Source organism: Meleagris gallopavo, chromosome 1 (assembly GCF_905368555.1).
Source record: "Meleagris gallopavo chromosome 1, MGAL_WU_HG_1.1, whole genome shotgun sequence".
Lineage (NCBI taxonomy): Eukaryota > Metazoa > Chordata > Aves > Galliformes > Phasianidae > Meleagris > Meleagris gallopavo.
Window position 1 is genome coordinate 7406363 of NC_139404.1, and position 144179 is coordinate 7550541.

General features: G+C 42.7%; 1 protein-coding gene across 3 annotated transcripts; it reads right to left on the reverse strand.

The window, feature by feature from the left end:
* Positions 1-22619: 22619 nt before the first annotated feature.
* FAM107B (family with sequence similarity 107 member B) lies at positions 22620-83804 on the reverse strand. 3 transcript variants are annotated; one of them, XM_019617587.2, is made up of 5 exons: positions 83639-83655; positions 81533-81646; positions 31990-32173; positions 27244-27397; positions 22620-25806 (listed from the first exon to the last, which is right to left on the reverse strand). In XM_019617587.2, exons 3-5 carry the CDS (start codon positions 32115-32117, stop codon positions 25690-25692), a joined length of 399 nt encoding a protein of 132 aa, XP_019473132.1. In that variant the 5' UTR covers positions 32118-32173; positions 81533-81646; positions 83639-83655; the 3' UTR covers positions 22620-25689. The 3 variants fall into 3 exon arrangements, with proteins under 3 accessions (XP_019473132.1, XP_010714718.1, XP_010714840.1); XM_010716416.3 differs by lacking the exon at positions 81533-81646 and having other exon boundaries at positions 83639-83804; XM_010716538.4 differs by lacking the exons at positions 81533-81646; positions 83639-83655 and adding an exon at positions 33339-33446.
* Between the last annotated feature and the right edge of the window lie 60375 nt (positions 83805-144179).

Below are 144179 nucleotides of genomic sequence, written 5' to 3' on the forward strand. Positions count from 1 at the left end.
TTGTCTTTTTAGCTAGAAATTACGGACTCTCATAAGCTGTATTTCATTTAAAAGTCTTTCAAAGACTGGAAAATTGACATCAAAGACAACAAGCAAATGAAATGTCTGAACAGAAGGCGATTTTTTAGCTTTTCAAAATGCTACTGAAATTCAATATACTGAACACAAATATTGCCAAGAGGCTCAGAAATTCTGCAGTTTTTTTCATTTGATTCACTTAATTGCCATTCATACACCTGAGGAGACATTGCTCAGAAAAAATCTTTATTAGAATGTCATTATGCCCCTACCTTTTTAACAAAGGTTGAAAAAAATTTGCAATATAAATCAGAGATCATTGAATCACTCCCCAAAATAAGAGAACACAAGTCCTATTTTAATATATTAAACTGACCCTCCCCCCTCCCTCCCCCCCCCCCCAAAAAAAGGCTTCTTTTTGAAGATAGGTGAGACAAAAGAACTTCCAGATTTATTTTTATGCATGGAGGGAAGCAAAAGTTGGGAAAATGTCTTTTTCTTCCTTTGTGAATTACATTTAATTATTGTAGAATGTCACTACTGAGGCATGAAAGAAAACTGCATCATGTCTTGGTGTTTTGCCGATGTTAATGTTTTCTTACTGCTTCATATTTTCTTCTTTCCCCGTTAAGTGGGAAAGCAGGAGAAAAGAACCTGGAGATAAGCAGATTTGTTGTGAAAATGGCAGCTGTCTTTGGGCTGCAGTCCTAAGTCATTCTCATCCACCTGAAAGTAGGTCTACTGATTTCACCCAAAGCCTTGGGCTTATCTGTAAGGTACTTCGAGCTTCTCCAACTGAAACTACTTCTGGAGAGCATAATATTATTGGATTGCCTTTTGGGGGCAGGTGGCTGCAAAAATCTATGTTTTAAACCACAACCTTAGGAAATAAAGACAAGAGTCTGACAGGTATGTTCATCAGACAACTTTCAGCAACAGGGCTTTTTTCACGCATCAGGTCTTTTTGGATATTTGTGATGGTTCAGTCTGCTCATTGGTATTCTGGAGGGGGTCTGCAGGAGTTCAACTCATATTTCTTCTGTCAACACATTTGTCAGCAACTTCTTAGCATGTCTGACACACTATGAATATATGGTTCTGGAATCAAAAATACATCAGGACTGAGACATACACTTCTGACACTCGCTACATAGAGTAAAGGTATTTTGCTCCCATAGGAATCCTGGCATTCTTTTTAGAAATGTCAGTCATAAGAGAGCACTGTAAGTTTCCTTGAAAGTCTTTTAAATACTAAAATCAACAGTTAAACACCTATTTAATTTTCTCCCCATTCCAGTAGCTCATGTAATGCCCATTTTAATTAGAAAATTGCATTATTTTGCTATAGGAATGAGGTTTGCAGTGCTGCAGAAAGGAAAATAAAACTTTCTGCTTCCATTATCATTCCACTTCTAGATAGCCCAACTCTAGGAAGAGCCCTTCCCCATTTTCTTTTCCTAACTTAGTTTAAAGAGGAGAGAAAGGTGATTGTCCAATGGAATAATGTCTTTAGAGAAATTATGCACCTATACAAGTCTGTAACACAGTAGTATCTTCATAATACCAAGGCATCTTTAAAACAATCTTTCTTTGAAACAAGATCTGCTTTTAATCTTCTTGTCTTGCATATTTTTGTGTAGCCTGCAGAAATGCCAGTGGTTTTATAAGGGAAAATAAAATTGTTTGCAATGTTACAGGCTCAGTTTGAGTAAAAATTCCATTCCAGTGTGTTCCTTCCTTCCTCCTACATGCTGCTGTTTTGGGTCAGCTCCAAAACTGAACATAGCAGTTTAGCTTAAATGGGAGACTCACAGTCAATAATCACTAGCACGATTGCACCTATGTCAACACATCATTCCCTTCCCTGCATATTTATGCTGGAATAATTCCACAGGATGACAAAAGCTTGGGGTTGATACAAGGAGAATCTCATACCAGGGTTGTCACAGAAGCTGTCTTTATGGGCTTGTGCAGTTTAAAATAAAATTATCCAATGTGGTCTGTTGAAATGGGCATTAGAGACTGGAACAGGCTTGATAGTCTGGACAAAAGTTTATCTGATTTACTTCTTGACGGCAGCTAAAACTGGTTACCAGGAGAGGAGATAAGAATCAGACAGATCTTTATCCTTACCAAAGCTTCTAACTCCAGCAGTGCAGGCACTTCCAAGCCACACACACTGCCCCTGGGCCATCACATCTGATAGTCCAGAGTGGGTGTATTTGCTGTGAATTTGATCAGTTCCTCTTCAAATCCATTTTTATTTTGAATTCCACAGTAACTTCTTACAAGGACAGCCAAATTTTCACATTGTTATGAGAGAACATGTTTCCATCGCTTACTTAAAATGTACTGCTCAGTCATTTTGAAGATGCTTCCTCAGCACTGTGCAACAAAAGCATAAGGATGGACACACGGTCAAGAACGAAGAAGGGCCCAGCCTGGTGCTCTCTGACAGCAACCAAGAAGAGTTTTCATAAAAGAAGACAAGGCTGTGATCCATCCCTGAAATCTGTATCTGAAAGGCTCCCTGACTCAGTGACTTTGCATTTAACCATATTTATTGGTTTTTCTTTTATCACTTTACCCAACTTCTGTTTGAAACCTTCTAGATTTTCAAGACCATCCTGTGACAAGGAGTCCCATAATTTTAAGCCTATGTTGTATGGAAACCAATCACTCTTAGGGCATCACTCTCACTGTACAGCTATTCATCTGTTCTTTTAGATGTTTTCTAAAGCCTTCTGCCTGTGGGTTTATGTTGGTGCAATTCTTGATAGTGAAAGAAAGATGAGCTGGACCTTAGGCATCTTCTGACCTGGAGACACTCAAGATCAGGCTGGACAGACTCTGAGCTGATCTCACTATAGGTATCCCTGTTCATTGCAGGGAAGTTAGACTAGATGATCTTTAAAAATCAGTTCCAACTCAAATTATTCTATGATTCTGCTATTGATTTGCTCTACCCTTGGTCCACCAGGCACTTCTCTTTTATTCAGGACTGTGCAGTGCCACACACTCTCTCTGAGAACATAATCACACTTGTGATTCATGGTTTCTCTTTACAAAAGCCATGCTTATTTTCACAATGTATTTATTCATGTGTCTGCTGATTGTTTTATATTACAGTTACAGAAGATTTTCCTGGTGTGGAAGTCAAATATACTCATTAGATACACTAGCAAACCAAAATACTTGTGAGGACATAGTAAATAACCGCTTCAACCCAAGTAATATTTCTGTGGACTCCCCAGAGTCCTTTTAATGCAGAACCGATTTTTAACAGAATTTCTCTGCTAGTGTAATTGATTCCAGTGACAGGTTACACACCAGTGCAGGTAGTTTAGCAAATTCCTACGTGTGTTCATTTAGAATGAAAGCCTCCTTTGGCTCACTCCCACCCAAATAATGTTCAGAAGGACTGTAAATCAAGAAGTTGAGACTCACTGAAAAGTGTGGGGTCCTTTTCCTCATGCTAAGCATAGAGTGGATCTCCTTGGATCTAAGCAGTTGCAATTACTGTAGAGGAGAGTAGTCAGGAAACACCTATGTTTGTTTACAAAAATAGTGCAGACAATTAGGATCCAATTACTGCCCTTTTTCCAGTTAACGCTTCATTTTCCCTGGCAAATGATTCAGCATGGTGGATACAGGTGAGATCTAAGTTGCTAATGATTAAATTGCTCCAGTTGATCTACAGGCATTTCAGATGAGTTTGATTTAGTTTGTTGCTTTGCACGAAGGGCAATCATTTGTCTTATTGGAGCTATGTGTCCCTGTGAGGGGATGGAGAGCATTAGTAGAGGTTGCTTGTGTTACAGAAAGAATTTAATCAGTGTGTACCAAACTGTCCTGAAACCCAGACCAAATCCTGCATGAGAACTGCAGGGGGATTTGTTTCAAAATCTCACCAAGGTGCTGAACCAATTGGCGGTTGTGGACGAATCTTTAGACTACTAGGTTTTCGAAATGCCAAGCTGCCCTTCAGGAGCAAAGAATAGACTTAGTTTTACTTCTATTTATGTAAACTGGAATAATAAGAGCTCAATTTCCAGGGCCAGAAATGGTTATCAAATCTCCAATTATGTAGCCGGAAGTTTAGGGGATTTTAATGGGGCTTGTTATAAGCATTCCTCAAACTCCTGTCCTTACTCTACATACTGTTTCACAAGAGTGTCTTTATCTTGCCAAGAGAAGCATGGGTCACCAGGCTTCCCACATGCACCCATGTCTGGACTGACCTTGAGTGTCTCCAGGGATGAGGCATTCTCCACGCCTATGGGCAACCTGTGTCAATGCTTCACTACACTTATTATAAAAAATATCCTTATATCTAATCTAAATTTCCCCTCTTTTAGTTTGAAACCATTTCCTCTTGTCCTATCACCAAAGACCCTGCTAAAGAGTCTGTTCCCTTTTTTCTTACAGCCCCCCTTTAGGTCCTGAAAGGCCACTCTCAGGTCACCTCGCACCCTTCTCTTCTCCAGCCTGAACAGCCCCAGCTCTCTCAGCCTGTCCTCATAGGAGAGGTGTTCCATCCCTTGGATCATTTTTGTGGCCCTCCTCTGGATGCACTCCAACAGGCCCACATCTCTCCTGTACTGAGGACTCCCCATCTGGATACAGTGCTCCAGGTGAGTCCTGGTGCACAGAGCAGAGGAGCAGGATCACCTTCCTTGCCCTGCTGGCCACGCTTCTTTTGATGCAGCCCAGGATACAGGTGGCTTTCTGGGCTGGGAGGGCACATTGCTGGCTCACGTCCAGCTTCCCATCCACCATTACCCCCAGGTCCTTTTCAGCAGGGCTGAACTCTATCCTTAGATCACTCAGCTTGTGGGAGTCTGGGGACATTGACATGACCCAGGTGCAAGACCATAAAAGTAAGTATTCTATCTGCACACATGCTGATCAGTTTTGTTATAATATTAATTCTGTCCTCTCCTCAGTGTAGTTGCCTGATTTCTCCCACCCAGTGTTTGGAAGCTGTATTTCACCTGCTGTGTGTGGAAGCTGTCTACTTACATCCCTATTTGACTGTCTCATAGCCCAGAGGAAGCACAGCTTCCAGGCATATCAGGTGCTGGGAACACTGGCTAGGATGACAGAGAAGTAGCAAACAAGCCCTCCTCTCCTGTCAGAGTAATCCCCTCATCAAGGAGCCCTGAATAGCTCCCAAGGATGAAGCAGATGGGGCTTCCTCTTTCAGACCCAATGCGATGCTTGTGTCCTCTTAAAAGTAAGATGTTTGTAGATAACAAATAGGAGAGGGAGAAAGGGAGCATAATGGGGGAGGAGGTGTTGGAGGAAAAAAAAAAAAGCAGCTCTGCTCATTAGAGGCACAGGGAAGTGATGCCTTTCATACCTGCTCTGCTGCCTTTTACTCCTTCCATTCTTCAGACAAATGAGATACCCACGGTGCACGCAGTGTGTCGGTGTGCTTCCTCAATTATTAATGGGTGATGCTTTGTTTTGTTTAATGCCGCAATTTTGATTAGTTTATTCCCCTGGGGCACGCTTTTTTTCTCTCACCTTCTTCTTTCCTCCTCCTTTCTCTAGTCAACCGTTAATCCATTTTTCCCCTCGTAGCACCACTGAGCCTTTGTTGTGCTCCTGCCACCTGGCATTCTGCTGACCCCAGCTCAGGTGAGCCAGGCAGGAATGATGTTTCTCCAAAAGGCCACGCACTGCCAGAGCTCCTTCTTGGGAGAGAGTGAGGCTTGCTCAAAAATAATGAGAACTGGCAGCTCTGATGGTCCGAAGCTGAGAAACATATGCCTGGCCTGCCTCTTTCATCTCTGTAATTGGGTTTTCCCACTCCTGTCAATTAGGGCTTTTTTCTCTTCCTTCTGCCCCAGTGTTTCTCCTTTGGCAGAGCAACGCATGCGTGTCTGAATGGCTGATAACAAGGACAGCCCTATGGGAGCAGGAGTGGGGCAGTGCACAGAAGGAGACTTTTACAGGATCACGGAAGCTCTCCATAAAACCCTGCGATTACTTTGATGGGAGAGGGAGCACAGTGTTTGCCAGAGGTAGATGACATCTCAAGGCTTTATTTTACTTTGTTGTCTTCAGAACAGCTGGGATGCTACTTGCTGGTGTAATTAAAGATAAGCTCCTAATCCTATGTGAGGCTTCTTCTTAATTCCACTTCCAGCCATGGGCTATACTCACACTTAAGGTCCAGCTCCTCTCTCTTTCTCTATGAAGAACTGCACCAAAAGAAATCCACCATTCCATTGGATCACAGAATCATAGAAACCTTTGATTTGGAAGAGACCATTAATGACCATCTAGTTCAACTCCCCTGCAATGAACAGGGACAGCTACAGCTAGATCAGGTGCTCAGAGCCCATCCAGCCTGACCTTGAGTGTCTCCAGGAACAGGACATCCACCACTTCTCTGGGCAACCTGTGCCAGTGCTTCACCACTCTTACAGTAAAAAACTTCTTCCTTATATCCAGTCTATCTCTCCCCACTTTTAGTTTGAAACCCATGAAGACAAGCCATGTAGAATCCATATTTATTGATATTATTCATATTTCTCAAGTCTTTTAAAAATCACTTTCTCTAAGTGCAAGAAAATGTCCAGCTCAACAGCTCAAGAGTACGTGAGAAAGGTGAAAGCGTGTGTTAAGTTCTGCCAAATAATTCAAATACTCATCCTCTTCTTGGAGCAGGACATAGTCCATTGCTTCTGCCTCCCATCACAAATATCAGTTTGTTTCTATCAGGAATTCAGAGCTGGAACCTGAGCTCCCATGCTGAAGGCTGTAACTGTTGGCTGCAGTCATAGCTTTGGCCATCAGCTTAGTTCCCAATCTGCATGCACTGTTATAACTGGAAATCATAGAAAATTATTCATGGAGTGGATTAAAATATATTTTTTCTGTTCAAGAAAAGGAGACAAAAGCTTGTCGCTTTTTAAAACTACTTCAAATTTCACATTGCTTAACACAATTTTTTTTTTATTGGATAGATAATGTTAAAAAAAGATGTTTTGTCTTATTTTTCATTTTTCTTGACCACTGCAAATCACATTTCAAAAAGGGCTACAAAAAAAATGAGTGCATCCAAAAATTCCAAAGCCCTTCCTTATTCTTGGTCTCTGTGCTTTTTGTGCATTTTGGTGGTGCTCAGAAGTCTGCTGGAAACATCCAATATTTTGTGACTTGTGATGGATGTGAGTGGCTGCTCTTCTTCTATGCATCTAATACCTGGGTGTTCACAACTGGAGAACCAACACTTCTGGGTCCTATGCAACAGTCCAAATGTAAGGATACTTATTTTACAAAGAATTTGGCTGTGTTGTAGATATCATAGCAAGAACTTTCCTCCATTCATCAAAAACAGTGGAGTCACAAACCAGCTTTGCATACTATGTAAAGTATTCAGCAAGGTTTTTTCTATTTGGTTGTTCCCAGAAGGGCACACAGGGGTGGCCATGGGTGTCTGTTTATGCAGGAAAGGAGGCAGCACACATACTTTTTATGTTTCACCCATTTTTCACCTGAAGAAATGCTGAAATGAGCAAGTACTGTGATATTTTGTATCATATTTATCTTTATCCAACCATCTAGGCTTATACAAACTGATGGCAACATCAGATGCCTGGAGGTAGTTATACATCATTTTACATGGTGAGATTCAGGGAAGACAAATTATTTCACAAGCCTCAGAACCAATTAAATCTCTGTTTCATTTTCAAATAATTTATTGTTGCTAGTGGTCTCTTCTGTGTCTGCAATTTTCCTCCTAATGCTCCTCATCTGAAGCAGTAAGGACAATACACCAGCAGAGGAGCACCATTCCCTTCCCAGACCTTTCTCCCAAGCTTTAGCTGAAATCCCCTGCTAATACACAGCAAACTGGCTAACCTAAAAACCTTTGAAGATATGTCATGGCAACCTCACCCAGCTACCAGAAACTCAAAGCATGAGCCAAAAAATTTAAACCTGAACCTCTACAGCTGCTAGAAAACAGTGGCTTGAACAATAAACTCAGCCTTAAGGCCTCAACTGCTGTCACGCTGCCAACCCATTCTTCACAAAGGAGTGACTTGCAAAATTAACTTTAAAAATTTGGCAACAAAATAGATACATCCGTTGAAAATCCAGCTCTAAATTTTCTTTGAATGTAATTGAGGGCAAAATATTATCTGTATTTTAAGTATTGGGCCTGTAGATTGTTTGCACCTTTTAAATTGCATGCGCTAATTTTATGTCTTTCATTTGTAGCTCCTCCCAAGCTTTCTCATTTATTTTCTCTTTTCTTCCATCATCTCATTATCATAAAAACGACTAAAAATTAACAAAGGCAAACACAGCTTGAGACATCTCTGCATGTCCAAGGGAGCTGGGAGCATCAAGGTCAATGCATTTCTAGGGTAAGAGGAAGGACCAGCACCTGGCTCTTTCACACTTGAGAGGATGAGCTCATTGCTGGCTATTAGTCTTCTACATGGCTTGAAAGTTTGCCTGTGCCAGGACCTCTTCCTCTTACCAAATCTAAACCTGGAATCAAATCAGTGGGAATTGCCATTAGGTGCCTACATAGTGCTGTAGATCTGGCTATAAGCAGTAAGCCAGGGAAGGAGATGTAGCCCTGCCTTTTTCCTGTGCTTCAGTTATGTGCGTGGAATACAGGAACACTAGTTATGTCTATCTGGACACACAATCTCAGGATTTTCTGTCAAAGTGTTGAAGTGCGTTGAACTTTGCTTTTGAAAGTAGATCCACCACCCACTAGAGGTGTTATTGTTCCTCTGGAGACTGCAAATGTCTGTATCCCAGTCCAATTTCTGTGTTTTCCAGGCTCTGAGCAACCTGAATTACCTGTAGATATCCCTGTTCATTGCAAGGAAGATATGGATTAGGTGACCTTTAGAGGTCCTTCCAATTCAAATGATTCTATGATGCCTTTCTGAGAGCACTCCCAGACACCTATTACAAACTTCCACTTCTTTCCATCTCCCTTGATCTCACCCATCTAAGTGCTTACCCTAACCAACACTGGCCCCTAGAAGCCAACCTCAGCAAGATGAGGGATGTATCAAACACACAGAGCTTGAAGCTTTCATAGAAATTATGGACTTTGCCATCTCCTTCACCTTTTACCAACATTTGCTGCGTAAGATTCAATGTCCAATAGCTTTAAAAATTGTAGACATTGATTTCCCGTAATTTCTTCTTATTTTAATCTTCTTTCCAGCTTGTCTGAAATCCTGTGATCATCTTCACTATGTCTTGACACATACTCTGGTTGGACTAGATGGCCACAGAGGTCACTTCCCACTTCTACCAATCTGTGCTACTGTCAGTTCCAACATTTTGGTGATAAGAATTGGTGATTTCCTCTGGGAAATGATGATTATCTTCCCCATTGCAAGTGCTTACTCTTGGCATGGATCTCCCAGGTCACTCTGTTTCTTGTCTAGGTTACTTTGGTGGTAGAAGAGCCAGCACAGGGGTTCCTGTTGTGCTCCCTTGAGATGCAGTTTCTTGTTTCCATCCAGGTTAACCATGTGAAGGTTGCGCTGTGCAGCAAGTTAAAGGAGATGCTGGCATTTCATAACTGAGAAAAGAACAGACAAAGGAGGCAGCAGGGAAGGAATGGCTTTGAACCATAGCTGTTAAGAGTATTCCTCCTTTATTTTCTTATAGTCAATTTTAGATTTTTAAACATACTTTTTGATTTTATACACAAACAAATAAAAGAAGCAAACCTTAAGATTAGATTGAATTGACCCCTCTCTCAGTAGCAGTCATTAATAATAACAAATGAGCAGCATTCTTCTGCTGGTCACACCTCTCTGCGGTGCATTCAACTCTATCCTGCAGATCCAAACTGAAACAGAGAGGGAATTCCACAAAAGGAAAGCTCTCCTATTTGCTCATGGTCCAAATTTCAGAGAAGTCACTCCAAACCCTTCCAGTCTTTCTAACTAGCTGTATAGTAAAACACAGAGTGGTCTTCCACCATTCCCCAACATCTGGACTCATCACAGTTGATAGATACTCCAGTTATTTGGGAAAGAAAAAGAAGCAAGAGAAAAAAGTAAGAGGAAATTGATTCTTGCCTTGTTCAGATTGTATTTATTTCCTAATTGGAATAATTACAATTCAAAGCAAAATATATTTTCTTCAAGTGAGAGAATTAACTACTTTTCTAGAATTTTTGTCATTAAAATAAAGAAAAAGAAAAAGAAAAAGAAAAAGATATTAAGTTACTTAAACCAAGAAATGTGTTGCTGAGATAATTCAACGTTGCAATAGACACAGTACTTATTCTTTTCCATTTTCTCCTTTCAGCCTACAGACCAGCAAAGAAAAAATCCTCATTAGGTGATGAAGGGTAAATCACAGCTGTTCCAGCTTGATGTGTTCTGTAAGATTTTAAGGTCATCGTGCTGCACAGAGAAGGAAATGATCACAGGAAATATTGAGCTTCACGCGTCTGCAGCTGGATTAAGTGTTTTATTACTTACTGCTGAGGACGCTTCTGTTTGACACAAATATATTTGTTAGAGTATTTTATTAAATTACACCAAACATCTGAATTCAGAGTGGAGCTATTGAGAAGGTAAATGTAAAAGGAATTGATGCTACGGCATCTTATCAGCAGTAAAGCTGTAATCAGTTCTGACAGATATTATTCATGTGCTTCAGGCTTGGTGAGGAGTTGTTCAGATACCACCATGGTGAAGCAGAAAGGAATGAAATACCAGGAGCTGTGGAAAAGGGCTCTCCAGAGTTGTTTCACTCTATTTTTCACTGACCAAACTAAAAAATGGAGGACTGTAGGTAAATCAGAGGAAAATAACGCTATTTGGGGGAAAAAAATGGCATATTTGTTAACAGCTCTGCCTGCACAGGGAACGTTTCTCACAGACACCATCTGTAGAAGGCATTTGCTGGAGTTAAGGGCTTCTTGCTCATCACAACACAGTGACTGTCCCAAAGGAATATTCTTAGGTTCATACTTATTCCTTTCAATCTGCCTTATAATCCTGACAGTTATTTGAGCACAGGTACATCCTGAGTCACTTTTGAAATACCAAAGGAATTGCACAGCAGAGATTACTTCCTCCCTCTTGCACGCAAATCATCCTCAAAAGACTTTGCCTTGAAAATAATTTTTTTTTTCCCCAAGGGTATGTGCTCTTTTATTTGTCAGGGATCAAAATGCTTATGTGAAGATGGATGAGGAGCTATTTAAATCTAGAGTGCTTTGAGATGGCAGCAGCTTTGTTTGCTGGTGATGGCTCTGGAGCACAAATCTTATGGGGAGCAGCTGGGGAAACTGGTGCTGTTCAGTCCAGAGAGGAGGAGGCTCAGGGGAGACCTTATCCCTCTCTACAACTGCCTGAAAGGAGGTTGTGATGAGGGAGGGGTTGGCCTCTTCTCCCAGGTAACTGCAATAGGACAAGAGGGATCGGCCTCAAGTTGCACCAGAGGAGGTTCCAATTGGATATAGGAAAAATTTCTTCTCTGAAAGAATGGTGAGGTACTGGAACAGGCTGCCCACAGAGGTGGTGGATTCACTGTCCCTGGAGGTGTTCAAGAAACATGCAGATGTGACGCTGAGGGACGTGGCTAGTGAACATGGTGGGGGTGGGTTGGCCATTGGATCATAGAATCATAGAACCACAGAATCATAGAATCATTATGGTTGGAAAAGACCTCTAAGGTCATCCAGTGATCATCTAGTAATCAGCTGATTAACTGTAAATTCTTGTTGTGGACAAGCTCTTCCTCTGCAGACTCCTCAGATTTGTCCCTGTACCTCTCGCAGTAAGCTGCATCCCACCCAGACTCTGGTGCAGAAGTTTTGAGATGTCAGCTACTTTTCTATTGAAGTTCCTTGACCATAATCATGTTTTGAAATTATCCATTTAGCAATGATGAGCAGGTGCCAGTCTTCTGAAACTGAGCACTGCACGTGAAAAATCCCCTTAAAGTATCCAAATTCCTCATACAATCAATGGAAAAAGAAAGGTGTTTTTGAAGATTTCCAAGGGGCAAGCCCAAATGAGGGGCTTTACTTGATTAGATCCCTCAGAAGACCAAGACACTCACCCATGGTGCTTTCTCCATGGTTAGGTGTCCTTCCGGATGGTGACATGAAATACATGCTCATAGAATCACAGAACCATGGAATGGCTTGGGTTGAAAAGGACCACGATGATACTCATGTTTCAGTGATTTCAGTAGAAATTGAAGGTCTTGTCCTAGGTCACAAACGAACTGCACACAGCAAGAGATTTACATAACTAGGAAAGAGCACTGGTGTGCAAATGCACAACACATTTCAAATGTGCAATTGTGTCTGAATGCAAGCAGCCCATCTACTCTTTGTGTTGGGTCCTCTGTCCAGTGCCAAATGCACAGGCAGGGAACGAACTGTTCCATTGACTAACACCACAGGGAGTCCTTCCACTAAATTTTATGTTTTATGTCTCAAAAATAAAACCGTAACAGTTCAGGAAGAGTTTCTAGTTTCTGGAAGACCCCTGCTAACTAAAGCTGTCTGATAAATTGGGCGTTGTTTTTCCTGGTGTTAGCCATTGTGAGCCAAAACCACTAGAAGTGGCAGGACATTGTAGGTGAGCTTGTGGTTTTCTAATGTAACAAAGGAGTTGTGTGTTCAGCTCTTTTCCTTCCTCAAAGGAGCAAACTCTTATTCTTTTTCAGTTTCCTCTCCGGAGAGAGCTTTATTTAAAATTCTGTTTTTACATCTTTTTTTCCTTAGTGCCTCTGGGCCTTGAGAAATCTGGAAGCTTATGAATTCAGGCTTAAAGGAGGATGTTTAGAAAAACTTCAGCGTGCTACAGCCCAGATGCAGGCTGGTGCCTTTGATTATCGATACACATCATTCTCTGTCAAGAATCTTTATTTGCATGCAATTGGGTGAAAAATTCCCCATCTAGCAGTTGCCTTCAGAGGCAGAAAATGCTAATGTTTGTGTCTGCTGCAATTCACTTTTGGCAGAAAAAGAGGCTCTGTGCAGAAGTCTTAGCGTTGGCAATCCCTCCTTTTTAGGTGGAGTACGTACCTATATCACAATCGTATATAATCACTGCAGGTTGGTTTCAGCAGAGAATAAAGTGCTTAAATTTATGGCTTCTCTGACTGTGATTGCATCCTGCATCTCATTTGACTATTTATCATGCTCCATACTCTCAGCCCTCCCTACAGTTGAGGATGTCGTCTATCAGAGGATAAACCCTTCGTCAAGTCATAAATTTATCATTAAACATTAAATAGATACATATTTCTAAGTTACTGACATAAGTAGTTTTTATCTATAGCATATATTACATCTCTAGAACACCTTGCAAAGAGATTTCAACTGCCATGTCCTGCTCACACTGTAACTCCAGGAATTACACAATACTGTCAGGAAGAACCAGATCTTCAGCTGGTTAAACTGACAATATCAGTGTAGCACCACAGCTGCAGCTCTGCTGATTCGTAGCACGATGGCCTGACAGCATCTTCTCCTTAATGCCATACAAGCTGCCTTGTGAGCTCCTCGCCATCTCGCAGGGGCTGAACCCAAGCTCAGTGTTACCCACGTGGCTAAGGCAGTGCAGCTCATCGAATGTAGAAGGATGTTTGATTCTTGCTGGGCATGGAAGCTGCAAGGCCACAAACACGTTGACCAGTCTGCAGACACAGAAGATGCAATATCACTTTGACTCCAGTTCTTGTTCATGCTCTCCTGTGTGATTCCATCAACACCCAACAGCTGCAAGTATTTTTGGTTTACCTTCTCCTTTGCAGACTGTACTGCTTCCTCCTGCTGTTGCTCTTCTGGCCATGCTCCAGGCTTCATTCCTTCACATGCTTTTACAAAACCATTTACAGAACCTTGGAGATACTCAAAATTCAAATGGACGAAGTCACGAGTAACCTCTTTTAAGCTTATAGAATCATAGCGTCGTTAAGGTTGGAAAGACCACTAAGATCATCAAGTCCAACCATCTGTGACTGAAAACTGACCCTACTCTAAGCAAGGGTTGGATCAGAGACACCTGAAGGTTCCTTCCAACCTCATTTATTGCACAGACCTATGATCAGTGCCCAAGTGCACAGTCAGAAAGCCACGGGGCCTTGGAGGACCACGGAGCTGTGAGCAGCAACAGAAATGCAGGCACAGCCAAGGGAGAAGCTGAACAGACAAAAGGAACTGTTTAAGATTACGTGTGGTATCCACAGTGCAAATGAGCTGAGGAGAGGCCCGCAGGAAGGACCATGGGACAGGGCACTGGAGTTACTGACTCCAGGTCTTGCTCCGGCCCCACCGAAATTAGGAGAGGGAATGATATTGCATGTGTCATGTTATAGTCTGACTTTCCAGAGAGGAACCACAGCATAAGAACAAGTGTATTACTTTGATCTTCATGAGCTAGGCATACAAATAATCCATGCCACTTGAACTCTCCTCTTGCTTTCCAATTTTACATATTTTTTCTCAGAAAGACACTAAAAATTAGAAATATTTCCAGGCAACCTTCCAAAAATCAGAAAGTAGAGCCTATCAAATACCGTTTTTCCTTTTCTAGACTTCTTAATCAATTTTAATCACAAGAGGATACATCTTCAAAGTGGCACTTAGAGGCAGACAATTCATGTTAAAAAGTACCAGGATTTCTGTCCCTGAATCACCATGACTGATGTTAAATAATGACCTGAAGGCAGCTCAATTTTCTGTCCAGGCAAAACATGAGACAGAGGAAACAGCTGTGAGTGTAGGAACAAGCCTGAAGCTCTCTTGCTTAAGAAACTCTCTTTCATGGCACATGTCTCAAGAAGATCCCAGGAGTGGCTGGGAGCTGTGACCTGTGTCCTATATCCTCCTCCTCCTGTGTGCCAGCTTGTTTTTGTCATCGCAGAATCACAGAATTATGGAATATCCCAAGTTGAAAGGGATCCACAAGGATCATTGAATCCAACTCCTGGCTCCAGACAGGACCACCCAAAATTCAGACCACATTTCTGAGAGCACTGTCCAGATGTCACCCATCCCCACTGCACCCCACACAATGCCCCCAGATGAGGGCCCAAATGCAGACACTTTTAGACACGGGGTGTTCTACTGAACCCAGTGGGATATTGAGAGTCTACAGAGGAGTGAGGAGCTGCCATGGTTGGGCTGAAGCACGAAGGAGGAGGCCAAGACCACACAGTGAGCTGAACAGAGTGCCAGGAATACAGTCCAGCAGTTTTTTGGCTCCTTGTTCCTCATTCAGACCTCAGGATCAGGCTCCCTCTCTCCATTCATTTCATGTAAAAAGAGTAAGGAAAAGCAGGGGTCAGTGGTAGGAGGCTGCTTCCAACGAGTTGTGCATTCTTTGGAGATGCTCCATGCTTCTTTGCGTTGTGATACAGATAAGAAGATATCTGGGGGGAGGTAGGTAACTACATTTGAACATAGCTAATGGTTGACAGTAACAAAATAGAGCTGCTCAAAGAACAGGGCTGATAGCTGAGATCTAAAAATAATAAAATACATCATTCACAACATTATTTTGTACAGCAATATCTGAACAAAACACTGGACTTCAGGGCATGTGGCATTTGTGGGACTTGCAGGAACACAAACAATTCTGTATGAGGCTTAAGGCCACGCTTCCTCCACACTCCTGAACACTCTTTCCAAAAGAGAGTTTGTTTACTACTTGAAAAGGAGCACTGAATTTTTGACGGAAGAAGTTAAAGTGGACATTTGAGATACAAAGTCACTCATTGGTGCATTTTTAACACAAAGGAGAAAGAACTACAACTATAAGAAGACTCAAACACTGCTCTGCTCTTTGTTTTTCTTTATGAATCATAGAATGATAGAATTGTTCAGGTTGGAAAAGACCTTAAAGATCATCGAGTCCAACCACAACCTAACCACACTACCCTAACAACCCACCACTAAATCATGTCCCTGAGCACCACATCCAAACGGTTTTTAAACACATCCAGGGTTATGAGTTGCCTGTAGGCAGTTTTCCCCTGGCACACACACAGACCCTGCCCTGCCCACGCCGTGTTTGTTCTGCAATGGACTCAAACCACGTTGAAACACTATGGAGAGTGCCAGAGCTGTGAGTGCTCGGAGCACAGCCATGAACATCTCCAGCTCTGTTCTTAGCATTGATGTTGGCTCTGCCTGCCCTGAACAGGGATATCTGTGACCCGACTCAGTGATCTTTCCATGAGTTAACCACTGCCTCACAGGAAATGAAACACAATGACTGGAAGTCATGGCTGGAAGAGGAATTGTGTGTCTTCTCGCCTTGTTCTTGCTGCACTTAGGATAACCATGACATTCGCAAGACAGCAAGTGATTTTTGAAGCTTCCTTGGCTCTGTCCTTGCCTTTATGAAGACAGCTGCTGCGGAGGAGTTGTTATTCAAAATGTTTTCAGTGAATAGCATGACTTAACTATGCAGGCCTTTTCTTAGACGCTTTCCTCTTATTTGGAGGCTTAGACATCCCAAATACCGTCAGTTTTAAATTAATCTAAGCATAGGGATGCCACCACTGGTACAATTGTCCAGGTGGGTGGCAACCAGATCTAGTGGGTGACAACCATGCCTGGACTGGAACTGGATGATTTTTAAGGTCCCTTCCCACCCAAACCATACTTAAGGGAGCCAGTTGCTGTTTGGCAAGAGAACCCATAGCATGTACCAGTTTCATTAAAGACATCCTCACTTCATCTTCATAGGATGGAAACGGGGCACCAACTCCTGTGGTCTCATGAAGAACATATGCTTCCCCACAATGTTGGAGGGGCCGCAGCATCTCAAATCTGTCTCGAGCCTTTTCCCAATTATCAGAACCAGGCTGTGTGAAAAGCCCATCTGTGTGCTCAGCCAAAAGCATTTTGTACCTAAAAGCTGTTTTATAAAAAATAAGCTCAGTAGCTTTGGAATAAGGGCGCTTTTGAATGCAGCAATCTGTGCCAAACTGAAAGAAGTGTGTTTTTAAATCCAAAGCTACATATATAAAGAAGCAAAGTTATATTGAGGTCAACACCACAAAAGCACCAAAAATATCAGTAGCTGATATTCAGTTCCAGCTGCAAGCATTGCTGCGAAAACAGTACATTGCTACAAGCAACAGATATTGTCCTATCTTTTCATGTTTGCTTATTAATTTTTTCGTTTTGAAGTGATTTCAGTTAGTGAGTATGAGACACAAATGTCGAGGGACTGGAGAACTTGGAGACATTCAGACCTCTGAAGTCCCCTCCAACTTAGACAGTTCAATGTCTCTATGACTCCATTCACTTCAAAAGGCTCCAGAAGCCACTCTGGGGAAAGAAAGCTCAGCACATTGCTCCCGGCTCCAGCACTCAGGCAGGGAGAGCTGCACCCCGAGGCCCTGCAGCTCCAGAGCAGAATGTGTGCTACAGGGTTTGTCCTGTGCAATTCCGGGGTTTCTCTGAGCCCTGTCTTTGCTTTAGAGATTGCTTGGGGGTTTTTAGTTCATTTGTTTTTCTGTGCTAGACACGACCTTGTTGAATGCCAGCTTTCAGGCAGGTCAGGGTGGAGCTCAGGACACATCTATTTTATTATATTTTAATCAATTCTCCTATTTTCAGGTGTTCATTTTGGATTTCATGGGCTTTCCTCAAGCATCAGCAGATCTATTTCCTGCACAGGAAGACCCCAAATATCACCTGCAGGTCTTAACCCCAACACAGGAGCAGGGCTGGCCGTGGCCTACATGCACACTCTTACAAATGCCATTGAGTGGCACAGGCGTGTCTGTGTAGGAGGTGGAAGGGGCACACGGCTGTGCAGAGGGCCAGCAGCCCCCAAATGGAGCATTCCCCCCTGCAGACAGATGGTGAAGGCTGGAGGAGGAAGTGAGAGTGTTCACACGGCAGGAGGTGGTTTGATGCAAGCAGGGAAGAGTGGCAGGGTCTGGCTGATTTGGCCAGGCTGCTGCTCGTCGTTATGGCAACGGGAGGATGCTGCTGGCAGTGAGAGGATGGAGAGCAGGGATGGGGAAAGGGAAAACTTTAGGAAGAAAAGGAAGGATTCAAAAGGGGGAAAAAGAGGGAGAAAAGGTTTGTAGATCAAGATGGAAAGTGAAGAAGGATGAGTAGGAGCTTGGGATCTTAATGGTGTCCCACTGAGCTCCTTTTGAATCAGAGCAATCATAGAATCATAGAACAGTTTGAATTAGAAGGGACCCTAAAAGGTCATCTAGCCCAATTCCCCTGCAGTGAACAGGCATACCTACAACTGGATCAGGTGCTCAGAGCTCTGTCCAGCCTGACCCTGAATGCTCTGGTAAGGCCTGTACCCTGCCCAGCCCAAGAGGAAAGGGCTGCCGGGCCATGAAGGACATAGCAGTGCTCTCCAACAGGACCAGCACCGCTGCTGATGGCTGGAGGTGTCTCCATGGGCTGATATCAGGACCTGGGGTGGGGATGAGCCCTGGAGATGTGCCCCAGTACACCTGGGGGCTTTCATGCCTTCTGACAACGCTTTGGGTCTCTGCGGGGATCCAGCACTGCAACAACAGCTCGCAGACACCCTCATGCCATTGGCAAAGCATCCCTATGGCCCACAGCGAGCACATCTGTGGGGACTGCAGCCCCAGAAAGCATTTGTAAACCCCATCTCCTGAATCACTGAAATCTTCAAACATTCAAGGCATTTTTTTTGCACAATGCCTCAGCGCAGTGCGACCGTAATGTAATTTGCATCGCAAAATCACTAATTAATCCTGTGTTTCCCCAAGAAAGCACCAGGTTTTGGTACAACAAGCCCCCAGAGCTCGGCAGGGCTGCGTTTTAGTAGGAAAGCTTTCGAGGAAGAAGAAGGGAAACCCTCCGGACGGCCCAACACCGCTCCGCTCCCGGCGCCCAGGAGATGGCAGCAGCGGGTGCAGCGGAGCCTCACGCAGCCCCGGCGCAGCGCTGCTCAGCTCGGCTGCTCTCGGTTCTGTCTGCGATTTATCCCTCAGCGTTCCCCGTTTTCGTTCGCCGTGCTCCCACAAACCGAGGGTTCGGGCTGAGTTCCCCTCGTTCTGAGCAGCGCTGCGGTTCTCAGCCTCACACGCTCATTTTAGGATCCATCCCAAGGACTCCTAACTAATGAAGTACCTTTCGTTACAAACCAGGCCTGGGGAACAATCCAGGGGCAGGGAGGCCTGAACAGGCAGAAGGAGCCGGGGATGAAAGGGGGCAATGGGAAGGGAATTAAAGCACAATGAGGCTTCAAGGAGAAAAAGAGGGGGAAAAAAAAAAAAAAGAAAAAAAAAAAGAAGAAAAGGTATGGTACATTAGGTTTGAACACAAGAACATTTTATGCTTTGCACAGGGCTCAGCTTTTGAGATAGACTTGCTGTTCAACCTTGGCACAAGTCTTACAGGGAGTGGCTGAGGGAGCTGGGGTTGTTTCATCTGGAGAAGAGGAGGCTCAAGGCAGACCTTACTGCTCTCTGTAACTGCCTGAAAGGAGGTTGTGGTGAGGTGGGGTTGGCTTCTGCTCCCAGGTAACAGCGGTAGAATGAGAGGGAATGGCCTCAAGTTGTGCCAGCAGAGGTTCAGGTTGGATATGAGGAAGAATTTCTTCTCAGAAAGAGCAGTGAGGCATTGGCACAGGCTGCCAGGGAGGAGTGGAGTTAGCACTCTTGGAGGTGTTCAAGAAAAGGGCAGACATGGCACTGAGGGCCACGGTTAGGGGCATGGTGGGGGTGGGCTGATGGTTGGGCTGGATGATCTTAGTGGTCTTTTCCAACCTTAATGATTCTGTGATTTCCTGATTAATATTTTGAGCGTTTAGGGTGCAACTCAGAAGGAACTCTCTGGGACCAAGAAAATGACCAAAAAAAATCAAGATCTGCATTTTGAAGAGAAATTACTCTCTGGCATTCAATGAGTTAATTCCTCACAGAAGAAATTAATTTCTATAATTAACCATCAGTCTTGAAGCATAAGTATCACTGCGATAAATAAGTGCCCACTTTTTGGAGCAGACACCCTACAGAAGACAATTCACCTGTTAAAGGCAGATATCCTGCTGGCTGTAACACAAAAAGCCCCCACATCACCTGACAAAGCCCCTTAGGGAAGGAGATGGCCTGGGATGCACCAGGCTGCTGTGCTCCAAATCCAGAGCAGGTGCAGTTCCACTGGTGCACAGGAACTGCTCTGCAGGCAGCGTCCTCTGCCCCTTCATACTGAGTGGCACACGATCCCAGCGAACCCTCATAAGGGGTTGAAGCTCGCTGGCTGCTTTTTAATTTTCAGGCACAATGAAGTAGACTTGGCATTTCAATTGCATTACGAAAGATTGCTTTCAGAATAGCTGAAGAGGGGGAAAGAAGTACATTTCTTCTTCCCATCTAATCAGACTGAAGTTTCCTGGTGCCAACCTCAATCTGTGTTAAATTGCTCATGCCATCCGCCAGAGAGATCAGGCTTGGGTACATAATAGAAGCTAATTCTGAAAATGATTACTTGGATAATTAAGTGCTACAGCTGTAGAGGGGGATTGTGGTTCCTGCATTCCCTCTTAGGTGTTCCATCTCCCTTGCCACAACTACAGAGATGCCACCTCTCCTCACTGCTTGAACCAGGGCATGTTGCTTGTCCTCAGCTCTTTTCAGAAGCCACAGTACCTCATCATTACAAGGGAACAAAATTCTCTGAGAATGAATGGATGTTTAGAGGTGGCGTTCAAACGTGGCTTCAGAGTCCTTGCAGTGAAGATGTTCCCTCCAGGTCAGGTGTTGCAGGCGCCTTTAGAGTCAAAGAGGAGCTGAACTGCACTTCAGAGGTCTGGCTTCTCTGCACTGATGAAGTGAAATCCAGGCAATTAGCTCAAACGTGCCCATCTGAAGTACAGCAACACTGAGCCCCTGGGTAACCTGTCAGTGGAATAGAAATCCCTGTCTTGCCTCAGAGGGGCAATGTAGGCAGCAAGTGATGGCCTGGCTCCAACCTTTATGTTAAAGCAATGCCAGAGGATGGACCATGGATATCAGTGCTCTTTTACCATGGCTTTTACCATGGAGAACCATCATCAGTGTTTAAGAGGGCACGGCCAATCTTCACAGCATAACACAAGCAGTTTAAAGTGGTGTGGTGGGGTGAAAAAATATCTGATGTTTCCACTCCTTCAGATCTCATTAATTGCTGGTGCTTTTCCCACTGCTTAGTGTTGAGAATACAACTCACCCTCCCCTTCATCACCCTAAAGACATCAGTTGTGATACTACAGGAACGGCACCACTGAAGCTGGTTCATCTCCAGCCACTTTGCTCACTTCTTTAGCACCTCTGGTCACCGTGTTTGCCATCAGCCATTGTAAGGTATGAATGACATCTATGGCTCCTGCATCTGCAACCAAGAAGATTTAAGAGTGCTTCTCTCCATACAGCTATGGCAGGCATAGCCAAGTTGCACATGGCCACAGGAGCACAAGCAGAGCCCCGCTGTGAAGATCCGTGTAGAGCAGACCTATGCTTGCAAAGCCACACGACAAAATGTATTAGCTCAGTGCAATCCAAAAAGGCATGCAAAAGGAAGATCAGCTTTTCCGCTGGACTTGCTGCAAAAGAAATATCAAATGTCCTCCACTTTGTTTTCATTCTGGAGCTGGAGTGAAATATCAAAGGATAATTCAAAACACATTTGGATATGCTTGAGGTAGGAGAGCACGAGGCAATATCTCCACCAGACCATAAAAACCTATTCTGTATTAACTCTATTCTTTCTTACCTCCCCCACATTTGACAGCTCCTGGAGCAGGCCCAGCACCATTGCATCAGCATTACTGCCAGGATCCATTCCACATGCTGAGCAGTTTCTGAAGGAAAAAGCATTTCCTGACATCTGTTCTGAATTCACCACTCTGGTCCTCCTCCCCCACTTCATTTCACTGCACTCTGCTCTGTCTCCCCATCCACCAACACCTGTCCCCTGCTAGCCGGGGCTCTCCAGGATGAGCTGAGGTTCTTGGGGGTGAACTGATCACTCACACCTGTTCCAACCATGTCTCCAATGCCCTGCTAGTTTTTTCTCCTTCTGTTAACGTAAGATTTTTCTTTCCAAGGCACAGAACAATCTAGCTCTAAACCAGCAAATCATTTATGCACACACTTTCTTTCACATGTCCAGCTTTGTCATACTAGAACCACAGGCTTGAGTGGTAGCTAAATTAAAAGCCCCTTTGCAGGACTGAACCCAGGAGCAGACTCGTTACTGCTTCCTCACTGCCTTTTTCAATGGAGCAGTGATAATGCTTGTGGTTCCAAGGCTCAATTCTGCTTTGATAAACTTAGAAGAAGAAATGACTGCCAAAACTGTTTGGTTCCCATCAGGAGTTTCCCCTCGTTGCCTCACTTTTCACTGGCTAAAAAGCCCTTTTTAAAGATATGAGGAGATAATAGGACTAAGAGACACAACTTACCTTTCTCCTGCAAATTACTTTGTTGGTTGTTTTGCATATACAAATACAGATGGAGTTTTAAGGACCTAGAAGTCACCACAATCTTGATGCTTCGCTATTCTATATCACCTGGATATTTCAGTGCAGACCCCACAGTTTTGATTCCAACAGGATGTGACAGACACCACTGCATACTCCAAGCATGTAGAAGATTTTATTAAGCATGACTTTGGTTCTAAGTATTCCTCATTTTTGTAATACCTTTAGTTAAAAACAATTATACAAGAGCAAATACAAAAAATATTAAATTATGAAAACAAATCCTTTAAGGCTCCCTTTTTTATATTTATATATATTTATATATGTACACTCAAACAAGTGCAGATATTAACAGAAGGTTAAAGCCACAAAAATTCTAAAAAATTTACTACTGTACTATCAAAAGCAAGAATTTTTAAAAAGTACTGCCTTATTAGAGGCAGAAGTGGTCAAAGTAAGTAAGCCATTTTCAAATCACTGAATATTTGCAGGATTGCTTCAGATCCCCTGTAGCTGAAGGACAGGTAGGAATAGCTCACCTCCGTTGGCAAGCAGTGTCTTACCTAGGTAGCCACCCAGGACACTCATGCTCTGATAGCTGACTACCCACATAAGAGCTACTCATCCCAGCCCAATCCTGACATTAAAGACAGGCTTTTGCTTGTCAAATCAATAGGAGAGTGATTTGGATTCCTAGACTAAAAGGTCAGCAGGATTCGAAGATGCTCTAATGAACACACTGATGTTCTGATTGTATGCAGAATGAACTCCAAGTGAAAACAAAAGAAATCTACCTCACACTGTATGTACAAGGGGGTTTTCTGGCCTCCTGTGTTTCGTAACAAGAAACTACCCTGAATCACAAGCTGATATGGAGAGGAAGCAACATACTTTCTGCTTTGGAGGGCCCAATCCAATGCTTACAGAAGTCAAGGAGAAACTGTTGTCCCTACCGACTCCGGTGCCATTTGGATTGCACCCACCTCCATTCATTTTGCTGTGCCTGCACAGTAGGATTGCCATGTTCACTGAAGACAAAGGGCTGCAAAGAAATAGCCTGCTGAAGCCAGAGGAGGGTTTCCTCACCGATTCCCAGACATTTCCATACTGAACAGAAGGTTAATTGTAGAGTGGAATCCAACACACAAAGTTAGGTAGGCTGGGAATGGTTAGGGTAAAATGTGTGGCATGGAACTCTAACACTGTCCCAACAATCAACAATATGGAACAAATCCAAGCAGTGCAAGTGCCAGAACTTTTATAATAATAACAAGTAGGTCCTCTTCTCATACGGGAAGGAAGAGTGAGGAAGAACCTGCAGCACTGAGTGTTCCTCTTCTGAGAAAATACAAAGAGTTGTATTTGGCCTTTGTCCCTTGTAACTCCATAATCAGAATGGTCTGGCAGACCATCTTCACATTTAATCATCTAGATATGAGTCACACTGCAAATCTAAATCAATGGCAATACACTTATCACAATTCAATTTACTCCTGATATGATTATGTCCTCATAATAAATGCCTGGATCTTGAGAAATTGAAGTCTGTCTCTAAGAAACACTGCTAATTGTAAGCATTTTGTCCCAAGTGCTATGCTGAAATTGTGTTTAAAACATCTGATACCTACAGGAAAGGCAAAAGAAACTAAAAAATAACAAACCAACAAACCCTCCCCCGCAATACAAACATGCCACTGTTGATATTAGTAAAAAGTGTTCTCGAACAGTCACGTCCTTTATAAATACAAAGTCAAAATCATTCCATTTAGCATCCTAAGGCAAAGACTATGATTAGATCCTCAGCTGATATGGATGAATACAGCCTTAGCGAAAGCTAGGAATATGCTAAGCAAGGAAGATGAGAATTTCTCTCCACTTTCTGAAGACAAAATATCTGCATCTATCTCACCCCAGGTAAGAATCCAACTCTATAATCCTACATGAGTAATCTGTTCCCCCCCTCCTCATCCCAGGCTTTCCTGGATCACTAGTAGTCATAAGCATGAAGGATCAGATTCTGCCATCCCTATAAAACTGAACAGTATTTTATTTAATGGCAAGTCATGGAATAACTTGCAGAAAGGCAGAATGTGACAGAATTGGGCCTGAAGAGTCGGTGGTAATACATTTCCCCTCTGTTGAAGCTAGAGGAAGGACGGGATAAAATGAATGTCATTTTATGCCTCTCTTCAGGGAAGAATTCTCCATTTTGGTAGATTCCAACCATCAGTTTGGTCTGGTTTAAACAGTGCTCTGTTGCTGGAGCTACAGAAAATTCCTGCAACAGCCGAGCAGAAATTGATGGCAGAAAAGACTCCTGGTTTCAGTTCCAGCAAATGAGTCATGTGCTAGCACTGCAGTCAGACCAGCATGTTCTTGGAGGAGAAAGGCCACAGCAGTAAAGTAGGTAGGATTTCAAAATACAAAGATTAGAAGACAGGTCATTTTGCATTGAGAGGTAAGAGATGTAAATACACAGGTAGCACTGTACAGACCTTCATATAACATTTTAAGTTTAAAGAAAGAGATAAATCAGCTTCTTGATTCTCTAGTGAAAGGATCACCGGATTTCTGCTCTTTCATAGCCCAGATTCTACATGCAAAATGGAGAATTGGGCTTTAAGGCTGCTCACCTGTTCACTGCTGGTGAATTTTAAGCATTCCCGTTCTGCCTGCAAGTGCCTATCCCTGTGGGGACGGGCATCGATGATCAACACACCTCCTGTCATCCCAGATTTGATAAAAATTCCAACTGAACACAAATAAATTGTGAGATATACACAGGCTTTAGGTCTAGATGGAGAAAACTTATCTGCACAGTAAAGTTTCGTAAGATATCACAGGAGGAGTTTGTTTTGATTTAAAGCAAAATATCATCTGTGTACCTCCGCTAAACTAGAATCACAAGAGAGAAAAAGCAGTGCAACACTGAAGAAGCTTCCCTGCTATCCCTGGTTAAAATCTCTGAGTAAGCACTTCCATAAGCACTGGTCCATGACACTGCACTGACGGACTCCTGATGCCACGCATCAATCCCAGAACTGCATTTGGCAAGTCGATCTGTTACAATCTATAATCCACTCGTCCTAGGAAATAAAAATCTCATCTTCAGTGTCAGGTGAATGCTGTTCTTTTCCCTCTTGATGGGGCAAATCTGAGACAACTTGCAAAAGTCTCTCTGCAGCCACAGCAGGAAAGCTGGAAGTCTTAGTGGGCGCTGCCTCTATGAGTCTGGTGCTTCTGTAGCTTCCTGGACCGTCCTCCTCAAGTTACCCTTGACTTTGACAAATTCAGGTGCATTTTCCTGCTCTTCTTGTATCTTCTGTTGCTCCAGCTCCAGCTTAAAAGAGATTCACGTGTTAAATATAAGCATATAAAAGAGATAATCAAAAGAAAAGACAAAAATGTGACGGGTTCAATAACTGGCCGTGCAAAACAATTTAAACTGCTTCTTGTCTTTCTCTCATAGAAAAAATAAAGCTGAATTTCTTTGGGACTATCTGTTCTCACAAACTATTAGCCTTTTCAAACCTTTGGCTCCAGATCATTCCAGCAGACTATAAAAACCTGCACTATGTGCTAATGCAGAGCCTTACTTACACACTGCACAGAATAAAGACTGCTTAGCAATCCACAGTGAAGGCAGACAGGTCACGTCACCAGAAAGAAGGAAACAAGCCTTTAGAAAACTAACAGAAGCTCCTGAAAGGATCTTTATCTTAGAACACACCATGGTCTCTCCGATTAATGGAGACCATGCTGTTGGTCTTATTTAGCTCACCTCAGTAATGTCTCCTTTGTCTCTGATTCACTGACGAGGAACATGCCCTGTTACAGTAAATCACAACAACATTCCTCCATGTGTCACACAGTCAATTAATGACATCCCTACGATGCTTACAAAGTCATAACACTTTTACTTGCCCACATGCAGTGGGCAGGCTTTTCCTCTTCTAAGAGAATTTTCTATTCTATGTGTGTCCTTGGGTGGCTGAATTCCAAATCAGGCATCTTCCCACAGACTAAGCCATTTGAAAGCTGACCTTATCTCTTTCAGGGCTTAAGGCAAAAGTGACAGGATGATATATTTAAAATTACAATGGTTTTCTCCCACCAAAAATATTTCTATGCCTGATTAAGAAAAACTGGAATAGAAAAAAAGGGCCGAACATAATAATTGATGTGACTACACCTCATTTTCAAGAGTTATTTGATTTAATTGATTTCTGTTGAGAAATTTAATTGATTTCTGTTTTAGAGCATTCATTTTTTTAGAAGTAAATACACAAGGTATTTAATTGAATAAATTCTGCCTCTCAGGTACACAGAGTGCCTTAAGAGGCCCAAAGACATTTGGCTGTCCCTCTGCTTAGCAGTTAAGTTTCCCAGCAAAAGACTGCAACTCCATATAATTCTCTGTACATAGGGTATGAGAATGTTTTCCTTCGTTTGAAAAATGGGTTCATTCATTAAAAAGTCCCTCTGTAGCCTTAGAAAGTCACCTCATTTAGTACACAGCCCAGAAGAAAGAAAAAACTGAGGTTTTTATTCGCCGAGTATCTAGTTTTAATGCACTACAGTCTAACATCTATTCTTGGTGGATCATCTCTTCATACAAACGAGGCAATGGCAGCGTGTGAATTGGCTAACTGTAGAAAATTTATTTGCATTTTGTCAGAGGAACTGTGCAAAAATCATCTGCTGCCTCTTTCTTAGAGAGCACCAGGTGACTAGCTCAGAGATTGATGTGTGAAGTCAGTGTTATCTCCCATCTTACCTGTTCCAGTTTCTGCTGCCGTTTCAGTAGCTCTATTTCCAAGTCTGACTTCTTCTTTTGTGCCTCCTCTTCTTTTTGCTGTTTAATAACTTGATCCCTTTTTCTTTTCTCCATCACCTTTTGTAACTCCGGTTTGTTCTGAGGTGCAAGACCCCTTCAAATTAAATGGGAGTAGAGGGGAGAAGGAAACAAGGAAGAAAGACCATTTTTTAATAAGCTGACATTCACAGTGACCTGTAGGCAGGTTTTCTCAAGTCAACTGGCTGCCCATTTAGGTACTTTGAAAAACAAATATTTAATTACAAGCAAAAAATAGGCAGAAGATGTATTGGTCTCCAACAATAAGGTGGAAATGAAGCCATATTATCACTGAGAATGTTTCCCTTTAACACACATGCTAATGTTTCTCCTGAATAATTCACTGATATGGCTTTCATCTTGAGCCTTCCCTCTTTTCTCCATTCCAGAAGAACCAATTTTAAAAACATCACAAATCAGAGCTGAAAACTAATTTTGGAAAACAAACAAACAAACAAAGCTGGCTGATAACGCAGAGGGACTGCATTCAGACAGTCCTGCACTGGGTACCATGTCCAGAGAAGTCTGCATGGACAGAACAAAAACATATCGTCCCTCTGGATTTTGTCACATTGCTTCTGGAAATCATTAATTCAGACCTTCCTTGACAATATGACAGCTTTAGCCATGCCTGGCTGCTGCACTATTTCCATTGAGAACAGCGAGAGCTCCCAGGCTATGCTGAAAATCACACAGAAAGGGGCTAAAACAACAAAAACCCCACATAAAAAAAAGTTGCAGTCACACTGGAGATCAGACAAAGGGGGAAGGATGCTCTGATGAGATTTTAGTTAGTACAAAATATTTTCCAAGCCGACTTCTCTAAAATGGAAAAGCTTACTCTTTGCAGTTGGACTCGATGATCCTTTTGAGTCCCTTCCAACTCCAGATATTCTAGGATTCTATTTTGGAATATCCTCATCATTCCATTATTAGTTGGAGCCGAAAGATCCAAAATATGCCTTTGTTATTGTAGTCTTCAATGGGATGACTGTTGTATGAGCACATCCGGCATCGAGTTTAACACCAGCCATTTTTAACTTCAATTTCAAGAAACTCAGTAATCTGAAGAAGCTTTCAAAAAATGCATATTTTTACCACTTCTCAGTGTATTATCTGTGGTCGCCTAATTCTTCCATGTGTATCTGACAGCATGTCTAAAAATATATTAAAAAGCCATTTTACAGTGGCATCTATGAGCGACTCCATATATTATGCAACATTCTATCAGTGTACATACCCTAGCAGCAAAATCAAATATTTAGCAACACCACATGCTGCTCCATATTTCTCATAATGCAACTCATGGCCTGAATGCAACAAGCTGCAAGACTGTATTAATATTTTATGTTTCATGCTATTTTAATTACATTTCAGCAGTTAAAAATTAAGTCAGGCAAGAGAAAAGCTGAAGTAATATTTTATTATAATGACTACTGCTACTACTATTAACAACTTCTACTACATCTGGGTCAGTGAGGGCTGAATCAATGGGAACTTCTATACTGATGAGCAGTGAAGGCAGCCGTGAATCAGATGCAAGCTGCTAAGTAACATTACACATTACTGGTTTAGGTGTCCAATTTATCCTAACTACAGCACAACTAATACCTGCAGAAGACCTCTCCATCTAATCAAAAGGGATCAGTAGTCAGGCTGTGAAATAACACCTGTAACGTCAATTCTATTCTCACTCCTGCTTTTAGAGAGGGAAAGCAACAAATAGGCTGCTACTGGACTAAGTAAGTGTCTTGTATCACCTCTTCGTGATTTTTCTAGTTAAAAACTTTAGCACAGAGCAAAAAAACTGTGCTTAACCACTTCTATCAGAGCACTGAAATTCCTCCACATACGTGGCAATTTGCAGTAACAAAGCATACCCCTTATTGATCTATTGCAGAGGAGGAAGAAATTTTTCACACAGATGGTGATGAAGCACTGGAACAGGTTGCCCAAGGAGGTTGTGGATGCCCCATCCCTGCAGGCATTCAAGGCCAGGCTGGATGTGGCTCTGGGCAGCCTGGTCTGCTGGTTGGTGACCCTGCACACAGCAGGGGGTTGAAACTAGATGATCACTGTGCTCCTTTTCAACCCAGGCCATTCTGTGATTCTGTGTGTGTGATAACACAAACCTAATACCTACATCAAGGAAAAGCCTCGTATCAGAGGTAGTACCACAGAATAAAGCACAGAGTCCTAAACATCTTTTCAAAGAAGATTTTCTGCTGCTGAAACCCTCAAAGTATTTCATTTCTGCACCAATAAATAAGGCTCTAAAATTAACAGCTGCAACTAATCAAAATCACAATAAGAGAAGAAGGGGTATTGAGGGCAGCACAACTGTTTTGTGTAATAGGATATTCTTCAGAAAGAAAAGAACTTCATACTGGTTTCAAGTGCTTTATGCTTTCATAAACTTAAAAAGGAAAAAAAAAATAGACTTAATTTAGTGCAGTCTCCACATCCTTTACAATAAAATCATAAGTTGAGAAACTTCATCTTCCTTTCAATGCCTTTAAACTCTGTGGTGCTGGGAACTGACTTTGATGTTTAATCCCATTAACAAAAAAAAAAAAAAATAGGACAAACACCTATTTAGGCCAGTTTCTTCCAATTCAGTTGGCATTCTGTAAAACATTTCTACTTCTTCATCACTAAAGAAATGCTGTATTGTGTAAGCAGTTCATTCAGAATTAAGTATCTAAGCCTAGCATTTGTGAGGATTTTGCTGTTACACATAGAAAAGGCCCTTTTCTCCCCTCAAAATACCACTCTGCCAGAAAGGGAAAAAAAGAGAAACTTTCAGAATGCAACTCTTCTGCCAAATACACAAATCCAGCTGAACTGAAGTAGTTCTTCCTCTACTTTACTAAGGTCCTGGGTCTCAAAAAGCCTGCAAGAGTGTTAACAGCAATTTTTATCTTCAAATGCACTCTGAAATAGTTCTTTCACTTCTACTTTGGGGATCCCCACACCCTTGCCTATGTGATATGCCTTTTGAGTGGTTCTTTGTTTTTTGTAGACAGGCTGTAGAGAAGACACTCAGGGTGCATCTGTTACTGCAGCCTTAAGTTAAAAACTGCAGAGGCAGCTGATAAATGAAGGCAAAAGACAAAGGAGCAAATCAAGTCCAAGCCACTTCCTGAGTGGCATCCACGCTGCAATCCCTCGTAGCATTCGAGTTATTGGAAGAGATGTGAAAATGATGATTAAAGGATCTACTGTCACGCAAGCTGCAAGTGGCCAAGGAACACTAGGACTAAAATTATGTATCTTATTAAAGGATTAAATAAGATTCCTGAATTGCAAGTTCTAATTAATCTGTGAGGAGGCAGAAGACAACACATCTTCACTTACTCCTGCTAGGACAGCCATTAAGATTACACTCTGATATCAAAGTAACACTGGATATCTTCATCAAATCATGAATCTATACAGATGTTAGTTTCTACTTGTTTAAATGGTGGAGTCCCACAAGCTTGGAGGCTTTTTCTCCTCTGTGTAGTTAGGCAGCTATTTTTCAGTGGGTTTTTTGTTGTTGTTGTTGTTGTTGTTTTTGTTTTTCTTTTGTTTTGTTTTAAAGAGTTGTTTGTTGTTGAAGAGATTTAACAACAGACCCTCATCTACCCCTGGGCCAAGCCCCTGTGTCTCAGCACAGTTGATGAAATCAAGTTCCAATTCTTTACATCTTCACAAGCAATATATAAAGCAACAGCTGTTCAATCCCATCCCAGGAAGAAGGAAGCAGAATTTGCAAAATACACAAAGAAATACTTGTGCAGCAGCAGAGCAGGCATCAGGCTATCACTGTAACATAAGAAAGATCAAGTAACCACAGAACAACTCAGAACAACTTCTGAAATAAAATATACAATTTCTTTAACTTAGAAGTGCTGGGAATGGTGAAAACAGATATGATGATATTGTTGGTGACTATCAAATATCTGACAAAATCCATTTAAATTGAGAGCTGAAGACAAAATACAGTGCTGATAACAAATATCAAATGTGACGTGGGAGAACTGAACCTCTTCCTCATGAAAACAGCCTTTAGTGAGTATTCACAAACACCACGTGGCAAGTCTGATTTACATAAGCTTTTACACAGTTTTGCTGAATGATCAACAACTGATCTTGTGTTTGATATCCTCAGTGTGGTTTCTGACTAGCACTGAAACAGACATGGAAGACCTTCAGTTAGATTAAGACTCAGATGAAATAGTGGAGCAGCCTATAGCTTTCTTACACAACTGTTATGTCAGCATTGTTTTAGATTCTGTTGGTTATACATAGGTTTTTAAGTATCCCACCTGCAGCTAGTGTAGGTAGCATCACTGATTACACAACACGTAAACTGTAGGCAATATGGCAAAGCCTTTGTAATGAAAATAATGATTCAATACGAAAACGGATATCAAAGCTGTCTGAAAATAAAGCTAACGATTAAATTTGGAAATGAAGATAAAATTCTCACAGAAAGAAGGATTGGACCAATTGAACTCCAATTCAAACAAATAAGCACCATGGTTAAGAACTGCAGTCTTTTCATGTACAAGGTTTTCATCAATGAAATATGTCCAGTGAGTGTAGGGTGAAACATCACTTTGATGAAACTCAAGCTGTGTGTTTGGGGTCGGGGAATGGCACATGTGATTGTCAGACTTTTACCTTTTCTGATTCATAAGCAGCTCTCTATGGAGATCTTGATGATTCCGGGATGACTTCACAGGATTAATTAATTTCTGAGGTCTAATTAACTCAGGATTGTCATCATCTATGTAGTCTGGTTCAGCCATAATCTTCCTTGGAACGGGAAATGGATCTTTGGGTTCGGTGTCCTTACTCACAGTATCTGGAAAACAAGGGGGGGGGAAGACCATGGTAAATCAACTGAAAGACCTTTTGAAAATGTATTAAAACACGCAGAGGTACACTTTACCACATCAATAACATTTAAGCTTTTCTGGATAGATTTTGTCTTAGTAAATTAATGTGCTCAGTGCAAACATCAGTACTGTTGTTTTTTGTTTTTTTTTTAATAGATGGCAATTTCAAAACCCTTCATCCCTTCACAGGGATACACAGATTCCTCTCATTCTAATAGCTGGACAAATATTCCAAGTCAAACATGCAAAAAGCCGTAATGATCTTAAATAAGTCATAGAATCATAGAATAATTAAGGTTAGAAAAGACTACTAAGAACACACAGTCCAACAGCTGACCCATCCCTACCATGGCCACTAACTACATCCCTCTGGCTTTCCTTGAACACCTCCAGGGCCAGTGACTCCCCCACTTCCCTGGGCAGCCTGTGCCAACGCCTCACCACACTTCTGAGAAAAATCCATCCCATTCCACTAAAAGCCATGGCCACAAAAAGTTCAGCGTCTGAAACAAAACACATTCAGAGCAGTTCTGTCTCCACTTGCTGTCACAGAAAGCAGCACACAGAATCCAGCATGCTGCAGTTTGGTGAAAAACATTGGTCTCTTGATTGGACAAGAAAAAACAACCTCACAGCATGTGGGTTTTACAGAGATGAATCAATGGGACATGAAAGAAAAAGACAGAGACCTCCATCAGCCTGACTGACAGAACAGCCGAATGCTGCATGCTGTAGAGTATGGAGCTCTGAGATGAGTCAGAGAATCACTGGGGTTTGCCACGTATCTTCCATTAGAAGCTGAATCTGTGTTTTAATTCAGATCCCACTGTTACCAGCGCTTACCTCTTGGCACAGTAAAAAGGTTTCCAATGTAAGATGTGGATACCTTCATACAGAACATCACCAGCACGCAGCAGAGCTGCAAGTGGGCTTACAGACGAAGAAGGGAAACCACAGCACTCGTGTCCCTGGATGCAGGGAAGCCATGCTGGATTTGAATGTGTCTAACAAACCCTGTAAAGCCCTTTCAGTGTCTTCACTTGAAAGCACAGTGGGGGTTGTGTGCTGTTATTGGTGCTACATCTCACACATCTCACTTCTACAGAGCTAATCCCATGAGAAGCAGCTTACCAGAGTGAGCTGCTCTCAGGGTGGCCCTGGCATTAGTTTTTCATGGTGAGGACATCTGTAGCATTTCTGAACTCTGTGGGAGTGTCAGTTCTCACTGGGATCTCTGAAACTAGTAAAGAAAAAGTAGCTGTCAGCAGTGCCAGTGGTTCAAAACAACGTAAGCATATTGCAGCAGATGGCACAAACCCATTTCTGATGTTGACTATACAATAAGAATACTTCAGTCAGCCCGTCAGAGTCGTTGCTTCACTCAAGCAACCACCTATCCCCACAAACACCAAATACAAAGAACCCTTGGAAAATTCAGATGAGAAGAAATTCAGTTCTAGTCTAACCTCCTGCTGAAGGTAGTATCAGCTCTGGGTCAAACCAGGCTGCTCAAGGCTTTATCCAGCAAGGTCCCAAGTCCCCTAAGGCTGCACAGCTTCTATAGGCAACCTGTTCCCAGGCTCACTGATCTTCATGGTGAACTTTTCCCGTATGGCAGCTGTGTTCCCGCTTCTGCCTGCTGCTTCTTATCCTCCTGCCATGCACTGCTGGGAAGACCATGGTGCTGTATAATTGCATGTCCTATAAAAAGGCCAAAACTTAAGGAACTACCCCAAACAGAGCCTATTTCTCAATGCACATCACTTAGAAGTGTCGAAGTTTACCTTCTCTATCAATGACTGAATAAACTAGGGTTTTTTTCCCCTTTTATTTCTTCTACATAGGAATGCAGCAATTCATACTCCCTTGGTATTCCCGTCAGGCCTATCACAACTAAAATAAGTCTGGTATCTACAGGTTTATTTCAGTCAGAGGATGGGTATTAAGTTCTGTTCTTCTATACTCTCAGCTTTGTTGCTCTGGTAGGGCTGCCAGACTCTTGGAAGGCATTTATCATCCACAGCTCTCCATAAAAGTACCGTATAATCATAAAAGTATAGTTTTCTATGTACAGTATAACTGTGTAATCAGCCAGAAAATGACCTGCTGCTTCTTTAAGACAAGTTTTCCATCTACTCAGGCAAAGATGAAAAATGCAGAATCACCCACAACTGTTCGTCATGAACAACGTATTGGTTTTCTAACACGAGCCCCTGAAAAATCAATCGTTTCTCAGAAAGTTTGATGTAATATTTTGCAACTTGTATGTTTGCTTTTGGCAAAAACTTAAAGTGGAGTCTATTCTTTCTTCTGTCCCATTTCTATTTTTAAAAACATGTATTCAGCTCCAAGGTCAGAAATAGTGGTTTCCTAATGTAACATGAACTCTACCAGCAGCAAGCATGAATGAATGAAATTCCTTTGGGAGCTGAAGACGCTTTCCACATGTGATTAAGCTGCAAGTCATTTCAGCTAGGATTTCCAAGCAGAGCTAGCATTGTAGGTCTGAGGACACCCAGCTTCTGCTTACTGAATCCCCTTCCACCCTTTGCAAATCTGGGCTGGCCTGACTGAAGGCCACCATCCCAGTCCTGCAATACACAACCAACACAATTAGCACAGTGTGATTTCTACCCACACCCTTTCAAAGCAAACATTTAGGAAAACACAGGTAGATTTCACAAAAGAAGGAGACTGAGGCACCAAGAGTTCAGCACACAATAGACAGGATAGACAGGAACTGTGCTGGAAGTGTAACCACTGAGTTTCATTCTGATATTCAGATAACACGTTGGTACATCAGCCAAGCTTGATAACAGAATCCCTTAAGTTCAAAAACACAGTTTAATAGAATGACAAAATTATCATGATTATTCAGTGAGTCCCTACTGTTCATCACTGCAAAAACCACAACACATAGAGCCGCTCTCAGATCATCACAGTGGAACATGAAGAGCATTACTATTACATGCCATTAATAATGTTCCAGCATTACTGGAAAGACAGAGGAGATTTAGGTTAGATATTAGGAGGAAGTTTTTCACAGAGGGTGAAGCACTGGAACAGGTTGCCCAAGGGGGTTGTGGATGCCCCATCCCTGCAGGCATTCAAGGCCAGGCTGGATGTGGCTCTGGGCAGCCTGACCTGGTGGTTGGTGACCCTGCACATAGCAGGGAGTTGGAACTAGATGATTAATATGGCCCTTTTCAACCCAGCCTGTTCTATGAATGGTCTCTGCACAATTCTGTCTTGCGAATCTACACAAAGTATTTTATATTTTTCCAAGTCTTAATCCAAACAATCAGTTGGCAGGAATATGCTGCTGGAGAGACTCCTTTCAGTCATCCACACATCAAGCATAATCCATTTTTGCATTTCACTGTTACCTTACAACAAAACTGAGATAAAGAGATTTGGATTCACTGGATGTTTTGGCTGAGCTTGTTCTCAGTGTAATAATTGCATGCTAGAGGAATGCAAGTAACATTTAAGAGGAACATCTCCAGGAGACATGTCCATTTCTGGTGTTCTTCATTTTTTATTCCATCTACAGAGTTTTGTCCAGCAAAACTCCCTGTAAGACATGTGCCAAGACTGCTATGGACAGTCACTGGCATTTTGAGCAAATTCAATGCAGATCTTAACAACACTGGGTGAAGGATTCTCCATATGCCAGAGTGTTTGCAGCAACAGAGCTCATAAGGCTTCAGAGAAGGAAGTTCATGCAAAAAAAAAGCTTGTGTTTATATGGCATTCAGGGAATTGCATTTATTTTCTCTCTGGTATTTGTCATACCAGAAATCACCCTACACACATGGGATCTGAACATAAAAATTCCTGTGAGACACCAGACATTTATATGATTGTACAAATATGAGGCATTTTCACCCTTCAAATGGCTCCCACAATTATTTACAGCTGTGGAAGCAGTGGTAGACTTGAGGACCCTTAGAAAGCAGACAAATAAATGCCTAGGAATACAGATGAACTTCAAAATAAGACTAGCCTAGGATCCAAAAATTACATTAAAGCAAAATTCATATCATTTCCTCTTTGTCTTACTAAATGATTGAATTAATATCTTCCCCAGAAGCATTAGCCCAAACACTGGATACCTCCTGAAATCAGATTTTATTCTGGAAAAAGCCTGAACATCTGTTCTGAGCTGTACTGCAAACCATCAAACACTGGTTTTTAAGACTTATATTTTTAGATCTTTATACTACTTCATAGACTCGTGGTTTGTTACAAGTAACCCAAAGGCATTCTTTAGGAAGAAATATGGTTTTACTCTCCTCCTTCCCATTTTGAGAAGAATTGGAATAAGAAGTGTTCACTGTGCCAGCTCAAACAGTGCTGCCTTGCACAGTCCAGCTTGGATGGAAAGCTAAAGAGCTGCTTCTATACACACTGAACCTTACAATCACCTCAACACTGAACATCAAAGCCCTTCACCATTATCATTTTCATCTAAATGCACTCAGTGCAGCAAGAGGCACTTGACTGCAAAGATATACTTGATTAATCCATGATTACAGATATCATTAATAACTTCCCACAGCTCGCCCTTTCATTCAAAGTTAGAGTTGCTGAAAATAGAATGCAAAATACTCTTCCCAGGCAGAATGCTGATGCCAGCCTATGTCCAAGCAGTTTGGCTTCTAGCCATGTAGGCTTCTGCAGCTGAGAGGGACGGTGAGGTTTGGATCACAGCAGACTAAATGAAGTAGCAAGCCTGAAATTTTGCTGTCAGTACAATGCCAGAATAATGTAACTAACAGCACCCTTCTCACAGGCAGATTTTATAAGCTCTCTGAATGTATGTAACCTTTCTCCTTTGCAATAACGTTGAGATTACCTCACTCGAATACACCAGTAAGAAAGACCTCCTAAGCTACTATTAAATGCAAATAGAAATGGTTAATTTATTAGAAGTATTTTTAACCCTCCTCCTTTCATTCACCACAGTCTGATGGCACATCTTATAGCAACACTCTTAAAAAATGTGTGAGCCTAATAGATGACACTGCAATAAGGCCCACATAAACACAATCACATGAACTCAGAACACCTTCCTGATTACAGTGGCAGTGAACAGGGTCCATCGCTCTCCAGCCTCAAACCCAGGGAGCAAGGGATTGATCTGTGTTTAGGAAAATACAGAAGAACCTACAGCTAATGGCTTTATTAGCCACACAGCTGCAAGAAGAGTGAAGGACCATGGAGACTCCTCACAGTAACTGTGGTGCTGCTCCTGCTCACTTGACCAGAGCAGCCCAAAGCAATTTCAGTGATGCCATGAGTTTGGAGAAAAGCAGGGCTCACCAGCTACTGAAACTATTCCTACTGTCATATTAAAATGAACTAAAGTACTCCAAACCTTAAGGATATCCAGTTAACATTTTCTTCCCTTAGTACTGCTGACAATGTAATGTCAACACAGCACAGATAAAACACCCACTAGATGAGAAACTAGAAGAAAAAGGGTCATTTCAAAGATGTTTGTATTGGCACTGACACCTAAAGGGGAAGGGAATGCAAGATCTAGGGCAGTGTTCCATATTACCATAGTTCTCTCAAATGCAAAGCGTTGCTTATGGCTCTCATACAATTTAAACACTACCAGGCAGTCTCTGTTCTTGTGCTCTTAAGTTCAGTCAAGCCTTGGGTGCTAAGAAGAGCCTACATCCCCAGTGAGGCTAATGGCTAAAAGGTGATGCTGGTAAGAGCACAGTGACTGGTCCCTCTTAGTTTCCAGTCTATCTGGAAAAAAGAAAGAGAGTCAAGAGTCTTTAAGAGTGTTTTCACCTTATACTGAAATCATGAGAACAAACGAGAATGAATTTATTGTAATCCAAAATAATTTTCCCTACATACAACCTCTGTCAGCATATCTGAAACGAGCTAGATGTACCAACAGCCCTACATAGTTGAGTTTCTTCTCTTCCTTGGTTAAAATGCTGAAAATGTACCAATGAAGCTGTGCAATTACAGGTAGAAAAGGAGAGAAAGTGCCTCTTGAAAATCTGTAAACAAAGGTAATTGTAAGAGCACAGGGAAGGAAAGAAACCAAGACTTGTGTTCACCACTGCAGATGTAGACCAGGTCCTCTTTTTGCCAGGCAGGCAAAACTCAGGTATGGATTTTCCCTGTAAAACTGTTTGGCATCTACGTTTTATTAGAGCAGAGGAGGGACAGAAAGACACAGGATAAAAACTAAAAGGCTGTGAACAGCACACATCTTCCCAAAATGTTTGTCCCTGGCCAACCCACTGGCACTAAGCTTCCAATCTGAAATTCACAGAAAATAAAGCAAACTACGCACCTTGTATCATTTCTGTTCCCAGAAAGCACTGCATTTCACAGAACATTGGCATGCCATGCATACCTCTTCCCTTCCATCTAATCTAATGTCATTCACTTGGCAGGAATAAATCACAAAGTAAAGACATGCAACTGAAAATGTGTATGTGGCTTTCACCTCTGTGCTACCCGGTAATTCTTACGCACCACAGTAAACGTGACATTCAGGAGAAGTAGGTCAATGTACATTTCATACAAAAACAGAACGTTAATTCAAAACCAGAAGTTCCAAGAGTCAGAGGACAGTTTCTTCAGGACTTGACTATTGCAAATGTGAAGAACTATCAAACAGTGTCACCCAGTGGTAAAGGGCTTCCTACAGACAGGAGCAGAAGCTTTTGGCACAGAGAGCAGTCAAAGCAGGGGAAGGGAAAAGACGGACCAAAATCAGTGTTTTTATACAAAACTGCTAAACTTCTGAGTAAACAAACAAAAAATCCCACGGCCTTTTAGCAGAAGGTCCTACTTTTAAGACGGTCTGTTTGTGAAGCCATCAGCATTACAAGTCGGTCATTTCTCAGTCATAGGAAGCTTTAAGATTAAAGAAGGGTATTTCCACTGGGGGAAAAACATCCAGAGCAGCCAGCAACATGTTATTAATATGGAGAGTGGAAACATTTCATACATCTGACATCAGCTGCCAAAAAGAGATGGGTGAGTCTTGAATGCTCTTAAAATCTAGTTCACACAGTTCAGCAAGATTCTTCCACACAAGAGAGGAACACGTGATGATGGTTGTTTCTGTATTTTTTGTGTATTTTGTTCACCAAGAACTGATGAGAGAGGTGAGACAGCAACATGTGTCTCTATGCAAGGTCCAAGAACACAAGAAGTGAAGCACTGGAACAGGCTGTCCAGAGAGTTGGTGGGTGCCCCATCCCTGGAGACATTCAAGGTGTGGCTGGATGGGGCTCTGAGCACCTGATGTAGCTGTAGGTGTCCCTGTTCACTGCAGGGAAGTTCATCTAGATAACTTTTAAAGGTCTCTTCCATCTCAAACTTGTTTCTATGATTCTAAGTTAAATCATGCTCTCTAAATAGAAATCTTCTGGATGTTACAACAATGATGATGAGATTTGTGCACTTGATTCACTTGAGCATAAGTTTACGCCAGTTAAAAGTCAAAAAAGGTAAACCAACCTTTGGTAAGTATATATAACAAAATTTTGGAGTTAGAGAAGAGTTAGGTTACTTGGCATTCCTATAAATATGACTGGCATAGGGAGCACAGCTTTGCTATGTATAACAAATAGAACATTAAAAAGGAAATCAGCACGTTTGCTGATGACACCAAGCTGTGGGGTGTGGTTGACACACCAGAAGGACAGGATGCCATTCACAGGGACCTAGACAGGCTTTAGCAGTGAGCCTTGCTGAACCTCATGAGGTTCAACAAATCCAAGTGCAAGGTATTGCACTTGGGTTGGGTTGTGGCAGCCCCCACAACCAATACAAACTCAGAGATGAAAGGATTGAGAGCAACCCTAATGAAAATGATCTAGGGATATTGGTGGATGGGAAGCTGGACGTGAGCCAGCAATGTGCCCTCCCAGCCCAGAAAGCCACCTGTATCCTGGGCTGCATCAAAAGAAGGGTGGCCAGCAGGGCGAGGGAGATGATCCTGCTCCTCTGCTCTGTGCTGGTGAGGTCTCACCTGGAGTACTGCATCCAGATGGGGAGTCCTCAGTACAGGAGAGATGTGGGCCTGTTGGATGCACCACAAAAATGATCCAAGGGATGGATCATCTCTCCTATGAGGACGGGCTGAGAGAGCTGGGGCTGTTCAGGCTGGAGAAGAGAAGGGTGCGAGGTGACCTGAGAGCGGCCTTTCAGGACCTAAAGGGGGGCTGTAAGAAAGAAGGAGACAGACTCTGTAGCAGGGCTTGTGGTGACAGAACAACAGGAAATGGCATCAAGCTCTGGGAGGTTAGGCTAGATATAAGGAAAAATCTTTTACAATGAGGGTGGCAAGGTACTGGAACAGGTTGCCCAGAGATGTGGTTGATGCCCTGTTCCTGAAGACTGTCAAGGCCAGGCTGGATCAGGCCCTGGGCAACCTGATCTAGCTGTGGTGCCCCTGTTCATTGCAGGGGAGTTGAACTAGGTGGCCTTCAGATGTTCCTTCCAACTCTAAGGATTCTATGATTCTACAAAATGCAAAAGTAGTAACATTAAGAACTGGAGAATACACTGTATATTGGTGTGGTCAAAAGAGCTCAGTCCACTTGGCTTAAAAAATGTGCAGCTTAAGATCAGCTTGTTTATCCTACAAGCAGCAAGCCTGAAGATGGTTGGAGACAGGGACTAGACAACACATTTCTAAAAATAAGGCACACACTTTTAAAGTGAGGAAAATGCAATAGTAAAGCGACTGAAAGACTTGTAATGTGAAGTCAAAGGCAGTTCAATCACATGGAGAGATCAAATTACAGGATAATTATCCCTTCTAATTTTACAAATTTATAAGTCTATGAGTGCAATTAATAAGCATTTGAAATTAAATCTGAAAATTAGAATCTTTGCATTAATCAGATTTACATTAAGTAGGAACAGCAACAAAAATGAGACCAAGTGAGCTGAGTAGTTTACATGCTGCTTAAGTTACACCAGTGCTGTAAATCTTCAATTCTTGCCTTTTGGAGTGTGAGGTTTTAGTGAACCTCCAGATCTTGCTTTGTGCCTCATGCTGATCTTTGGGAAACACCAGCACTCTGTTTGGAGTTATGGTACAGCACGATCTGCTGAGCTGTCATGCCTCCCATTGTTAATAATGGGTGTACATTGTTTCTGAATGACAACTTAAAAGAAATTCTACACAAAAGATTACTATTTTCAACACATTTAAAAACTCTGGCATAATGAAAATCAGACAGTGATTTTTCAGTGCAAGTGCAACTTGCCCATTTCCTAAGTAAATTCATAGGTAGTTACATAAAAACTAAATACTTCCTCAGACCAGGCAGATGTGAATCGATTACCTGCCAACTCAACCTCTCAAGTTCTCTTCATTTTCCAGGAAGAAAATCCTTCCCTGGCTTAAAAAAAAAATAAAAATCTTTGCTAGTAAAATTGTTTTTTTCCAAGTTCTCTCATGCTGGCAAGGAGCTTCAAAGAGGCATCCAGCTTATAGGAATTGGAGTTGGACTTGATGATCCTTATGGGTCCCTTCCAACACACGACATTCTATGATTCTCTGAATTTTGATTTCTTAACACAAAGAATATCTTTTCTTAGAAACAGAGAAAAGGAAACTAAAAGAAGTAGTTTTCGTACACATATCACTACTCCAAGCTAATACATTTCCAGCTTACTCACAGGAAAGAAATAAAGCCTTCACCTCTGCAAGTTGGTTTTGGCTCTAGCAACTACATCCACATTCCAGTCTGCACTGTGTCCACAAAGAGACACCCTTCCTTGCCCAGACCTGTTTTATCTGCTCTCACACTCTGAGATGTATTTTAGGTATGTGGCTCCTCACTGCAACTCAGTCCAAAAGGGCACCACTACAAAGGCAAGGAAGAAAGACCTGAAAGAAAAGGCCAGAATAAAACTGATGACCTGATCCTCCAAAAGGGAGGCAGAGCAAGAAATTAAAGAATAGGGTGTTCCACACCCTCCTCATGACCTTAACCAAAAGTACCATAATTCTCTAATGGATTTACATGGAAACTGTGGGTGTAAGAATGTATGTCAGTCAGAACAAGCCTTCAGAAAATGTAGGACATAGGAGCCATGGCACACATTAGCTGGCTTTAAGACAGCTTTGAGATACATGTGTAGTTACAAAACTGCAAAGGTGATTAACAGGGGACCTGAAAGACCACAATGTGCCACAATGCATCTACAGAAACATCACCTCTTCACTGTTAAATGGAAGGAGTCAGAGCCCCAAAAGCACGAAATTATAGAAAGCAAAACTATTGACGCTGGGTCACATCTTTCAAAGCTGTCGATTTTTACATGCTCTTTAAGCAGCTACAGTCAGCAGCTCTTACTGCAACTCTGTAAATCAGGAAGCTCTGAAACCAGGGCAGAGCTGCATATCAGTTGGTACACAGCAAGTGAAAGGACAGCACACCCTGTTCTTGCTCACAGAGGAAGGGCACTGTTTTCTGAAGAAACAAGCCTCCATCCGAACACCACATCAATGTGCTCCTCACAGAGATGAGCTGCCTGTGGCCTTTTAGCCTTGCTTGAATGAAGCACCCACAATGACAACATCTAAACCAAAAGCAGTCACACCAGCTTACCAAGCACATAGGTGAGATTTTATCTTATACTCTGGCAGAACAAATTAAGCAGTGTGGTGACACTGGGCTGTTTCTAGGAGGTTTTCTAGAACATCACCTTCTTCGGTTTTCTTTGAAAGGTTTGATGAAATTCAGGGAGGGAGAAACAAACCACCACTCCATAATCCATGGATTCCATAAAGGAACTGCTCAACAAATTCCCAACAGCTAACAAAAAAAAAAAAAAAAAGAAACCAGAGGGATGACCCCAGTCTCTCATACAGGGGTTGTTTGTTGAGCTTGAGTTGGTGACGGAAAAGGAATTTCCTACAATTGTTACCTTTCTGCTTGACAGACCACCTGGAGGGAAATCCCAGCCTGTCCTCCATTAGCAGCACTGATGAAGGGGCCCAGCCGTGCCACCAGCATCAGTAAAAGCCCCTCAGCTCTGCTCCTTGCTTCCTTCCTTCGGGGTTTCAGCAGGATGGATCACTTGCTCTATGTGCTGCAGAAGAAATGGGCTTGGATTTGAACATAAACTGGAAGAACTCAAACTGTCAGCTCAACTTGCAAAAACACAAAAGAACAAAAAAAGTCAGCAGTCCTAGTAGGTACTGCAGGGATCTCCAGCAAACTACTAAAACAAACTACCCACATCCCAGAGTCACATGCTAATTCACAGAAGTCCTGTCTCCTCATGTTTGCAAGAGAAAATAAAGATAAACCTCAAAGAAAAAGAAGCCAAAGAACAAAGGGTTGCACAAGACTCAGAGCCAAAACGGACTGAAAGTCTTTGGCATAGATGTCTGCTGCCTAAATACACTGTGGCTGTGGGGAACAAAACCAGTGTTAGGTCACAACTTGGCTCTTGCTGGTGAAGATCCGAAGAAGCAGCGCACACAGCTTCTGGAGAAAGAATACCATTTGTCATTCACAGACAGTGGTGAATATCTATTGATAAACTCTCCTTGTTGCCAGTAGCCAGCTGTACCTGTTGATGCCTGAAGGCAGCCCTGGTTTTGCCCTCTGCTGAACAGAGGACATGGGCTCTCACTGCACACTGGGCCCAGAACCAAAGAGGGAAGCTTGCAGGCCAGCAAGCTTAATGTGCAATAAACCATGCTAGGAATCCTTAAGACGTCACCATACTGCATCCCCAGCAAGATATCATCTTGCTCTCTCAGATAATTGTAGAATGAAGGAACAAACGTCAAGAGGTTTTTCTGTGGTCCTCTTCCTGCTCTCCTTCAATAGTTAACTGAGCTATTTAAAGAAAAAAAAAAACAAATACAGAAAAACTGCAATTAAAATTCCAACAAGTATACATGATCGTGGTTTTTAAACACATGCCTCTGTTTTGGAATCATAAGAGACTAAACAAATGGTCACTGGTGAATACTGAGAGCAGTTCAGTGAGATCAGTGTGCTCGGTCACGGTGGCGAGCACTGCCACTACTAGTGTTCTCCATGGCTATGCAGCCTCCAAAAATGTAATGTCTTGTTAGAAGGAGAGAAAAAATCCTTGTGATCGAGGGTTCAAGGGGAACTGATGTTTGGGTAGGTCTCTCATGCATTCTTGATTTCCAGAGTTGTGCTTCACCTGCAAGAATGGTGGCTTGCAAATACACCCGTATTTCTATCAATAAAGGGAGGTTAAAATCCAATCACTGCAAATTCTTGACCAGCTCCCACACATTCTAAGCCATGTTGCTCAAGCTCCTACATCTAACAGAGCTGGTCCATTCTCTTGCAACATAATCACTTCCTCAACCTCCTTGCTTAACAAATATTGCTAAAGCAGAAATTCAATATTTCCTTTTTACTATGTTTCACTGAGGAAGTATGTTTCAAAACTGCAAAAGAATCACTAAGGAAGGAGAATTCATCAGAAAATAAAGTGGGACCTGTTCTTTATAAGAGGCTTGGTCACGACAGAAGCTCACTCATTCAGAAGGAGAGCTGCCCCATAATTACAGTGAGGAACTGAGTTATGGCAGAAGAGAGACTCTATTCTCAGCCCTACCAAATACTGGATTTGTGATGCTGAGCAGGACACTTGAGCCTAAATTAATATGGAACAGGCTGTGGTTGTCAGCACAAGACAATATGTTGGATACCAAACGCAGAGAGCACAAAACATGCTTTTTTTGGGTGAGCAGATCAGTAAGAGACATCATAAATTATGACAATGCTATGCTTTGTTCTATTATAGGCAGCATTTTGTAAAAAAAATTTGGAGACATTTCATGTAAAGCAGACTTTTATGATGGAAAAAAATGCTTGTTTTAGAGTCAAAAGGCATAATTCAAATAGGTAACTGGCTGCCTAAAGCTTAGAAAATGAAACTGATGATGTTTAAAATAAGATGATAAGTTATGGGTTAGCACATACACAGAAGAAAGATTAGAAAGAGATTAAAATTAATAACACACCAGCTGGGAATTTTCTCTTTGTGTTACAAAAGAAGTGCATGGGATTTTTAATTCTTATGCCTTATGGACCATCACTACCATTTTCACTCTGTGTCTATTTTTATGAATTTCTTCCTTCCCAAGTTATTAGCAGCCACAAGATTTTTTTTTTGCTTGTTGTTATTTGTTTATTGATTTCTCATTCAAACGACAAACCCAGACACATAAAATGCATGTTTTCCTAATTTGCACTGGGAAATACGTCCTCAGAAGCGTCTCCAGGATGAAGGGCCAGAATAAGAGCTGGGAGCCTCAGGGCTTTCCTACCCACTGGTGAATACAGCACTTTCTTCTCAAGTGTGTCAGTAATAAGATGGAGACTCATTTATCAAAATCTGTCCTCTTTAAAGCAGCATGCACTCCTCAGTAATCTCAGCGCTCAGCAGGGCACAAATTTTGCCTCTTCAGACACTTCATCAATGCAAGTTTAACATCTACGTTACCATCTGAATTGCAGTAACCATTTGTGGCAATCAAGTCTTATTTCATCACAACAACATTAATAGTCATCTTTCAACACCAATGTCAAAAAATCAGCCTTATTTTTTTTTTTTATTCTGTATCTTCTACATATACAATATTATAAGCACAGAATTCCTGCCCAGTCTGCTTAGCCAACAGCCTGTTTGCAGAGGGAATGGTGTCCCACCTGCTTTCATACCGATCCAAAATGAAACAATCCTAGAAGCGGTTCTTCAGTGCATTTGGCTATGAAAGCAAACAGGCCATCAAAACTCATCCAGCAGCCCTCCCCTGCACAGATCATAGAATTATAGGATCATTAAGGTTGGAAAAGACCAGAAAGATCATCTAGGCCAACCGCTGACCCATCTCCACCATGCCCACTAACCACATCCCTCAGTGCCACACCTGCCCTTTTCTTGAACACGTCCAGAGACAGTGACTCCATCACCTTCCTGGGCAGCCTGTGCCAATGCCTCACCACCCTTCCTAAGAAGAAATTTTTCCTAATATCCTACCTGAGTGCTGTGTTTTGAATTCTTCTTGTTCCACCTATACTTTTCCAGGGCTGCCAGGGGCAAAAGCACAGGTACAGATGGTAACAAACTACAACCAGTAAATGTCTGGGCACGGTGGGTATGGTTTGAACAGTGTGTAGCTCAACCACATTTGCCTAACGGATATTTACCAGCAGATGACAGCTTGCTCCAGCCAGTCCCAAATCTTAGACACCTTATTGCAGCATTTGGCTCGTGGTATACCTGTGTTTTCAAACAGGACCTGCAAGGAAGCAAGATCCCCCAAACAAACAGGCACTGTCAGCGGCGACTGTGCAACTTCTTTCAATGCAATATGCTAATGAAAATCAGAAGACGCATCTATTTGTGTAGGTATCAAGCAAAGTTATTCCAGATCGGAAATAGATGTGCCACATAAACATAGGGGTCACAGAAAGCTGACTGAAATGACAACGTTTCAATCATTGTTATTTGAGTTTCATTAGAGCTCATGTTATAAATGTACTTTACAAAGTGAAAAGAACTTCGCTGTCCACAGACACAGCTGATAAAGTCACTAATTAGCCATTGGAAGGGCTGCAGCATTTTCCCCAGTTTATATCCCAAACCTTCCAGAAAGTCAATGGACTTTAGAGCCTAAATTGGAGAACTTTTGGAAGTTTTACTTTCAACAGCTTTCAGTCCTTTTCAATCCTGCATTCATCCAAAGAAATATGACCCCTGGACAAGCATCTCACGCAAAGCTAATATCCCAATATCCCACTTGTGTTTTAGTTAATGGTTCAGTTGAACTCCTTCAGAAAAAAAAAAAAAAATAAAGATAAGTGGGCACCTCCATCACCAAGGCTCACCTTGTCAGCACTACAAGGCTGGTGCTACAAAGCAGGCAGTGCAAGATGGTATCTTCTGTATCGTTAGGCAGCAGAACTGTCACCTCCCTCGCAGCGCACTGTTATGGCACTGTTCTGTATGCAGCTCAGCTCTCAACTGCACCATTTCAAGCTCAATACCCTCTTTCAAGAGTCATTTCCTTCTCACAAACACACCTAATTAAACATACACCTTAGGACCTGGTGAAAAAACAATAAATCTTTGCGGCTCTACAGTGGTGCACATTTTGAGACAGGAAGTGTATGTCTGCAAATTGATTTCGATTCACATCCTACTGTGCTCTGTGTTTTCCTACGGCTTCCATTCAGCATAAACATTTACTAGTATTGAAAAAGCAGTACTTCCAGGAAAGCAATGCTTACAGTTGCATTCACACAGTGATAAAAATGACAATGTGAATGTTAGAAGTTGGAAGTAAATGGATGAACTTTGAGAGTCAGTAGCAGGGGTTTACTTGAGTGCACGCCAGCAGATGTGCCTGTCCAGCAGCGTAAGTGCTGGTCTCACTGCTGGGGAGATCAGCACATTTGCTGGTTGTTTCCAGCACTAAACAAGAAGTTTGTAGAGGCTACAACACAGGAGATTTTTCAGGGAGGCTTATGCAGAATTTCAGAGTTTTTTAAGCTCAGGTTATTTCCATTGATGGAGAATGGTGACATTCGTTTTAGAGAAAAAAAATCCCTTCCCCCAAAATCCGAAAGGACAGCTGCATTATGTCAATAAATGGTTTGAGAGACAGGAAGAGATAGCACAGTACATGAGTAAGGCAGATACATGAAAGACCAAGAAGAACTTCATTGGAAATCTCACATCTCGTTCTCCCCTTCTTTACATCAGAGAAATAAATACTTCCGATAATTCAGCAAAGTCCAGCTGTAGACATCTTCTATTAACCTTACTCAAGACCTCATTTAAAAACTGAAGACAACAACCACTTGTCATAGCCTTCTTCAACATCTTTTATATATCCCACTCAAACCTCTGTTTATACCATTATTATATTATCTAAATATAAACAAAGACTTGATTAAAACTATACATATTTATAGAAGCATTCATGTCACCTACCTTTAGGCCTTCAACTGCTGTAGCTAAAATAGGCAAGCAAGCTCCTTATAGCATTAGCATGGTGATCCAGGGGGCAAATGAGAGCAGCTACCCTGATCACTAATGTCAGTTATCATCGCCCTCAATCAGTTGCCAGAGACATTCACCTTCCTCTGCTGGGGTTACATGAAGCCCAAGGGGCCTGGGCTCCCCAGCCTGCTTTTTGGCAGCACTGGAAAAGGTCTCTTCAAGAAAAAAGAGGAAAGAGTGAGAAATTCCACCCCAGCTCTCATAAACTACAATAACACTGAGCACATCAGCCTGTCACTGCTTTCTGTTACATCTCCTGTGTGCCAGATATGCCAGGCTTCACACACTGTATAAAATAAAACCGTGGAAAGTAAGCAGTTTAATCATTTCCTGTATTATTCACCACATTGTCTGCAATACCTTGTGGATTAATTAGCTAGATAAGAAAATGTCTGCATGGGGCAAGCTTGTTGTAAGTCTGAAGCAGTGATCTAAAGCCATGTACTCATGCAAACTGCTGCATTAAGACAGAAGCTGAATGAGGGAGGAAGAACCCATCCTACCTGCTCCCCACAGGTGACAAAACCCCTTTCCACCCTGTGCAGGAAGGTAATCAAACCATTACGCAACTGTGGAAAGTCCCAGAGACTGGGAAAAGAGAAGAGAGGAAATTTGTGCCTGGAAATCAAACTGTTCAAAAGTGCCGAAGGACGGGTCACTGAGTCTGACACATCTAACTTTTTTCATTTGAAATCAAATGAGGAGTCAGAAAATCTCATCAGTCACTACATTAAATTACCATGCCATAAATGCTGCATAGTATAAATAATTTTTCTGTCCTTCATGTACGATTCCAAAAAGTAATGCAGTATCATCAGTGTTTCAACTCGCTGCTGAGCCCAGCGGATCCTCAGTACCAAAAGTTTCCAAGCACTCAAACCTGGCCAGAAACTCCAACACAGCAAGTCCAGGTTGGCGATTAGGAAAAGGTTCTTCACTGGAAGGTGATGGGACATGGAACTGGCTCCCAAGGGCAGTGGTTGCACCCCAAGCTGCCAAAGTGTTTGAACAATGCTCTTGGACGTATGGTCTACTTTTTGGGTGGTCCTACATGGAGCCAGGGGTCAAACTCAACGATGGTTGTGGCTCCCTTCCAACTGAGAATAGTCTGTGAAACACTGAGTTTGTAGCGTGGAGGTGGCTACTCAAAAAGTGGGACCAGGGCACAGAGGAAGGGAGAAAAAGAACAGAAAACAGCTACTGTGATCCTTGTCATTCAACAGTGGCATCTAAATGTAACATCTCTACATTGCTGCTTTGAGCTGGTCTATGCCCATTTAGGCTTTATCTGTAGGGGAAAAGAAAAAAGAGATAAAGAACAGCACCTCCAGGAAGTGCCCAACTCCACTTATCTTAGCATTGGGTAAAAATTTCCTTTAGAGAGTGCTTGTGTTGATTTGCCAAAGTCAGCCCAATGATGAGATACCACAGCCAAGACAACGGAGCCCTGCTGAACCACAGAGCCCTCCAGCTCTACCAGCCACTGCAGCAGCCACAGGAAGCCCTTGAGCAGAACTTCTGCTCCCCTAATATAACCCATGGGCATCCACTCCCACACAGCTGGAAACGTCTCATTTCTGTGCATCCTGATTAAGCAGGAGGCACAGATTTCTGTTTGAAGGCAGTGAAAATCACAGCACTGGAAATACCACTGGAAATATTTGTTATTTCCAGGCCACCAAACACAAGTAGCACTTACTAGTTTACTACTCCGGTTTCCAATATGATAAATGACTTGAAGAGAAGCAGTTTCTTAAATACATACCAAATGCCACTGAACACAAATGTGCCTAAACCTTGTTTGAGAGAGCTGTGTTTTTAAATTAGCTTTGAGAATTTTCTAGCTTAAAAGTAAGGGACAAAAAAGAGCAGAGGAGGAAATAGTTGCTGGTACGAGCAGGAAGAAAGACAGATTTACATGCAGTTTCAAAGCAAAGTGCTAGCAGCAAAAAGATTAGATTATTGATGCAGAGAGGGAGAGGAAGTTGCAAAGCTGCTCAACATTTCAAGAAGCTGCGAGGTTTATTGCGCTGTAGCTGGGGAAAATCAAAACATTCTTTGAGTAGGATTTAGTAACTCAATAACAAAAGTCAAATAGATTAAATGCCGCATCTGTTGTTATAATTAAATTAACGAAGTAATGATAGAATCATGCATGCTTTTCCCCTGTGAAATATACCTTGGGTAAAGACGGGTTGTACTTATACATAGTTCCCATTTTATAAAGAAAGCACAAGCCAAAATCACCCTTCCTGCAGTGCTATTAACATGAAGGAAAATTATCCCAGGGATAAATCTGGCCAAGAGATGTTTTTTACCAGAGATGAGTTTCAGAAGAAATTATCCTGAAATAGGGCTGCATGGAAATACTTGAAACATTTTCACTGACATTCCCAGACCACTTCTTTAAAAATATATTGGAACAGATTTTTCCCAGTATTAAATAGGTGGAAAATTTGAAGATGGAGTTTTACACTGCTCTGTTTCCAGGGAATCAAGTTAATATTCTTAAGGTCTGGACATGGATCTTATATTTGGGAGGGTTTTTTTGTTGTCTTTATTTGGGCAGGGTTAATTTTTTGTTGTTAGTTTTAAAATAGTAAGCATCGGTACTCATAAAAAAAAGCCACTTTGTGTGCAGCTCAGCTTGGGTACTGAGAATTGAGGAGTTCAGAAATTACAGGTCTGCCAGGAGAATGAGAGCCACGCACTCACAAAATTTCATGTTTTTACATTGAGATTCCACGATCAGATTAAGAATTACTATAAATAACATAAAGTTCTACTTTGAGCTGGAATGAGTTGGAGATAGTCTATTAAAATAAATTAATTTTCCTCAGCTTATCTGACTCGCTCAGGAACTTGCACAATTGTTGATATTACAGTTCTCCACGGGCTGACATATGCAGTACTGCCAAGGGCAATGGCCTGGGTTCACCTTCATGTGTGGGAGTGCAACGCTGGAGACCTGCAGCAACGCACCCGTAACACATCTCCCACAAAAGTGCACCAACTAAAACAATGTACGCAGATACCAAGCACATACAAATTGCTGAGAGCAATGTATCTACAGCAAATTGCACAGCTAACAAGCACTGTAATCATGTTTTTTGCAGAATCTTAGAAAATGGGGCTGGAAGGAACTTCAAGAGGCTGCTCACCCCATCCCTGCCCCACAGCAAGCTGCTGCAGCACCTCAACATTCCTCATGTCTCCATCCTCCGATGTTCCTGAGCCAAAATGTTTCATTCTTGATCTCAGTCCAAAACAAGATCTGACTTAAGCTTGGTTATTCAGCTTGTTTTGAGCTCTAGTTGCTTGATTTTTAGTGCTGATACATATACAGAACATCAAACTGGCTGGCCAGTTCCTAAGCAGCAGTGAATGTAGAGCTAGGCCTTTGCTAACTTGGGGATAGAAGAAGATATAGAACAAGAATCAACCATATCAGAAACAAAATCATAATGAAAAGTCTCTTTAAGAGATTTTAATTTCAAAAGCTATCTTTAGCACACCTGGAGAAGAGCACAGAGGACATGAGAAAGCAGTGCTCCCACGAGGCTGCCCTCTGCTAAGAGGGGTACCAGGGCATCCATCTTCCCACTGCTCGTTCTCATCAGCACAGAAGGATGCAGCAATAAAAGAAGGATCTGGATATCAGATCCTAGTTTTAAAAAAGTTTTAAGTTAGCACAGCAACGCATTGGTTCTTGTAAGAAGCAGCTACAGATTATTGAAAGAAAACAACCCAATAATAAGAATGTTTTTTCGTTCCAGAGCTTCTTGGCATGGCAACTAGGGCTTGTTTAGAAGGGTTTCCATCACTTCTGCCACAGCCCTGAAAACAAACTTGTGTACATAAGGAGATGCAATCTTGTCTCACTGCAGTTCTAAACCAGAATATATATTTCTTCTTTTTTTTTCTCCTGTCTGTTTATTTCTTTTCATTTCAAACAAATCATACTCATCCATCTCCTGGGAGTCAGTTTTTCCCCAATAATTATGAATGTTTTCCCTTCTCTGATGTTCTGCAGGGTAACATCATTTGGGATTGACTGATGTTCTTTCAGGGTAGCATGGTTTGGGTTTTTTTTTGGGGGGAGGAGGTGGTGTATGATCCCTTTTCAGTATTACAAAACCTAAGGCAGAGTGTAATAAAAAAATGCGACAACTCTATTGCTTATTTTTGCAATCTGACATTTTCATTTCATGTCATAATGAGTCTAATCAATCTCTCCTACATTACACACATACCGTATTCCTAACTACTCACAATTAGAAATAGCTATCCGATTTCTTTCTTCCAGAATTGCATGAAAATTAATGTCACTTGTCACAAAGAGTTCAGACTACAAAAAGCAGCACAAAACACTGAGGACTTTAATTCTGCATCGCTCTTTATGCAGATCTCAAATCAAAAGCAACAGTGTTAAACACTATTATTAGTTCCCCTGCTTGGATCATCACTCTGAATAGAGGCACTAATGAGATGGAGCCCTGCAAAGCATTTTCTTAGAAGCAATAAAAATCAAAACTAAATTGGAACAACTTGGTTCTCTGAATTAAAAATCCTCTGCAAGTCACATCATTACCAAGAAAAGTACTAAACGAGGAGTATTTCTGGTGGCTCTGCTTCTGCACAGCTGGCAGGTGGGGTACCTGCAGTGACCCATGTGGGAGCCTCTTGGTGACCCTGTTAGCGATGTGGTGGTATTCATCAGTGCAGGAGCTGTGCTAGCAGCGCTCCAGCACGGGCTCAAATTTTCAACAAGGAAATTCCACCAGCTGCCTACTCATAGGACTTGCCTGCTCTGCTCCTACACATTTGATCCATTCTGAGATCCAGCAAGGACGGTTGTCCCAGTAAAGCAGGAGGAGTCCTGCCTCGGCTCACGCCATCGCAAAGGTCCAGCCCTCTAACACTGGCAGCTGCAGTGGAAGCAACTGTTCTACTCCTGTGAGGAATGGCCAGTTGCTGCTGCAGCCACATCTCCCCCAACTGATGCACATGAGAAGCAGGGACATTTCTTCATGTTGCTTACAGAAGCCGTGCCTTTTGTGTCACTTCAGACACAGCTCATTCCTTGTCTATCAGATTCACTCACTTGGTGCGCTGGAATCTTTTAAGGAGCAAGTGACAAACAGAAAAAACAAAAACAAAGACCCAGAAGCTGGAGTAACACCGAGCCCTTCTCTAGCTACAGCTCCTGTATCCAACACTAAAAGCAGCTATATTTCATCCAGAATGGGCAGCTTTACCAACACGGGACATCTCCCTTTCAATTCTGCCCATCACTGCTATGCTAACACTGAAATACAGACTACATGTAAAGCAAACAAGGGAGAACCAAGAAACCAGTGATTCAGACTCATCTCTCTACCGTCTACTCAGATTAACATCTTTTTCATAACAACATCTGCCTGTTCTGCCTATGTGCTAAAGTGAGAGTGAAAAACAGGGGCATAGAGTCATAGAACAGCCCGAGCTGAAAGGGACCCCTAAGGATTCAGTCCAACTTCTCTTGCAGGTGTGCAAAGCTCAGCCAGTCAGAGAATAGGCTACAGGTCAGATAAACAGTCAGGACATGTGCATGGTGAAAGACAGCATTAATTTTTTTTCTTCACAGGGTAGCAAGATGGACAGACAGTAATGTCTGCTGCAAAATCATCCTGCAGAAAGTGAGCGACAAAAGTAGGGATCCAGAACAAGTGCATACAAACCTATGTAGTCCGAATACCATGTGCAGAAATGGGGATATTTATAATATAATATAATGGGGATAATTGCACGCTGAATCCTGGACAAAACACCTATGGACCACCATCCAGGGGATTTCCAGGGAAGCCTCTGAAAGTCAAACAGCTCACCAGCTATTAGCAAAGCTTGTGCTAAACAGGACACTAAAATAATACTAGAAGAGCCCTTAAACGATACCAGGTGATCCCTCATTCGGTCTTGACTTGCCACTGAATGCAGTAACAAGACAAAATCCAAGGACTCTCTTTTATTTGAGCAGTTCCCCTGAGGCCCAGTTCCTTCAAAACAGAAAGCAATTACAAAGCTTTCTGTCATGAACCATTAACCTCTCCACTGCCAAACCGTAGGATTCATAAAGTTTCATTTCACACATGAAATGCTTCCATACTCTTCTAAATCCTTTATTCAATCCACACATATGAATGAATATTACATTTATTCGGCTATTAGCAAACCAAATATAACCGTGCTGGCTTTAAGTGAAGTAAAGAATCGAGTGCAGGTTCTAACCCTAATGGTTACATAATTTGCCCACAAATATTTATGTGCATCTTCCAACTGCTGACTAAATCAAAACCCACAGAAAGACATAAACCATGGGGCAAATCTTTCGGCAGGTACAAGTCAGCACAGCCTGAACAACTTGACATACATAATTACACTGCCAAATACTTGATCAAAAGAACGGAGTAGATGCCAGCATGTGCTTCATGTAAAATAGACAAGAGGGTCTTTGTTGGACAAGAGTTAATTTAAGACTCATAAGAGGAACCGTATCATATCGTTTAAAAGAAAATCACACTCCAAACACATGTGCAGGCCTGAAAAGAGACAGTAAAAAATGTAAGAAATTACCAATGAGGTCTGGCCCAAAACATTTGTTCTGTTCTCTGAGATGCAGCAAGGACAGTTGTCCCAGTGAAGCAGGAAGTGTCCTGCCCCAGCTCGTGCTGTTGCAAGGAAGAGATCCAATGGCAATACTATCCAAGGGATAGTACTATCTACTGCACACAGAGAACAAATGTTAGAGCAGGCAGCCTGCTTGCTGCCCTAAAACAGCTGCTTCAACATGCAGGCTGACTGTTGTTCTTTTCTTTGGTGCATCATGTAGGAAAACTGCTTTGCTGACCCAACAGTGCCAGATAGCAGAAATGTTCCACAGAAGAGAGAAGGCCTTTGGGCTGAATTAGTGCCTGGTAAGAAGTACATGTTGTTTATAGTGTTCTGAAGCAGAGACCACAGTGCCATACTGATGCCAGAAGCATGTGGAAGCTGCTGTGTGTTTGAGGATACAGCTCAGTATACTCACAGCAGAGCGATGTCCTTGAGTCATTCCAATGATGGTTAAAATTAGCAATGCAATGGGATGTTTCCTGTCTTGTCTGTTCCCACACCTTTGTCATAAAGGAGCACCGAAGAGGAAGCCATTAGTTAAGGCACAAAAACCTTGTGTATTCGGGTGAGCAGCAAATGTCTGTGCTGGAGATATGCACACAAGACCAGCCCATGCTAGTCAGAGTCGTGTACTGTGAATTAAAATTGAAGCAGCTTGCACTGCACAAGCACCACATTTGCAGCCTACTTGCCTGCTAGTTTTCTTGCATACATCCAGTCACTCACCTTAGTCTTGTGTGGGTTCATCAGATCCAAAAGACTTGAAAAACACAAGTTGAATATTTTTGCTTTTTGTTGGAACAAAAACAACTGATAAACTGAAACTTTCAAAAGAGACCATAAAATTGAAGTTCACTAACCACAAACCATTTCCAAAGCCATGGCTCATTTCAGTCCTATTTCACACATTCACACACACAGAGTTTTTGCACATTTACTGAAAACAAAAGATGTGTTCAGATGTGCTCTGAAAAGTCCATCATTCGACTAGGTATCTCATAAATACAAATAAGAAGCAGTTCTAGTCTGATACAATACAGCAGTTTCAATTCAATTCAAAATCTTGTTGGCACTGTGGCTTGAGCCACACAATTTAAAGGAAAGCCATCAGACCTTCTCTCATGTGAATATTTAATGTTCAGAGAGAAGTGAGGGAATTTTGTGTTGAAGCACATGCTGTTCTCTTAAACACTGCATGTTTTAAATTAGGGTTAACCAACTTGTAAACTTGCTCAGAAGATCTCCAAACCCCAAACAAAGCCAGAGGAACTCAATCAGAAAAGCTGTGGACAAATAAGATTACCATCCTGCCATACTAGTGAGAAGAGCCTGTCAAAAAGAGAAGAATCACATCGCCAAATGGAAAATTTTTAAATAATTATGACTAAATATAACATCTTGCTGATGGGTTTTGTGTTTTGTGTCTTGTTTTGCCCCTACAACCTTTCTTTTACAATAAAAACATACATTTCTGTGTGTTCCATTAGATAACAAAAGGCAGCAAAGTCTTCTTCAAATTTTTTACGCTTCAGGCCCAAAGTGATGGCACCCATGGGAGTGAGATGAAGCTTTTCCTTCCAGGTTCCACAGTATAGAAGCAGCAGCACTAAAGCCAGGGAACGAGGCCAGCAAGTGCAGGGGAAGGTAGAGGAAATACCTTCCCAGACCCATCTTCTTCACAGGTCTTGTCAAAATATCTGTAAGGCAGCCAAGATTCCCAAGCAGACTGGAGGGAGGAAGACTCATACATTCACATCTGAAAGTGTCACTGAGAATTAGAATTTTGAGCTCATTACAAAAGGGCACAGGAAATCAAGCAGAGGATCCTTTTCACACTGAACCTAGACCAAGGCAAAGACTGTTTATTCTACTACAGTGAAATATTTTATATTCACAGTCATCACCACAGTGTTGAATAAAGTGAAGGAAAGTGTTGTTGCTTCTTCCTTTTAGCATTCTCTGTTGCTGAACCCTCTGCCATCCGCATTCCCACTTCCACTGACACCCTCCTGAAATGTCAGTGCAGTGACTTTCTAGGAATTTGATCCGAGTTCAAAAATCCCCATCTGTTCCCACTGGAAAAGAATGAGATCAGATTGTAAATGCGTGACAGTCTCCTCACAAGGAGACACGCGAGCACAATTTGGTCACATATAAAAGTTGGTCCCAGCTTCCTTTATTTAAATTAAAAACTACAGGCTCATCTCTGTCTTTCTGTAATAAGTTATTCAGATATTCAGATAACAGAATCATGAAATTGTAGAATCACAGAATCCTTAGAGTTGGAAGGGACCTCTGAAGGCCACCTAGTCCAACTTTCCTGCAATGAACAGCGGCACCACAGCTAGATCAGGTTGCCCAGGGCCTGATCCAGCCTGGCCTTGACAGTCTTCAGGAACAGGGCATCAACCACATCTCTGGGCAACCTCAGAGTGGTTCCAGTGCCTCACCATCCTCACTGTAAAAGGTTTTTTATTTATATTCAACCTAAATCTACCCTCTTTGAGCTTGAAGCCATTTCTCCTTGTTCTGTCACCACAGGCCCTGCTTAAAGTCTGTCCCCTTCTTTCCTGTAGCCCCCCTTTAGATACTGAAAAGCCACTCTCAGGTCACCTCACAGCCTTCTCTTTTCCAGCCTGAACAGCCCCTATGCTTCTAATCATCACACGCTTAAGTTAAGTGCATGTATAGGCAAGTACTCTCAAGACACTTCATTAATCTAGATTTTAACGAAAGATGTTTAAAGTTATAGACATGCAAGCACACAAGGAGTTTTTCAAGACTTAAAAGCTACTGGGTCTTGAGAAATGTGGCTCTGGTAGTACTTATTACAGTTATTTAAATAAATTCAAAATAAATGTATGTTTAAATTAGCATGAGACTCATCATTAGACACCAGCATCGTCATCATCCCCTCTCTCATCATTGTAAGAGCTTTTCTGAACAACTCAATTCTCTACTTTGAAGCATGGGATGGGTACCCTTGACAAAAGTACACATGCACATCAGGAAAACATGTTCAAAAAAAGATTTCGTCATAGTTTGTCATCATAGTATGCAGCCTCCAGGACACAAATGCTACAAAAGATGCCCTTCATATGAGTGCATCCATCTTGCAAGTGACTTGCAGGAAGAGAACAGGAGAAGGACCAGCAGCAGGAGGGTGGAGGAGCACACCCATTGGGATGGGGCACAGGATTTCCCCGACTGCCGACAAAGAACTTTGTGCCCTTTGAGCCATTTTTCAAAGAAATAAAAGAAATTTATAAAACCTCAAATGTTTTAGAAGGCAAGACTGAGATCTGTTTCAGGAGTGCCTAAATGAGAAACTGGAGGTGCAGTTTGGATACTGTCTGTGCAACAGGCAGACTGTGCTATGAAGCATGTCAGTGGCAAGCTGAACTGGAAGCTAGACATAATTATGCTTGTGGGTCCTTTCCAACTTAAGATATTCTACGGTTTTATGGGTGCAGGTTTTTGCTTTGCTGCAATTACTGCTCTCAGTAGCAATGGCAGCACCATGCTGCTGTCAGGCTCTTTGGGGAGGCTGTGGTCCTGTTGAGTGATGCTCACCACACAGCACATGTGAGCATCAGACACGTCCCACAGTTTGTACAGAAGTATCTGTGTTAACTTTCATCACTCCACGTCACAATTAGGACCACCACAGAAAGTGCTGTACAGCCCCAAGTTTACCAAGGCCAACATCCAGAGGCAGTCATGGTATCACTACATGCAGCTGGACACCCATGTTAAAGAAAAGCCATTACATCATAAAAGAAAGGCAGGACACATCACAGCTCCTGGGAAACTCACATTTGTGTGCTTGTTTGTCATCTGAAATGCACAAAGTTACCTTCTTGAGATGTTTCTCTTTACCTGACTGCCTCCACAACTAGACCAGGGCTAATGGTAGGAGTAGGAGCCTGCATCATCCACTGCACATTTCTCAATTTGCCTTCATGGCACTCTGTGGAGCACCAGTAAGATGAGGATTGTAAAAAAAAAATCAAGCTATCTGTCCAAAGCTCTGTAAGAACTAAAGGCAGACCCTGTGAGTCCCAGCTGAGTACTGTAAGGTTAACTTTGCTGCATTTGACACTTCTAGATGCACAGTAACTTCAAATTCAGTCAAGTTAAGCACTCACTGAACACTGCTGGATTTTCCTTCACTGGAAAAAGATGACCCAAACTCAGGGAAGATTAGACAATCCCAAGCATCTCTCTTGCTTGCATTTATTTGCACTTCTTTTAAGTCCAGTACATTTGCAGCCAAGAAAAAGCAATGTGTTTGTATTCTGCATGTGGTTAAAGCCACATGACCGAAGTCTTCAGTTCTAAAATATACAAATACACACATACATATATCTTTTGTCATTAATTAAAATTGTTTTTAATAAATAACCTGGATTTGATTTTTTTTTTTTTTTTACAGTAAGTCTTATGGAAAGCAATTTCCCAAATGTGCAAACCATTAGCAAAATATGTAAAAAAACCTGAAGTCTGATCGGCAGATTAAAGTTGCAGAATGAGTAAGACTTAAGCTTGTTTAGTATTAATACCAGAAGATCCCTCTGCACTCTAAAATGTGAAATACCATTTGCTTTGTTAGCCCTTCATCAACTATTCATTCAATTTGCTCTAGAAACAGGAAGAAATTAACACAGATAACTTAGAAGTCATGCAAAGATAGCACTACTTTTTCATAAGAGTTTCAGTTATAAAAATTCTTACTGAACGCTGCTGAATTGCTTTGACAGTCCACATGGCCAGCACTAGAAGTCTGTTGATATAACTAATAAGTTACTTATTAATTAAAACAGATTCAATTAAAACAAGTCTTCCTTTTCCACTAACTGAATACCAACTGTTATGCATTTAGAGCTGACTATAAGAGCAAAGCTCGTGCACCACTTCAAGCTGCAGTTTCACAGATGATGGAAAAGTCTGTTTATTTATTTATTTTAATAGGGGAAGAAAAAAAAAGGAGAAAAGTAAGATTAAATGCTGATGTAACCTCGAGGCCAGCATCATTCTGCAGGAAAACACCATCATGCTTCTGGAAAGAAAGTGCATTTAGACTTAGCAGGCTCTGTCATGATCAGAAAATATCCATGCTGCTTCTGCATAACTTCAGGGATATCTTACTTAAGTGGAGCCCAGCATACCAGCAATGAACTGCAGCCTCACCTGCTATTGTATGGTTTGTGGGCTTATTAGTATCAGAGCTGTGTACATCCCCATGCTGACAAAGGAGTGGGAGACGATGATAAAGATCTGCACTAAATTAGAGTCTACTTTTATGACTGCAAAAAGAATAGGCAGCAAAGTCAGGATGAATAAAAGTAAGTGCAGGAAGGTTACTCACACTACCAGTCCCTTATAGGTTTAGATCTTCTAGGCCAAACATTAACATCTACCCACTTCTCCAAACCAGTCAATCTCACCACCAAGTTCATTTCTTTGTCATTATCAAACTAACCCTCCATGGGGAAGGAGTATTGGCTTCAATAAGCCCCAGTCAATGCACTTAATTTCTAAATTTCAGGTTAAGACAGTAAATCACCACTACTATCAACACAGAAGGATAGTGGATATGGCAAAAATAAGAAAACCCTCTTCCCATTCAAAAAAAAAAAAAAAAAAAAAAAGGCAAGAAAATGATTTTTTAAAGAAATTACTTGCAGAGCTGTTCCGAAACTCTAACTCCCAAATTCCCTATCACATTACTGTGTGCACTGCAGATGAAACAAAGCAAGGGAGAGTAACAAGGCCACTTTTGAAAGGAAAATACCATCATGAAAAGCTCATGTAGTGAATATAACAAAAGCAACAGGCAAAACTGAGAAGGCAGAGAATGAAAAGCAATAATATTGATTTAAGGAGTTCCTGGATTTCTTTCTAAGGGATATCAAAGAAGCATTTTATGCCTAATAGGTGCCATCAGTGTGCAAATATTTTCTAAAATAATGACAGATTTATTCTTACCTACAGGAAAAAAAATATCTGTACCATAAATGACTCTTTTCTCCCAACAGAAGCCTGCAGCAAAGCACATAGGTGAGAAAGAGCAGAAATATGCAGAAGTCCTTTACAAAAGAGGTCATCCTGGGAGACAGGTATGCACAGATTTCAAGAACCAAAGTGACTCACAGACCATGTGAAACAAAAAGAAACCTTATCCCCAGTAAAAGCCCTTTGATATTGAAACAGTTCAATAGGAGGTGAGTGCTATGGACACTGAACTGCTCTGCTGTCTTAATTTCCAAAGCAGATTAAAATGTTTTCATTTCGCAAGCCTGGCTAACCCTGACTTCTAAGAGAAAGCAAATTTATTATTAAGTACCCTTCAGGGCTTCAATTTAAAAAAAAAAAAGAAAAAGTGCATTATGTGTCCTCGAAGGGGAATTGAGAGCTTTATCCAAAGCCTTTCTACAAACTGCCCAGAATGGCAGATGGTGTCTCCATGAGTTCTTCCCACCTGGCCAGGCACTTCATGTGTGAAGGAGTTTGGTCACCAGTTTCATTACAACCAACGAAGAGCTCTCTTGTTCCAGAGATGCAGCTCTGGCTCAGTTTTGTTCCATATCACCTTCTACAAGCATTTCTTGCTGGAAGGAAGACAGACATTTGAGTTGTAATGCTAGACGGGATGAAGACAAGTCTCTATAATCTCTAAAAGAAACTATCCAGCACTGAAGTGATATGATACTAACACATTAAAACTTCGACAGTTAAGAGATTTTTATTTTTTATTTTTGCATAAGCATGTCTTTCTTTCCTCTCCCCCCATCATTTACTGCTTTATTTGGTCACTGTAGTTAATGGATGGGCCACAACCTCCAACAGCAGCACAGCCAACTGACCCACACTGGCATCCTGATAGCACTCATCTGCATCCTCAAAACTCGACTCCACAATAAGGCCTCTGCTCCCACATCTTATAGCTTTTTGGTTCTATTTTAATTCAAGTTTTCTGGCACAGCTTTATTTTGGGTATAGCTTTAATGACATAAGCACATCCCTGTTGTTTATTTAATTGTCCACAGTGCCAGACAATCACAGTTTCACTGCATTTACCAAAAGATGCAGTGTTTTGAAAGCCTTTAAGTTATTCTGTTTAGCTTTCAGCTTGAACCCTTCTGATCAACTGCATTAACTTCACATCAGATTTTGATGAGAAATCTTCACTTCCTTAATTAGATTTACGTTTGCATTACAATGCTACTCTTCCATCCATGGTGAAGAAGGATTATAACCTTAACCATACACAGAAAAATATATGCTGCTGTTCTGTTATTCCCAGGGGGAAAAAGAAAACAAAGCATTTTATACAGACATCTTACATTTTTGCAAATTTTCTTCCTTCTTTTTAAGCATCCAGCTGAGGGAAGGAGGATAATATATTTGGAACTAATCATAAATATCAAAAGCAGAAAAGCCACTCTATAAGCCATTTGGGGCACCATCCCTGGAGGCATTCAAGGCCAGGCTGGATGTGGCTGTGGGCAGCCTGGTGTAGTGGTTGGCAACCCTGCTCATGGCAGGGGGGTTGAAACTAGATGATCATTGTGGTCCTTTTCAACCCGGGCCATTCTGTGATTCTTTGATAGGATTCTATGTTTGATGTTAAGAACATAGAAATTCTCACTGACTTTCATTAGCCTTTATCGATGTAAAACAGCAATGGTGCCAGTTCAGTATCTTCTTTTAGTGCTCTTAAAGGTTAGGAAGAATTTCAACACAGTTAATAACACAGATGGAATCAAGAAGTTTAAGCAATAATCCACGTTCCTTATCTTGGAATAGGTGCAGTGCACAGAGCAGGATGCTTCTTTCCAAGGCTTTGCCTCATGCATGCCTTCATTGCATTGGTGCACCTATTTGGTCAATGCATATTCTTGAATTAATCATTTCAAACCATTTCTGATAGATTAACATTCTTCTGCCATTGCAAAGCTACTACCATTCCAGCAAGCTATTGAGAAAAATGCAGCATTAATACATATATTGATTCTTTAAATCACTAACAAGAATTGAAAGCAAGTCTTTCTCTGAAACAGAATGATTCTTACAAATGTGAGCTTTCTTCCCTTTTGACCTAAAGATCTGAAGTTTTAAAAAAAACCAACAAAATTGGGCTATATTCTCTTTAGACAAAAAGTTTATTTGATTGGAAAAACTGATTAAAAGAGAACCAATATTCAATAATGAAAATGGCTGAGGAAAATAAATAATTTGGATCCCACAAGCTCTGTGTAGAGCTTTACAAAAAGACCCCAACAGTTGCTTTCTACCTCTTCCCCTTCCTCTTTCTGCATCTTGCTTAAATGCTTTCAGTATTTGTGTTTTGAACGTTTAAGTCTATTTCACATATGTTAACAATAAAACTGTAATTCTGCTAATTGATCAAGTCCCATCACTTAAAGCATAAATTCTAATCCTTAATTAGTTTGCAAACCAAGGCCTTTTTTCATTCATTTTGCATAAATTGCTCTCCTCCTTTTCCAGTCTCCACAACAGAGAATTTCATTTGTTGATGTTTTCCCCTGTAATCTCATTAGCAGACTCTCTCCCTCTGCCACTGGTTAGGTTTTGTACTTGGATAGAATGGCTTTCAGTACTGCCAGGCAACAATTGCAGCAATCATATGGATGGAATTGAATGTGCTTTTCAGTCTACTGTGATTTTGTTAACAACAAATATTCAGATAAATAGTAAGGGTTTAAAAAAAAGTTACAGATCTCCACAGAGGTAAACATACTTGATACATATTTCCTTCATTTACTGAGCAAACATGCAAAGAAGCACATGATTTCCTCCAGAGAGCCAAAAAAGCACGTGAGAGGGTCACACAGACTGAAGAAGGAGACTGTGCAAAATCACTGTCTCCCTGCTTGTCTTGCACAAAGGACACCAGCTGGCAACGACACAGAAAAGCACAGACTCAAAGCCTCCCTTCTGCTTGCCTCAGTGGCTCCATCTTCTATGGTAATGGGTAATAAGTCTTCAGAACCAAAGGGAACCAAGAACAGACTTTTAAAGAACTTCAAACAGCACTGGAAAGCCCAAAGGGCACTGGAGAGAAGTGCTGGGACACGACCAGCAATCACCTTTCAGAAACCAGAGCCTTACTGGGGCAGCTGGCAGACATCCTCCACCTCAGCCCAGAAGAATGAGCCAAAACCTGCATAACTGTCCATGTCAGCCAAACCTACAACAATCCTGTGCTGAGGAACACCCATCATCTCTTCTACCTCCATCGGCAGACGCAGACACACAGTGGAAATCTGCTTCAAACATCTGCTTCAACACACACGCAGCCTTCAACAGACCAGACAGTACCTTGCAGAACCTCATGTCAGGTTACCACTTATTGACTCTGGTAGTGGAGAGAAAGCTGAAGTTGTAAATCGCTGACATAACCATCATCTTTGAAATGTAACTGAAACCAGCTTTAAGATTTCCTTCTTATGACTAATTCCCTTTATCCAGGCATCTGTTAGATTTAAGAAAGAAGTCATAACAAGCTTCCATTTCCAAACTTGCTTTTACCCAAGACCAAAGTCCTGCCTTGAAAGGCTACAAAGGTTCTTCACAGTCTGCACACAAATATATTCATGCAGGGCTAGGGGAACTTCTGCACATTCGAAGCTTGCAGTATGTGGGTTCAATCTTTTAGAACAGAGCAAGGGACAGCCTCAAAATAATCCCATGCTTCCATTATTCACTTCAGCTAGAAAGGATTCAAGACAACATCAGGGAAAAAATACCAGTGTTGATTTGTATTCTAGGAATGAATGAATGCTAAAATCAAAATGATTTAAGGACACATCTTGACTGTGAAGTATTTGTAGCTTTTTTTATGATTCCAGCTGCACTCTGCAGAAGGGTTGTTGTAATATGAGCATTTTATTTGCTTAACAGGCAGGTAAGATGCACTAATTGGTTGGATATGATACTTATTCAAACTCTTTATTACAGCACTGAAAATGATTCAGTTCCAGTGTTCAAAGTAAATACATTTTCAGCAGCTATTCATAGAAAAGTTGCACTAAAACAACTGAAGACAGAGCAAGTTTGCAAAATCACTGCTGCTAAACTGATTTTAATTACTTAAATAAAGTCACTTGGAGCAGGTTGGATGCATGCTGGTAACCGACCAAGTTTATTAAAAAAAGTAATTATCATCTAAAATTAACAATTTGATTATTTTTGGTTATTATTCCAGTTGTTTTAAAACTAGTATACAACTTTCTCTGTCTTCGTGTATGTATTTCTAATTTTAAATAAAAAGTTTCAATCTACGAATTTAAGAGACTTATCCCCACACACACATTCACCCTAGAACAGGCCCTTTGTCAATGTACAGTCAGTGTTTGCATCTGAGGTCCCCAACAGAGGATCCTGGTCAGGACTCGCTTCTGTATCACAAGGTTGGCAGGATGCCTACACAGCAATGCTAAGGCACGAACAGCAGCTGTTTCCATACTCCATTTGGTTCCCAGTTAGAGAGCAGAGCAGAGGAGACCACAGCAGTGATGAGTACCCACAAGGAGATGCATGTAGAGTTTGCTGCTGGAGCCATCACCTCCAAAACGTCTTCTTAAAAACTTCTGTGCACAGTAGAAAGTCTTCAGGCGCTGGTTACCTGTGTTATTTTTTCCTCAGAGAGGAGGATTCTTCAAAAGGCACACTACTCAGTGCACAAATCTTTACCTTTTCTTCTTGCTACAGCTCAGCAACCTGCATCTGAATGACTGCAGCTCTAGGTACAGACCGGCCCCTTTCCTGCCCAACTTCTCCTCTCACTTTTACTGGCAAGGACAGAAACCACCTGGCTTTCTAGCTCAGATAGATAAGCTGCTCTAACCTCCCCACAGCAGCTACCACCCGCTTTCCCTTCTCTTTTCAGACCTTGTAGCTCTCAGGGCTGGCACAAGATGCTGCCACGTTACCCAAAAGTCAAAGATGAGAGCAGCACATTCCCAGATTTGGGAATTTTCAGTGTCCTGAACAGTCTGGCATACAGATGTGGAACCACCTAATAATGTAGGCCTGTTTGCTAAAAGCACAGACCAAACATCAGATTATGTGCTTATGTGTACACGTCAGGATAAAAGGAGGCAGAGATGGTCAAAAAGATACTGCTGCATAAATGGTTGCAGAAGCTTCCAGTGCAAACATAGGAGCGCTGGGGGAACGTGCCAGAGGCTTGCAAAGCACAGCAGAGAGCCAGGGTAGGTTTGTTGTGATGAGGGACAGGATAACAGCACTGTAACAGAGAAACCTGAACTGCTTTAATTGGGTCCTTCTCCTTATAAAATAGTTATAAAAAGAAATGTGAGATTACAGGACCAGCTGAAACTGGAGTGCTAATAAAACACAGGAAACCATTGATCTCAACAAGAGTCATTTACTGCACGCATACGGAGTGCTGGGTCTGCAGGGCTGAAATATCCTTTTTTAAATAAATTAAGAATAAAAGAAAAAAGCCACCATGTGCAGTACCTTGAGAAAGCGAAAACATCAAGCACAGCAATTGGAGAGAACCCACATACTGCAGTGACCATAGGTTTGCTGGAATCATGGAGACAGAAGATAAAACTTTTTCTGCCAAAACACCAGAATGACCCTTTTAAAAAGCTTTTCACAACCTGCCAAAGTAACTTGGACAACATCATACCATTTCCAAAAATGTAGGAAACATACGGAGTGCAGAGAAAAGCTCGGAAGCAGATATAATTTTTTTTCCACATCACTGACTGTGCTGCTGAGATCTTTTTACCCTGAAGTATCACTAAAAGATCAGCCAGTAGCCAAAAAGCAAATCAAGAACACAAAAGGAGAGAAGGAATGCACTTAAGATATACAATTGATGCTGGCAAATCTCAGCCTCAGGAAAAGAAAACCAACTAAACAGATACTTACCAGAGGATTTTATAAATACAGGTCGATGCTCACGTACCCCTCAGTATTGCATGTGATTGCAAAGATTTGCCATCTCATGAGACCATATGCATATACCCATAAGTTTCAAACTTACATAAGTTTTTGCCAGAAACAGTCAGTCAGACATTCTCCTTTACCTCCTCAGCTGCTGAAAACTATGATCTCTTCCATACTCTCTCATGTCCAAATTTTGCTGGATTTTGAAATGATCCACACTTTCTATTTAAAGCTTGAGCTGGAATGGATGTTTAAGTCGTTTCACAAAGAGTTTGGTTTACATCTCCCTTTATGAAAGATTTAAGTCATTCAGCTGAAAAGCAGTGTCTTTTTACCCTGAGCAGCTACTCCAGCAGCAATGAAGTAAATAATATGAAACAAAAACAGGGGAAAGAACCAAAGTGTTCTGTAACAGAAGAGGGTTTGGGTTTGTTTTCGCAAAGTTCAAACACATGAAGTTTTATGGCTTAATTAAAAAGAGTGCAAAAGGGTTGAGAGAAGGAAGGTTTCCATTAAGAAGATCTGAACTAGTTCAGCAGTTGTTTGAGCTCTGTTTGAGCTCATTTTTTGCCTGGTCACAATAGCAGAAGACTTCAGCAGCAAACCAAAAGTTTAGAAAACAGGAGTGAGCTGATGCTAGATGAGAGGGCAAGAGGCAAAGCAGAGGTCATCTCTAAAATAATTACCGGCACTGTATTACAGCCTGCCACAAGACAGCTTTTCCCATTTTTAAAGCTGCAAATATAAACAACACTTACAAGGAAATTTAATTTGAATGGTGAGCCAGGAAATGAAAAAGTGGGCTGGAAAAAATGATGGATTTTCCTGTGACCCAAGGAGCAGCCCAAGGAAGTCCCTGCTCTCAGAGAATTCCACTTACTGATCACTGGGATTCTCTATCTGCAGGGAGTAGGCTTTCAAGACACTGTTTCCTCTCCCTCCCTTTGCTGGCCATTACCAGAGGCTGCTATCCTCTGCTATAAATGTTCCTGTGGGACCTGGAGAGAACTGTAAGGCAGCTCAGGACAGCTAATGTGCAGTAGACTTCAGCTGCTTTAAGAATCTGGGAGTCACTCTGGTTTAGGGAGGAGTCATCCTTCATCTGCACTTTTCAGATAGCAAAGTAATAATTTGATGGTGAAAAGACGCCCCTAAAATGCTTTCTTGCTGCAATGACTCCAGCAAAAAAGCAGAGCTGGGAAACTGACAGCATCTGCAATTTACTGTAAATGGCCAACTAGCTGCAGCCAGCCAGAGCAGCGCGTGGGCAAGGATGCTTGAGCTGTGGCCATCAGCATCCACACTGCTGAAAGGCATCCTGAGCACAATCCTTGGAAAAAGGCCACCACAACCACAGAACATGACCCTGCAAAAGGACAACTGGCAGAAGCTGCGTGTGCCAGCTCACACAGCCCATAGCTGAAGGCAAGTCTGCACCCAAACCGTCAGCCAGGGCCTCAACTCACACTCAGGAAGCCAGGCTTGAAACAGGGTGTGGATGTTGCCACTGCATCCTTCCTTTGTGCACTGTGGGGTTGTGCCCAGGGATCCCCATTAAGGTGAAACAGCTGATATTGCAAATACATGGATATCACAGCCCTGGATCCAGAGGGACACAGCACTGTGGAACTGAAGCTCCACTCCTGTAACACACTGTCATTCTGACAAGGAGCTAACAAAATGTCCTTTCATCTCAGGCAGCTCAGCCAGGACGTCTCCCTTTTGACAGCTTAACATTTCATCTGCAGATCTCTGCCTAATCAGCTCAGCATTAGGATCTGCAGTTAAACCTCATTTGCTGGAGCTGAAGATTAGAGATAAGAAATGGGAGATTCGAGAACAAAAAGTAAACAAAGACAATAGGAGCTCTTATTTCCTTCCTCATTAATTCCTCATTGCAACTGCTCTCAAAGAACAATCACCTGACAGTATATCAACTCAGTTTCTCTCAGAGGGCAGGTCAGGCAAGTATCAACCTCCAAAAAAGCAAGTCAGAACTACAAACACCTTATACAAGTTGGGAGCAGGGAGACTCATTCCTCAAGTAACACAAGCTGCTGTCTGCTCCGGGCAGCCCAGCTGCCCAACACTGGCTCAGACAGCTTAAATCCTAACTTACTGGGTTGAGGAGTCCTTGCCCGTTGTGGGTAACTTTTTGCAAGGTAGAAGTAATCCTGAACAGGAATTTTCCTCTCCAAGGAACTCTGCAGAGGGCAGCCACATACTGCAGTCACTCCGGTAGGCAAAGCCAACAGGAATCCTACCACATATTTCCTGTGCTCTATATACAAAGGCAACTTTAAATATGGATTGGCTTGATACAGGTGACCCTTTAGGACGGCAGCACAAACACACAGATGTAGGGAACCAGGTAAGCTGAGTAAGCAAGATTTCTTTGCACAAAGGCACTTGCTGGCCAGTTTTTCCTCAGCTCCACTGTGGGATGGAAATGGAAATGTTTTTGATAACAGATAATAATGACTTAGGCAAGTTTCTCTAGTTTGTATTTATTATGTGGGCAAGAGGCCAGACAGAACATTTAGTTAATTAAAGTTTTATTGAAAGTAGAAAGTGGTGTGTTTCTAACAACCCTCCATTTTCCCCAGAAGAACATGGCCCTTAGCCTTCCTTTAATATACTAACATAAAAGAAAATTACAAAAATATACCCATGCAGCTCCTTGCAAGATCCAAATAAAAAACTACTGCTAAAACAAAAAATTAAATTCATCATTCAACATAGCATCCCCACAGAAAAAAAAAATAATAATACGCAGGAGAAATAGGCAAGAGAAAAGCTATATTAAAAAGGTAAAATTTGGAATAAAAAAGCAAAGGCAGGAAATAGGGCAAAAACCAACAAGATCCTTACACTACTCAAGTTGGCCAAAGATATCAAGCCTTGTTCTGTTTGTTTTTCATGCATTACTCACCAGGCGTGTTCATGCACTGGGAAGGATACCAGCTAAAACATGTGGTTAGCGGCCAGCAGAGATAATACAGTTAGAAGACACACAGGTCTGCAGCAGCTTTCCTTTCCAACTATTTCCTATTTAAGCAAAGATTGATTTTACATGATGTGACAAGGCCAACGATCCATAGAAACCACCGCACCATGCAGACCTTTACTGTAAAGCACAGAGTGAATGTATCCTCACTGTGGGCTTACTGAGTTTCGGACTTAAGTTTCCGTTTCATGCAACAGCAAGTTGTGTTTTTCTGTGGCATAACCCTGTTGCGTGGTGAACTCAGTGGTTGCTCTTTCAGCTCAGAGCCCTGCAATTAGTGTACAAATACACAACACTTTGAAATAACGAGGTTACTCTCTGCTCTAATTTTTCAAGACTTCACAATACACCTCACTGAATTACAGGAATTGTTCATTTGGTTACACTCAGCTTCTAGAAGGAAGTGATAAGTAAGCATTGCACTTTTACTGGTAAAGTAAGTGGTAAAGGAACGAGGGGGCAGAAATATATGGGGTTTTCCCCCCATCTTCAGCTTCACAGAATTTTTGTATGGTTCACTGGTCTGACAGTGAGAATGAAAGCGCAGCCAGCACTCCCCGTTGCAGCTACCCACAAAATGACAGTTTAAATCATGCTGTGTGGTCTGCTTCCACAACAGGCTTCTACAAAGGTAGCAACCATGTTGTAACGCATTTAGACACATGGAAAGAATGCTGCTCTGATATGAGAGATGAAGCAACCATGGCTTACAGAAGGCAACACCTGAGGGTCTGCACATTGACTGCATGAGAACTGGGTAACAACAGGGATTTCCTTATGCAGCACAGAAGAATCCAAGCTTGTGATTCTGGTGCAGAAGGCTCATGCAAGCTTATCTCACACAGATCAGCTAGAAAGCTTACAGCTCCAGCTCATAGTGCAAGTTGAAACAGATAAACCTCAAAGACTTCTTTTTTTCTTGAATTCTCTCATTTCCTTTTCTTTCCAGTCTACTATAACCACCTGGTATCATAATCTGATCCACTTTTTTTCCCCCTGTACAGAAATCGGGTCAAAATTTATCAAACAATGATGAAGAAAAGGTCAAATCTAAGGTGAGAGAACGCCCATGTTCCATCTGAAAGGAGATGTTTTGCAAGCTTGGTATCTCTGGCATCTGTGGCACATTTGGAAAAATAAATATTAAAAAAAAAAATCCCAATCTATTCCAGCTTTAAGTACAAAGAACTTAGAAAAGCAAACACACCATTGTCATATTGGACATAATTAAAATCCACTAACGTCCTCTCTCTGCTCTCACTACATGCTGCCTCAGTGACCTCCATTCATATCCTTGCAAGAAGTACTTTGGGTCATTTTACAGACTTTGTCATCTGTCTACATAACTGACACCTATATTCCAAAGCAACTTTCATTTTTAAAGAGTTAAATTTCAGCAAAATGCCATATACTGGGTAATGCTCAAGGTTCAGCTCTCCTGCAGTAAGAATAACCCCAGGCTAGTTACTCAGCTGAGCGCAAGTTGTATCACTAAAAGTCTTTACTCCAGGTAATGTCTGATTTGCCTTTACATCTCTTGCTTATTTTGTTCATGCCTAGAAGATAATCAGGCAGAGACCCACCTGCAGTCCAACATCATTATCTGGCTCTGGAAGACATACATACCTGTAACAAAGCACGCAGCTCCGCTCGGCACTTCACCCCCTGCCTGTGAAAGGCAATGAGGAGTCAAGTAGAGGGCTGGGAGGAGAAGCTTAGTGACACCACCAGCAACAGCTGCAAGGCAGATTTTTTCTTCATTGATATTTAGTGCACATGCATGTACACCTCAGCTGGTTTCCAATCAGCCTTTAGTTCTGAAGTTAGAGCATTTAGGCTGACCACACTACACTTGAACAGTATGATGACATTCCTTCGCCAACAGCAAAGTGATTCCATACACTTCAAGTTCTAGCTTCAATTATAAACCCTAAGCAAAGAAAAAGGGCACAGATATGCTTCCCCTTCCATTAAGGGCTTCAAAGTAACAGCATTTAAATCTAGTCTAACCTTTAAATGTCCCAAACTGTAATGATTCAAGCTTTTAAGCTTCCAACCATCCATCCACTTCTCATTCCACAGCTGGCTTACAGAAATATTTTTAAATTGTTTTTAAGATCACTGTAGGACCTTCTGGTTGTCCAGCATGCACTATCACCTATTTACCTCAGGTTTTCCCTCAGTTGAATGCTGGCTATTTGACATTCAAACGAACCACAGGCACCAGAGCAAACATGAGATTGTTAAAGTAAAGGAATCTGATTCAAACAACATCCAGGAGAGAAAACCCATAATAGTATGGAAAGCTAATAAAAGTTTGGTTTGCTTTTTTAATTAACTATGTTTAGAAATAAGAAATAATCATTAAGGAAGTCCAAACTGCTTAAATGTATACAGGAGCAACAAAAAAAATCCTCGTCTCTTCATTTTCACCGTAGATGCAAATGCTTTGACCAAAACACGTGGTGCAATGAATCAAAGTGCTTTCCCAACGCATCAGAAAAGGGGAAAATCCCCAGTGCTGTTACAGTAGCACACGGTTGTCAGTCAACACACAGACACTGACACTGTGCAAAACATTTATCCTTTGGCTCAGCCCAAACTCTAATGAAATTCCACATTTGACCAAGATACGGGGAAAATTGCAATGTAGCTCAACTGTAGCTGATGACATCCCACCAAAGAACGGCAACCTCTTGTCTCTGAGTCAGCTACATTTCCACATTTAGTGAAGTTGCTTCAGGTGACTCAGACGCACAGCCTGGGAGGTGAGTACAGAAAATCTCTTAGCAGGATTCCGCTGCAGCTTTTCAAGATGAAGCCCGATTTGCCTGGTGCTCCTTATTTGAACTTCAGTTATTTGGAAATATAATTTAAACTGCAATTTGTCTTAAGGAATTTCCTGAGAAGCAACAAACTTAATAAAGGTAACATCAGAGGCACAGAACCGTCATGTAAGGAAATGACCATGGTCCAACCAGATCCTGTTTTCACCTCACAGCAGTTTCTTAAGCTGCCTACTTGCCTAAAGGCCTTTAAGGGAAGATGATTTCTATCCTTGTGCAGTAAGTTCCTGCTTGAAATACAAAGTTTAACGTGTTTATGTTATCTTTTCATTAGCACTGTTTGCAATATTCCATCCTGTTTATTTTTTCGTCTTGGTTCAAAGTCCCGAGTTAAAATTCTATCCTTTGCTAATTACTTATAGTGTAATCAAATCATTTCAGCCTTTGCTTCCCAATTAGTAAAAAAGGACAACAATAAATATTTATCTAATTGAATACATATTTGCTTACCCTGACAGCTTGATTTTCAAATACACAATGACTCTACAGAATTCTAAGCAGAAATTACCTAGTTTCTTATCCTTCTATGACCAAGTTACAAGTGTGATGGATGAGGGAAGGGCTGTCAACATAGTCTACCTAGACTACAGCAAAACCTTTGGCACTGCCTCTCACAGTATTCTCTTGGAGAACCTGGCAGCCCACAATTTGCTCAGATACACTCCTTGTTGGGTAAAGAACTGGCTGGAGGGCTGGGCCCAGAGAATGGTGGTGAATGGAATTAAATCCAGCTAGCAACTGGTCACGAGTGCTGTTCCCCTTGAGTCATACTGGAGCCTGTTCTCTTCAGTATCTTCATTGATTATCTGGATGAGGGCACTGAGTGCACCCTCAGTAAGTTTGCAGATGACGCCAACTTGGAAGGAAGTGTCAATCTGCCTGAGGCCCTACAGAGGGATCTGGACAGGCTGCATTGCTGGGCTGAAGCCAATGGGATGAAGTTCAACAAGACCAAATGCTGGGTCCTGCGCTTTGGCCACAACAACCCTAGGCAATGCTACAGGCTTCGGGCAGAGTGGCTGGAAGACTGTAAAGGACCTGGGGCTGTTAGCTGACGCTCACCTAAACGTGAGACAGCAGCACGTCCAGGTGGCCAAGCAGGCCAGTAGTATCCTGGCTTGTATCAAAAATCATATAGCCACAAGAACAGAGAAGCAATCATCCGTCTATATTCAACCCTGGAGGAGCACAAGTCCTATGGGAAGCAGCTGAGAGAACTAAGATTATTTAGTCTGGAGAAGAAGAGACTCAAGTAAAACCTTATTGCTCTCTACAACTGCCTTAAGGGAGGCTGTGGTGAGGTGGGGGTTAGCTTCTGCTCCCAGGTAACAGTGATAGGATGAGAGGGAATGGTCTCAAGTTGTGCCAGGGGAGCTTCAGGTTGGATATTTGGAAAAACTTCTCTGAAAGAGTGGTTGGGCAATGGAACAGCTGCCCAGGGAGGTGGTGGCATCACTGACCCTGGAGGCACTCAAGAAATGTGTAGATGTGGTACTAAGGAACATAGTTTAGTGGCGAGGTTGGTGGGAGGTAAATGGTTGGACTAGATGATCTTAGAGGTCTTTTCCAACCTATGATTCCGTGATTCTAGGTTAACTACACTAAATAATTACCATAATTTTTTGTACCTGCCCTGTTGAACTTTCACATCCTCCCCTTACTTAGGGATACCAATTCTTACTCCGCACTTCTAAGCTTGCCATTATGCAAAACATGATACTCCAAAAAGAGTTTGTAGCATCTTACTTCTGTCAGATTTTTGAAAGAGGACTGATACATTGATTATAAAGCCTTAAGAATCTGAATGGTTGTGTTTTAAAGTAAAGCAATCTTTCCAGTCCCCTTCCTGGAGGAACAGGATCCAACAGGAAGGAGAGTAGAGCTCCTTATTTCATTGCTTTTATAATAATGACTTATCTTTCTTATTCAACGTTTTGTTGACTAAATATGTATAATCTAGTCTGCCCAACTTCATGGAACTCTAAACATCTTCATTTCGATAGAAAATTAACTACATCAGTGGCTGTTCTAGCAGTCAATTAATCTTCTTCCCATTAAAAATAAAATAATAATAATAATAAAAAAAGCAAACTACCAAACATCCTAAATCAAGGGACTTCATTAATTTAATTCCAGTCAATAATGGAAGGAATAAGCCCTTTTAAAGCACATACTCTTTCAGCTCAAAGTTCATTACCAAACTACCCTTGCCTTCCTTACAGTGCACATTACAGTTCATTACAAATGCAGCCCTCTGCCTGTGTGCTACCAGATATGGCAGTCAAAGGAATTAAGCATTAAAACAGAGACATCCAAAGATACAGCGAAACACAGGTAAAATAAGACAGGTAAAATAAGTGACAGCATTGTCTTTCAGCAGCTAGAGATTTTTTCTTACATAATTCTGAAGGAGGAAAAAGTTCTACTGAAAGCTGATACTGGGACAATTAAGAATTTTACATGGCAGACACTAAGAGACTAGTGGCATAGTGTTATAGTACCTGGTGGAAAGCTACATACCTCACAGAGCTGACCTCAGCCTCAGTGTCACAGAAACAGGAACCCTCCTGTGGCCGATGCCATCTGTAGTCACGCTATGCCAGCAACATCATGGCAGTTTTGAAGAAAGGAAATAAAATGACTTAGCTGCAGGACACCATGGCAGTGGATTAGGAAGAGATCAGATATACTTGAATTATAATTCAAGCAGAAAATTTAGCTATGTATGTGGACCACTGTTATATCATCCAAGGGGCCTCCCAAGACTTAAAAACTTCCCTTTCTTTTAAAGCTCTTTGCCTTTAAAAAGTTATCCCAGCATCACTGGTCAGACCAGTTTTTGACTGCACCTCCAATTGACCTCCATTATTTGAGGAATGAACTATAACATTGCACAATAAAAGTGACATCTGTGGCAGAGATTTTCAAGAGAGAAGTTTTGCTTTATAGTTCTTTCAGTCCTATTTTCCTAGACAATAAGATTTGCTGTATCTACCAGTGTTTCTCCTCTTTGCTATTACTTCCAGCAGACACTGGGAAATGGATTACATTTAACTAAAGAAACATGTTTTCTTCTGTCAATCCTGTTAGTTCCCTGGAAGCAGATAATAAGTTAAGGAGATGACTTTTTAATACTTCTACAGAGAAGAGTGGACCTTAACTAGCTGGAAAGTACACAGATTCCTGTAAGTCAGCTTGCAAAGTAAAAAATTATTCCTGTAATGCAATAAGCATGAGCAATAAAGCAGTTTGTACAGATACATAAAGTCTGTAAAAACACTGAACTAGTGATAAAAAAGTAACATGCTTCACTTTTTTGCATTTCTAATCACCTTTTCCTCACTCTCTTCCCTATTTGAACTGCACGTTCCTCAGGGCTGAGACTGTCTCTTTAGATGTGACTGAATAGTGCTGAGCTGAGTTGACAGGACCAAGAACTCCATCTTTCTCAAAAAGAGGGTGTTTTGATAGAATGATGTCTGTAATGCATTTCAGCCTTTTAAACCAAAAGAATCTGACTGGTGTGGACATTCACAACTGCAATCTTCATATTACATTTCAAAGCTAGCTTTCCAGTTGCTGGAACTTCAGAACATCTTTGTACACCTTTTCAATGTAACATGACATCAGCCCAAGAAATAATGTTTTCTGCTCTTCAGATACCTAACATTTCTCACATATTAAGCTGAATTTACAGCTAGAATTTATTTCCCAGAAAAAGAAAGAACGTACTCATATTCACTCATCTTTTACAAATGACTTGTTCAGTTTTCTTGTACTTGGAAGATGAAGTGGGTAAATGAAGAAAACAACAGACATGCTTAGACTGTCTTTGGAGAGTTAGCTGCAGTAACAGAACCATACAGCCAGGGCTTTCCTCCAGAACACACACAGCTCCCTGTGCCCGACACAGGTCAGTGTGTCCTTGTGCAGCTGGGTGTGACAAAAAGTACTTGGAAAGGGTGCTCACAGGAGAGTCACAGAGCAAGCAAGCCAGGCTGCCTACCAGTCACTTACAACAAGTCATCTCTTCGGCTTGCAAAGCCTACTGCCAGCACAACCAGGAAGTCAGTTACAATGCACAATGCTCTGATTTGCTTCTTTGTATTACACAGAAGTATTTCTGAGACTTGGAAAGAAGAAAAAAAAAAAAAGAATTACTTTTCAAAATAGTCCCCAAATCCTTCTTTTCCCCTTTCTCCCCCTCCCCCCAAAAACCACGCCGCTACTCCTTTCCTGCCCTTTTCTCCATTATTTAAAAAATAAAAATAAAAAACCTAGCTATGGATTTTTGCCAGACTACTTTCAGGGAACAGTGGCAATGTGCCTCACATTATGCAAGTTGAACTATATATTGACTATATATTACAGCTTGCATTACATGACATAGCTAAGCTTCAAGAACAAATGGCCTAGGAGAGTTGGATGAAAAATAAATCACAACACAAAGACTATCATAACCCAATCAAATTCCTTCATATCCTCTCCAGAAACAAACCCCCAATATCCTAGTGGATTCAGATGAAAATTGGTTGTCTCTCTCTACAAAGAGGCAAGCACCAAGCTGCATCTCAGTAAGAGTCCGGAAGAGGCAGCCTGGTTCATTCTTCCATGAAAGGCAGCAAGGAGCTCAGCTATTGCAGCAAGCCTGAAGGACACGACAGCAACACAGCAGGACAGCCAGCCCATCACCTTTTTCCCTGATGATACCTGCAAGGAAACTGAGGTAGCAGGGATGTCCTTCATAGGAAACAACAAAGCAGGGAACATATTTAAAGGACTGTTCGGCAACTCATCCTGCCAGTAAGAAGAAAATTTCCTTTGGCTCAAACTAAATTCCTTGCTCTCCAGCAGTACCAAACAGCAAAGCTTCTTCTTTATTTGCATAACATGCAAAGCAACTGAAGACCATGCATTTGGATCCTGATCTTTAAGTGCTCTGCTCAGCAAGAGGTGCACTTCATGCATCTGACAGCTAAACTCACTCCAGCCCCTCTGAAATCTTTATAACTTGTTTAGAAGCACACAGAACAGCCATTGGCCTAAATTAGGAGCACATTTATGCACACATGAACAATCTTGACCCAGTTCTTGTCACATCGTGTCCAACACTCCATTTTATTATTAGCACAAGAACAAAGGCCTGTGTATATACATGAGGTGTTATGAATACCCATTCACTGCACATATGAGGAATGAAATGGGAAGAATCATTCCATTATTTGCCATCATCATCCTCGAAGACCCACATAAGGCCATCACTATAAAAATACATCTGGCTGGCAGTGTTTGATTCTGATTCAAAGCACATGCCACTGGACCCTGTGAGTTAGCTAGCACCAGCTGGCACAGGCACGGTGAACAGAATGTCTTTCTAGCACAGGCGGGAGAACTCTCAACATTCAAGTACACAAAAACAGCTTAATGTGGGTTTTGCTTTACGATTTCAAAACTCAGTTTCCCTCCCTACAATACACTACACTGCAAAGCAGAAGGGCCACTTCAACCAATGCCAAACATGAGGGCATTTTCTCCTCCAAAAGCCTTTATGGGTTGTAGCTTTCTTGCTTAGAGGATAGATGACTAATTCCTGGCTGAGGGATAAAACTAAGATCCACCCCACCACAACAAACAGCAAGGCTGCTGTTGTCCAGGTCATTAAAGCATTCTGCATAGCAGAAGCACATTTCGTGCTTGATCATCATAAAGATAGTTCTCCACAGGATTCTTAATGAAGTTCTAAATGTCATGGGCTGAAATCTGCTAGAGGACACCACACAGGATTTACATTTTATCCTGCAAGCACGTACGCTGCCTGAACTTTCAGTTTAAGTGTAAAAAAAGAAGGAAACAGATCTCACCTGAAAGAAACAAATTTGTTCCTAGCAGACTGAGCTACTTCTCTTTTTGAGAAGCCCAAAAGGCAAACTTCTAGCTTTGTATTGCCAGAGAAATTTTTAAAATGTAAGCAAATCCAGAAGTTTTGCTCATAGGATAAATAACAGTGCCTTATTTAGTCTGACTGCATTTGTGCTCCTTGCTCTCCTCATCAAACTAGCATCCTCATCCCATCAAAGTAAGCTGATGACTTGCTAAAGGCTCAGTTAATTCCAAGCTAGACTATATCTATACCAGAATTCAAACTGCACCAAGCCACGACAAACCCTGCCCTGATAGCTTTAGATCCGGGATTAAGAATAGGAGTAAATACTAAGCTGAAATGTGTCCACTGGACTGTATCATATTTTTAAAATCACAAGCATCCCAAAATCTCTGTGGCTTGTTCTTTGATAGACATAACTTGGAAACACTGATTTCTCACCTGTGATTTTCCTGCCCTTCACCACATGAAACATAAACTAAACACAAAGCAGACTGCAAGCTCAAAACATGTTCTGAAACTAAACTTAAGACAGTGAGAGATTGCAATTCCAACAGCCAACAAAGCCTTAGTTCAAACTTCTGTATTCCCACTGCCATGAAACACAAACACAAGCAGGTACCCTATGATGTTTTCAGGTTCTGTGGAAAGAAGGAAATGGCTCTGTTAGACCATCTCCTTTCCTCACAGATGTTAGTGCTCCCTCCTCACAGAATCTCCATGAGAACTCTGCCACAAGAGAATCACCCCAACTGCCCCCTGCTGCACACAACCCTTGGCACTAAGATCAGCTAGGTGTGTGACTGCACGTAACAGAGAAGCATCAGGACCTATAGAAAGTACCTTTAGAGAGTGTCAGAAGCCTGGTCTCTCATGGTAGGATTTGCACTCACATCATCTAACCGAGCCAGAGGGGCCAGAGAGGCAGTCATGGTCTCACCAGCACCTTCCTGGCTCTGCAGAGCTTCTACTTCTCTTATGTTGGCTCTTGCTCACCTGCAGTGAGCTGAAGGAGCACCCCAGAAATCCAGCCGGAGTCATGTCTGTGAAAACCATGCCTACCATTTAAAGGAAAATGTAGAAAGGAGAAAAAAAATGTTTCTGTTTTCTCTCTCCTGTACGTGCTGAATGTTCTTGTTAAAAGACTCATCAGCACAAAAAACTTTTCAGCATGATCTAACAACAACCAGTACACATGCTGGTTGTGGCCAAGTGCTTCTTCAACCAACCTCTCTGTTCACAACCAATTCCCTTTCTACAGATGAACCCTTCTGTCATCTTGCTTTAGAAATAAACATTAAAGCATCAACTTCCATGCTCTGCAGGTACATTAATAAAAAAAGTTTCAGCCCTTCTAACATCATCTTAAGTTTGAAACCATACTTGCACTGATAATCAAGAACATGCAAGCTATGGCCAAACCAGAATAAACTTTTGACTAGTCAGTGAACTGGAGAAGCACTTTTTCTTTTTTTCATAGAACCACAGAATCACCAAGGTTGGAAAAGACCTCCAAGATCATTCATTCCAACCATCCACCTATCACCAACGCTGCTCACTAAACCATGTCCCTCAGCAGAACATCTAAACATTTCTTGAACACCTCCAGGAACGGTGACTCCACAATCTCCCTGTGGTAGAGGAGTGCAGAGAAGTTTTTCCTAATGTCCAAGCTGAATCTCCCCTGGTGCAACTTGAGGCCATTCCCTCTAATCCTACAGATAGTTACTCAAGAAGAGAGGCTAACGCTCACCTCACCACAACCTCCAGGTCTGTTTCCTTTGCAGTCTTCCAGCCACTCTGCCCCAAGCCTGTAACACTGCCTACGGTTGTTGTAGCCAAAGTGGAGGACCCAGCACTTAGTGTTGAGCCCATTGGCCTCAGCCCAGTTATCTAGCCTGTCCAGATCCCTCTGTAGGGCCTTCCTACCCTCGGGCAGATCAAGTTGGTGTCACCTGCAACCTGAGGATGCACTCAATGCCCTCATTCTGGTCATCAATAAAGATACTGAACAAGACAGGGCCCAGTACAACACCTGGAGAACCCCACTCAAGACCAGTCATCAGCTGGATTTAATTCCATTCATCACCACTCTCTGGTCCCGACCCTCCAGCCAGTTCTTTACACAACAAAGAGTGTACCTGTGCAACCCATGGGCTTCTCTCTGAAGTTAGACAGTACGTGGAGCTTACACTTTAATGCTTGTTTTTTTCCAAAAATGTCAGAATAGAATCAGCTGGAAATTGTGTCTGACATGCTCTTCTTTTTGTACTTATGACATGAAAACAGACAGATCCAAAGTTGTACTGTACAAAACTGTCAGAGAAAAATGAATCAAAGATTTTGTGAAGCTGAGCACTGAAGCTTGCTGTCTTTAAAACTACCACAGTGCCAGACAATTTAGAGTCAGACAAACATATTTAGTATGGTTGCATGCATACAAAGATAACATAATTCTGTTCAGTTAAATCATGTTTTGAAGCTTTGTTGGATCCAAACATCTATCAAGACCAATTACTGGTTTTACAGTTCCATTCTTCTTTCCACAACTTTTAAGCAAGAATCTTTGCTTCTCTCTCTACTAGTTTTCTTTTGCTCCAATTTTTAGACTTTTTTTCTTTCCTTACTAACATTACGTTACTGATGTTGAGATGTGGTGTTGAGAAACAGAACTGTTTTTGATTAAAACACATAGCACTGTGTAAAAATTCAGTGAATTTTCCCCCACACATCCTGATCCGCTCACTCAGTCTATCTCAAGCCTGGCTGTTACACTATGTGACTCTGTCAAACAATCTCCCACTTCAGCAAATGCATTGACCATAACCACCACACAAATCAGCTTGTAAAGAAGAGGCATGTGCATGTATGAATAATGAAAGATGTCCAAACTGCAGCTGCCATGCAGTTCATCACTTACCTAGTAGTGCAGCGTTATTGTAGGACAGCTCAATACAGCTATTCTCAAAACCCTCCCGTGCTCATGATTCAGAGAAACTTCTTAATTTTGAAGAGAGAAAAAAAGGTGCCAAGACTGAAAAAGAATGAAGATTTTAAACCAAGGGATACAAGATCTGTAGCAGAAGGGGGAAAGCAAATGGGAGAATATTTAGATCTGATTATAAGTGGGTCCTCACCTTCACCCCTAACTTTCAGGGCAAACCAGCCTAACACTGTAATTACTCATGCTTAATGACACTTACATGCTGGAGATAAAATAGCAACATTACTCATGGGCATTTTGGACCCTGAAAAATACAAGTGACACTTCACCTGCCAAAATCATCCTGGCAAAACTCCACTGACATCAGTGGAGCTTCACTAACCATGAAATTGGCTCATAGTTGCTTTAAGACAATGAAAGCTTTGTTTTAGGAATATAGGGTATTCGTGTTGTTCTTAATAAAGCCCAGCAAACAATCACTTACTGTTAGTGAGCAAATACCACTGACAATAAGCAAGCAGCTACCACATTCGTTGTATACACTGCCTGTCCATATATTGCTGGGAAAACAGCCATCAATAAGGGAAGAGATTCTCAATTCGTATCAGGAGGAGATTGCTACTCGGGTTGCCCAAAAGAGCCAGAAGTTATTTCCATTTTAAAAATGTTCTTCTATACTCCTACCTCACTGCCAAGCCAAAGAAAGTTAAATATCCTGATCAGTGCTGCAGGATTTAGTACACACATATCTGTCCCACAGTGCAGAACAGACTGCTGCCAGAGTTATTCAATAACACGCCCACCACAAACTATACACAACAACCACATTGTGCTGGTTCAAAAGATTTCTTCCTCATTTTGATACATTTTTGTTGGACTCTGCAAATTCTTAATGCAAAACAAAAGTTCACACGTTCCTATCACCTAATAGAATCACAGAATAGAATAACTGAACTATTTGAATTGGAAGAAACCCTTAAAGGTCATCAACTCTGCTGCAATGAACAGGGACTCCTAAGCTAGATCAGGTGCTCAGAGCCGAATGTCTCCAGGGATGGGGCATCCAGAGCCTCACTGTCCACATTATAAAAAACTTTTTCCCTGTATTCACTCTAAACCCTCTTTTAGCATGAAACCATTTCCCCTTTTCCTGCCACAACAGACCCTGCTAACAGACCATTTGCTCCTATGGTCTCCCAAGTGTCCTACAAGTGTGCCCTGAACTTGCAGAACCAGCTCCAACCAAGACAGTACGTAGCACTGACATACAGCTCAATGAGTTCTGGCATTAAAAAAAAAAAATCAAAGAAGAAGGAAACAAATAACTAAGTCACAGAGACCTACGTATCACCCCTTACTCATGTGAACACCCAAGTTCACAAAATCACAGAACTGTAGGGGCTAGAAGGGATCCGTGGAGATAGAGTCCAACCTCCCTGCTAAAGCAGGCTCCCTACAGCAGATCACAGAGGATGGCATCCAGATGGCTCTCGAATATCTCCAGAGGAGACTCCACAACCTCTCTGGGCAGCCTGTTCTCCTCGATGTGCAGCCAGTTGCACCGTCCTTCAACCCAATGCGGAGGAAGATCTGGACATCTGGACTCGCAACACACACAGGAGGATTGAAACCCCGACTGAACCACAGAATGGGAGCACAGAGTGAGCAGAGCCTGCTCTCGCTCCGAAGTAAAGCTAGGTTCAGATGCACACTTTGTACACGAGAAGTTCAGCTGCGCTCGCTGCCCTGAGCTCTGTGCCATCCCAGCCCCACGCAGCCCCGGGCGGCCGCCCCCCAGCCCACGGGCTCCTCTTGGGGAGGACAAAAGTTGCTTCACGGAGGAAACCGTTCCACCAGACTAAAACCAGGAGGAAATTTGCCATCATGGGCAAAACCACCGTTCAGGCTCCCGTGTCTGCTCGGACAGGAGCTCTCCCGGTTCTCTGCCCGCCCCAAGAGCGATGGGCATCTTCTATTCCCGCGATCCCGATCACACCTACGGGCGGGCAGACGGGGCTCCGCGGGAGCGCCTCCCCCAGCTCAGCCAGCCCGCCTTTGTGTGCCGGCAGACGCTGCACCTACCTCGCCAGGGCGGCTCTCTGCGGGGAACGAGGAGAAAAAGACCACGAGACGGGAGGAGGGGACGAATGAGGCCGCGCGGTACCCGCCCGCTCACCGAGTGCAGGCGCGGCCCCAACACACGCGCGGCTCCGTCCCGGCCTCGCCTGAGGGAGCGCCGGGGCGGGCCGGGGCGGGCCGGGGGCGGGTCTGCCGCTGAGTCACCGCCGGGGCGGCCCCGGACCCGAGCCCCGCGTTGTCTTTGTTGTCAGGAGCGGGGGGAAGAGGAGCGAGGGGGAAACTGCGAAAGGGGAAAAAAAAGCGCTTAGAGAGAGAGGGGAGGGGATGGGCTGCCCGCGGGGCCGCAGTCTGCCCTGAGGCGGGCGCGGAGCGCTGTGCTGCCTCCATCCGCGCTGAGTGCAGCGGGACGGGCTGCTGTTCGCGCGGGGCTCCTGGTCTCATCGCAGGTGGTTCCCAAACGCGTGCTGAGGGCATTAGGCCGCCGAGTGAGCTCGTTTACCTGCGAGTGACTCCTCTTTCTCTTCCTGTTGGAAGAGGAGTTTCCAAGTGCGTTTTTAGCTCCCTCGTTTGTATTTCTGCTCCCTTTTGTCCAAATCCGCTGAAGCTTCACTTTGTCACAAAATGGCCTGGGTTGGAAGGGACCTCAAGGATCACGAATCTCCAACCCCCCTGCCACATGCAAGGCCACCAAACTCCACGTTTAGTACTAGACCAGGCTGCCCAGAGCCCCATCCAATCTGGCCTTGAACACCTCCAGGGACGGGGCATCCACAACCTCTCTGGGCAGCCTGTTCCAGCACCTCACCACTCTCTCTGTAAAGAATTTCCCCCTGACATCCAACCTAAATCTTCCTTCCCTCAACTTAAAACCATTTCCCCTTGTCCTGCAGTTATCTACCCTTTCAAAGAGTTGATTCCCCTCCTGTTTGTAGGCTTCCTTTAGGTACTGAACTGCTGCCACGAGGTCACCCAGCAGCCTTCTTTTCTCCAGGCTGAACAAGCCCAGCTCCCTCAGCCTGTCTTCACAGGGGAGGTGCTCCAGTCCCGTGATCGTCTTTGTGACTTTCCTCTGGACCCTCTCCTTTGATATTCCCACTAGAGAGGAATTAGGATCCCCACTCTGTGAGCAGACACGTCCATGCATTACCCAGGTGCAGAAGACAGGTTCAGATTGCTCTGCAGTTCATCCCTATGGTGCTCTGTGCCCCAAAGTCTGTTTCATAGCAATAAGTGATAGAAACAGGACGGAGTCTGCAACATAGCACAGTGTGTGGATGTTTAGAGTATGAACCAAAAAAATGACCTTTGGGGATGAAATGTATGTTTATATATTGCTGTACGTACTTGGATTAAATCAGCTTCTTTTGTATATTTATCACCAGGATTATTTTGAGTTTCTTCAGAGCAGATGCCTTGTGTCATGGCACAGTGACAGAAGCATCTTGAATCATCCCAGCGATAGAAAGCTGCTGGGCCTGTCAGACTGCAGCTTGAGGAGCTGAGTAGTGCTGAGCATCCAATGTAATGGGCTCTCCAAAAACCCCATCCCCAAGAAGTCTGTCGGAAGGATATTGGGCACTCAGCAGGTGGTGCTGTTTCCACTGAGTCTGTCCTAAATAATCCACTGCCCCTGCACGTCCAAGGGAAATCAGTGGGTAGGGAGAAGTGTTTTCTGTGGGGAAAGGCTGAAATCCTGAGTGCTGGCATGTATTAAAAGACTACTCAGGTCTTTGTGTGCAGCTGTTCTATCACTAGGAAAAAAAGGCAACCACAAAGTACCTGTGTGAAATGTGGCAAATGGATGAAAACCAGAATGTGTGTGTTGCTTCTCTCAGTTCTGGTGCCATTTAAGTCTGTTGTCAAGTGCCAAGTTATGCAATCAGAGCTATGCTGAGGAAATGTTATGAAGTGCAACATGATCCCCAAAAAGTCAATATCAGCACTGCAAGCCGGGCAGCCATTTGTCTTGTCCGTGTTCATAGTTTTGAGCCCTGACTGTGACCTGACTCATACCCCAGGTGAGTATTTCATCACAGGAGTGAAGGTATGTGTGAGGTATATTTTTTCCTGTACACAGAGCCCATGGTTACTATAGAGAGAAGAACCTCATAAAAATTGATTATTTTTAATTAAATGCAGTAAAGTGATGTGCCAAGACAGATGAGAGAGTATCAGTATTGAATATTGAGTTCCCTGTTCTGTAAACTACTTTCTCTTTGAAACGTGCAAGGAAGGTGTATTACTAGACACACGCAAACAGTGAAGAAAGAAAATGAATAGCAAAGGCAGCTGGACTGCTAGATTTCCCTATCTTTTGCATTCTTGACCTTATTGACCTCTCCATATCATTTTTGTATTTAAGCATTAACCATTCGTATTCTAAGGATACTTTGTAGTCCTCATCAAGTTTTTTATCTCCATTGCTTTAGACACTGCACAGGCAGTTGTCCCTGCTCTGAAATCTGTCACTTTACATCAATAGTGTATATTGATAATAGAGTCCTTTCTGAGCATAGACAACTATTTTGCTGCAATATGTACAATTTCCCCAACATATACTGCATATCCACATCTTTAAACAGAATATAACACTTTGCAGAAGCTACCAACAATTTCTGGGTACCTTTGCATGGTGATAGCTAGCTTGTTCCAGTGATACATTCAGTTTGAAGAGTGTGGTTATGTTACACATACTATCAACTTGTGCTCCATTAAATGACTGTAACATCACACAGCTACCATGGTTACATCCAGATTGAAAAGCATTGCTGTACACACACAAGGAAGGAAAAATTGGGAGAGAGAAGCAGAAAGTTGAAAGTACTCACCAAGAACACATCTGAGGACCAATGATGGCAGAGATCAACAGGTTATCTTAGTTTCCTACTCGGTGCCTTATACAAGACAGTGTCAAATGATAACCCTTGAGTCAGACATCTCGCAAGTAATTTAAGGGGCAGGTCTGTGTCATGTGGTTGTCTGGTTTTGGTGGAATAGCTGCTTGGCATGCCTGGGTCTGGAGAAGCTGAGTCACTTTAGCTCAGCTCCAGCCCATAACTGAGGAGGAAGGACTCATGAGGAGTTAGTATAGTCTCCCAGCCACGAGCCACTCAGGTTCCTAGAGTTCCCCTTCTTTCTTTAAGGCACACAGTGTGTGCCTCATGGCCCTTGACCACAAAGACCACAGTGCATGGTCCGTGTGATGAGGAAATTTAACCACAACTGCATTGTACTCATGACAAGCCTTCCACCAGCACTGGCTGTACTAAAACTCCAGAAAGAGGTTGAGAAAGTCTCAGGGGTCTTTCTAGATGAAAAGCACTAATGTAAAGCATTACTATTATATTTTAAATGAAAAGCACTATACTGGAATCTAAACCATGAATAAACCTGCTGTACTTTAGAACAGCTCTCAGACTGGACAAGGCTCTGGAAACACTCAAGATAAATCCTCTTTTTATTAATATCATAGCAAAAAATATATAGTCATTCTATTATATAAGTTTCAAAGAACGTAACTAATTTGGCATTTTGGTATCTTATGAATTAAATCTTTCTATTTTGTATTTTAATTGCCTGTTGCTGTTTATATTTCTTTTCAGCCAAACTTTGGAATTAAAAACAAAATCATCCTTTTACTACTGGAGTTCTCTTTGAGGGCAGGAGTTGCATCTTCCTCCATGCTTGCACCGTACCTGGCCTTTGAGTGTTACCATAATGTAATCTGAAATAATGATAGTAGCTTTTTTGTGTATGGCAGAAGCAAAATGGATTAGAGCCATCTGCTGTGGGATTCCCCTTGCTTAATTTTAGCTGTCTGAAAGCAGACGTCTGGTCTAAGCAGGTCATCTAGGGTAGGTGAGAGATGAGGGAGAGAGATTTGTGCCTCCTACCTTAGGTGTCTATTCCAGAACTGGTTAAATTCCTTCTGGAAGTGCCTCTGCTGCTTACAAAAGGCAGCAGTTTGACAAGCTTCAGCTAGTTGCCTTCCTCATAAATTCTTTAGTTGTGTGTAATTCCTTTCCCCAAAGTGGCAAAACGCTTCCCCATTACCTACTTTCATTTATAAATAGGAGATGAGCACTGCTCATATAGCAGATAACACAGAGAAGCACTGACTGTACCAGAAAGTGATTTTCTTTGTTGAAACATATTCACTTACAGTGTTGTTGATTTTCTTCCTAGAATTTTTCCTTTAATTTAATCAAAGTAAATCAATTGGAATGCAAGTTGCTATAAAGACTTTTCTATGCCATAGTTTTAGAGAATATCTGAAAAAACATCTGCTGCGCACGGAGATGTGTAAATACATATGGGAGCCAAACAACACGATTTTCAGTTTGCAGTTCTCTACACAAAACCACAGGCATAAAAGGGATTTCCTCCAAGTTTTCTTGTGTATTAATAATGAAGATCAGGATGCCACCTTTGTTTCCTGCCTTCTGAATACACAGTGGAAGGAAATGATTTTGGATCGAATCACAAGGAACGGTGGAAAAAAATAGTTCTTTCCACACTGGCAGTCAGGAATTTAATTATCCATCATGCTGCATATTTATGGAAGAAGGAGACAGATAAATCCCATATGTTAATAGCTGCCCCCCTGTGACTGACCCCTGGCTCAAATATTCCATATTGTGATTAATGTGGCACGGTTGGATCCAAAGTATGCTCATTCCCCAGGCTGCAGGGGTCGAAAAAAGGAGGATTTTATTTACCTTCCAACTGCAGAATTTCATTTGACCACTGTTTTGCAGACTGTTTTCTCCCTGCCTTTACATCAGCTGCCTCTGGAGATCTATTCTGCTCTCCTTAAACTAGGACTCTTGGTTTCTACCTTCTCCTCCAGCCTCTGCTACTGGCTGGCTGGGCAGCCTGTGATGTCATCTTACCTCATGTTCTGATCTAGCAGACTAAAAAAATCACTGACTCATTTGATGATACAGCTTGAAATCTGCAGATAGGAGACACTAAAAAAGTTCATCTCTAAATGAAATTAAGTACTGACCTTTAAAATCTGGAGCTTTTACTGGATTAGGTCAGAAAATCATTGCTACACGTGGATCATGGTTTTCTGGGCACCTTCACCCCATAGCTTGTAATTCTTATGTGTCCATTGATTCAATTTGCATTCTCATGTCCTTGTAGTCACTTTTGATCATTCTAATACCATAAATTGTATTACTGTCCCTGACACAGCAAAGCAGGCATCGTGATCTCTGTTCCCAATGTGCCAGTTTCATCCTGAAGGCACACAGTCTTTCTGTGAATATTCACCTCATGCATTACAAATATGCAGTGCATAGCTCTCATGGCACTTTTCTGGGGAAATGAGATCCTCAGACACGTGGTAATAGGTGGGCTCAGAGTTGTAATATTAAGCATGTGTCAGATTCACAGCATGCCCCCGGCATCTGCTCTAGACTCAAAGCCTTGAGGTGCAGTGATTGATAATACCAGAATTCCTCTCTGTTTGACTTCTCTAGAGAAAACACAGAGGATGTTGCCCAAATTAAAGCCATTGCAAAAATTCCCACATCCTTCAAACAAGTTTAGATTGAGCTCTCATTTCTGCCTTTCTCTTAGATGGGATGAAACAGCAAAGCCTAATGAAGACCTAGGAGCTGCTCCTGCTCCCATGGGGATCACAAAGTTGTGCCCAGCTGTCTTCCCAGGAATGACAGAAAGGTCTATAAAAATACAGCTGTAAAAGCTGGAAAGACAGGAAAACATGACACAAAGCCTGTGAGAAGCTCTATCCCTATCTCCCCATCAATCCAGATGTTAGAACACATCTGGATTGATATACAGACTGCATTTTTGTTGTTGTTGATTTTTTTTTTTTTACATTTCCAAACTATTTTATTTACTGAAGATGACAGGCTGCTAGCAGACTGTACTTAAGGTGGCCTTACAGAGACAATCTTGTGTCATTTCCCATGGCAGTAAATAATAGTCTTTTTTCCTCCATGATAGGAAAGACAGACAGATGTCCTCCATCCTCTGAACCATAAAGTAGAAACACAGAATCGTAGAATCATTAATGTTGGAAAAGACCACTAAGATCATCTAGTCCAACCATCAAGTACATGTAAGTAGCTTTTTTTCTGTATTTTATGTCATAATGATTGAACTCCAAAGACTTTCCATGAACCACGTACACACTTAGAGAAACCCACACACCAGTTGAGACTCTACAGCATCCTCTATTGCACGATCTGAAAGTGCTGGTTAAGCCTAACAACTCTTGGAAGTCAATAAGCATGTCTTTTCCTTATGCTTATGTTTTTTCATGCTTACTGCCATAGTATATAAGCATGTCTATTTTAGAAATGAGTAAACAGAAGATTTTCTGTCTCAGAGAAACTGTATTTGAATTGAAAACCTTAGAGTTCACCACATTTGAATATACAATAAAACAGGAAGAAGAAAGGAAAGAAAACATTGTTTTTGCTGATACCTGACATTTAAAAGCAGAAAGTTTCATCTCTAGGTGTTGAATTCCCAGTATTTCTGTGGGGTTTCCTGGGCAGGTATCCATGAGAATGGATCATGCTGTGCAGAGCAGCAAGTCCCATGCAAGCTTAACAACTCAGAGCTTATGTGGAAGTCCTGCAAAGTCAGTGTGCACCCGTGCAGTGTCCAAAGAGTTCTGAGTGCATGCAGCTCCCTGTGTAGACAGATTAGTTCTACTTGCCATGCCATAGCTGAGCTGCCAAGCACCCAGAAACCTTTAATGTGAGAGTTAAGATAGCAAACCTCCACTGTTTTTCCATAAAGTCATAGAAAAAGAGAAAAAGCCAAGGGATGACAGATGACTTGGAGAAGTGATAGAGTTGGCAGACACCCAGGTCAACACACTGAGTTTGCAACAGTATTGGCAATTGGAGTCAGCACCAGCTGCTCACTGTCCAAGTCACAGGCAGGTTGCACACCAGAGTCTATGTCCATCACAGAACTGGTTCAGATGTGCGACCTGCATCTGACAGCTTTCTGGCTTGGGCAAGTCTTAGGCACTCTCACTGAAATTCTGCCTGCATTATCTCTGGCACTGCATTCTACCAGTGCAGCCTGATCTAGTGGTTGGCAACCCTGCCCAAGGCATGGGGATTGCAGCTCAATGATCTTTGAGGTCTCTTCCAACCTAAGCCATTCTATGATTCTATGGTTCTGCTTATTCTAGGATCATTCTTTCAGGGGAAGTTGTGCTAAAATGAGTTAAAATTCTCTCATTCTTTCTTAGTGAGTCATTAATCAGGGGAATACTTGTCTTGTTCTTCTAGACACGTGGGAAAAACTGTGGGAAGAAACTGAAGGACAGAGTAAATGTGTTAGCATCCCAAGGGAAAGCAGAGCCTTGGTCATAACCTGCACTTCCACCCATGGCTTCAAAGTCAAGCAACAGTGGGTTATGTGTGATCAAGAAAGAAACCATGGGAAATGCTGCATCAGAGCCCTCTGCAGTGGGTTGTGAAGACATAGTGTGAACACAATAGATCCATTTCAGCTTGATCAGCTTATGCTCTCAGCTGAGTCTCTAGTCACCAATTCTAATACAAATAATAATAAAAATTTATGACAGGAACATAGGCAATTAACAGAAATAGGTTGTCAATGTTGTTTTGCTTTCCCACTAATAATAAATCATTATTCCATGCCCAACTTTTCATTTTTATTTTTTTTTTCTGCCCCCTGTGGTTTAGCAACCAGCTGGCATTCCTTATAAAGAAATCTGCAGGTTGATTGAGACTGTGGCTACCCTGAAGACCTCTGAGGCTTTCTTATTGACTGGCCATATCTTAGATAAGTAAACTATAGCTTTGCTTGAGAGCATCTGCTCAGGGCTGTTCTCCCCTCATTATAAAACCTGATCTAATCCTGCATGTCTCTTCAATTACTGGAGAGCTCAATTCAAGAAGTGGCTTCCCCAGTGAACACAAAATGAGATAAGCTATTCCTAAGTAGGGTAAACATGAATACCCAAGAGTGAATCTAAGCATTTCCAGTACAGGCTTCTTCTGATTTCTATGTGGTTTCCAACTAAATAACGTATCACTGCTCCTGTTAGTGTTGACTTATTTCACAACAGAAAAGTATGTTCAAAATTGGATGTCCTTATACTTGTCAGTAGAACTACTTGTAAGTATGTCTGTCTGCAAGCGTTACGTTTGTGACAATTCAGGTGATTGGAAATGTACTAAATAAGCCACTTGCTTTAGAGCCTCCAGTTGCCATGAAAAGTCTTGGGAGATGCTTATCTCTGTGCAAAGATACAGGAAAGACATTTCATTTGTGAGATCAATGAATGTCAGATGGCAAATGGAAAAGGAAGAAGCTTATCTTACTATTTTAGGCAGATGAATTATGTCCTGGACTGGAGGATGAGTTCAACACTTCAGTGCTGATGGAAACAAGTTTTTCTGTTTATAATTCAAGTACCTGCTGCAAGTTCCAGCCATTGAGACAGCTGCCATCACTGTCTCGACCATCCACACATGTAATAACATGAATGGACAGCTTTGCAGATCTTGCCTGAGCTTCAGCCCATCTTGAGCCTCACCACTGTGAGTACCCTTCCACTGGTGATAGCAATAAGTGGCGTTAATACAAATATGACAGCTATGCTTCATTTTTTATTTACAGCTTTGTATTTTTGTCTGTATAAACAGAAAAAAAAACAGAAGAATTTCTTTCATTCAAGGGGCAAATTTATGTCTACCAACAAGACCAATGGAAACAGTGAAGCCTGACCAAGGTCATATGCCAATTTGACCCAATGTAACATTGTTGAATTGTTCTAACTGTGCATTAGAAACCCAGGTTATGTTCACTGCACAGCATTTATTTCTGTCTAAGGAAAATTTGTTATTGTAGCTCAAAATACAGGGTGAATTTTGACATGTGGTGGGAAATATGCAGTCTCACCACTGCCAACATCTATGTGTGCTATTTATTAGATCACAATTCAGCACTGAGGAGAGTAAGACTGTTTGGAATGCCAGATGATAGATGGAGGAGGAGCACATGTGGGGATATGGTGGAACTCTTAGACCACACTTTCTCAACCAGAGCTACATAGCCTGCACAGAAGTGTTATTTGTCCTCTTAGAAACTTCTTGCCATTTCATTCTGACTGATCATAGTATAAGGATAGAAAAGACTGTAAGAGTGGCTGCAGCATTCAGATTGCAGATCTATCTAGACCATCTCTGACGAAGAACAAAAGCAGATGCTTTGGGAATGGGGCAAACATGCACAGCATCCCACTGCTCTCACAGCCTTCAGCCACCTGCAGCCTCCTGAGATGGATGTAGAATTCTACAAATGTGATAACTCAGCAGACCTTCCCATGAACGCATTCCCTCACATTCACATAAGGTTCTGGCGATGCCATTTTGGCAAGAAATTCCAAAATTTATTATTCTTTTCATGAAGAGGATACATTGCTACCACTGGAGGAAAAAACGTGTTTTGTAAATGTTAACTACTCATACTTAGTAAAATCTTTCTTATGGGGAACACTATCCTACAATCAATGAAGGCAACTTTTTCAGGCCTCAGCAATGTGGCCTAACCCAAGCCCTTCAAAATCAGTGAGAGTCATTTTATTTGGGCCCATAATTCCCATCTGCCAAAATAAATAAACAAAAAGACACAAAATACATATAGTGTCTTTCAAAATAACAACCAAGTCAAAGTGAGATTTCACTTCCCCTAAGTAACCAGCACAGGTCAATGCACTGGTTTTGTATTTTCTAGCTTTGTAATTCTGCCTTTGGCTTATAAGAGAATGTTGATGTTGTTTCAAAAAACCTACAGAATGTTTCTTAAGGAAAGATGAAAGGATGAATGCTAATGAATGGTGAGTGGGGCTGCTCCCCTACAAACAACTACGGAAACAAATGTGTTCAGTGAAAAGCTCTGCTCTGATTTGCATGGCTATCGTGCTCATCTAGCTAAATTGTGGCCCTTTATATCAAAGGATTAAATCTAGCTGATCTCCTTTGTAATTCCCTCAGGCTTATACCCCATGCATTCCATTTCTGATCATCTATTTTTTGTTTTGCTATTAATTAAGGCCAAGGTGCCCTGTACATACAGTAGGCTTTGGTGAAAAGGATTCTGTTATTTACATGTTTATAGGTAATATAAATATTTCCCCAAATAGATGTGACCCATGTAGCCAGTGTGTGCTGCATTTGCATTCTTTTATAATGCAAGGCAGTCGTAGTGTTATGCACAAGTAGATCTCAGGAGGCCCCGGCCTCCCAGCTGCATTAAATAAATCCCCATAAGCACGAAAGAGGAAAAAAAGGAAACAAAAAGCTTCCTGCTAGCTTTTCCTGGAAGTGCAGAAGTGAAATATTTCACTTCCTTCCTGTCCTGTGATATTCAAGCACAGTTAGAAAACATCAGAAATGAAGCTCTATAAAAATACAGTGCCAGAAGGGGAGCAGTGAACATCTTGCCTTTAGAAACAGATGGATTTGTCCCTGTATATTTGGTCCTCATTACAGCCCTGCAGACAATGCTTGGTCCTTCCTCTTTGCTCATAGTTACAGGGTGTTTTTTGCCAGTAGTCTATATAAACTCTTCTGCTCTGCTTTACTGAATTGCAAATTTATCTCTTTATTGATGCACATGCAATCCCCCAGCTGATCTTGTTCTGATGAAAAGAGCTGTTCAGACATAATTTCTGTGTGTTTTTTTTCTTGCAGAATCTTTAAATGAATATTTGAAAACAATCTTGTTTCAGTTTAAAATCAAACATTTTTCACATTTAGTTCATACATTAATTAAATAATGCATGCCTTCCTAAAACTTCTGACAGATATTTCCATTGACTCTAAAAATCAATTTCCTGTTGGAGCAGGAGAACAACAGAAAAATTCTTTTTGGAGATACCAGTTCTTCTTCAAAAGCTGATGTTAGACTTCTTATGATCCTAGAAAAAACCCAGTTGTGCGGATAATTGTCAGTGCTTTCTTGTCAGCAGCTTATGGTGCCAGCCTATGCTTTAAGCCCTACACAAATTTAACACTGAGTCCCCAAGAGCATGCACCCCATTGTCTGTGTTCTCCGGGTGTAATGGGAAGTGGAGGGATCTTTCATTCATCTCCTATGTTGAGCAGGTTTTTTTCCATATGTCCCCTCCCCAAAGAGACAGAATGGAAAATCATTGGGGTTTTGTTTGTGTGTATGTTGTAGGATGGGTTTTGGTCAGGGCAGCTCTGTGGGGTTTAGTTATGGCACTTTGGTTTTCTCCACTAATTTCATTGTCCTGGTTTCACAGTAGCCACAGTAGAGATACATGTTTGTTTAGTAATAAAGTGAATGGAAAAGTGATGGCAAAGGTTTGGTTTATGCACATGTCATTTCAGAGACTGTAAGATCGAGTGTTAGGAGACAGCAAGTTTAATCTTACCATGTGTCACCAACTCTCCCAGGACCTGCCATGTCTTGCATATAAACGTGATTTTACCAGTCCTAGAACCATGTCAGGAGCCTCATTTGCATATGATAATCTATGCCATATGAGCTTTGTTTTGTAAAACCCAAAGTGGGAATGACTGGGATGTAATCAAAACTCCCTAACTGGGAAGAGTTAGATAAATGGTTCTGGTTTCAGCCTATCTAGTTTGTTAATCTTATTAGAGCCATCTCATGCTCATTTAAACTAAATATATAACCCAATTAAAACAATCCTGAGCTATTACATCTACAGAAGCAGACTAAATTTCAGTGCTTCTGATATTTTAGATCATTCAAACCTCCAATCACAGAATGGCCAGGGTTGGAAGGGACCTCGAGGATCATGAATCTCTAACCTTCTGCCACATGCAGGGCCACCAACCTCCCCATTTAATACTAGACCAGGCTGCCCAGGGCCCCATCCAACCTGGCCTTGAACACCTCCAGGGATGGGGCATCCACAACCTAAACGTCCAGAGCATGAATATCTGTATTATCTGTATTATCACTTCAGTTTCTTTCATCTCACTCATCATGAATACATTGTGCATATGGGTTAGGAGGTTGGTATGTTTCAGATACGATGCAATAGTCCAAACTTCTTTAATAGCCAGCATCTAAAGAAGTTATTGGGCATAAAAATTCCTTTCTATGGCTCTACAGGATGCAGGAAAAATTTCTTGGGTTCAGGGATCATGGCAATGTGCTGAAGTGATGGCAAGGGGGGACAGAGGAAAAAGATGGAGCTGGAAGTTTCTGGGCTATCAGCACAATGGCTTTCCTAGCAGAGATGGAACCTCACTAGGTTCTTTTTTTTTTGCTGCAGGAAGTAATCTGCTAGCTGGAGACCTCACAGTGAAAGGAAACAAAGGGAAGGGAATAGTGAGACTGAAACAATGAAATGCTTTTCTCATCAGCTCCTCTTATACCCAGCTGCAAGACGATCTGTTTGTTAGGATCAGGCAAGCAAGGTCTTTTCAGGGGATTCTCATAAGGTTGCAATTAGAAACAAGACACACACAAGAAATTAAAATGAGCATTTAGCTAAAACAAGAGCAGGGAAGTCACGGCCAACTTAAAGCTGAGCAAATAACTTCAAGTTTATAATTTGTTCTGTGGATTTGTACAAATTAAGTTCACAAACTGTTTACAAACAGATTGCAAAATTAAAACCAACAAATAAATAAGAAAAGATTAATTCATTTTTCAAATGATTGATTTAATGAACTAGAGATAATTCTTTGTCTCCAAACTGTATTAACTAGGATTGTGTCACAGCTGTAATTCACACAGTAACTTTGCCATGTGAATGAGAGCAAAGAGAATGGCTCTGTAGGACTTTAAAAAAGCAGCACAGTTCCATCTCGAGGGTGACTGAAAGCTCTCATGTATCAAAATCAGCAGAGGACTTGGTAGAGCTGGGGAGGCACACAGATGGATCTGCAGCCTTACAGGAGGAGATAAGAAAGGCTGGGACTCTTAACTTTAGAGAAAAGGCACCTGAGAAGGAGTACAGCTAAGGTTTACAAGCTCACAGAGGTAGTGGGTAAAGTCCAAAGACAGTTATCCAGTTTATCCAGTTATCCCACAGTGCCATAGCTAGCATAGCCCCGCAGTGACACACACCTATTCATGGGGCCACCCATAGACCTGATTCATGACTGCCAAAAGGTGTCCAACAGCACCAGGGAAGGCAATCAGGCCCTTCCAACACTCGGATCCCAAATAAAACAGTGGTCATGGCCAAGAGAAAGTGGTGAAAGGAAACTTTAATCTGACTATTTGAGTGTTTCCTACATCTGTGGGATGTCCTTCATGTGGCATAACTGACCTGAGTATAAAATGAGTCCTAGTTGTATAAACTTGATCAAGTGTGGGAAAATGTGTGAATGACACCATCATAGATTTCTCCACCTTCATTTTGGTCTGAAAAATTCAGGTCAGACTCCACATCGTTGTTTGCATACATGTACCAGAACTTGGCTTCCCAAGGTCAGAAATTAAAAGGGATGCAAACTTAAGCAGAGTGAAGAAACTCAACAGCTGTGTGCACAGAGGCTCAGCGATAGGACCTTCCTGTGACTTGCTTTTGGTCAGTAGCAGATGCCAAGGCCATGGAGTCCATTAATCAGCATGTGGCCTGTGTTTTATCTTCTCAGCTTGCTTTCCTGTTGTTCTGCTTTCCTGTCATGCCTTAACATTCTTCCCTGTAAGGAAGAAATGAGGCTGCTGGTTCTCTTTCCCACCCACATCTCCTTTCATTCCCCCATCCCCTTTCACACTCTGAATACACATTTGAACCTGGCAGACGTGTAGGGTACTGTACAGCAGTGACGTGATGTGCTGGGAGAAGAGTTAGCCTTGCAGGAAAAGCTATTCAAGGATCTGGGCAGGAGAGCTTTGTGCTTCACTTTCAGTGGAGCTAATGCTCCACAGCTGAGGTGAAAGTGTCCAGCTGACACATGCATTTACACCTCGTGGCACATGGATTGGATGCAAATCAAAGATGAATCACTTTGTCAAGTGACTGAGATCCTGAATTTCAGTGGTGTTTCAAACTGACAAAATGACATTTTTCTTCCTTTTTTTTTTTTTTTTTTTTTTTTGGCACTTGCAAATAGTTGTGGGAGTGATTTTCTGTCATCATTTATACAGGAGGGTAATTTGTGCTTCTCGGAGGGCTTAGCAAAACTGCAGGCATTGCTTCTTTTGTGCCCAGTTCCAGAAGGAAAAACACACCTGCAATTACATGTACGTTGGTGCAAATTGCAGGGATAATGCTTAAACAAGATTTGGAGTTTTCCAGTGAGATTGCATTTGGCTGGGAAACAAAGATAATAAAACTGATGTACCTGAGCTGAGTTTTTTCATGGGAATGTTCATACCCATTTCAACAATGGTGACATCACAGTATGGTTTGGATTGGAAGGGATCTTAAAGGTCATTTGGTTTTAACCCCCTGCCATGGGCTGGTTGCCACCCACCAGTTCAGGCTGCCCAGGGCCTCGTCCAACCTGTCCTCGAATGCTTCAGAGAGCCTTCAAGCAAAGCTAAGACAGGTGACATCAGAACAAACTCTTCAAATCACCTCTTTAATCATAGATATTAAGGTTGGAAAAGACCACTAAGATCACACAGTCTGACTGTCAACCCATCCCCACCATGTCCACTAACCAAATCCCTCAATGCCACATCTACACACTTCTTAAACACCTGCAGGGACAGTGACTCCACCACCTCCCTGGGCAGCTTGTGCCAATGCATCACCACTCTTGATGAGAATTTTTTTTTTAATATCCAACCTGATGTTCCCCTGGCACAATTTAAGGCCGCTATCTCTTGTCCTATCACTGTTACATGGGAGAAGACACCAGCCCCCACATCACCACAACCTCCTTTCAGGCAGTTGTAGAGAACAATAAGGTCTCCTCTGAGTCTCCTCTTCTACAGACTGAACAACATTATGTGTACCCATACATCCCACCTTGATGCAGGGCAAAAGAAAGGTTTGTGAGTGTTGGTTTCCTAAATGTCTGTCAATAAAGATACATTACCTTGAAATTCAGGAAATTTTTATCCAGATAGGTTCAGGTGTGCATATCTTCTACAACTCATTTCTCTCTTCATAGAAGATTGTATCACAGAAGGAGAAACTATCTGGTCTAGGCTCCAACAAATAGCCTAGTCCAGCTGTAGTTGAAAGAAACCTACTTGTAAAGTGATATGAAGAGATGTCTGCCCCTCTTTTCTCTGTGTCCTTCCCTTTCTGTGCTGTGGCATATACAAGCTGTGAAGAAGAGGATGAGACACAAGGAGGTTTGTCTCTCATCAGTTTTGCAGATACAAATCCTTACTTTGGCTGTCATATCTCAGGTTCAAGAGTGATGAGCCACAAAATGACAGAGGGACTGGAGCACCTCTGCTATGAGAAGGCAGAGACTGAGAGAGCTGGGACTGGAGAAGAGGATGCTCAGGGGGATCTGATCAATATCCATAAGTACCTGAAGAGAGAGTGCAATGAGAACAGAGACAGGCTCTTTTCAGCGGTGCCCAGTGAAAGGACAAGAGGCAGTGGGCACAAACTGGAACACAGGAGGTTCTATGTAAGTATCAGGAAGCACTGGTGTTGCCAGAGTGTTGGCACAGATTGCCTAGAGAGGTTGTGGAGCCTTGGCCCTGGACGTGGCCCTGGGCACTCTGTGCTGGATGTCCCTGCTTGAGCAGGGGTTGGGCCAGATGTGCCCAGAGGTCTCTCTGATTTTTTTATGTTAAGAGCTGCTTTCTTCTAGAGAACTAATCTAATCAGAACGAATCTAAACTCAGAGACTGCTGAATCCTCCAAGTTTCATCTCAGTGACATACAACATTTCTCCTCCAGCTTTGCTGAAAAAGAACAGACATTGGAGCTTCTGCTTCATTAGAGCATAATGAGGCAAAAATGGGGCTTGCTGGCGCCACACAGCAATTCAACACCATGATCGTCCTCAAAGCCAGCAAAATAGGAGTGCTGCCAGCCCCTTCTGCAGCACGTGGCACTGGCTCAGAATCAGCAGAAAACATCCATTGGGGTTTTACTAAGGAGCCTGCCATCACAGTAGCAACAACCGAGTCAGAAGTAGCCCCGATGAGAGCAGGGACACAGGGCAGGAGTAGCAGCTGAAAGGCACTGGGGCAGAGCTGCTCCAGAATTGCCATTCCTAAGGGCTGCAGGGAGTGTTAATAGGCCCCATGTGCTGCAGGAATGCAAAGCTCTGCATGGGCTGGGAGAATTATGCTCTTGACATTGGGAGAACATCCTGACTGAGAGCTAATTGCTTTGGCCTGTGAGTGTCTCTGTTCCAGATTAACGTTATTGAATGGTAAACCTAAAGGAGCAGCAAAACCAAAGGCAGATAGCTGTCCTGTGTGAGATGCTTCTGGTTTCCCCTCACATTTCTGAGGATATGGAGCATGCTTTAATTCAGTTTGTGTTTATTTGTCATTTAACTGTTATACAAAGATGAGACTGGTCCCATTATGGTTATTTCATAATGCATGTCTCCAACAAGGGCCTATAGCCAAGGCGTGCAGTCAACCTATCCCTACCCTGCCACTAACCATGTCCCTCAGTGCCACATCTACTCTCTTTCTAAACACCTCCAGGGACGGTGACTCCATCACCTCCCTGGGCAGCCTTTGCCAATGCCTCAACACTCTTTCTGAGAAGAAGTTTTTCCTAACATCCAACCTTCACCTCCTCTGGTGCAACTTAAGGCCATTTCCTCTCACTGTTATATGGGAGAATATGAGACCAGAGTCAGAGATCCAGTTGTCCCATTTTTTTATTATTTCTGATTGCTGACCAATGAACCTAAAGCTGAACTCTTCTTGGGGAAAGAATCAACGTATTTGAAGGATGTGCTTGAGATGAGATCAGCTGAAAATGTGGACATTCAGTTGGAAGCTCAGTGTCCAGGAACTTTGCTTTTATTTGTAACCTACTGAAACACTCAGCAAAGGTTTGTGTGCTCGAACAATGAGAGGAACCTGCAATGTATTGTAAGGAACCTGCTTAGAGGGGGATTGGACTTGATGATCCCCAGAGGTCCCTTCCAACTCCTGCAACTCTATGATTCTGTGGAAAGGTGGAGGGACATGCTGCCAAAGGAGAAGGAAACAACCCAGAGAGAGAAAAAATTAAAAGATCTGGAGAAGGCACATGCACAGAGGTTCAGTAGTAGATAGAGATGTCAGTGGGTTGGAAGGAGAAAAAAAGAAATGATGCTCTGGAGTTTGTGTTGGTTTGAGCCCAGTTTGGTTCTTGTGTGTGGGCAGAACTGACAAAAGTCACAGACCACAGAAACACCAGAAACTGAGGGAAACAAGGTTCCTTTTTAAGGGATTCCTCTACCACCATATGATGTACTGAATCTTTATTCCCCAGCTCCTTGTTAACACAGTACTGTCAGGCTCCACTGCCAACCCTGAATACTTCTGATTCATTCCTGTGGTTCCCTGAGTATCCAAACGAGACAGAAATTCAGTCGGCTAACTTACTTAGGAATGCCTTCTCCCCTCTCCTTTACTGCTCACATTGCAGTATATTGCTGGCATTGTTTAAACTGTTACTGGCAAACAATATTGCTCTGTACATTATAAATAGAAAGCAGGCAGCAAATGGAGTTAAATGTGGACCGAGAGGCACAAATTCCTAAGCAAATAGTCTGTGTGTCTGACAGGAAATAGAAGAACATTGTTAAATTTGCCCGTGGCCAGTCTAATCTAATCTTTTTTTTTTCTTTTTTTTTCTTTAAGAATATGATATTGTATGCCTACCAAATAACAGCTTCTTAAAACCAAAAATAAAACCACTAATATAAGATCTCCCCAGAACATCCACATTATTTAAACCTGCACAGGGCTTCGAATTCTGCTTTTCCAGTGTTCTCGGGTATCAGATAACAGTGAACAACAGCTCACACAAACACACTGTGAGTTACATGGGCAATAAGCTGCCAAGCATGTCTACAAAGGACAGGCCGGTAACAAATCCTCACCTTGCTCATAAATGCCCTTCATCTGTAGGAAAGATCACAGTGACACTCGGCTCCCATTATCTGTGATAAAACAAAAACTGTGCTGCAATCCAAGATGCCCTGCAGTGCACTGGTGGTGAAGTGCACCCATCTGTTGTGATTCCTGCTTGCCACTGGGGTCTGCATGACGCAGGCATCTTCTGCATGAAATGCAGCACAGATGTAAAACTTTTCACTGAACTTCTCAGAGTCTATCTTATTTTTGTATATATTGATTGGTTTTATGGTTTGGAGTTTTTTTGAGTTTTCCTTCCAGATTGAAGTTTTGCAAGAACATTGTGGTCCCTTCTGGTGACAATTGGAGTGAAGAATGTTGAGTTTGCAGCAGTTTCTATCATTTTCTGCTGGGGTAGCGAGGACTTCTGGAAGATTAAGATTAATCTTTCCTGCTTCCTGGCTCCTAAAGATAGCAGGAGGCTCTCCCCTAACTGCACTGCAAGCTCATTTCACAGCTAAAAGCTCTTAATTAAGAATTATCTATTCCTACTTCTCCCTCATTTCTTCCTCAGCTTGCTTCATCTTTCAGATTTTAGAGAAAGGTTTTGCCACCCTGACAGTTTCATTTCACACTCAATATGAGTTGCAAGAATCCAGCCTGTTCAGTGTTCACTGAATATTCTTCTACAGATATCTTTGGGGGTTTACTGTAAACTTGGAGGATCAAAAAATTTCCTTGGACAAGCAGATCATTTTCAGTTTCATGTTGCAAACCTTGAAACATTTTCATTTTTTAATGAGATTTACATCAAAGAATCATAAAATTTGGAAAAGATCATGAAGATCATCCAGTTCAATCATCAGCCTATCCCCAATAATCACTTCCCTCAGTGCCACATTTGCACATTTCTTGAAGACCTCCAGGGATGGTGACACAGGTGGGCAGCCTATGCCAATGTCTCACCACTCTTTTGGAAAAGAATTATTGCCTTATATCCAACTTGAACCCTCCTTGGAGCAACTTAAGGCCATTCCCTCTCCTTTTATTATCAGGAAGCAGAAGCTGACCCCCACCTCATCACAACCCTCTTTCAGGCAGTTGTAGAGAACAATAAGATCTCCCCTGAGCCTCCTCTTCTCCAGACTGAACAATCCCTGTTCCCTCAGCTGCTCCACTTAAGACTTGTGCTCCAGACCCCTTTTTTGAAGGGCACACATTTTGGTTTTGGAGCAGCTTACATTTTCTGCTGGAAGAGCAGGACAGAGCGACATAAGCTTTGCTTTGCTGGAACAAACTACAGAAAAAACTCTGCTGAACTCTGATGAAGAGCTGTATGTATCCCCAGCACTCAAGGAGAAGTTGAGAGGTTGAAAGACGCTTCTTGACCTTCCCTTCATGTGAAAGCCTAAGAGCTGAACGTCCCCAAACTCTCCATCTCTGCAAGCCAGGTGCTCTTACTTTCTCCCTTGGTGTAAGAAAAGAAGAGGAAGAGAGTGCAGACAGGAATTAAAAAAAAAGGGCTGGACCATGCCTGGGACTGTATTGAGGTCAAAGAAGATCCTGTGCAAATCCAGAGACCTGGACCTTATTTCACGATGCGTGAACATGGTCCTACATACATGACACAGCTCCCGTTGATCTTTGTTCTGTGGGATGAGGACGTGAATGAGCTGGGACTGAGCAAACATTTAATACACAACAGAGCTTTGTGAGTATTTTAATTACAGCCTCTTGCTTGAAAAACATAATAGTGTTCTGCAGTGGTAACTTATACTGCAAATTTGTAATAGTATTATTTACTTATCTTTAGACAGACAACGCAATATGGCAAATGGGAGCTTAATAACTTGTTGATTACTTTAGAAATGTCTTGCAAAAAATATGCAAAAATAAGTGATAATAAAAGAGGAAAGGATTAGTGCTGCTGATTTAAAACTTTATGAGGCAGATTCTAAATCCTGAAGCTGAAGCATTTGTTCTAGCATATAAAAATGCAAAGAACAGACTGGCGGAGTCCTTGTTCGAACAACTGGCAGGCAAGTAGCAATAAATCATGAAAATTACATTTCCTAAACTTTACCTTTTAATAAATGAGGTGCTGTTCGTAAAATAGCCTGAGAGAACATGCTCATACAGCACAGCTCGCTCAGTAATGAGCCAAATCCAGCTCTGCATTTTGGCCGAGCTGCACGAGAGATAGATTTGGCTCCGTCCCTCCATAGACGTGAATCAAGCTGTTTGCATTTTGTCATTACACTACCCTGGCCCAGGAGGATACATTTCCTTGGCAACTACAATTAAGGAGCTGACAAAAATACTACATATTATCTACATCATTTTTTCTTCCTTAACGAAAGCTGCATTTCCCCAGCCCTACTCCTCCCTGTGTGAGAAAGATTAAGGGGCCCATCCAACTTCCTGCAACACAAGAGATAACATTTCCAGTGGTTTTAATAGATAAAGCAGAACTCACTTTGTTCTGCAATTATTTATCAGATTGATAGGCTGAGCCAGGCAGCACTTCCAGCCCCATTGGCTCTACTGCCTACACTTCAGTTTATAAAACTTTTTCTGTCCAAGGTGAAGGCAAAGAGAAGGAGAAGGTGGCTGCAACGGCAGCTGCACTGAGAACACTCTGAGTTTGCAGGTGTTTGGGCAAGGTTACACTGACTAACACTCTGGGAAATTACCAAGAGCATGAGCTACACAGGTACTTCAGGATCACACACACGTTTAATGAAATAATAGAATCATAGAATGGCTTGGGTTGGAAGGGACCTCAAGGATCATGAATCTCCAACCCCCCTGCCACAGACAGGACCACCAACCTCCACATTCAATACTAGACCAGGCTGCCCAGGGCCCCATCCAACCTGGCCTTGAACACCTCCAGGGACAGGGCATCCACAACCTCTCTGGGCAGCCTGTTCCAGCACCCCACCACTTTCTCTGTAAAGAACTTCCCCCTGACATCCAACCTAAATCTTCCCTCCTTCAACTTAAAACCATTTCCCCTTGTCCTGCTGTTATCTACCCTTTTGAAGAGTTGACTCCCTTCCTGTTTATAGGCTCCCTTTAGGTACTGGAAGGCTGCCATGAGGTCACCCCATAGCCTTCTTTTCTCCAGGCTCAAATGACTCAGAGAATGCTGTTCTACACATTAAGGCTTTCATCCAATTGGCCAAATGGATCCTGGTGATATCAAAAGCAAAGCAGAGGGGTTTGGGTCCTAGTCCTTTAGACACTTCCTTGGATACGAAGTGCTCTTATATCTCATAGGCATTGCTTGAAGGAATGTTACACTTCATGGATATCTCTAGCTGAATGTGCCATTGGGAAAATGGGGTTGCAGCTCCTTCCTTTTACTACAGTGGGACCTTCAGGCTTGGCTCCCACTTGGTTTCTCTATAGCAGAGCTCAGATCCTGGCTCGCCCTTTTAGGAGCAGCTATAATCTTCGCCTTCCTCCTGATATGTCAAATAAATTATAAAATAAAGTATTTATAGTCCCTCATGATTTTATGCTCTGTAAAATATTCTGATGAATGCAAATCCCTCTCCCAAACCCTTATCAGATTTCTATTCCTGATCCAACACAAATCAAGACTAAATATAAGAGAAGAACTAATAATTCTAGGAATTTCCATCATGACTCTTCCCAGCTAGATGTTACGTTTTAGGATGAAAATAACAACATGTGCATCGGTTGTAATAACATAAGATACTCTTCGCTGAGCATCAGGAAACTCTTTCTTTAAGAACACATTTGGAAGAAGCTTGTCAAACTTCACTTTCAGGGGAAATCTCAGTGATTTCAGGATTAATTTTAAATTTTAGGCTGCATCCATGAGCAGTGTGTTTGTTCCCTCCTTGGGAGGAAGCTGACAGTGCAAGTTAACTGCAACGAATGCTCATTGTTGTTAGAGATAAACTCTAATTCAGCCAACTGAACCCAATCCACAATCTTCTGCCTGTCACTCCGAGGTGCCAGGAGGTGAGTTCCAGCCAACATATCCATCCCCTGCTGTCTGAGACACAAGAGTACAGTGGTTCTATTGAACTGCACTCCACAGACCCACCTTGGTGACCTGTGAAGTTTTCACCTGGCTGATGGCAAGCCAGAAAAACAGCAAGAGAACAAAACAAAATCTGCTTTCCTCCTCTGTTGCTTGCTTGCGTGGCAACATGATAACACCACTATCAGGATCAGCAGCCCTTTTCCGTTCTCATAACAAATCAGTCATTGCCATCACATAGAAAACGAGTCTGAACCTGCTTTGGGTTGCTTTTGAGTATTGGGTTGGGGGGATTTCCACATCTGTTTCCTGTGCTTGCGGCTGTAAAGCAGGAAGAGCACTGCTCCACACAGCAGCTGCTAACCCTTGGGGGAGCCGGCCTGTGAGCGTGCCTGGAAGTCCTTCACACTTCATCTCCTGTAGCTTTGAAAACACAGACTGCTATTGAACCCACCCAACGTGCTGCATCAGGGCAGGAGCCTGAATGGGGAGAGGGTTTGATTTGGTTATAGTTAAGAAAAAAAGGGGGGAGAAAAGGAACAAAGCAGTCGGTGAAGGGAAGGAAATAATGAAGCTTGGCCTTAGCAGGCCGATTACCAAGCATGCCAGCATGAGAACTCATCTCCTCCCAGGGCATGCCTTGGCTGTATCTTCATGCTCTAATATGGACAACTGCTGTGAAGATTTCCCTGATTGCTCTCCTTTGTTTGCTTCATGAATCTACTCCAGGATGTCCTCTCTGCAGGAAGAGACATATTTTGAGTCACTCCTGCTACTGACCTGGGTGGAATGACTGAAACACCTTCCTTGTCACATCCCTGGCTTCTCCCAGCCCTCTCCCCTTTAGTCCATAGAGCTGCAAGAAGTCAACCTTCACTTGCTTAGGAGAGCCACCACTTCCAGTGCTACCAGTCAGCATCATCCCCTGAGGTTCCCTCCAATCTCAGCAGCCAATAAACTCCCCCCTTGATCCATCTTCTTTGTCAGTACTTCCTCACTGTATGTGGCTGTCAAGTCTTGCGCATTTATTTGCTGTAACAAGGCTGTCTCTCTTTCTTAGGCTTCAAAGGATATAAAAACATGTAGCTCTTCCCCACTCATTCCCTCCTCACAAGGAAAGCTTATGAGCAAGGAAGGATAAACACCTGTCATTCAAAACCTCTTTCCCCAGTAACCTCTGGCCATCTGGCCCCTGTCTCTTATTCCCAAGCCAGGTAAGTTGTCTGCCTGATTTCCTTCAGCTCGTTTTCACACTTTCCAAAACTTGAAACTTGCGCACTGCTGAGCGCTTGAGACTAATTAAAAATAGCTTGTGTTGGGCAAAACAACTAGTGAGTTTTCCACTGCCTGCCCCATACAAGGATCTCATGTAGCACCTTGTTGAACGCTAATCACAGAATCACAGAATGGCTTGGGTTGGAAGAGACCTTAAAGTCCATCCAGTTCCAACCCCGTCCTGTGGTCTGGTTGCCCCCACCAGCTCAGGCTGCCCAGGGCCCCATCCAACCTGGTCTTGAGCACCTCCAGGAATGGAGTATCCACAGCTCCACAGCTTCTCTGGGCAGCTCTGCCAGTGCCTCACTGCCCTGATTTGAGGAAAGATGAGATGTGGCTGCTGAGGTCATCTCTTCAGCTTGAATGTCCCAGTAAGACTGATGAGGGCCTCCTGAAGGCTGGCTGCCCTTATCATGAACAGGTAGAAAACAAAAGAGGAAAGAATGCATCATTTTAGAAGACTTCTGCTTCATATAGCAGAAAATAAATAGAGGACATTAAGTGTTTTCCACAAAGCAGCCAATGGCAGCCCAAAAGGCTAGCAGTGTATACAGAGAGACTAAAGCTTTAAAGTCTTCCTGACCGCATTGTGGCTGCAAATTCAAGAGCTGTAGCACAACAAAAGCACAGCAATGTACTTTAGATAGCATCATGCCTCTCTTCAACATAAGCTTCCTAAGTAAAAACCAGTGCAATGCAGCGTTGCTTATCAAACACTGATGTAGTGTGCTTTCACCTTCATCCTCACCTTCACCTTTTAATCCTTAACAAAACGTGCTCTGAATGTGCAGCAAAGATGAGTGTTAATGAATCCCCAGCGTGCACAGAACTGCAGGGCTCAATGTGGTGTTCAATACAGCTCTGGGATTACATACAATTAGAGCGTCTAGACCGCATTCAGCAGGGATATGGATGGGGTGAGGATTACAGCTGAGAAATCAGACAGATTCAATGAGAGTGTGGGGGGCTGGTCTGTGTGGGAGAGGAAGCCAAGTGGAAATGCAAGAATGCACCAAATTATCACTGGGCCTGATTGTACACCTCCAGCTTCCTTGAATCATAGAATCATGGAATCGTCTGAGTTGGAAAGGATCTTTAAAGGTCCCAGCTCCCTTCCACAAACATGGACATTTACAGCTAGATCAGGCTGCTCAGAACTCAGGTTCAGGTAAGCTGAGCTTCACCACCCATCTGCTCTCTGTATGTGGCTTACTGCTTTGCAAACACCAAGCTTGGATATCTCTTGGACACAAAAGCACAGAACCTTTCATGTGGTCCCATCAGGTCCACCTGGTCCATATAGAGTCCTGAGTAGACTAAACCCTAATCCCAGATCCCCAGACTCTTTTAATCCCCAGACCATGCTGCCAACCATGGCTCTTCCCTTATAGAATCATAGTAATGTAAAGGCGGATCACCTAGTTCAACCATCAACCTGTCACCACCATACTCACTAAACCATGTCCCTCAGTGCCATATCTACCTTCCCTTCTACTCATCTAGGACATTACTGCCATATGTAAGAATATTCCTAAAGAAATCATTGCACAGTCACAATCTATTTGACAAGCCAAGAGTAATTCTCACATTTGAACCAGAAAAAATGTCCTATTTTCTTTCTCTGCTCCCCATGCAGGCAACTGGGCCAAAACCTATTCCTTCATGCTGAATCTGATGGAGAAACACAGAGAAGATGACTTGTCTCTCCTCAGCCTCAGACTCATGGCACAAAGATTGATTTTCCTATGCTGGAGCACAGCAGCACTGAGCATTATTCTCAATGATATCTGAAAAGATGTGGAAATCAGGTGAAGTCCTTGGTGACTGGAAAAAAAGGCAACATCATACTCATTTTTAAGAAGGGTAAAAAGGATGACTCCAGGAACTACTGACCTGCCAGTCTCACCTCTGTGCTGAAGAAGATCATGGAGCAGATCCTCCTGGAAGCCATGCTAAGGCACACGGAAGACTGGGAGGTGATATGGGAGAACAAGCATAGCTTCACCAAGAGCAAATCCTTCTGACCAAACCAGTGCCCTTCTATGATGATGTAACTGCATCAGTGGACAAGGGAAGAGCCACTGATGTCATCTATCTGGACTTCAGTAAGGCCTTTGACATGGTACCCCACAACATCCTTCTCTCCAAATTGGAAAGATATGGATTTGATGGGTAGGCTGTTCAACAGACAAAGAACTGGCTGCAAGATCAAGTCCAGAGAGTGGTGGTCAATGGTTCAGTAGGTGGATGGAGATCAGTGATGAGTGGTGTCCCACTGGGGTCAGTGCTGGGACCAATACTAGTTAATATCTGGTGGACGGAAAGCTGGACATGAGCCTGCAGTGTGCCTTTGCAGCTCAGAAAGCCAACCATATCTTGGGCTGCATCAAAGGAATTGTGACCAGCAGGGCAAGGGAGGTGATCCTGCCCCTCTGCTCTGTGCTGGTGAGGCCTCACCTGGAGTACTGCATCCAGATGGGGAGTCCTCAGTACAGGAGAGATGTGGACCACAAAAATGATTCAAGGGATGGAATATCTCTCCTATGAGGACAGGCTGAGAGAGCTGGGGCTGTTCAGCCTGGAGAAGAGAAGGCTGTGAGGTGGTCTGAGAGCAGCTTTTCAGTATTTAAAGGGGAGCTACAGGAAAGAAGGGGACAGACTCTGTAGCAGGGTCTGTGATGACAGAACAAGGGGAAATGGCTTCAAGCTCAAAGAGGGTAGATTTAGGCTGGATATAAGGAAAAAGTCTTTTACAATGAGGATGGTGAGGCACTGGAACAGGTTGCCCAGAGATGTGGTTGACGCCCCATCCCTGGAGACTTTTGAGGTGAGGCTGGATCAGGCCCTGGGCAACCTGATCTAGCTGTGGTGTCCCTGTTCACTGCAGGGGAGTTGGACTAGATGGCTTTCAGAGGTCCCTCTAAGGACTCTAAGGATTCCATGGTTCTATGATCCTATTCTTATTTGAGTCCTGAGCTTTGGCACCCCAGCAGTACCCAGGATGACATGACTTCTTGTCTTCTGCCTTCCTAGGTTATTCTCCAGGGAAGTATGCATAGACCTGCTTTATGGTTGCTGTACGTGAGCTCTATGTGTATACAACGGCCACAGACTGCTTTTAGGAGCTCACTCCTATTGCTCCTTTGTGTCAGGCTGCATGGATGTGTCCCAGTGTGTGTGTTCTGGAGCCAGATGGTCCTCCCACTTGTTGCTTCCCACCAGCCTGAGCATCCAGATCAGAGGGGCCCCAACAGGAAGGACGTTATGCTGAAGCACATTTCAGCTCTTTTAAACACATCTCCAAAGTCTAACGTGGAGAATACCCGTGCTAGACTTTGCCTCCAAAGCATATTTAGCCAATCTGATCCAGGAACCTGACCATATTTTAGAGAGCATATCCTTTACCTTACTCCAGGCAGGCCTGTGATTGGCAAGCTTCACACGGTTACAAATGTGAGCAGGAAGAGTCTCTCTCCAGCAGACAGTTAAAAAAACCCAAATTTTTCACTGCATGAGTACTGAAGTTCACCTACTTCTTTACTTACTCGTCCAGCAGTGCTGTTTGGTGGCGTGCAGGCGCTCCTCAGCATCACTCCTGCACTCTCCCTCTCCCCTCACTAAAATAGGACAGAAGGCTGAGGGGAAAAAATGAGTATTTTTTGCAGAGCTGTTGAACCTGAGTGTACTAACTGTGAGCTCCTGCCTGCTCAGACCCTTCTGTAACGTCTCAGGATTTTTGCCATTCCCCGTGGCCTCAGAAGGAGCCACCCACCCTGTGACACCACACTTTATGGAGAGTGGGTGCAGAAAATACTCTGCTGATCTTTTTGGCACCAAGAAGCCATTTTCTACTCTGAACAGACCCACAGAGACTCTGGGTGCATGACAAGCAGTAGATGTGGTAGGTGTGGGGAGCTTGGGATGTATCCCACTATGCCAGAGCTGGAAAAACAAATCTCCAGCTTTTCCATGAAGTTTTTACCACCTGTCTCATTCCTTCCCTGCAGGAAACCCAGCCTCCCTCCCTCCTGTAGACAGTGACTGGAGCTTTGCTTGTGGATGCTCTTTCACAAGTAACATCAGTGCTGAGTAGTAAACACAGTGCCACTAAACTGGGAAAAGCAATAATTGAAGTTTGGAAGATCATGATGTTCTTTTCTCCTGACTTGGGCAAGAGCAGCTACCAAATTCTTAGACTTCTTGCAAATAGCCCCTCACTGTCTTTTGCCTTCCAGCAGCACCCTGGAATCCCCATGGGTTGAGGCTTTGCCATGGTGGCAGCAGCATCACCTTTGGAAGTTTGTTCAACACAAAGACATGGCAAAGCTGCAGAGCTAAGGGAAAACCCCACTCAGCAGGAGCAGATCTGAATCCATCTCCCTTAAATCATAGAATCATAAAGATTGGAAAAAACCACTAAGATCATCCAGTTCAACCATCAGCTCATCCCCACCATGCCCACTAACCATGGCCCTCAATGCCACATCTGCCCTTTTATCCATACTGGTGTTTTTACCCAATGCTATATACATCATGCTTCACGCATCCCCTTTAGACTATATTCACATCTGTTCTGCTTTGTACACTCTAGGTTGAGTGACTGAAATTTTAAGATTAGAGAGGCAGAGACAGATCTAATGGAGGTACAAACCTGACTTCATCAGGAGAAGTTTAGAGGAGATTACTTGTAGAGCCTGTGGTATGCAAATGGAAAAAAAGGAACATGAGAATCACTGAACCTGATCTAATCTAAAGTCCAGTTAGCTCAGTATCCAATCTCCAAGGCCAAATAAGTGACTTCAGGAGCTGATAAGCACGTATCTTCAGCTATGAGGTTTCTATTTCTCTTCCAGAAGTGATGATAACTTAAAAATCCTTAAATTGGGTCTTTTTCCAGCCCTTCTGCCCTAAATTTTTTCAAGCCTTGTATTTCCTGGTAAAAAAAATAGGCACTCGAGACTAAATAATTTAAGATGTGTGAACATAATGTTAGCCCAATATCTCAATATATTGTACTTCATGGTCTTGAGTTAAAAGAAAAGAACTGGTTAGAGGAACAGGTAAAACACTGATAATGGATCTTGCAAATTCCATAGGGAACTGTAATGGTGCATTTGCTGGGATGTGGCCTTTACTGCATGCATCCTCAAGCAGTCACAAAGATTATGCCCAAGGTCTCATCCTTCAGATCAAAAGTAGCATAAATGTCTCTCCTTCATTCACAAGCAGATTCACAGAAGGAAAGTCCACCTGAATCTTGCACACAAACTTTCTTCTACTTAGAATGGTGACAGACCTGGTCCTGGAGAGGATAAATCTGTGGAGCACAAAAGACTGGAGGAAGGCTCCTTGATTTCTATCCAGGAGGTCTATCAAAGGTTCAGTACCACCTAAAGGCCATGTCAACAAGATTGCTCCTCTGGAATTTGCCATGGAAAATGACTGTTATGATTAAAGGAAAGGTTTTAAATGATTAGAAGTTTTGCTGAGTTGGTTTTAACTGTGTGCCAGATTCTCCAGCAAGTTTTTGATGTCTAGGGTGGTCCAAAAGGAATTTCAAAAGAAGCGATTTACACTTTCTATACAAGAGCAGGAGGTGAGGAAAGCCTCACTGAGTACAATGAAAGAGCTCTGGATTTCTATGGAATAAAATAATAAGTAGGCTGAACTGCCAGACCCCTTAGTGACCACATTCTCTTTCCAGAGATGGTGAAATGATGGACCACCAGTTTTTAAATGAGCCTTACATTTCCAGGAATCTCTTTGCTTTTTTTTTTAAAAAAAAAACAAACTATGGGATTAGAAGCGATAGTGTTAAGATACCGAGATAAAGGTTATCCTTGAGTATATTTAGCCTGATTGGAAGTCAGAAATATCACAAACCCCTCAAGACTTCCAGCTCCATTTGCCCATTTTAGGAAATACAAATAAATCCCCCAGTATTTGCTTGCTTATCTGCCGCATCAAAGGAAAAGTGCTTGCACAACAATGTTCAGTGTAGTTCACTCTTGTGCTGGCTGGTGGCTTCACATCCTTTGCCTTCTCCCTGCCACCCATGGAGAAAAAGAGAAGGAATCCCACAGAGGAGGTGTTCCTGGCTCCTCAAAATCTTTGGAGTTGTGAAGTGGTCCAGAAGCACCAGGGAACCCATTCCTCTATAGATTCCCTTTCTAATAGATGACCAATTAGAAACACTTACAGTCTTAAGACGGCCAGGACAGGGCACAGCTCATGTCCAAATAACGTGAAAGAATCTGCTTTCTGAACACTGACAAGTTATATGGCATCTGTATTTTGGATCAAATCCATGTGTCATGGTGGCTTGTTTCAAGATGGGCGATATATATTTGCATACATTGTAGAAAAGAAGGTCTTTTTAGGTTCTTCTTATCTCAACACACACAGATGGAGCAGAGTTTGGAAGTGTATTTGTGATACTGATGATGCTTTGAGACATTTTTTACTGGGGAATAAACTATGTTGAGGTAGTTCCTTTTAATAAAACATCTCCACAATCTGTGCCCTTTATCCCCCTTTATTTTCAGCACTTCCCTTGATTTTCAGCTTCCAATTTGTTATGTGGTATTGCAGAGAGATTGTCCTAAGGTGTGGGTGCTGCACTGCTTACACCATCCACATAGAATCATAGAACTATCTGAGTTGGAAGGAAATCTTAGAGATCGTCTAGTCCAACTCCCCTGCAATGAATAGGGACATTTACAGTTAGACCAAGGCACTCAGAGCCCTGTCCAACCTGACCCTGAATGTCTCCAAGGATGGGACTTCCACCCCCTTTTTGGGAACCTGTGCCAGAGCCTCATTGTGCTTGATGGAAGCAGTGAAACATGGAGTACTTTCCCATTTGCAAGACCCAAATCCATCTCTGGTCTAACTCTGTTTGGCACTACTGAGTTCTTTCAGCAATATCCTTTTTAGACACTGCTTCATTTGTCATTTGTTAACCTGATGCTAAGGCAGCTTTTTCGCTGCTGAGGAAATAAACATCTTGGCCATTTCGGGCTTTCCCTGTGTAAGTTGCTACCTCAGGAAGAGAAGAAGTCTGAGATAGCAAAATGTTTCATTCCTCAGTAGCTGAATAAAGAAGTTGGGGTTTAATGGAGAAATTCTGCAAAGCTGTGAGCCATGGACAGACAGAGAGACATGCTGAACTGCAGCTGCCAGCAGAAAAGCAGTGCACATAAACATGGTGTCACTGAATCACAGAATGGCTTGAGTTGGAAGGGACCTCAAAGGTTAACACTGGTTAAGAATACACATGACCTGATCCTGCATTTAAGGAAGACAGTAAAAGAAATCATTCTGAAATACTTAATAATATGCATGGTGCAGTCATGTGCTTTCTTGCCACCAGAAGCAGACATGGCCTGGTGCCCAGGTCTTACTAGTCAGTTCACCACCCAATGCTGATATTTCTGTCTTGTCAATCATTAAATGTAGTGATAAAGTTAATTTAAGCATCCTTATACTCCAAACCAGATGCAGAGGAGTGATGTGTCCAGTTGATCTCCATCACATTTTAAACCACTCCAGCTATATGCAGACTGAGCTACCTGCAAACATTCTGAGTCTGGCACCAAAACGCGATTTCTGCTTTGCTTGGGTGGCAGCCAGCTCACTTGTGGTGCAGCACATAACCACACTGTGGCAGAAAGAAGAGAGCAGCCATCCTGTGGATTTTCTTTAGCAAGAAGCCAGAACACTGTTTTTCCTTCATTTCCACTGGTTTTCTACTGCAGCTTTGCTTTCAGGATCTGCAGAGGTGGGATGGGTGTTTTGAGGCTGCTCTTGGGGTTTATCTTTCCCCAGCACTGTGGTATTGATGACTGGTGCCAGGAGAAGTGCCCAACGATGGGCTTGGTAAAGAAGGTGCAGCAGCAAAATGGTACAGAGAAGAGAAACTTGCTGTTTGCGCAACACAGCCTTATCTTGGAGCTGTTAGTATGGATCTCTGTGCCACTCATCTTTAAGCAGAGATCTGCCAACTGGATGGCAGTGGGACAGCCAGCCCCAACACTGCAAGTGATCAGAGGGCAAAAGGTAATGGATTAAAGTTATGCCAAGGGAGGTTCAAGTTGGGTGTTAGGAAACATTTCTTCTCAGAAGGAGTGGTGAGGCATTGGCACAGGCTGCCCAGGGAGGAGGGTGGAGTCATCGACCCTGGAGGTGTTCAAGAAACAGGCAGATGTGGCACTGAGGGACGTGGTTAGTGGGCATGGTGGGGAATGGCTGGTGGTTGTACTGGATGATGTCAGTGATTGCTTTTGTGTGTTGTTTTATTATTATACTTTTTACTGTAAAAGGCATTAAGGCAAAGAAGGCATCTTTGCAAGTAAACTAGCAAAACTCATACCCTTATTTTTAAAGCATACTCTCACGTCAGATCGTATATTTGCCTGAACTGTACATGTGAAGCCCTAAGAACACCACTCCTGTGCTGAGAAGTTCTCAGCATATTACAGATGGACATAACATGAGAGGTTATTGAGTCACCACCACTGGAGGTGTTGAAGAAATGTATAGCTGTGATACTAAGGAAGATGGCTTAGTGGGCAGTATTGGCAGTAGGTCAGTGGTTGGACTGGATGATCTCAGAGATCTTTTCCAGCCTTGGTGATTCTACAGTTCTATGATTCTAAGGTTGGAAAGACTAACAAAATCATCTAGATCAACCGAGAGAGTTCCTGAGGCATCAGTCTTTCCTACAAATTCATCTTTGTATCTTGCTGCTCTTTAACTGGGTTTAGCGTAGATGTTTATGACAAATAACCCTTTTGTTGTGCGTTTTGTTTTAAGACTAGTTTCTTCACAGACTTTCATTTCATTTGGCATCGTCCTGTTTTTAGCCAGGAAAATACAGATTTCATTTTACAAAATTGACAAGCATTCCTGTCTGCAACATTAAAAAAATTGCATATGTTTTCTGATCTTTTCAGATTTGAGATGGAAAATATTTGCTGCTCTTTTTCCCAGAAAATCAACTAAATATTGCTTACATTCTCTCTTCAGTAGAATCGAGATAAATCACAATCCAGAGGGCAACTCTCCAGCTCAGTATTGATCTCCATCTACTCAGAGCATCTCTGCTCATTAGTGTTTCTGTTGGATTGCAAATGCAAGAGCCAGGAGCCTTGCTTTCATTTGTCTGTCACAAAAAATAAAAGCTACCTCACAGCTGATTCTAACTGACGAAGGGTGAAAAATACATTGGTGAAACATTTTATTTCACTGCTGCTGCCTTACAATGCTGCCTCCAGGACATGGCACAGACGTGGCATACAAAGCCCTTCTTGTCCAAGCAGGGCAGATTCAGCTCTGATATGAGCAAGGAAGACACAAATACCTTTGTTCTCCCACTCGTTTTCCATCAGCACAATGCCAACCCTTTGCAGCACCATCCTGCTGTGCAGCACTACCCCTGGGTCCAACCCCACAGGCAGAACTCCTCTGCCATCAGTGTGTGCTCAGCACTTGTAAAGGTTGCGCACATCCATGATTCTATGTGTCTGTGGAAGAAAGGTGGATGTTCTGATGTGCATTTATCTGGGATCATGTTTTTGTGGGATCTCACCCCTCTTGCTGTGGGCAGATGGAGTCCATGTCCCAGGGGAGGGCTTTTAATTGAAATTCCTTCCACCCAACAAGTATGACTAACAGAACCCAAACTGTTTTAACAAATTGCCCCAGATTTAAATGCTCTCTGGCCTGTATTATTCACAGGGCAAAATTAATCAATCCTCTGCTTTCTGAGTTTACAAAGCAGATGCAGCAGCGAAACTCAATGAGTGATGCTGATGTTTATGATGGAGGATCTCTTATCAGGGCTGAGGTCTTCTCTTCTTACAGAATACTTTTTGACCGGTCCTCACAATGAATTTCTGGGAGCAAGAGGTCCCTCAAGACTGCCAGAAACAGGTCTGGGCAGCTATGGACAGGATAAGGAGCAGTTTCCCACCAAAACAAGCTCAGAATGGCAGGGAACAGACATCACTGATACCTTTTTAACAGATGCTTTGGGAGCTGCCAATGATTTTCACAGCCAGCTCTGCTAAACAGGAATGAGCAACCTGCAGCCTGGCTGTGACTCACATCCCAAAATTTATAGACAGATTTCACGGCCTAACATTTCTTGTTAGGGAAAAGAGAATGACATTTTTAAAGGTGGAAATGGACAAATTTCTCTTCATTCTCCCTGTAAGGACATGCCTCTGTAATATACAGACTGCAGGAGAAAACAAATTCTGAGCATACCATAGTTCATTATCTTTCGCAAGGGATGAGGTCAAAAACTTTTTAAATTGCATTAGCTGCAGATGCCTGTCCTCTCATCATACAGGCATAGACACACTGTTGAAAAACTCACAGGATCAGAAGCAGGCTGTAATGGACATATAACAAGTCCCAGAGCTGTTATCTCAGATGTATCTGTGTTTTATTTACTGCTATCTGAATGTCATCACATTATCATCATGGATCAGGTCAATTTGTAAAAAGACAGGTTTAAATTGGCCCCACCAACAAGAAGCAAGCTCCATGCACCATGTGTACCTGATGAAGGCTTGTTCTCCAAGACTGGCAAATCCAGCTCCTTCTGTGACTCCTCCTCCTCCTCCTCCTCTTCTTCCTTTTATGTTGCATTTCCAAAGAGAAAGCAGAGAAAACAGAGAAAGCACACATGATTAAAATGTTCGTCAAAAAGAAACAAAAGATACTAATAACAAATAGATACATGAACTACATCAAAAGCATCTTTCATCTAATAGTTTTGTAGTTCATGCCTAGCATGAAAGCAAACTCCCCAACAGCTCTGTGCCAGACTTCACTTCCCCATGACGCCACTAATGTGTATGGAGGGTCTGAAGCCCAGAAATTGTGTGATGCCTCATAAAGCCCACCCAGAATTTGAGTGATAGTTGGCTGGAGATGAAAATCCAAGACTTGATTTTGACACAGAAGCCCCACATTGATTGTCCTGTGTTCCAGCTGAAGACATAGAGCTACTTTATCCATTTCAGAAAAGAAAAGAATTTTTTTCAGAAAAAAATTTTACTAGAATTATTCAACTCTTCCTTATTAAAATACTAACTCCAGTCATCTGAAAATCCCATTGATGTCAAATGCAGAAAAAAGAAAAAGGCACAATTGTTTTTTCTTCTGATTTTGTCCCTTGGAAAGTGAATGTCCTCAACATTCAGAAGAAAAGATCTGGTCACAGATCAACATCTGCCTTGTCATCTCAAGTTTAGTTAAGAGAAGGAATCCAGTATTTCCCATAACTACGCTACTGTTAACATTGCAGTAACCTGATGGCCTCTGCTGCTGTCAGCCATTACACACAGGGCTACATTCAGTGTGGTGGGAATAGCTTTCTTATACTGCTTGGAAAATGACTGGGAATGGAGGATAACCATAGGCCTGTGGAGATGCAGCCTTCTTCCCCCAGCAGCCTTCTTCCTTGTTTGGGGCAAGCTGGCCCAAGAGGGATACTTTCTCTTTTGTCTGCCTGTAGGCTTTCGTGAGGCTCCTCCAGGTGGTGACCTGTCCCATCTGAAAGAGTCACTTCAAACAGGTGAGTCTGGAGACAGCTTAGGATGAACAGCAGAGACTGTCATGGGCCAGACACAAAGCTGTCAGATGACCTGAGTGACAGAAGGTGGGCTCTGCTCTCTACCAGGATATAAATCAGTGCTGGGCAATGAGCAGATGACACATGGATGGAGCTTCACAGCTCTCTAGGACTGCAGCCAGATACAGCAAAGGCTCGTCTGCAATTACCTTAGTGAAATGTAACTGAAAACTAGCAGAAGTCAAGATCCTTCTCTCAGCCCTTTCAAATCTGTTTGACTAATGCCCTGCCAGAAGTGCCCATGTGATTTTAAAAGGGAAAAAGAGAAGCACATTCAGGTGATACGAGCAAGCAGTGGCAGCAGGTTTTGTGGTGCTAACCTGAAGATGAATTACATTCTGGGGAACACAGAGCGGCTTTGGCCACAGAGCCTGCAACCCTGCCTTGCTGCAAATCACTTGTATTTAAAATAAGATGTGAACTTTTTGCTTTATTGTTCCTCGTAACAGACAAAGAATCATTAAGATTGGATAAGACCACTAGGACCATAGAATCATAGAATCATCTTCTCTTTCTGAGAAGAAATTGTTCCTAATATCCAACCTAAACCTACCCTGGCACAACTTGAGGTCATTCCCTCTTCTCCTATCTGTTACCTGGGAGAACAGGCTGACTCTCACCTTGCTACAACCTCCTACCAACGTCTCCTCTGAGCCTCCTCTTCTCCAGACCGAACAATCCCAGTTCCCTCAGTCACTCCCCATCAGACTTGTGCTCCAGACCCGTCACAGTTTCAGTGCCCTTCTCTTGACGTTGTCCAGGGCCTCAGTCTTTCTCATAGTGAGGGGCTCAAAACTGAACACGGTACTGAAGGTGTCTATGGCCCAATGCTCAGCCTGCTGATCAGGTTCACCCCCTCCTTCCCCTTTCCACAACATCAGGCCAAGCCACTTCATCTCTCCAGACCTTGGTTTTCCAGCCACAAGCAAATAACTACAGCCTTCCTGCAGGCTGTAAACCACAGATACATCACTAAATAGACCTCTATCTTATGGGATATTTGGCAATGAGCTGGTCGTGGAAATGAATGTGAATGATCCAACCTTGAGGACTCTGCCCCAGGAATGACACGAAGCAGGAGCTGCTGGAGCATAAAGCAAGCAGGAGATCACATTCAACTTTCAGAGTAGTATTTCCAGATTAAATATAAGAGGGAAGCTCAGAGAGGTCAGAGGGGCTGAGCTTTCAGAATGACTCCTTTGACGTCCAAAGAGGCTTATAAAAAATGCAGTGTGGATTGCAAATCCGTCACACACCCAAGCCACCAAGTGGAGTAGGAGGATGGATGAGGTGGTTATGGAGAACCTGTTGACAACAACAACCTCTCAAGTGACAAGTCGGAGAACAGTTTGCTGTTATTCAGCATTGTTTTAACAGAAATTACACAAAGGAGCTGTGTGGGGGGCAAGGGATGAACATTCACATCCGCTTGGAGGTTTGTTTATAATCTCACAGTGGGGAAGTATGGCTTTGAATGAGAATTAAGCCAGTTTAGCAAGGCTGTGTAGGAAGGGGAAAGACATCAGAGAGGAAATCATGGGGGTGAAGAGGAGGAAATGGAAAAGAAATGACTGTGGAAGAGTAGGTGACACAACTGGGATACACTGGGTAAAGGCTCAGCCTGGTCTGCTCTGGGGAAAACTTTTGTCAAGTATCTCCCTAGCTTTACAGCTGCATCAGCTGTGGAGCACACTGGATTTTACCTGCTGTAACGTTTCTTGTCTGTAGAGACATTAATAGGGTAAAGCTGATGGTGATCAGTGCAAAGGCAAGCAGGGAGCTACATAATCTACAAGCAAAGAGCTTGCACCCAATGTATGCTCCCCGTTCATCTTTCATCCCCAGAGCAGCTGTTTGATAGCTGCTTTGCCACCTCAGTAACAGCACCATTCACTTGTTGCAATTTGAACTTAACCCACAGAAAGATCCTTAATGGAAAATTTTAATGTTTGATTAAAAAAAAAAAAATCCACAACACAACAGTAATCATGATACTCTGAAGTGGTAGGTCTAGAAATGTTGCCAAGATGCCTCTAGGAGATTTGTTTAGATTTGAGCTTATAAATTATTAGATTATGATATTAATGCTCTATTCTCAGTAAACTACACTGTGCCTCCAAAACGATTTCACTTGCAAGAAATGCACGTGAAAGTTTCAGGCTGAGAAGCACTCAGGGAGACAGAGTCTAGATATGCTGGAAGATGCAGGTCATGGCACAATGGTGCCTGAAATAAGGGCACTATATTCCATGAATTTTCACCGGAGAATATTAAAAAAGAATTTTTGTAAGACAGGCATTTGATAAAATCAAATGATAGAATCACAGAATACTTTGAGTAGGAAGGAACCTCTAAGGGTCATCTAGTCCAACCCGCCCGCAATGAGTTCAAGGAACTAAGTACAGGGACTGCTGCTGAACTGTGCCACCAGACATACAAACTGCTCTGGGTGGGGAAAAAGTAAAAAAGAGGACACAAAATATGACATTTTTTATCAGAAGCTGATGTAATGTCGAGGCATCTGAAAAATGCAGCTTAGCACTAAATGTAGCCAGGATCTTCTGGGCATGTTTAAGGCAGACTTCATCTGAAGGAATGTTTCATTTTTCTGAGGGAACTGAAGAACATTTCCCCAGTGTGGGAATCCCGGGACAAGTGTCCTGTTCAAACTGACCAGAGAATGGAGTAGGACAAACAGCGTGGGCATTCCTCCCTGCTAGGAGTTAATAAGGATGAGATGGCTTTGTTAATGACATGCTAAGGGGATGAAATAATGTCTTGAATGAAAGCATGGTGATAGGGCAAGAGTGATATTTATGGGGGCACAGGGCAAGGAATGCTTCATATGTATTTCAACGCTTCAAAGATAAAAAGAGAATGTTTTCTTATAGGCTTTGTGGGACAGATAAGAGGATATATATTAACTACATTTCCGGCCCATAAGCCCTAGAAATGCATGTATTTGGTTCATGTGCCAACTATGACATAAGAGACAAGCTACATGATTATTCCATTGTGTAGTTTGGGTTGTAAGAATTACAGCTGATCTTTTGTGTTTCCCTTTAGCCCAGCAGAGTGGGCAGATAAACTACCCTGTGTCCTCCACCAGCATAGCACGGCTGAGATGGGACCCCCCTTCTGGTGTTGGGATGCACATCTTTGACATCAGAAATGGGCCATTTATCTCTCCCTGCTCCACTCCTGACCTCTTAGTAAATAACATCTGGTTTCTCACCACCTCAACTGGTTTAAATCCAGCTCAGATCAGTGGCACCTTTCTCATACAAGAATTATTTGGGGATCTATCCAAAAGGCACTCATCATCTTCATCCCTTTCTTAAGGGCTGCAGTACAGCTGCAGCTCGTTGGAAATTTGGGCAGAGATTTGAAGCAAGGCAAGAGCCCTGGGGACTGCCTGGGCCCACAGAGAGCCAGGGCCCAGAAGTGCCCTGCCTAGGAAACATCTTCAGCTGCCTAAGTTAAATCCAAGCTGGCAGTCAAGAAAGACCTTCCAGTGACATGGACAGGGACATTCTTTGCTGTCAGCAGTTCATCTGAGATTTGAAGCTCAGGCAAGAGCTAGACGACTTACCTGTTATATTAGCATGGGTATATTATATTGTATTGGTATATATGCAGAGATGTAAGAGGATATAGGATAAATAATTCCTCCCTCAGTTTTCTCATTTCAGATTTTCTACAGACATACGATGGAGCCTGTGAACATAGCAGGAAAGCTGCAAGGCCACACACTGAAATATTTCCATAAACATTCTCTGATTTTGCAGAAGAAAAGCAAAATCTTACCTCAGCATCACTGGGCAAGCCCAACATTTCTCTGTGCACGCTGGTGTGGGATTAGATATTTCAGTGCCAGGGTCTGCCAGCTACAGCCTCTGGTTTCAGAGACTCTTCCAGGAGCTCCAGCTACACTGCTGTGCAACAGATGACTGCATTTCCCATCACACACTTCCCATTTTACAGTGGTGATACACCAAGAGATGTGGCAGCTGGCATACATGCCTGCATGTATCCATATTGGGATAATGCTTTCACAAAACCCAACAAAGAGGAGGAGACAGGTCAGAGAGGCAAATGCAAGGGAAAAATTGGCTTTCTTAGTGTTCAGCAGGAAGGGTGCACTAGAGAGGCTTATCTGCCACCCCAGTCATTCTCCTTCTCCACTGAGGCTGCTCCTTGGCAGTGTGAGACGTAGTCACAGCTTCCTCTAGTTGGATGGGGCCTGTGCCCCTCTCCTCAGCTCAGGTTTGAGGTGTTTAGCTCTCAATAAGATGCTGGGGCTGGAAGCTGGGGCTGGATAAATGCGATCTTAGGGAATGTGAGGGAATTGGACTTTGGCAGGGCTGACTGGACAGGTGCTAGTCTCACCAGTCCCTTTTAGGCACAGTAAGAAATGTATTTTCTTAAAGGTCTAGACCTATCTTAGATGTTAAAGCAGAAAGACTCAAGCCAAACAAATTTTCCTTCAAGGTAGCAGGCATCAGAACCTTTCCCCACAGTTTCACTGTCTTCTCTTTCCCCTTCCAGTTATTAACAGAGAAGTTCCATATGTGAATGTGATAGGGTACACAAGACCTACCAGGTGTCTGACAGAAATAGGAACCATGTGGCCAGATCAGAGTTTGTTGCATTTCTAGGTTTCCTCTTCACCACACTAGACCATTACCAGCATAACTTCAGGGGTTTGCCCTTTCCTGTGAATTCTTGGAAAGCATCTTTTGTTACTGTCACTTGAGCCATGCTGGAGGCTGGGGGAGATGGATGGTAGGGATGACACAGGCATGTTGTACATCATCACTCAGAGGCCCATGAACATCTCCTTAGGACACAGGACCTCATTATGTATGCCAGGATTTGTGAGTCCAGTGTGGTCCTCAGATACGGTCCAACTGGAAGGGGCACCAAGGCGGCATGCAATGAAGAGAGAGCATGAGGATAACAACCACATGTAGAGCTTCAATAAATGATTGCTAAACCTTCCTGATTCACCTCTCCAAGCCCAGACCAGGGGAAGCAGACAGAGGATATGAGGCATGAAATCTACAGCTCTGGTTGGACTTCCAGCTTCTATCACCACCTCTTTCTCAGGTACTGCTGCTGCTGCTCAGCTGTTTCCCCTTCGTAAAATCTGCCATTGTTTCTAACAGATACTTTTGTTGCTGACACAGATCAGAGAACACCAGGTCTCCAGGAAGAAGAGAAAAGCTCAGAGAAAGCTGTGGTGTGTTGAAAAAGGCACTGATAAAGGAAAGCACAAAAAGGCTGGAGGTTGGGTGTTGTCTGACCTGACAGCTGACTGTGCTGAACCACGAGGCTGGCAATGAGCACTTGATCTAACAGCTGGTTTTCTTCAGCACAGACAAGCCATGGGGGATATCACACCCACCCACTCTTCCCAGTTTCCGCTCCCATGCTCTTGCAAATCCCAGTAAGGATCCACGCTGCCCTTTCACACAAACGCCTGGAGATTAGTAGCTGCCCTCAATGTCCACATCCTCCTCCGAAAACTGCTACAATTACTCCCCTAAGAAGAAAAGACTTCCTGGCTCATCCTGACCAAAACCCCTGAAGCGTGACACAGACGGGCTCTGAGCATCCCCTTCATGGATGCTCCTTGGAATAGCAGGAAGATGGCACTGCAAAAATTATTTTGGATCCCTTGTTTACAGCATGTACCTTCACCACACTGACCTCAAGCTAATTTAGAATACTCTGAGTTGCTTATGCAAGCTTGAGTTTGCCCCAAAAGAACCGCAAAAGAGGTGTCAAAAGCTGTGCTCCCTGACTCTGGACCCAATAGGTGAGGGTCAACACCAGCCACCCACACTGATTCCACAGCATCAAAACAGTTCTCCACAAAGAATGAGAGGAAGGAAACCAACCGAACCAGGTTGTAATACCCACCAGACCAGCAATACCACCAGCTGTCTAAACAAGAATAGTGGTCTGCCTGATCACACACTTCCTCCAATCCATTGTGAAACAGCACAAGTCCCAAAGTCTTGTTTGGCCTTGCCTTTCCTGTAGAAGCAATTGGTGCCAGCAGTGACTTCTCCTCGCACATCTGTTTTTAAGGGACACCCTGTCCCTTCATTTGTGACTCACGTGGCCATCTTGACTCTTCCATTCAGCCTTCGTATGCTGCCGACCACGCAGTGTTGCAATGGGACAAACTGCTATGAAGGCAATATGTTTGAGGTCTGCCACCAACACCATCTCCCATGTGCTGCTCTTACCAAAATTTCCATTCTCTCCTTTAGATCATAAAACAGCTCCTGGCCCATATAGCCACCCATCTCCGCCGGGTCAGAGGTCCATGAAAAGCAGATTCCCCTTGAGTTTAGAGTGTGAGGCAGACACATTTCTCTTTAAACGATACAAGTCACACGGCCCAGAGCACGTGGAAGTCAGAGGTTGTTCTTGGCCTGGGGCTTTCAGTTCCAGAAGAAACTTCCAGATGTGTTACAGGTTGCATATATGCTGCCCATTGCTATGGGATCTGAGCTCTTTCTGCATAAAGTTGACAGCAAGTAATTGTGTAATTTCTTGGACTCTTGGTAGTTTGTCTTTTAATATACGTGTATATATAAATATATGTGTGTGTATATAAATCATACATAAATTATATGTATGTATATAAATATATAATATGTTTCAAAACTACATTTAGAAAGTTTTCTGATTTTGAGAGGATTCACTTCTCACCTCGTCTATTTTCTGGCTGGCAGAGTTATGAGCTTAGCTGGAATAGCAGCATTGCAAAATATTACCTTTATGATAAAAAGACTTTTTATAAAGAAAGAAAGCATTTTCAGGGATTCAAAAGCTGGTCAGACTAGAACTGCCTGATCTCTTCCTATCCTTTGCTCCCTCCCTGGTTCTCCTCAAGCAAGAATGCTTTGTCATTGGCTCTCTCCAGCCTTGCCCTGGGCTCTGTGATCAAATGCTCAAGCTCCTATAAATAGCTTTTGTATTTTCTGCCTGGAAAACCTTTTTGTCTCCTTACATAAACATTACAGAAGTGGCAGAAACCACTTTCCAGCTGAAATAAAAGCCTCAGTTTGGCTGCCTTTAAGCCTCTTGACTGTATGAAAATGAACTGAGTGCATCAACAAATCTTAATTACACCTCAAGATAAAACAGGGTTCTCAAACACATAGCACTAATGTCTCAGCTTTGGATCATATTCTTGCTTCTGTCCTTTTTATCAAAATAGACATTCAAAAATCATTTCTGCTCTTCCAGCCTTCAGGTCTCAAAGGTGTCCTTGGGAGTAGGCAGATGTGTCACTGAGGGCCATGGTTAGTGTGCATGATGGGGGAGCATTGATGGTTGGCCTAAATCAACCCTGTGGTCTTTTACAACCTGAATGATTTTATGATTCTACGAGTCAGGGTCACAAATCTTTGTTTCTAAACTGAGGACTTTGTAGATACAAACTGAACGAAAGGGTGAAGGTCTTATAATGAATGGAGGAATACAAGGATAAAAAAAAAAGGAGAAAAACAGCGTCTCCATGGAATGGACTTAGTAGTCCTCATGCACCCAGAGATGTGTGGTGGGATGAAGACAACCTGTTGAGCTGCTTTCAGAGGGGCAAGCTGTAAGTGCTATGAGACAGGCAATTTCCTACCCACCCTTCCACCATACCAGGACATATCTCAACAAATACATACGCATCCAGCACAGAATGTTTTTTTCTTGCCACTGGCCTACAGAGAATCTACAAGCTTCTAAGGCTGACCTAGGGTTGGTACCTAAGCACCGGGCCCCTTTCTTGCCCAAAAGAGCTGTGATGCACCTTCTGAGAAATGCTTATGAGGATGTATTTGCTGAAGTTGAAAAGTCCACCAAGGAGAGCATTTTGTATCAGAAGTACTTTCTCCCAGAGGAAACTTTCCTGGGGACCTGGCATCTTACTGGCTTCTTGCAGGGTATCTATGGAAAGTGTTGAGAGCTCTTGTTTCTGGACTGCTATGATACAGCACATTTCCTCAGCTTGTTGATTTCCATGATTTTTACTCTCATTGTTTCCTCTTTTCCTGGAATATTTGCCTCAGTGTTTGAAAGAAGCCACACACAAATAACTGGCTATGGGCAGATCCCGCTCTCTGGTGACAAAATTCATTGAGACTCTTAGAATAACCAAGATTTCCAAGATGATGGAGTGGCCAAAGCCATGAAGAGATTAGAAGGAGTTGAGAGGTTAAAGTTCCATGTTGTTAATTTGGGAATGTATGGGGAAGAAGGCTACTATAGAAAGCACTGCTTAATATTCGTGCAAAAGATGAATCCTTTTGCATCCCTTTTCTAGGATATTTACAACACTGTGACAAATTTTCCCCAGATCAAAAAGAGAGAACAAAGCTCACAAAAATCAATAGTGAATCAGTATGGTGCCAAAGGGGAGAGAGTAGCCCTCTGTGCTATTTGTGGCAAACAGGTCAGGCAAAATGAGGCTGTGAGATATGGCCAGATATTTCTCACCCAGGAGCCTGGTAAAGGCTTTTTCTTCATAAAGGAGGTCAGAGGCAGAGCAGAGCAAATCCATCCCAAAACTGGCAGCAAAGGATCAGTGCAGCAATTACATGCAGAAGGACGAGGAAATTTAAGATGGGGGCTGGACACAAGCAAAGAGTGCTTGCAAAAAGCAAGAGGTAAGATCTGTGCCTACCCCCAGGCACAGATTCCCACTTCACTTTAAGCCCACAGACAGACACTACTAACTGGTTTTCCTTCTTCCAAGCAGAAAAGTGAAGTGCAACCATTTGGATCTAGAAACATAAATCTTTTTAGAAAGCACACTGGGGGTCACTGGAAGGCTTCTGAATGTAAATGGTCAATTCAAAGAATTATCCTTTTCCCATCTGTGCTAAAGGAGCACCCCAGGCATCATCACATTTCATCCTTCTGCTGAACACTTTTGCTGGGCTTGGTAAGCCCATGCCAAGCACTGGGCAGAACTTGGAAAGGAAAGGTGTCACAGGACATAGGCCAACGGAGGTGATCCTCAGCAAGAAGTCTTAGAAGCAGTAATTATTTCAGTGATAATAACTTCATGTAGTAGAACCAAATTTCTCTCAAAATCTCCCTGGAATGTCTGATTTCTGTGGGCAGTTTTCTTCAACTTCTGTTGCACTCATATCACTTCTGTTCATCCCGAGAGTGCAGGACCACATTTGAAAGGTTTGATATTTACATGTTCACATCAGAGAACATAATTTGCTCAAATAAATACATTTGCCCACATCCTCCCCCTGGCTGTGTGTGAGTGCAGCCTCAGTGCTCAGGGAATCACTGCCCAGCTTAGTGCAGCCCTCCCACAATCTGGGACCGCCCTCAGCTGCCTCCCCACTTTTATATCCTTCACATATTTCCAGTTGAGGTAATCTCCATTGGAAGATCCAAGGCACAAGAAATTATCCCCATGCTGGTGTCCTCCTCGTGCCAAGATTTATATCACCGGTTGATCTGGATTTGCTGGAGGTACTTGGACATTGGTTGTGTCTAGAGAGCTCCAGGCACCAAGCAGCTTCCAGGAAGCCTTAAGTTAGGTGCCATCATCAACTAAGTTGACCTAGAGTAAGCAAAAGGGTTGAAAGCTAAAACAGAAGGAGTGAAAGAAAGGAGCTCCTCACTAAGCCCTTTTACATATATCTGCACTTCATGTAGCAATACTGGCAGATGACTGAGCCATGAGGCAGTTGTGCAATCCTGCAAGGGGCTTTGCAATAAAGATTGAGAAAGCTGAAGTTTCTGGTTTCTGCGGCCAAAGCTGAACACCCAGGACTAGGAAAGGTCTCATATCAGGGCTGTACCTGCCTGATCTCAGGCTTCTGACACCCTGGCACAGATTCTCCAGATTTGCAGAGATGAACGGTTCTTCAAGGAGCTTCCTGACCTGTTCTATGGCCACACTGGACCCACTCCCACCTCTGCTTTCTCTAAAAAGCCCCCTTTGGTGCAGCTCTATTGCAGGAGGTAGGGTGAAAGTTTTTAGACTTGTATCAGCTGCAGACACAAAATGAAAGGTGGGATACTGGTTCTGTCTCCTACCATGATACTCCTGTGCTTATTAATCGAAGCAGGAAGCACAGGGGATTTATGACACAGGGATAGCCCCACAGCCCGCTAACATACACTGATAATGGGCAGCAAAACACCTTCATTCCCCTTAAGTGAAAAGATTTACTGGGTTTGCAGTGCTGGTGTTGGGTAAGAATGGTCCCTGTGTGGGGCAGGAGAGAGGTGGTGACAAAGCTGAGGTTCTCTCTTATTTCTCAATTGGAGTTTATTTTAAGGGCAAAAAAAATGCCTTCCTTCTCCTTCCTGTGCTTCACATTGCTATGAAAGGGGAGGAAATGGGTGGAGGGGAGCAAAATTTCACTTCTCCCTTTAGTTGGGGACTGATACGTTTCACAGATGGGTTACCCCCAACAGGTGATTTGGGGTAACTTATCCCAAAAAATACAGTTTTCTGTTAGAAAAATTAAATCAGAAGTTTCGTCATTGTCAAGAATTAAGCTGCTACCTCCCATACACAAGTGTCCTTGTGAAGAGCAGATGAGTTATCTAAGACATGCCAATCCTGCCTTTTGATTGCTTTTCTTAGACAATCTCCCCAGGTTGGATATTAGGACAAATTTCTTCACAGAAGAGTGATGAGGCATTGGCACAGGCTGTCCAGGGAAGTGGTGAAATCACCGTCCTTGGAGGTGTTCAAGAAAAGGGCAGATGTGGCACTGAGGGACATGGTTAGTGAGCACACTGGGGATGAGTTGGCAGTTGTACTGGATGATCTTAGATGTCATTTCCAACCTTAATGATTATATGATTCAAGGCAATCAGAATACAAAAGAAAAACTTGTATTCTGCAGCACTGTCCTTCCCCTTCAGTACCTCCTGATGGCTCTAAAAGTGTGAAGGAATGTTCTCGTTTCCCATTATGGTCTTTTCCAGAAGGCAAAGGCTAAAGTCGCTTGCAGCTATCATTGTGCTTCTGCGCATCAGGGGAGCAGCTGAGAGATCTTTCTTAGCTTTTTTCCCTTGTAACATTTAGCTGATCTCCCTCAGGCAGCAGCAGAGGTGGCAGAGAAGAATACATGCCTGTGTCCTGCAATCTGAGCCAGAAAGGGACAGAGATGTTCAGTGCCTCTGGATCTTTGCATGCTACCCTGCAGCCACATCAACTCATAGGAAGCCTCCTTTGGGCTTTCCCAAGTAAATTTGCCCAGAGTAGAGCAAAAGATGGGGAGTGAACATCCCTTCCTAGCTCTCTTATGAGGGTTACAAGTTCCAGCATCACGTTTCAAATGTGCCATATACAAGCCCACTATCTTGCACAGACACCACCACAGTTCCCTATTTTCCAGGTTTCCCAGCAGTTTTGCCCAGGCAGTCACACAACACCCCTGCTGTGTTAAGTTCTGAGGTACTGGCTGTAAATCTCAAACAAAAACACCTTTGCTTCCCTCTCCTCTCACTATTTCAGTGCTCCATCTCTCCTCTCTTCAGAACTAACCATCCCCTTTTAGATATCTTCTCTTTGGCCCTGGGGCAAACTGAATCTCTTTTATATGTTCCTCAACAGGTTTCTCTACCCCCATTCCCTAACGTCAAGATGTACCTCTTCATAACTACAGACTCCATCTGCCCTTTATATCTCCCAGCCCCACTCAACCTCTTTGGCTCTGAACACCTCATTTGGAGCTTTCCAAGGTCCAAAGCTGAGCTGCAGGGGATCACTGCAAGTGTCCTCTCCGTCATTGCGCTGCCCTACCACACTCTTCTGCATTGTTTTTGTGTTCAAGCTCTAGAGGTAGGGGATGCATCCAGTGATTCTTAAAAAACAGAGCTAGAGATACAGACACCAGAATCAACCTTTAAGACTCTGGTTACTTTTGTCTCAGAGCTTCTACAACTCACAAGCTATCTGCGAGCTAAAGATATGTGACTTCTGCAGAGGGAAATACATACATTTGTCTGGTCTGTGCAAGTCACCAGACTTGCAGGGTAAAGAGCATTCTGCAGTCTCTGGTCATTCTTCATCTTCACTTCTGCAATCATTAATGTCTAGCAGTGCCAAAACACTGGGATTGAACTGCACTGTGGAAAAAGTGCTGCGTGCTATAAACTGGACTCAGATGGATGTCCAATTTGGTCTGCTCAAAAGAACAAATTAGTCGTGCGACTTTGGAACTTCCAGAGAAATGTCTCTGCAAGACAAGTATTTTTCTTTCATGAGTGGTACTTGACTATTAATAAAATAATAAGTATAATGATTTATTGGCCTTAAATTAGTCATTCAGAAGAAGGTCCCTGTGCTTTTGCCCTCAGGATGACTTGCTTTAAATTATTTTGTTATGCATAAAACCTCTTCTAGTCTGCTCTGTTCTCCTTGTGAAAGTTGGAAACCAAAACCACTTCTGTAAGAGTCCCCATTTCCCTAAAAAGTGAATTCTCTGCTGTTGACAAAGAACGGGAGATGAGCTGAGGCCCATGGGAACCCAACCTGTGCAGGAGAAACTCTTGCATTCTTGGAAAATGGCAGTAAGAAGACAGGATTGGGTGCATATATTTTTAATGCCATTGTTTACTTTCCCCAACTTTTTCTCTTATTCCCATTTTGAAGGATGGCTTGATTTTACAGAGCCTGACAAAGCCCAGCTCGGTGTAAGTCATCAAAAGATCAGTGAGATACCAGTCTTGCAAAGAAAAGTTTCCTATATGTTGGAAGGAACAGATGAGTGACCTTGTATGATTGGTCAGAGGTGGGACGGAGAGGGACCTTCCAGACCAAATCCCTGCACGTAGCAGTGGCATCTGGGTATGCTGAGTTGGAAAGACCCTCTTGAACCACAGAGGCATCACTCCAACCATTCCCTGGAACCTCAACCATAGGATGGGCCAGCCAGGAGAAAAATGGCAGAGGTCTCTGCTCTTGTTTCTGTTGAACCTTGGTAGAGCTTTCAGAGGAGAAGGGATGAGATCTTTATCAGCAGGGCAGCTTTAACAATTCAGACAATAAATTCATTGTCTAGTGAAAAATTCTTACAGAAAGCTTGCAGTAGGGTCTTCTGAGCAGGATAGAGGAAAACCTGATCTGAATCAGCTTTGTGATGGATTCAGAACAACAATAAAAGGTGTGTGGAAGAGGTCTCAACCTGCTCTCTAGGAATGTGAACTGTGCAATTTTACTGCAGAAAGGTGGTCTTTATGGCAGCGTTCAACATAAAAGCATTGAAATCAGCTTCCATGCTGTGCCATACAGTTCAGGCCACAGCTTATCTCTGAAACCAGAGCTTCATGGTAGACACAAACAGGCCTCAAGCACTCTGTCTGCTCCTTTGTTTTGCTGTAGACCTGTCACTAAAGCTCTGAGTGCCCAGAATTAGGGATCCCATATTTCCAGCTGGGATTTGCCAAGTGGAAAAGTCCCAGTGACTATTTGGGAGCAATCTGATGTGCCATGTGCAGGGCATGGAGAAAGAGCAGCAACAATGGCTTAGACTCTCTGGATGCCTGGCACCAAAGTGAGAAAGGCTGCAGTTTTCTGTTGTTGGGAAAATGAGGGAAAGAGTCTGGAAAAAAGCCACATCTTTAATCATCAGAGGTGTTGATAAAAATATGATCCAAAAACATTCTGCTTTAACAAGATGCAAACAGCATGCACAGCCCTACAGAAGGGCTTTGTCACATCCCCCATTTGCAGCATGCTACTTCCCTGTAATTTGCTCCAACCCCTTCTGTGCAAGTGCAGGTGAGCACAGCATGCAATGCAGCATGGAGCATGCAAAAAATACAGACCACAGAAATGGTATCTGAGAAAGGCATCTCTGCTCTGAGGATATATTGAAGCCTCAGAGCCAGGAACAGCCCTTATGATGTGCATGATGGAGGAGGACACAGCTGCTATGGGAACAGTCATTAGCATTGCATGACTCATTAAATTCATGTTACACTGGGTGGTACTAATGGGGAGAGGGTTATCAACTTTTTTCTTTCCCCAGGAAATCTACCTTTGGTGTTGCTGTGCAGAAATACAGGCAGATCATGAGAGGAAGAGATCTGGGCTGTTTTTCAGCCAGATTAACAGGCTGACCTGCTTCATCGTGTGAAGTCACAACTGTGGTGGTGACAGCAACACGCAGCCAGGGCTGGGCTGGACTGAGATGGGACAGGACAAGCTGGGTTTTCCCTCTGGGCTGATTTGAATTAGTTTGAACTACATGAAAGCCCATTTTTAATTTGCCCTTTGGTAAGGATAAAGAATTCTCTTTTAATGGGGAAATTGTGATGCTCCACTGTATTTTGGAGACACTCTAACCACAGCATCCTGCTGCAGATCATAACTGAGTTAAGTGTGTTGAGCAAGTAATATTTTGGCTGCTAACAGTTGAGTCAACATCAGGGTGATCAAGATTTAATCTGTTACTTCACAGGAGGAGACCATGCTGCTATTTTACAAAGTCTTTTTCATCACAATATCAAAGGCTTACTTTGGGGTGGAGACCTGCAATTGCGTTCCTGTCAAACATATGCTACTTTCCAAGCACAAATAGCTTTCAGCTCCTTGCAGTTCAATATAATAACTGGTGTTCTTTAACATCTTTATCAGTGACAGCAATCAAGTGCACCCTCAGCAAGTTTGCTGATGACACCAAGCTGAGTTGTGCGGTTGACACGGTGGAAGGAAGGGATGCCATTCAGAGGGACCTCAACAGACTTGAAAGATGGGCTCAGGAAAATCTAATGAGGTTTAACACAACAAAGTGCAAGGATTTGCACTTGGGCCAGAGGAATCCCATGCATTTATACAGACTGGAAGGAGCGGTCCTTGAAAGTAGCCCTCCAGAGAAGGGCCTGGCAGTCCTGATGGATGAAAAGCTTAACATGAGCCAACAGTGTGCTCTTGCAGCTCACAAAGCAAATGGTATCCTGGGCTCTGTCAGAAGAGGGGTGGCCAGCAGGGACAGGGAGGTGATTGTCCCCCTCTACTCTGCTCTGCTGAGGCCCCATCTGGAGTACTGTGTCCAGGTCTGGAGTCGCCAGTACTAGAAAGACAGAGAGCTGTTGGAGAGGGTCCAGAGGAGAGCCATGAAGATGATCAGAGAGTTGGAACACCTCCCCTGTGAGGACAGGCTGAGGGAGCTGGGCTTGTTCAGCCTGGAGAAAAGAAGGCTGCGGGTATTGAAAGAATACCTAAAGGAAGCCTACAAACAGGAGGGGAATCAACTCTTTGAAAGAGTAGATAAAAGCAGGACGAGGGGAAATGGTTTTAAGTTGAAGGAGGGAAGATTTAGGTTGGATGTTAGGGGGAAATTCTTCACTATGAAAGTGGTGAAGTGCTGGAACAGGCTGCCCAGAGAGGTTGTGGATGCCCCGTCCCTGGAGGTGTTCAAGGCCAGGTTGGATGGGGCCCTGGGCAGCCTGGTCTAGTATTGAATGTGGAGGTTGGTGGCCCTGCCTGTGGCAGGGGGGTTGGAAATTCGTGATCCTTGAGGTTTCTTCCAACCCTGGCCATTCTATGATTCTGTGATTTTGTGATTCTTTGATTCTGTGATTCTGTGATTCTGTGATAATTGCTTTCCAGAAAAGGGAGGTGGTGCCTTCCTGTGAGTTCGGGGTTCCATCAAGAATGTGTTGGTTGGGATGCTGCTAGAAAAGCATACTTCATTATCAAGGAATCAATTTCTCAGAGTCAACAAAGGAGAAAAAAAACTACAGGAGGCTAAAAAGTGAAGAATTTGAATCAGGAAGAAGTGAGAATATTGCCTCCCCTTGCCCTTGACCAGCAAGGTTGTGAATGCCTCCTTCCCGGAAGCATTCAAGGCCAGGCTGGATGGGACTCTGAGCAGCCTGATGTAGAGGGAGGTGTCCCTGCCTTTAGCAGAAGGGTTGGAACTAGATGGTCCTACAGGTCACTTCCAACCCAAACCATTCTATGATTCACTCTATGATTCTTTTCTTTTCTTTTCTTTTCTTTTCTTTTCTTTTCTTTTCTTTTCTTTTCTTTTCTTTTCTTTTCTTTTCTTTTCTTTTCTTTTCTTTTCTTTTCTTTTCTTTCCTTTTCTTTCCTTTTCTTTCCTTTTCTTTCCCTTTTCAGAATAAAAAAAAACACCCCCTTAGCTTTAAGCCCCTTTCAAAATCAGTGGGGTAAATCAGACATTTCTTTCAAAAACAAGCTGAAATTATGCTGAATATTTTTTGATCTTTGTAGGGTTATCACTATGTAATTGGATTTGCTCTCTGCAAGATTACATTAGATGAGTGTAAGGATTCCTTCTGCCCTTAAAGTCTATCCATTTTGTCATGTCAATTACTTTTAGAGTTCTTTCATTTTACTGCATCAAAATTCTGAAGTCAGGCAGTAATTTCTAGTTCTGCATGTGGTCACATCAGCAGATAAACCATTTTACCCCCCAGGGATGTGGAAATATTATACAATCTGCTTGGGATATGTTGATGAGACTCGATGTTAGGAAGCTTTAGGCGACTCACTTGAGCACAGAACCTGTATATTTAGCAATTGCCGATGACCACAATGAATCTCAGTGTTTGCACGGGGTGGCGCAAAGCTCTTTTGCAATGCCATCTCTAGCTGAGGGGGTTATTGCAGTAAGACAGCTCCTCACTGAAGGACATGGTTCAATGGGCATGGGTGATGGGTTGACAGTTGGTCTAGATGATCGTAATGGTCTTTTCCTGCCTTAATGATTCTATGATTCACCTCTCCATAACCTGCTCCAGACCTCCTCAGACCCATGCTGTGCCGTAGAATATGGGGTGTGAGGAGCAGAGAACACAAGTGAACAGAGCAGGACTTTAGACAGGGGCCAGGCTGAGCCCTGTGTCCATCTGCAATCCAAAGTTGGGAGAGAAAGAACTCTGCACCCAAGGACTCTTCTGGAGGGAAGGGTAAGTGAGGAACCACCACCAAACCTGAAAACTGTCCTGATGGCATATTTTGTTCTGAGAAGTTTAGGTTGTCAAAGGAGCCTGTACAAAAACAGGAGAAAGCAATTGCTTATAATAAATGTGCAACAGCCTGGGCCAGCTCTCCAGATCTGACACAGAGGAGAACCATCACCATGGTCTTAGGCATGCCTGGGAGTACTGACGTTTGAAAAGTGAAAAGTGACTCTTAAGAAGACTTTTTTGCAGTTAGCAAAGAATCTCTGTGAGGTAAAAAGGAAGATCTGCTTAGGAGGGTTTCAGTAAGGTTGAAAACTTAGAGCAGTGCACTGTGTTGCATGTTTTCTGATTATAGAATACTGAAGCAAAGCAGCCAGCAGAGCTGTAGCAATTTGGGTGTGCAGTCAGCAGGGCTTGAAGGGGACTGAGATCAGAGGAGCAGCAGTTGGTGGTCACTGGAGCAGTTCCTATGACCCCAGTGAGGGGCATCCTATGGGATGGGGACACCGGGTGGCTGGGGTTGAGGTTGGTTGTTGAAAATGCCTTTACTTATTGGGAAGGATGACAAAGTAGGGAAAGGGAAAAGGAAAGTGAGCTGTCTGGAGGGGAAGTGGTCACGATTTTATTCTCTCAGCAAGAAGGGGCTGGCAGCAAGCTAATTACTTCTGCAAGCAAGGAACCAGCCCTCCATTGCTGCCCTTCCCCAGCCCACACTCCTGGTAGAGTGCAAAGTGATAAATGTGTAAGTCCTTCCATCAAGAAACACGACCTCTCTGTGTTTCTGTGCCAGCCTGAAATGGAACGTTAGCTAAACATTGCCCTTCAAAGTCACAGTTAGATTTCCAGTGCTCCTAGGCCAGCCCTGGAAGTGCATCAGGTTGTGGAGCTACCCAAGTCTTTTGATAATGAGATGTGCTATGATATGATGCCCAGCAAAGAAATATCTGCATCACATCCCTGCATTTCCTCCCCTAATATCCCCTGCTTGTTTGCAAGCCAACTGAAGAACAAGGATAAAAAAGAGGTGAAATAGAAAGTGAAGTAGCTCACCTCTAATTGCTCTCTGAAAAAAAAAAAAAGAAAACAGTTTGCTTTGACATATTAGATTACTCACACTTCCTGAGAGACCCAGAACATCAACACATTCACCACACTCCCCTTAGGTATGAAGTGTTCAAGCAACATGCAGATGTGCCACTTATGGGCATGAGCTTGTGGTCATGGTGGTGGCAGGATGATGGCTGATAATCTTAGAGGACTTTTCCAAACTTAATGATTCTGTGATTCTAAGAGAGCGTGTGTGAAGCCAAATTCCTGCCACGGTTTGGTTGCTCTGCTAAGCTGCTCCTCATTGTACCATGCACAAACTGAAATGCAGTGTAACTGTTTTGGGTACATGCCCTCCAGTTCCACCTGCACAGAGGAGACTGGCAAAATGAGTGAAGCACAGCAGTGGAAAATACATATCCATTATCTTATTACCCTTTGTCATCTCCAGAAATCCATAATGACTGAGGTCCAAAATGCATTAAGAGCCTTTGAACCAATCATTTACAGAAAATCACCTGCATCATTGCAATTGGCTATTTCTAGAGTTTAGTGAGTGCCACACTGCATGCTATGATACAAACAAGAAATGTTAGAGGAAGGCAAAGTGTGTGGGAAAGTACTAAGGGGCCAGACCCACCTACTGCAGGAGGTATGAGAGCAGAAGCTGGGTTAAAATCACGAGCACTACATTAGAAAATAAGCTCGTTATGCTAGATTGTATAGACTTATTCCTCTAATGCCTTGCCCTGGCATAGCTCCTCTCATTACATGCCCATATGGGCTAATTGAGACACTGCTTTGTAACGTCAGTGCAAACTACAAAAATGATCATAGCTTTGTCTAGCACCCAGCATAAGTCTCCTAGGAACAGCACTAGAGCAAGCTGAGCTCCAGATGCTCCTTTGTATATGAATACATGCATTCCTCCTCTTGGGGTTTCAGACCGAACCAGGCAGATCTTACTGAGAAATTATCCCATGCTCCACACATGTGATTCTGCTGATTTTGCAGGAAAATCATGCTCCTTTCTGTTGCTGGTAACATTTGTTAATAAAGTGATGGTGAAGGGAACCAACACAATGGGATTCAACCAGCACTTGTACCCAGGGTGTTTCTCTGCAAAGCAATTCCACAAGCAAAACTAACGATGATGAAAAATGACATAAGTGTTAATATTATTTCTGAGAAAATGCTAAATTACACTAGCCTGGGGAGCTGCAAGAATGCTTTAGTAGAAATTTCCTTGTGTCAGTTTTCTTCCCAACACATGCAAGTGAACCCCACTGGGAAAATCCTCCTGTGGAGAAGACAAATCCCCCTGGAAACAGGAAAGCTCTCCAGAAATACTGCCTCTGAGTAAAATAAAATATTCCTAAGATCTAACCTAAATCTCCTCTCTTTTACTTCAAAGCCATTCCTCCTTGTCCTGTCACTACCAGACCATGTAAGAAGAAAGGCAGAGCAGCCTGCTATGTCTTGCTCTGAGAGGTACCAGCTTCTACTGAATAAGCTGTGGGAGAACAGAGCTGCCCTGAGGCACACAAGCCCTCTCCTGTCCTTTCCCATCATAGAAGCAGCTTTGATTTCATCCTGCCGAGGACACGCCAGCAAGTTACAACCAGGAACCAAAGAGGAATTCCTGGAACATGGACATTTCTATCAATGATTATTCCCTCTGGAGCAAGTAATACTGAAATCATACAAGGAGAAAAGAAAAAAAAAAAAAAAAAAAAAAAAAGCAATCCAGAGATTAAGGGAAGTAACAGAAGAGGTTAGGGGAGTAATCAGTTGCTTTCAGTCCATCTGCAAGAAGCCATGAGCAAGAGGGACTCAGCCCACCATAGTCAGTCCACAGCCAGCAGCATAGACCTGAAGGATAGGAACTGTAGACTTCTGAGCTGGAACAGCTTAATTTGAGCAGGGAGAAAAGGCCCAGCTGTATTTGGAAATCTCTGAGGGAATGTCCTAGCACACAGTGATGGTGGATGACTTCAGCTGTTGAGGTTGGGCCAGATAAACCTTGGCAAGATGAAAGCCAAGAGAAGGAGAGGTATTTCAAGGTGAAACTGTTTTGTACACCATTTCTAAGCTAGAGAAAGGTGCTTGGAAATACCAATCTCCAGCAATGAGTATTTCAAAGGGTATTTCAAGAGATGGTCAAGAAGTGTTTCAACAGTTACCAAGACTTTCAGAGGGGATTTTGTGGACACAGGACTGTTCTTCTCCTGTCCTTCTACCTCAACTATGCATCTACTCATGTATCAACTTGTGGCCATTTTTGTTACCTTAAATACTACTCTGTTTCACTCAGTCACATGCAAAAAGACTCACTTCTTCTCATGGGACAACACCATTAATATTCTGCCAGTGGACGATGGCCCAGGATAAATAATTTTCATTTACTCCGCTGCTGCTTCCTCTCTGAAGCTGTGCATGATTTCAGACCAGAAAGGATCTCAAGATTTAGTACTTAATTTCACATGCTTTTCTGTTGAGCAAGCCAGATGATAAACTGCAGAATTCTTGTGCAGTGGAAACAGACTCGTCTTGGAAATTATGAGACTGCAACATTCCAAATATTGTGCATTATTATATTTGGCTGAAAAAAAGAACAATCTCTTCTGTTGTTTTCTTTTTTGTGTGTGTACTTGATTTTCTGTTGTTTCTTTTTGTAGTAGCTGTTGTTGTGTTTCTAATTATTCATTTGCAAATGCCACAATTAAGAAAAGCTGCAAAGGGTGTAGGCTGTATGTAACAAGATCAGTGTAATGAATATTAGATGCTTCTGTCAAAGAGATAAATGTCTGTGGAACGTCTGATTGAATAATTGCAGACAAACTGGAATAAAAAAATCTTATGTATGTACCCCAGAGAGTGGGGAAATAAGCTACGTGAAGGACTGAAGTTCACTCTGGTTTTAAGGTTCAATAGAGAAAGCAGAACTGAAACTATTTTTGCAGTACAATATTTACATATGCTTTTAACCTTTTGAAGGCCACATAACTTCCCAGCAGAGGCAGCTGGAACTGAGAAGCTTTGGCCTATAAAAGGAAGCAGGCCCACAGAGGAGGATATCAACAGACAGAAGAGCTTTCAGACAGGTTAGTGGAAGCAGTGGAAGAGTTGGGCTTAACATTGGAACAAGATCTGCCTAGGAAGACTTCCAGAAAAGGTGAACATGTCCAAGCTATGGGGTTGGTTCCTATGAATGGTGAATTTGTTGACTCTCTTACCTTTGCTTAGTTTCTCTTCCCAGAGCTTGTAAAATGTCAGGACTAGAGGCAGCTGTCGATGTGTACAGGTGAAAAGGACGTGCTGTTCCAAGAGAAGGCAACATTTTGTTGGTGCTTTGTTTCAGGGCAGCACAGCTAAGAGTCCCTTCTGCTATTGCTGCAGTGTTTTCCTGCTTAATTAAAGAGTTACCAAAAAAAAAAAAAAAAAAAAAAAAAAGCACTAATTCAAGCAGAGCAGCTGGAAAGCTGTGGCTTGGACAAGAAGGTGCAAAGGGCTACATTCAAAATGCATAGCTGGGCCCAAATTACAGGAACCTGCTATTATTCTTGGAGGGATTTTAGTCTTTGTGTGCATCCCTAACCTAAAATAAAGTTCCCTGTGCCTATTCTGAAGCCTTCTGAGGCCTCTGAATTTCAAACAGCATTTTATGTCTGATTCTCGGACACTGAAATCAATGACAAAGCCTCTTGGGATGAACCCACCTCATCAACCACTTAGGTCCAGCTGTGCCTACTTGTTTCATTAGAGGAACTAATGGCCCAAAACATTTGTTTGTGTTTGCCACTGTTGGCACACTTATTCTGCAGTCATAATGCTTCCATTAAGACTTTTGTAAACATCACTATTTAGGCATATTGTTTGGAGGGAAGTTGAATGCTTGCATCGTTGGTGAGTTGCTGTCAAGCTATTGCCATTTGTACATGTTTTGTGTTATCACCTAGCCGTGGTATGTTAAGTACAGTACTTTTAGGTAGTATTGTTCTTAACTTATAGCTACAGGACAAATAAGAAAAGCAGAAGTGAAAACATTTTCATGTCAGAAACATTTGATGCCATGAGGCATGGTCTCAGAAGGTCTCAAAAATGTCATAGAATCATAGAATCATTTGAGTTGAAAAGGACCTTTAAAGGTCAGCTAGTCCAACTCCCCTGAAATGAAAGGACACCTACAGCTAGATCACATTGCTCAGAGCCTGATTCAGTCTGCTATATCTGGATACAATTAAATATCTTTAATATAGACATATACCCAGGGTCCCATCCAATCTGGCCTTGATTGCCTCAGGGATGGGGGATCCACAGCTTCTCTGGGTTGCCTGTGCCTCACTACCCAAGGTCCTACAGTCTACAAAGCGACTCCTGAAAGGCTGATGAGCAGTTAGTTGCTGGATCAGGCTCTTCAGAGACAACCTCTTTGACTCCTGAAATTAACCAAAACCAATACAGACAGAGGAGCCTCAGCAAAAACACTGGTCCCAAGAGGCAATTAAAACTGAGCTAGGATCTTGTTAATCTTCTGTGCTCAGCTGCTGTAAGAACCTGGAGCAGAAGGCTGCCAAGGTTGATAGGGGACAAACAGCCTTGTGGTTGGAGGTAGTCACCCAGGCTCCTGTGCAAGCTTAGCGTGGGTCTAGTCTCCCTGGCTACGTTTATCTTACCTCAGCTCTCTGATGGAGAGAGCAGTCAAGACTTGCATGGTCCTAAACTCTTACATGGTCCCTGGGAAGCCACGTACCCTTTTACGCATCCTGAGCTCAGCTCTTCTTCTTTACTAAAGAAAGATAACCCCACAAGCGTCAACTTGTCTCTTCCTCTTGCTGCCAGGGAGGAGTGGTTGTAGCTTCAGCAAAGGGGAAGGCTGCTTAGCAGCCAAGCCTGGATCAGTAAGAACACACAGTATTGACAGAGTTTGCTTTATCAGTGACACAAATGCTGCTGAGCCACAAAACAGCTGAGCAACGATGTGTCAAGTCATAAATAACTCATCATGAGGAAAGTGTGCACTGTCTGGGCATAGAGCCATAGCATTCATCCTTAGATACGCATTCAAATCAGCTCCATTAGTATCATATTCTTCTGTAATTACTCCATTGATTCAAACTGCATCTTATCTCCTCTCCAAGAGCCGCTAACACCCTTTAATTTACTGGGGTGCAGGATGAAAGGGAATGCTGATGTAACACCCATGTGCATTCATAGCAAGGCTAGGGACCACATACAAATGGGCTATAAAAACCTACGAATGCCAAGCAATATCAATTCTGCAGGTGCTAAACTCTGTAAAAGCAAAAGCAGTGCTAATGAGATGTATTTATTTCCATTGCAGCATCCCAGGTCCCTCATGCTCACCCTAAGAGGAGAAGGGGTATGAACACATACAGGGTTCAGGTTCAGTGACCCTGTGCCTGTGATGAAACCCAAAACCTGTCAAGTTTCATGTGGTCTCCAATTTCCTCACGGAAGTTTCAAAGTGCTCGTGTTACGTTACCTTGTTTTCAGAAGTACTTTTCATGAAACCACAAATTCTGCTCCTCAATCCCGTTTAAATGAGGCTCTTGTGACTTCTAAGATCTCCCTGAAAGCTCTGCTATTCCTGTTATTATTGCTGGCACACAGGAGGCTCATTACTACTGAGAGCTGCTGGAATAGGTTTCAGGGTGAGAGGGGGCATGAAGGAAGCTCTTTGGCTGTCTCTCATCACTCCAGTATGCAGGAGAACAGCAGCTGAAAGCTGCATGACCCCTCTGCAGAAATAACCCAGCCAATGGAAGCTGAGAAATGAGGGGGTACGAAGCAGATATAGAGAAAGAAAAAAAAAAAAAAAGAGGTTTTTTGTTTGTTTGTTTGGTTGGTTGTTTTTTTTGGTTTTTTGGTCAAATAGATTAAACTGCACCATTTTGGTCAGAGTCACATCTGGAATAGCAATTTCCTGTGAAAGATGAAGGGGGGTTGGCAGAATGGAGAATCCTGCAGGCAGGAGAAGGATAGTGGTGCAGAGATGCACCAACTCAGAGTCCTTTTGATTAGAACTTGCTTCTATCAGCAAGATGGATTTTGTGTATGCTCAAACCATGGAAGTAATCAAGTTGTATGTTGGTCAGGATGAAAGGCTCTGTGCTGCGCAATGCCATTACCTCTGTATTTATGTGGGAGTGGAGAGCAAAGAAAAAATGTAATGAGAAAGTCTGGTTTCATTTAGGTGTTGTTTATATTCAGAGTGAAGAATTCCAAGCCCACACACACTCTTCCCAGCTAAAGCTAAAGAATCAAGATTGAGGGAAAGAGATGAAAGGAAAACATTACAGTGCTGTTTGCTAGTAAGAGAGGTTTTGGTGGTAAAGCACAAGAAATCAGTCACAAAACTGAATCCAGTCCAGTGACTCTCTCAGGCTTTTTGGAGGGTTCTGGCCAAGTCACCAGGGCCATAAATTCCCAGCTTAATTTGCCTAAGCGTTAAAATATAAACATCATTAAAGTACATGGCAACATTCTTTGAGGTGCTAAGCTCCTGAAAATACTGGGGAAGGCAAGGGTGTTAATGTTCCTCTGGCAAGCAGAGGCATAGCTGAGTGCCCAGTCTGGGCATTTTAATGGGATGGGATTTACCCTCTCAATTTCATTTGCTTGAATGAAAGCAAATTTGCATCAGAGTATGCGTGGAGAACATGAAGGCAGATTTTACACGTTGAACTGGAGAAAAGACTGTCCTCATGTAATGTCCACGATAAAATGATATTAATATTCTTCTGCTGATGGAGGGAAACCTTCACAGAGGTAAGCATACCTCTGCTCAGCATGAGTTCAGTATCAACTAGCCACTGGTCACCAAGTACTGCTGCTCCTCTTCTGCCAATCATTAGCTGTTAATTAGAAATCAAAATACTTAACCACTTTCAAAATTTGAGAGACTGCACTTAGAACACACTCCTTAGCAGTCGGACACTGGTCCTGCAGGACCATCCTGCACCCAGAGAGGCTGAACACCAACACTTGTTCCCATTTTCCCATTAGCAGTGCTTGGAACTTGGCCCATAGCCTCTCAAGAACAGCATTTCTAGGAGCTGGTTCTACAAAGCCACAGGTATGAGTCAGGTATGAGTTAATTTTCAACCAACCATTCATATTCTCCATGTGTTTATGGAGTTCACCTATGGGCTTTACCTAGGCAGCCTCTGGTATGTATCCTCCTTCTCAACTGTCCTCATCTCTTGCAGTGCTTTATCTCCATGCAACAAGCACTTTCCCCTGCTGTAAATACGTGCTGTAAATATGTGTAAACTGTGATCAGGCTCTATTTTACTGTTGATCTGCACGGGTATAAATAGTTGTGCAAACTGCCAAGCAAGTGGAATCAAGCTTGACTGATGCAATGCGTTACCTTAAAGCTCTTAGAAGTGAACTGTGGCTACATTGTCCAGAGAAAGAGTCACAGAATAAATGGGGATGATAACAGAAATTTATCTTGTTCTTTGTGTGAAGAAATATTTATGAGGTTTCTTTTCATTTTCCTTGACAGCTGTGAATCTGGGAGCCTGACATCATTATCTCATTATCTTGCTACTCAGACCAATTCTGATCCAAAATCTAGTCTTTCAGACGCTCAAAAATGAGCTTCATTCGATCAA

What these genes read in the sequence shown, in the direction of transcription:
- FAM107B (XM_010716416.3), bottom strand. Translation starts at nt 32,117, where the DNA reads ATGGCTGAACCAGACTACATAGATGATGACAATCCTGAGTTAATTAGA. An exon ending in CTGCTTATGAATCAGAAAAG is followed by an intron (nt 27,398 to 31,989) that starts GTAAAAGTCTGA and finishes TTTAATTTGAAG; the next exon opens with GGGTCTTGCACCTCAGAACA. An exon ending in GGCAGCAGAAACTGGAACAG is followed by an intron (nt 25,807 to 27,243) that starts GTAAGATGGGAG and finishes ATCTCTTTTAAG; the next exon opens with CTGGAGCTGGAGCAACAGAA.